The sequence below is a fragment of the Salmo salar genome, chromosome ssa02 (genome assembly GCF_905237065.1).
Source record: "Salmo salar chromosome ssa02, Ssal_v3.1, whole genome shotgun sequence".
Classification (NCBI taxonomy): Eukaryota; Metazoa; Chordata; class Actinopteri; order Salmoniformes; family Salmonidae; genus Salmo; species Salmo salar.
Window position 1 is genome coordinate 51,469,551 of NC_059443.1, and position 144,179 is coordinate 51,613,729.

General features: G+C 41.9%; 6 protein-coding genes and 1 long non-coding RNA gene across 14 annotated transcripts; 3 read left to right on the top strand and 4 right to left on the bottom strand.

Annotated features, from left to right (window-relative positions):
• Positions 1–29,819: 29,819 nt before the first annotated feature.
• Positions 29,820–33,612, bottom strand: LOC123729691 (uncharacterized). The gene is made up of 2 exons (XR_006761383.1): positions 33,144–33,612; positions 29,820–32,922 (listed from the first exon to the last, which is right to left on the bottom strand). It is a non-coding gene; the product is annotated as an uncharacterized lncRNA (long non-coding RNA).
• A 2,591-nt stretch (positions 33,613–36,203) lies between these two features.
• Positions 36,204–46,449, bottom strand: s5a2 (3-oxo-5-alpha-steroid 4-dehydrogenase 2). Its single transcript, NM_001141214.1, is given in 5 exon segments — positions 36,204–36,738; positions 36,915–37,065; positions 39,491–39,592; positions 40,225–40,388; positions 46,163–46,449. Coding segments are annotated over 5 exon segments (762 nt in total). The 5' UTR covers positions 46,441–46,449; the 3' UTR covers positions 36,204–36,671.
• On the top strand, positions 37,175–44,568 carry LOC106586234 (bypass of stop codon protein 1). Of its 5 annotated transcripts, none has more exons than XM_045705644.1 (3): positions 37,175–38,114; positions 43,701–43,882; positions 44,012–44,568. In XM_045705644.1, exons 1-3 carry the CDS (start codon positions 38,036–38,038, stop codon positions 44,078–44,080), a joined length of 330 nt encoding a protein of 109 aa, XP_045561600.1. In that variant the 5' UTR covers positions 37,175–38,035; the 3' UTR covers positions 44,081–44,568. The 5 variants fall into 5 exon arrangements, 1 of the variants encoding a protein (XP_045561600.1); XR_006761382.1 differs by lacking the exon at positions 37,175–38,114 and adding an exon at positions 42,982–43,428 and having other exon boundaries at positions 43,701–43,886; XR_001324149.2 differs by lacking the exon at positions 37,175–38,114 and adding an exon at positions 42,983–43,428 and having other exon boundaries at positions 43,701–43,899.
• A 12,991-nt stretch (positions 46,450–59,440) lies between the features above and the next one.
• Positions 59,441–73,991, top strand: LOC106586215 (presenilin-2). 2 transcript variants are annotated; one of them, XM_014173242.2, is made up of 11 exons: positions 59,441–59,729; positions 60,087–60,263; positions 60,634–60,854; positions 61,689–61,830; positions 62,058–62,125; positions 65,662–65,882; positions 66,294–66,392; positions 68,870–68,938; positions 71,145–71,234; positions 71,535–71,650; positions 72,631–73,991. In XM_014173242.2, the coding sequence occupies exons 2-11, from the start codon at positions 60,135–60,137 to the stop codon at positions 72,784–72,786; spliced, it is 1,311 nt and encodes a 436-aa protein (XP_014028717.1). In that variant the 5' UTR covers positions 59,441–59,729; positions 60,087–60,134; the 3' UTR covers positions 72,787–73,991. The 2 variants fall into 2 exon arrangements, with proteins under 2 accessions (XP_014028717.1, XP_014028727.1); XM_014173252.2 differs by having other exon boundaries at positions 59,579–59,977.
• Positions 73,992–74,411: 420 nt separating this feature from the next.
• dpy30 (dpy-30 histone methyltransferase complex regulatory subunit) lies at positions 74,412–77,102 on the bottom strand. 2 transcript variants are annotated; one of them, XM_014173274.2, is made up of 5 exons: positions 76,854–77,102; positions 75,417–75,457; positions 75,274–75,321; positions 74,816–74,958; positions 74,412–74,621 (listed from the first exon to the last, which is right to left on the bottom strand). In XM_014173274.2, exons 2-5 carry the CDS (start codon positions 75,432–75,434, stop codon positions 74,549–74,551), a joined length of 282 nt encoding a protein of 93 aa, XP_014028749.1. In that variant the 5' UTR covers positions 75,435–75,457; positions 76,854–77,102; the 3' UTR covers positions 74,412–74,548. The 2 variants fall into 2 exon arrangements, with proteins under 2 accessions (XP_014028749.1, XP_014028740.1); XM_014173265.2 differs by having other exon boundaries at positions 76,736–76,956.
• Positions 77,012–111,385, top strand: LOC106586197 (spastin). 2 transcript variants are annotated; one of them, XM_014173193.2, is made up of 17 exons: positions 77,012–77,369; positions 86,953–87,036; positions 87,395–87,478; positions 90,636–90,719; positions 91,286–91,476; positions 91,842–91,972; positions 93,909–94,002; positions 95,546–95,620; positions 96,309–96,380; positions 96,597–96,672; positions 96,927–97,018; positions 97,390–97,469; positions 100,279–100,321; positions 100,435–100,514; positions 104,763–104,833; positions 104,935–104,975; positions 111,051–111,385. In XM_014173193.2, exons 1-17 carry the CDS (start codon positions 77,012–77,014, stop codon positions 111,174–111,176), a joined length of 1,782 nt encoding a protein of 593 aa, XP_014028668.1. In that variant the 3' UTR covers positions 111,177–111,385. The 2 variants fall into 2 exon arrangements, with proteins under 2 accessions (XP_014028668.1, XP_014028696.1); XM_014173221.2 differs by lacking the exon at positions 90,636–90,719.
• Positions 111,386–131,540: 20,155 nt separating this feature from the next.
• Positions 131,541–132,549, bottom strand: i14k (14 kDa transmembrane protein). Its single transcript, NM_001142719.1, is given in 2 exon segments — positions 131,541–131,810; positions 132,218–132,549. Coding segments are annotated over 2 exon segments (372 nt in total). The 5' UTR covers positions 132,446–132,549; the 3' UTR covers positions 131,541–131,666.
• Positions 132,550–144,179: the final 11,630 nt, after the last annotated feature.

A 144,179-nucleotide genomic window follows, 5' to 3' on the forward strand; every position in this document is an offset into this window, starting at 1 on the left:
ACGGTTCAGCTGTAGAACTTTTTGAGGATCTGAAGACCCATGCCAAATCTTTTCAGTCTCCTGAGGGGGGAATAGGGGTTGTCATGCCCTCTTCACGACTGTCTTGGTGTGTTTGGATCATGATAGTTTGTTGGTGATGTGGACACCAAGGAACTTCAAGGTCTCAACCTGCACAACTACAGCCCCGTCGATGAGAATGGAGGAATCATGCTTGTCCCTCCTTTTCCTGTAGTCCACGATCATCTCATTTGATCACGTTGAGGGAGAGGTTGTTGTCCTGACACCACACTTACAGGTCTCTGACCTCCTCCCTATAGGTTGTCTCATCATTGTCGGTGATCAGACCTACCACCGTTGTGTCGTCAGCAAACTTAATGAGGGTGTTAGAGTCGTGCTTGGCCACGCAGTCATGGGTTAACAGGGAGTACAGGAGGGGACTAAGCACATACCCCTGGGGGGCCCCCGTGTTGAGGATCAGCGTGGCAGATGTGTTGTTGCCTACCCTTACCACCTGGGGGCGGACCGTCAGGAAGTCCAGAATCCAGTTTCAGAGGGAGGTGTTTAGTCCCAGGGTCCTTAGCTTAGTGATGGGCTTTGAGAGCACTATGGTGTTGAACGCTGAGGTTTAGTTAATGAACAGCATACTCGTGTAGGTGTTCATTTTGTCCAGGTGGGAATGGGCAGTGTTGAGTGCAACAGAGATTGCGTAATCTGTAGATCTGTTTGGGCGGTATGCAAATTGGAGTGGGTCTAAAGTTTATGGGATTGATGGTGTTAATGTGAGCCATGACCAGCCTTTCAAAGCACTTCATGGCTACAGACGTGAGTGCTATGGGTCTGTAGTCATTTAGGCAGGTTACCTTGGTATTCTTGGGCACAGGGACTATGGTGGTCTGCTTGAAACATGTAGGTATTACAGACTCGGCCAGGGAGAGGTTGAAAATGTCAGTGGAGACACTTGCCTGTTGGTCAGCGCATGCTCGGAGTGCAAGTCCTGGTAATCCGTCTGGCCCTGTAGCCTTGTGAATGTTGACCTGTTTAAAGGACTTACTCACATTATCCCACAGTCGTCCTGAACAGCTGGTGCTCTCATGCATGCTTCAGTGTTGCTTGCCTCGAAGCGCGCATAGAAGTAATTTAGCATGTCTGGTTGTCATTCGGCAGCTCGCTGCTGGGCTTCCCTTTGTAGTCCGTAGTAGTTTGCAAGCCCTGCCACATCCGACGAGCGTCGGAGCCAGTGTAGTAGGATTCAATCTTAGTCCTGTATTTACGCTTTGCCTGTTTTATGGTTCGTCGGAGGGCATAGCGGGATTTCTTATAAGCATCCGGGTTAGAGTCCCGCTCCTTGAAAGCGGCAGCTCTACCTTTTAGCTCAGTGATGATGTTGCCTATAATCCATGGTTTCTGGTTGTGGTATGTACGTACAGTCACTGTGGGGGACAACGTCATTATGGCACCTACTGATGAGCCGGCAACTGATGTGGTATACTCCTCAATGCCATCGGATGCGTCCCGGAACCTATTCCAGTCTGTGCTAGAAAAACAGTCCTTTAGCTTAGCATCTGCTTCATCTGACCACTTCCATATTGAGCAAGTCACTGGTACTTCCTGCTTTGGTTGTAGACCCCATCATAGCACTGAGACTGCACTTGTGAAGGTGGTAAATGGCGTTTTAATGGTGTCAGACCGAGGCTCTGCATCTGTCCTCGTGCTCCTAGACCTTAGTGCTGCTTTTGATAACATCGATCACCACATTCTTTTGGAGAGATTGGAAACCCAAATTGGTCTACACGTTCAAGTTCTGCCCTGGTTTAGATCTTTTCTGTCGGAAAGATATCAGTTTGTCTCTGTGGATGGTTTGTCCTCTGACAAATCAACTGTAAATTGCAGTGTTCCTTAAGATTCCGTTTTAGAACCACTATTGTTTTCACTATATATTTTACCTCTTGGTGATGTCATCCAGAAACATAATGTTAACTTTCACTGCTATGCGGATGACACACAGCTGTACATTTCGATGAAACATGGTGAAGCCCCAAAATTGCCCTCGCTGGAAGCCTGTGTTTCAGACATTAGGAAGTGGATGGCTGCAAATGTTCTACTTTTAAACTCGGACAAAGCAGAGATGCTTGTTCTAGGTCCCAAGAAACAAAGAGATCTCCTGTTGAATCTGACAATTAATCTTGATGGTTGTACAGTTGTCTCAAATAAAACTGTGAAGGACCTCGGCGTTACTCTGGACCCTGATCTCTCTTTTGACGAACATACCAAGACTGTTTCAAGGACAGCTTTTTTCCATCTACGTAGCATTGCAAAAATGAGAAACTTTCTGTCCAACAATGAAGCAGAAATAAAAGGTTAGACTACTACAATGTTCTACTTTCCGGATAAAGCACTAAATAAACTTCAGTTAGTGCTAAACACGGCTGCTAGAATCTTGACTAGAACCCCAAAATTGTATCATATTACTCCAGTGCTAGCCTCCCTACACTGGCTTCCTGTTAAGGCAAGGGCTGATTAAGGTTTTACTGCTAACCTACAAAGCATTACATGGGCTTGCTCCTACCTATCTTTCCGATGTGGTCCTGCCGTACATACCTACACGTACGCTACGGTCACAAGACACAGGCCTCCTAACTGTCCCTAGAATTTCTAAGCAAACAGCTGGAGGCAGGGCTTTCTCCTATAGAGTTCCATTTTTAAAGAATGGTCTACCGACTCGGTCTCAACCTTTAACCTAAACCCTTTAACCTACAGTGGGTGGAAAAAGTATTTGATCCCCTGCTGATTTTGTACGTTTGACCACTTACAAAGAAATGATCAGTCTATAATTTTAATAGTAGGTTTATTTGAACAGTGAGAGACAGAATAACAACAAAAAAATCCAGAAAAACGCATGTAAAAAATGTTAGAAAATGATTTGCATTTTAATGAGGGAAATAAGTATTTGACCCCTCTGCAAAACATGAGTTAGTACTTGGTGGCAAAACCCTTGTTGGCAATCACAGAGGTCAGACGTTTCTTGTAGTTGGCAACCAGGTTTGCACACATCTCAGGAGGGATTTTGTCCCACTCCTCTTTGCAGATCTTCTCCAAGTCATTAAGGTTTCGAGGCTGACGTTTGGCAACTCGAACCTTCAGCTCCCTCCACAGATTTTCTATGGGATTAAGGTCTGGAGACTGGCAAGGCCACTCCAGATCCTTAATGTGCTTCTTCTTGAGCCACTCCTTTGTTGCCTTGGCCGTGTGTTTTGGGTCATTGTCATGCTGGAATACCCATCCACGACCCATTTTCAATGCCCTGGCTGAGGGAAGGAGGTCCTCACCCAAGATTCGACGGTACATGGCCCCGTCCATCGTCCCTTTGATGTGGTGAAGTTGTCCTGTCCACTTAGCAGAAAAACACCCCCAAAGCATAATGTTTCCACCTCCATGTTTGACGGTGGAGATGGTGTTCTTGGGGTCATAGGCAGCATTCCTCCTCCTCCAAACACGGCGAGTTGAGTTGATGTCAAAGAGCTCCATTTTGGTCTCATCTGACCACAACACTTTCACCAGTTGTCCTCTGAGTCATTCAGATGTTCATTGGCAAACTTCAGACGGGCATGTATATGTATTCTTGAGCAGGGGGACCTTGCGGGCGCTGCAGGATTTCAGTCCTTCACAGCGTAGTGTGTTACCAATTATTTTCTTGGTGACTATGGTCCCAGCTGCCTTGAGATCATTGACAAGATCCTCCCGTGTAGTTCTGGGCTGATTCCTCACCATTCTCATGATCATTGCAACTCCACGAGGTGAGATCTTGCAAGGAGCCCCAGGCCAAGGGATGTTGACAGTTCTTTTGTGTTTCTTCCATTTGCGAATAATCGCACCAACTGTTGTCACCTTCTCACCAAGCTGCTTGGCGATGGTCTTGTAGCCCATTCCAGCCTTGTGTAGGTCTACAATCTTGTCCCTGACATCCTTGGAGAGCTCTTTGGGCTTGGCCATGGTGGAGAGTTTGGAATCTGATTGATTGATTGCTTCTGTGGACAGGTGTCTTTTTTACAGGTAACAAGCTGCGGTTAGGAGCACTCCCTTTAAGAGTGTGCTCCTAATCTCAGCTTGTTACCTGTATAAAAGACACCTGGGAGCCAGAAATCTTTCTGATTGAGAGGGGGTCAAATACTTATTTCCCTCCTTAAAATGCAAATCAATTAATTTATAACATTTTTGACATGCGTTTTTCTGGATATTTTTGTTGTTATTCTGTCCCTCACTGTTCAAATAAACCTACCATTAAAATGATAGACTGATAATTTCTTTGTCAGTGGGCAAACGTACAAAATCAGCAGGGGATCAAATACTTTTTCCCCCCACTGTAGGTTAAAGGGTTTAGGTTAGGGGAAGGGTTAGCAAAAAGGCTTAAGGTTAGGGATGGGTTAGCGAACATGTAAATTGCAAAAAAGTAGTAAGTAGTTGAAAAGTTGCTAAAATGCTGAAGTTGTCCTTGATGAGCTTCGAACTCACAAACGTTTGGTTATACGCCTAACCTTCAACCCCGACCAACCACCCTACTTTCGTTTTTGTCTTATGTAACCATACCTAACATATCATACTAATTTAAGTGTCCCGGATTTGCTTTTACTATGTTAAGTCTAGTCTATGAGACCAGGCTGACATTACATTACTTTAATCCGTCACAGAAACCTGATTCTGGTATATTCAGTTACATGAGCAAAGATGTAAAGATGCTCGTCATGGCTGGCTTGATGATAAATTAGCTCCTTACATTTTGATCAGGACATCAAACTAAGTCACTTCTTAGCAATACTTTGGCTGAGAAAAGAGTGTGCTTAAAGTTGTTGAAGGAAAATGCCTACTCAGAAAGATACACGCACAGCAACCACACCCCTCATAGAGCAGTCTGTGTTATGAAAACACAGTTGTGTGCATGGATTCATGTGCGCAAGTATGTGTGCGCGCTTGTGCGTGTGTGGCAGTACATACTGTATGACAGTCTGGGACAGAGTGTGTGGGAACTGCAGGAGTCAGAGACAGGAGAGACGCATGATGACCAAGCTCCCTCTGGCTGGAACTCACCCAGAAAGAGAGGGAAGTACAAAGAGAGGAGAGAGAAAGAGAGGGAGGGAGTCATAAATAACAGACAATGACCATCCTCGGTGCCAACGACTGCTTTCAAAGCTTCTGTCTTCCACTTAGCATTTTTTCCCAACAATCAGATAAATGTGATTTCACAGGGTTTCACAAACAAGCTCCCCATATATTTTTGTAAGCGAACATCTCTATTCTTTGTTGGATGAATGAAGCTTGGATGTTGTGGTGTTATGGTTTTGTTATATGTTATGATGGCTTGACTGACCTACATTTCGAAGTTTGGTATTACTGGACTGTATCTCACAGTGAGGTACAAATATTTCTGAAATTGATTACTGAAATGTAATTAAAGCTTGCTAAACTAATCAGTAGTAACAATTTAGTAACAATTTAAAACCTGCAATGGTATCCAAAACAGTATCAAAACAAAGGGTATTTCAGCAAAACACCTCCTGAATATCGCCCCACAGTGTTGTAATTAAGATAAATAATTATAAACTGGGTGGTTTGAGCCCTGAATGCTGATTGGCTGACAGCCGTGGTATATCAGACCGTATACCATGGGTATGACAAAACATTTATTTTACATTTTCTAATTACGTTGGTAACCAGTTTATAATAGCAATAAGGTACCTCTGGGGTTTGTGATATATGGCCAATATACCACGACTAAGGGCTGTGTCCAGGCACTCCGCGTCGTGCGTAAGAACAGCCCTTAGTCGTGGTATATTGGCCATATACCACACACCCTCGGGTCTTATTGCTTAAATAAACCTCTTTCATGTAGAAGTCTCAAGGTATTGCTCGCCTGAGGTAGAGTACCTTATGATAAGCTGTAAACCACACTATCTACCAAGAGGGTTCTCATCTATATTATTCAGAGCCGTCTATTTACCACCACAGACCGATGCTGGCATTAAGAGCGCACTTAACTAACTCTATAAGGCCATAAGCAAACAAGAAAATGCTCACCCAGAAGCGTCCTGGTAATCCATCTGGCGCGGCTTTGTGAATGTTAACCTGTTTAAAGGTCTTAATCACATCGGCTACCGAGAGCATTATCACACTGTCATCCAGAACAGCTGGTGCTCTTGTGCATGCTTAAGTGTTGCTTGCCTCGAAGCGAGCATAAAAGCATTTAGCTCGTCTGGTAGGCTTGCGTCACTGGGCAGCTCGCATCTGGGTTTCCCTTTGTAGTCCGTAATAAGCCCTGCCACATCCGATGCGCGTCAGAGCTGGTGTAGTAGCACATTTTCAACCTCTCCCTGACTGAGTCTGTTATACCTACATGTTTCAAGCAGACCACCATAGTCCCTGTGCCCAAGGAAGTGAAGGTAACCTGCCTAAATTATAACTGCCCCGTAGCACTCATGTTGGTAGCCATGAAGTGCTTTGAAAGGATGGTCATGGCTCACATCAACAGCATCCTCCCGGATACCCTAGACCCACTCCAATTCGCATACCGCCCCAACAGATCCACAGATGACACGATCTCAATCACACTCCACACTGCCCTTTCCCACCTGGACAAAAGGAACACCTATGTGAGAATGCTGTTCATTGACTACAGCTCAGCGTTCAACACCATAGTGCCCACGAAGCTCATCACTAAGCTAAGGACCCTGGGACTAAACACCTCCCTCTGAAACTGGATCCTGGACTTCCTGATGGGCTGCCCCCAGGTGGTAAGGGTAGGCAACAACATGTCTGCCACGCTGGTCCTCAACACTGGTGCCCCTCAGGGGTGTGTACTTAGTCCCCTCCTGTACTCCCTGTTCACCCATGACTGCGTGGCCAAAGTGACTCCAACACCATCATTAAGTTTACTGACGACACAACAGTGGTAGGCCTGATCAACGACAATGATGAGACAGCCTATAGGGCAGAGGTCAGAGAACTGGCAGTGTGGTGCCAGGACAACAACCTCTCCCTCAATGTGAGCAAGACAAAGGAGCTGATCGTGGACTACAGGAAAAGGCTAGCCGAACAGGCCCCCATTATCATCGACGGGGCTGTAGTGGAGTGGGTCGAGAGTTTCAAGTTCCTTGGTGTCCACATCACCAACAACCAGTCATGGTCCAAACACACCAAGACAGTCGTGAAGAGGGCACGACAAAACCTTTTCCCCCTCAGGAGACTGAAAATATTTGGCATGGGTCCCCAGATTTTCAAAAAGTTCTACAGCTGCACCCGAGAGAATCCTGACTGGTTCCATCACCGCCTGGTATGGCAACTGCTCGGCATCTGAACGTAAGGTGCTACAGAGGGTAGTGTGTACGACCCAGTACATCACTTGAGCCAAGCTTCCTGCAATCCAGGACCTATATAATAGGCGGTGTCAGAGGAAAGCCCATAAAATTGTCAGGAGTCTCCAGTCACCCAAGTCATAGACTGTTTTCTCTACTACCGCACGGCAAGCAGTACCGGAGCGCCAAGTCTAGGACCAAAAGGCTCCTTAACAGCTTCTACACCCAAACCATAAGACTGCTGAACCATTAATCAAATGGCCACCGGAGTATTACATTGACGAACCCCCCATTTGTTTTGTACACTGCTGCTACTCGCTGTTTACTATCTATGCATAGTCACTTCACCCCTGCCTACATGTACAAATGACCTCTAACCTATCTCAGTACCAGTATATAGCCCCTGTATATAGCCTCGTTATTGTTATGTTATTGTGTTACACTAAAGTAAAAAATAAAAAATAAAAAGTATTTGGTAAATATTTTCTTAACTCTTCTTGAACTGCACTGTTGGTTAAGGGCTTGTAAGGAAGCATTTCACGGTAAGGTCTACACTTGTTGTATTCGGTGCATGTGACAAATAAAGTTTGATTTGAATTGATTAGATTATATTGGCCATATACCACACCCCCTCTGGTCTTATTGCTTAAATAAACCTATTTTCATGTGACCATTTTAATATGATTCAGTTGTATGATTCAGATTATAAAACCTGTTCTAAAAGTTTCATTTTCTACTGGATGTGAAATCAAAGGACATTTACAACAACAAAAAAACTATAAAATAATATATGTCTTCACCATAGAAAGTATTACAGCTAAATCAACAGAAAGAAGGCGAAAATACATCAGGCAGTCATGGCTCATAAAGTCTCTTTCAAGTGAAAATGGGATCTTTGGTTACGGAGATCTACACGCGACATCAAAGCTACAGACTTCCGAGAAAATCAGAAATATTTGTTTTTAAAGTATTATACAGCTAGGGGGGCCAGTGACAATAAGGTCTATGCTCAGATTTACAGTATACAGAGTTTAGTCCTGGACTTTCAAAGGAGAATCTCCACTGCTTTCTAGACCAGTATTTGTGTTAATCTGTGTCCAGGAAACCAGCAGATATTGCGATGAGCAAGATGCAAGACTTCGCTCCCACATGCATCTTTGCTCCCACACAGTTACACACAGTATCTGCACATGTGCACGGGTTCTCTTTACACTTTTACAATGTGGTAGCCACACGGGCAGTGGTGGAAAAAGTACTCAAGATAACTTAATAGAAAATGACTGAAGTAAAATATAAATAAATAAAATAGTAAAGTACAGATACCCCCAAAAAAACAACTTAAAGATGCACTCCTGAACTTTTGTATAATTTCAGCCAATAGTTTTGAAAGTGGTGTTCACAAGCCAAAACTGGTCCCCATTTTTTGTGTACTATGTCATCCAATTGTGTACTACATCATCCATTTCGTGATATGTTAGGAATTTTGCAATTTGTATGATATCATATGAATTTTCCAATACGTATGACATATCATACGAATTTTGCAATTAGTGTGATATTTTACAAATCAAATGTGTGCAAATTTGTTGTGCTTAAGTGAGTGTGTCTTTAAGTAGTACTTTAAAATATTTTTACTTAAGTAATTTACACCACGGGACCAAAACAGCAGAGAAGTTGAGCCTCGCGCTTTAACGCTCCTAGTTGTTGTGGAAATTGACCAACTATGCTGTTTACCTTCTGCATCTACGTCATATCACTGACTCTACCTTGAAATGTGCTTGACACTTAAATAGTCAGGAACTAACTAAATTACTATCTAAATTACTTAAATGTCTTATTTGTGATTCCTATAGCTTTCTATAGCTGTGTGAGGCCTGTTGTTGTTTGTCATTAACGCATTTGTGGAGTTCAATATCAGCAACACGTGGGATAATAACCCGTTATTGGTGTCTTTGGCGACTACATACCTGCCATAGATGGATAAGTTAAGTCTTGTCTTTGGTCATTGATTGTGTTTTTCTCTTAGATATTAAGTCCTTTATTTGGGAGACTTTGAGAGGTTCTGGACCGGTTCCGACTGACATTTTGGCGCTCTGTGAATGTTGTAGGGTGCAGTGCCTTATAGTGCCAAAAAAGCCCCATCTCTCTGCTCTCCACTCTCATTCTCTCAGCGGATATGACTTGAAGTGTCAGGTTTCAGACAAACATTTGCATAGGGTGTGACGTGTCAAAGGAACTATTTCCCATGCCTGTGAAACTCACAGCTGTCCTTGCAATAGTGTGTATGAAACGGGAGAGTCCAGCAGATGCATGCAACAATAGTGGTTTAATCTTGCTGTGATATTCTCAGCCGGATTTAGAGCTCTCAACATGAAAAAATACGAAATAATTTTATAGAATTGAAACAAGACCACTTTCTCTTGGTCACAGACAGATGAAATCACTTTGTGCTTAAAGCTGAAGTTGTAACGAGTCTGGACACATTTGAATGGTGTCTCTGCACCATTCAGTGGACGTTTAGGAGAAAATTCTCTGTCATCAGTTAAATGAAATAGTGACAGTACTGTATTGTAATTTAGTATGATCATATTTAGATTACAGTTATAAAGGTGAAATCTTATAGTAAGTTGTTTATAATGTTATTGTTGCTATATTTAGAAAACATTTCAGTAATTTAAAGCCCTATTGACCCCCCCTTGTTGAATAGAAATATATATAAAAAGAAACGTCCTCTCACTGTCAACTGCGTTTATTTTCAGCAAACTGAACATGTGGAAATATTTGTATGAACATAAGATTCAACAACTGGGCCATAAACTGAACAAGTTCCACAGACATGTGACTAACAGAAATGGAATAATGTGTCCCTCAACAAAGAGGGGGGGTCAAAATCAAAAGTAACAGTCAGTATCTGGTGTGGCCACCAGCTGCATTAAGTACTGCAGTGCATCTCCTCCTCATGGACTGCACCAGATTTGCCAGTTCTTGCTGTGAAATGTTACCCCACTCTTCCACCAAGGCACCTGCAAGTTCCCAGACATTTCTGGGGGGAATGGCCCTAGCCCTCACCCTCTGATCCAACAGGTCCCAGACATGCTCAATGGGATTGAGATCCGGGCTCTTCGCTGGCCATGGCAGAACACTGACATTCCTGTCTTGCAGGAAATCATGCACAGAACGCAGAAGCAGTATGCTGGAGGGTTATTGTCATGCTGGAGGGTCATGTCAGGATGAACCTGCAGGAAGGGTACCACATGAGGGAGTAGGATGTCTTCTCTGTAACGCACAGCATTGAGATTGCCTGCAATGACAACAAGCTCAGTTTGATGATGCTGTGACACACCGCCCCAGACCATGACGAACCCTCCACCGCCAAATCGATCCCGCTCCAGAGTACAGGCCTCGGTGTAACGCTCATTCCTTCGATGATAAACGCGACTCCGACCATCACCCCTGGTGAGACAAAACCACGACTCGTCAGTGATGAGCACTTTTTGGCAGTCCTGTCTGGTCCAGCAACGGTGGGTTTGTGCCCATAGGCGACACTGTTGCCGGTGATGTCTGGTGAGGACCTGCCTTACAATAGGCCTACAAGCCCTTAGTCCAGCCTCTCTCAGCCTATTACGGACAGTCTGAGCACTGATGGAAGATTGCGCGTTCCTGGTGTAACTCGGGCAGTTGTTGTTGCCATCCTGTACCTGTCCCGCAGGTGTGATGTTCGGATGCACCGATACTGTGCAGGTGTTGTTACACGTTTTCTGCCACTGCGAGGGTGATCAGCTGTCCGTCCTGTCTCCCTGTTGCGCTGTCTTAGGCGTCTCACAGTACGGACATTGCAATTTATTTCCCTGGCCACATTTGCAGTCCTCATGCCTCCTTGCAGCATGCCTAAGGCACGTTTACGCAGATGAGCAGGGACCCTGGGCATCTTTCTTTTGGTGTTTTTCAGAGTCAGTAGAAAGGCCTGTTTAGTGTCCTAAGTTTTCATAACTGTGACCTTAATTGCCTACCGTCTGTAAGCTGTTAGTGTCTTAACGAACGTTCCGCAGGTGCATGTTCATTAATTGTTTATGGTTCATTGAACAAGCATGGGAAACAGTGTTTAAACCATTTACAATGAAGATCTGTGAAGTTACTTGGATTTTTACAAATTATCTTTGAAAAAAAAGGGTCCTGAAAAAGGGACTTTTCTTTTTTTGCTGAGTTTAGTTCTTAGGCTGTAATTGATCATTGTCTTCCGTCAGATGGGCGTTATTGATGTAATGGATGCGCTAAAGAGATCAATCTAACTCGACCAAAACAATGGAAACACCACTCACGTGTCCCCGTGGGGTATAGATCCAGAATCTCCTCATTACACGAACGGGAGTTAGCATTTATCAAACATTTTTGCTAAACCCAAAAAGGACAACTTCTAAATATAATGTAGCGAAACAGCCAAATATATCCAATTGGATTTTAGTAACCATGTTGTGGCCCTGTTAGAACACTAATATGACCGATTTGACGAATATCCACTTTGTTAGATAGATATATATAGTATGCTTACCCCTATACATATCTACCTCTATAGACCCAGTATCCCTGCACATTATGATATGGTACTGGAAATGACCCTGTATATAGTATGCTTTTTAGATGGGCGCCAATTACCCTTTTCTATCTCCCACAGCCTGCTTTCCATTCATCTTTTTACCCCATCTATTGACGGGTATGATGTCACTATAGACAGACTAATATCAAGTTGCAGCTTTCAGACAGGTGCATTTGTGCTATGTGCTTGCTATAATGGAGTTGCATAGCTCTTTGAGATTTTGTACGTTAGCAATTCATTGTTTTATTACTAATTAGCTGAGTAATATTGTCAACTTTCCTCCCTGGGTCAATCCCAAAGTGAAGATCCAAAACTGTTCTAGTAAGTACTTAGGAGTTCTTACTAAAACTAATCCTATAACTCCTGTTAGTTTAAATGAGAATGTTTCTTACAGCAATGGAAGACACAGAATTCGGGAAAACAAAGAGAGGGAAGAAAGAGAGGACTCAAGCAGAAAGCAAACGATCAACAGCAGCGCAAGTCGAGGCATCCACTGCTGTTCATACCTAGAAAAATGCTGCACAGTTTGCAGTTGTGACGCCAAGGCTAATTGCTTTGCTCGTATTGTTACGTGTCTTTTTGTTAAATCTTGCTCTGGCAGCATGCAGACCCTCAGCATAGAAAGACTGTGGTGGTGCCCAGGCTATCTAAATCCGTTAAGCCATCAACCTTTCAGTAACACTTTACTTAAAGCCTGCAGGTATAATGCTTCATAACTTGTTAAAACTATGAGCATTTGTAACGTCTTATAACAGTGTTTAGAAACCTGTTAATGTTCCTGTAACACTTAACTTAAAAGGATCATTTAAGTAAAAGGCATCATCACAGGTTTTGACTGATGCCATGTAGACTTTTTGGGGATTGTATTAACAGTGGATTAATGAACAAAACACTCAAATATAGTTTGAGAGAACAATCCTTTTAAAGCCTGTAGGGAAAATGTGTTATGCTGCGTTATAATGCATAGATATAATTGCCATGAAGATGTATGACCCCCTTATAAGGTCTGATGACCATCTCATAATTAAACTTATTATGTAAACATCCTGACACGGAACTTGATGGAACACTTTTTCTCATAACCCCTATCTAATGAAGCCTAACCACACAGGTTGCTAACTCACAGTAAATCCTGGTACACAGATTTTGAGACCGCGCCCTATTCAAGGTGAAAATGTACCGTACGATACATTGACTGTGCGTGCATGCAGGGACATGCAGGAGGAAGATTCTAAGCAACGTTAGAGGAGTGTATTAGTAACGTTAGCAATGCGTTGAATGAACGTAACCTCGAGAATGGGTGGAGGTATTTAAAATGAACATGGACTAAGAAGACCACAACGGAAATAAGTCTTTGTGCTTTATTGTGTTTTATCCTCAATAAGTTATGTAAGTTTATTATGTACACCCATCTAGTACCGGTTCGGACCCCCTTTGCCTCCAGAACAGCAGGAATTATTCTGGGCATGGATTCTACAAGGTTTGGCATTTAAACGTTGCTCAATTGGTATCAAGGGACCTAACGTGTGCCAGGAAAACATTCCCCACACCATTACACCACCGCCACCAGCCTGCACCGTTGACACCAGGCAGGGTGGGCCCAAGTCCTGACTCTGCCATCAGCATGACGCAATAGGAACCGGGATTCGGACCAGGCAATGTTTTTCCACTCCTCAATTGTCCAGTGTTGGTGATCGCATGCCCAATGGAGACGCTTCTTGTTTTTAGCTGATAGGAGTGGAACCCGGTGGTCATCTGCTGCAATAGCACATCCGTGACAAGGACCGTTGAGCTGTGTGTTCCAAGATGCCGTTCTGCACACCACTGTTGCACTGCGCTGTTATTTGCCTGTCAGCTTGCACGATTCTTGCCATTGTCCTTCGACCTCTCTCATCAAAGCTCTGTTTTCCCCCACAGGACTGCCGCTGACTGGATTTTCTTTTTTTTGGACTCACCATTCTCGGTAAACCCTAGACACTGTCTTGCGTGGAAAATACAGGAGGCTGGCCATTTCTGAGATACTGGAACCGGCATCTGGCACTTACGATCATACCACACTCAAAGTCGCTTATGTCACTCGTTTTGCCCATTCTAACGTTCAATCGAACAGTAACTGAATGCCTCGATGCCTGTTTTACAGTATATAGCAAGCCATGGCCACGTGACTCACAGTCTGTAAGAGTGAACCATTTGTGAACGGGGTGGTGTACTTAATAAACTGGCCACTGAGTCTGATTTATCTCACAATTAAAACGACAAATCAAAAGTCTCTGAGAATCCTAAATAATGACTTTGGTTGAATCATTCCCAAGTCATTCAGAGTCATTTTCTTCCGTGAACACCCCCCGTCAGGTGTGGCAGGATTCGGGATGTCATCATCTGCATCTATCATTTCCATTTAAGGAGCTACTGGGGCTTCACTGGAAGAAGATCACACACACTGACACACCCAACCACGTCTGAAATCTCAGACACCCACCTACACACACCTAGAAAATCACTTAGTTGGAAACACACAGACACACACAACTAGACAAACATGCAAGTGCACGCACACACTTCGAGACACACACACACCATTTCCCATGTATCCGTCATGGCACAGCTGTTAGTATAAAGCTTTACCTGCCAGTACAAGTCTATGGGTGTAACCTGTGTGAGCAGACAAACTGGGAACCGATCGGAGTAACATTTCTCTGGGTGGTAGCTAGAAATATAAAATGCACAGAATAATTGAAGATTAATTTATTGTATCTAACCCCAACAGGCATAATTCACAATTATACAATCATAATGCATCATAACACTTGTCATAAGCATGTATGAACAACTTTACTGTAGCAGATATAACATATAACACTGTGGGCTGGTTTCCCAGACACAGATTAAGCCTGCCAGAGAACCTGGGGGGGCAGAAACTGTGGACATTTTTAAAAGAGATCTTAAAAAGACACCTTTTTGGCTTTGCTTTTCCTTAGCGTGCTTTTTAGTCATTCAGTTTTTATTGTTATTCTTTCGTTTTTTTTTTATCTTCGTTTGTTGTGTAGTAAATATTTCAGTTTTTATTTTCATTGTTTTTATTCAGTTTTTTTTCCTCTGAAGCACATTATTTTGCATTCCATGTCTGAAATGTGCTGTATAAACAAAGCTTGATTTGATTTAGTCCTAGACTAAAAAGGGTGCTCAATGGGTAATCTCCAGTGAAAGAACTTGAATTACAAATGCAAAGTCCCAACATTAGCTGGATTCATGCACTTATGCCAGCAGGAGATTTTCACATAAATTCAAGTAACAGTCCTTGTCTTTATCCCAATTTCCCAAGTCAAGATTCCACTCCTAACAACTACCATATGTCTCTCGCTGTACTTTGGACCTGTCCAGTTGTGTGGTCCGTCACTCTAAAATGAAAGGCACCAACCTTGCGCCAGCTGAGTCACCAAAACCAGGTTCATACAAGTTCATGTGTGTGGCTGCCTGACTGTTGTGTTTGTGTGTGCGTGCATAGTCAGTCGGTCTATCCGTGTGTGTGTGTATCTGCTTGCCAGCCTGCCTGACTAGGTGCTGCTGCTAAGTGAAAACGACTCAAAACTACAGCTTTCTACTGCACTTTCTCTGCTCTGGTAGAATCTGGTTGTATGTAAACAGTATGGGGTGACACCAGCGGTCGCTTCCGTGGTCGTTTGCCCAGGGCCTCGGGACCACTAAACTTGGAGCTAAGTCTCACGTGACAAATAAACTTTGATTTGATTTGAGGTACTGAGTTTAGCTGTGGGAGGGATATGGTAAATTAAGCTGCTTTAATGAAGACTAGGAGTTGTATGCTTTTCATTTTCCTTCGCAAAACAGCCTATACTATACAGACTCTTTTATCCAAAGTGACGTCTAGTCATGTGTGCATACATTTTTGTATGGTGGCTCCAGCGAGAATCAGACCCACAATCCTTAGCACTGCAAGTGCCATGCTCTACCAACTGAGCCACACAGGACTACTCATTCTACAAATCAACATGGTAAACTTGTATAATGTATGTGACATGACATGATATGGTCTGAAGTATTGTGTGGTAAAGTATGGTACAGATTTGCTGTCTCTGAACATGATGTCAAAAGAACTTGAATAGGAGGTATCCATTTCCCTTCTCTGACCACCCCAACAGTTATGCTACTGTAGATCACCCTGCTACAGGGAATGATTATTTCTGGAAGTGGGGGTGGTGTGTGTGTGTGTGTGTGTGTGTGTGTGTGTGTGTGTGTGTGTGTGTGTGTGTGTGTGTGTGGGTGCAAAGTAAACACTTGTGTGTGTGTCTGGTGGCATTTTGTAAACACGACTCTATCCAAACAGCTCCGGGTTGTGAGGCTGGGGTGAGCCCCAATGCTGGGCGTTGTGGAAATGAGTTAAATGAGAGTAACATTAACACACACACACACACACACACCTTTGACCTTGGGGAACCACGGTAGAGGAGGAGGAGGGTAAAGTGATTTAAAGCCAATATTTTTTACCATTAGCAGCAGAACCAGTAATGTCACAGTGGAGTTACTCTTTCCTTGATTTCCACGCTCCGCTCTCTCCCTCTCCGCATTTTGAAATCTAAACCTCTAGCGAGACCTAACTGGACTTAGGAGCCTGTCGATATCAAAAGATCCTAATTGGAAAATGTACTAAGATTTTTACGGAATGTTAGTGTTCCAACTATGTGAGACTAATATCTTCATCTGATTTGAATTGAGGGAAGAATTTATTCGGGGGGGGGTTGGGGGTGCATACTTGAATGTCATTAGCTCGTTTTGTGTGTTTTGCTTTCTTTTCGAACAAAGAAAATGAGCTCGCTCATGTTGTTGTTGTACTGGGGCTCAAGAGCCATGTTTGCAATTGATATGCAGGGCTTTCGATATGAGGCTTAGATAAAAAAAATATATTTTAAAAAGAAAGTGCGTATATAAGAGGGCATTGAAATTCCTGGTACTTATGTACTTCTTAAGTTATTTTATCACCTATTTCACTTTAATACTATAAACACTTTCTCATTTTAATTTCTTTAACCCTTAAATTCAACTCTGCAAACCTCTCTCTCTCTTTCGCTCTGTCTATTGTAAACCTATCGAGGACCGCTTGTTATTTTCCACCAGGGGTTACAGCCAAGGGAATGGCTTAAGCCCTCACAAGACTGCCAAGCCGGGAGTCAGCAGTGCCACAGCGCGGTGTGCTGAATACTGGGGCTGCTCTGAGGGAAAAGCCGTCTCCCACGGATATTAGTGACCATTCATCCAGGAGCCTGGGAAAGTGGCTGCAAGTTGTGCCTCTATCAGGGACCAGCCGAGGGCCCTGGCAGGTGTTCCACTTCCCAGACCCAAGAAGTGACCCCCCCATTTGCACCTGGTGACTAGTCCCAAGCCTCAGGCTCTGGTCAGTCAGATGATCAATCCCTGTAAAGGAAGGTTAGGTCAGTTGTTGCTATCTGGTCTTGCTCTAAAGTTTTTTTGTTGCCAGGGAGTTGGCCAAGTAGCTCACCAGGGTTGTATTCATGAGTTTGCACGGTAGCAAAACAGTTTGCAATAAAATCAAGACAATAATTTCTTATTGGACAAATTTAGCTAGGTCCCTCCCTGTTTCAGCCGATTGCTCCCTTTAGTTTTTTTGCTACTTTTGTCCTTTCAAACATGGGGACACACTCTTTTCACAGCATTTCGCCCTGAAGGCGGTGCTATACGTTACAGTGGGTATAGATTTCAGCATGCATACGGGTACACAAAGCGCTGAGAACGAGTCAAGCACACAACCGCTAACCCATAGAGTACAGGTTGGCTAAACCTAACTACAGTAATGGATGTTACTGTTTCATCAGGGAGCCACAAACATGAAGTAAATAAATGGAATCGTTGAATTTACATTATGTTTGCTATTTCATGCAGTCACAGAATAGAAATAATCTATACCAAATTATTTTGTATTAGAATTTCGCATTGTGTAGAGTTCAGAGATATCATTCACGCAAAGTATTGAAACTGAGTGTGTAAGTATGCCTCTAGGATAATACGGTAAAGTTAGCCTCATGTATAGGCCCTCGAACAAATAAATAAGACCAGGATATCCAAAATCGATCAGATTAAGTTTTTAATGAAGCCAGCAACACAAATAATTAATCTCACTGATTGACAGTATACAGGTATTATTGCATGTTGACTAACCAATAGCATTGAAATTAGATTAAATGTAGTCATGATCAGTTTCATATATTTTATTCAGTTCAATTTAGTAGATTGGCTTGATAGCGCCATTGACGTTGTTGGTTGGGGAAACTGATCCAGCCAGTTGGTAGCTAATTAGATTAAATCTAGTCATGATCAGTTTCATATATTTTATTCAGTTCAATTTAGTAGATTGGCTTGATAGCGCCATTGACGTTGTTGGTTGGGGAAACTGATCCAGCCAGTTGGTAGCTAGCTATTGTTAGTTCAAATAAAGCAAAATTATGAACTAATGTGAAAGTGCAATTGTAAACTATAAAGTATAAACCCACCATTGCTTAATTCACGAATGAGGTCTCAGACGGAGGGTTCGTGGTAGAACGTGGCAGTCATTGCACTTTAAAACCCACGCCCACCGTGACGTATAGCACCGCCCACCGGGCGAAAGGGCTTGAAAAACGTGTCCCTTCAAGCATGGTGAGTGATTGCCAGTAAAGGACTCAGTGGATCAGCGCTGGGTCCATTCTGAGCGCTGGGTCCATCTGCACATCATTTCCGGTTTCCTGTTTCCGGTCACAACTTGCAGACTTGTTTACGCTGCTGTGCGTTTTGTTGCCGATCTTATTTTGCTACCTGACGGTTTTTACTTTTTCATTACCGTATAGTTTTACTTTTTCCTCACTCAACTTTTTTCATTCAACTCCAGCAAACGGCTGGAGGTAGGGCTTTCTCCTATAGAGCTCCATTTTTATGGAATGGTCTGCCTACCAATGTGAGAGACGCAGACTCAGTCTCAACCTTTAAGTCTTTACTGAAGACTTATCTCTTCAGTAGGTCCTATGATTAAGTATAGTCTGGCCCAGGAGTGTGAAGGTGAATGGAAAGGCTGGAGCAACGAACCGCCCTTGCTGTCTCTGCCTTGCCGGTTCCCCTCTTTCCACTGGGATTCTCTGCCTCTAACCCTTTTACAGGGGCTGAGTCACTGGCTTACTGGTGTTCTTCCATGCCGTCCATGGGAGGGGTGCGTCACTTGAGTGGGTTGAGTCACTGACGTGGTCTTCCTGTCTGGGTTGGCGCCCCCCCTTGGGTTGTGCCGTGGCGGAGATCGTTGTGGGCTATACTCGGCCTTGTCTTAGGACGGTAAGTTGGTGGTTGGAGACATCCCTCTAGTGGTGTGGGGGCTGTGCTTTGGCAAAGTGGGTGGGGTTATATCCTGCCTGTTTGGTCCTGTCCGGGGGTATCATCGGATGGGGCCACAGTGTCTTCTGATCCCTCCTGTCTCAGCCTCCAGTATTTGTGCTGCAGTAGTTTATGTGTCGGGGGGCTAGGGTCAGTCTATTACATCTGGAGTATTTCTCTTGTCTTATCCGGTGTCCTGTGTGAATTTAAATATGCTCTCGCTAATTCTCTCTTTCTGTCTTTCTCTCGGAGGACCTGAGCCCTAGGACCATGCCTCAGGACTACCTGGTATGATGACTCCTTGCTGTCCCCAGTCCACCTGGCCGTGCTGCTGCTCCAGTCTCAACTGTTCTGCCTGCGGCTATGGAACCCTGACCTGTTCACCGGACGTGCTTGTTGCACCCTCGACAACTACTCTGATTATTATTATTTGACCATGCTGGTCATTTATGAACATTTTAACATCCTGACCATGTTCTGTTATAATATCCACCCTGCACAGCCAGAAGAGGACTGGCAACCCCTCATAGCCTGGTTCCTCTCTAGGTTTCTTCCTAGGTTTTTGGCCTTTCTAGGGAGTTTTCCTAGGGAGTTTTTCCTAGCCACCGTGCTTCTTTCACATGCATTGCTTGCTGTTTGGGGTTTTAGGCTGGGTTTCTGTACAGCACTTTGAGATATCAGCTGATGTACGAAGGGCTATATAAATAAATTTGATTTGATTTGATCAGCCTATCAGGCAAGGGGTGGGCGTAGCTCTCTGGTCAGGGCTGAAGTCAAGCCCGGAGTTTCTGGCCATCTAATCATCTACCCTTACCCTATCTCACTCTTACCCTATCTATCTCACTCTTACCCTCCTCACCTTTTCTTATCCTCATTCTCTCTCTTGGCCAGGGTTGAGTGAGATCCATTTCAACCCATTTAATGCAAGACATTAATACACTAATTGGAAATTGCCCATAACTTCAAGAATAAGATTTAAGCTTAACAATAAGATTTTTTTTCCTCACAATAAGATTTTTTTCTCAGTTCAAACCTATTTACCTTTTTATTAATTTGCTGTATTACTCAGTTTAAATGGAATTGACGACATCCAAGCTCTTTAGGCCCTGAAAGGTTTGCTTCCCATATAGATAAGACGTGAAAATAATTGATGTGAGTGGAAACGTATGCATGTGCTGCAGGTGCACTAAGGTCATTGAGCTTCTGCTCACTTATCTAAATCCATGGGACGTTTACATACCAGAGGAAAACTTTTACACAGTCTCTGGGAGTTTTAGGGAGTCAGTGAGTCCATCAACATGGATTGGACAGACACATCTCTGGCTTTCTGGTCAGTACTTTTTATTTTTGCCTCTTTAGGGTATCAAATTGATGTCCATGATATCAACACAAAGTCAGTCACCTCTGGCCATAATTATGCACGTAATGTGTATTAGGTAGTGGTCAGACAAAACTCTGACAACTTCCTAATATGGATGCCGTGTTTTCACCTTTCTCTGTGGCCCAGCCGGATTTTCTCTGCTGATAAAATATGAATTAAAAGTATTGGATCCAGAGTGACTTCCTTCTGCAAAACATGCAATAAAAGCAATTAAAATGCAACTCTGCTGGGCCCTGGCAGTAAACCCCCAAAAGACTAAAATAATGATTTTCCAGAGAAGATACAGATCTCAGGGAATTAGACCAAAGTTCTCAATTGGTACAAAATATATAGAGTACTGCACACACAACATTTACTTAGGTTTAAAAATAAGCTCAACTGGACACCTTAATGAGGCAGTGAATGAACTGAGAGAGAAAGCACGCAGGGCATTCTACGCCATTAAAAAGCAAATTCAAATTGAAATACCTATTCAAATTTGGCTAAAACTAATTAAATATGTAATTGAACCAATTGCACTTTATGGCAGCGAGGTGTGGGGTCCACTTGGGAAACAAGATCTCATCAACTGGGACAAACACCCAGGGGCGGAAACACGACCCCCCCATCCTGGGAAAAATATGATTCGTCCCCCCCAATATATCACTGAAACATAACTATGTAATTTAAATAATATTAATAATACGCAATGAAAGCAATTGTGCTGATTATAGACACTTAATAGCGCGTTTTTAAGTTTCAAAAGATTGAGGCAAAGGGTGGGGGGGTCACAATGGTTTGATCCACTGCCAGTTCCTTAGTTGGCAAGGTAACAGAGGGGTCGTGTCTACTGTCTGAAAGGCACTCAATGCACGTAACTGACGTGAGGTTAATCCAGTCAATCGCGCACACACACTAGCTGTATATGCAGAGCTAGTGCGCAAATATGAACTATTAAGCTAGCTAGTACCTATTCCATTGATGTGGCGTCATCAAAGATGGAATCTTTGCTATCGTCAATTTATTCCAAGATCAGCATGCAGATGATGTAAGTTAGTGCTTCAAAGTCCCTGTGATAAGGTTAGCGATAAACTGAAGTCCAAACTGAACAGAACTACACTCTCTTCTACCATTGTCTTAAATATATTTAATGGTCTCGTTGCAAAAGCTAAATTGTCGCAAGGGAACTTTTATTTATTTATTTTATTTCACCTTTATTTAACCCAGGTAGCAACGATTATAGCAAACACCACTGAAACTGAATTGGTGCTTGCTAGCTTTGCAAATTCAGCTATTGTTGAAAGCCAGCCAATATGAAACAAACTATTAAAATTACAAAAGGTTGCAGCATATGTTGTGTAAATGGTGAACTCATACAGCTGTCAACTCTTGTCATTTTAATCCGTTTCACATTTGCTAGCTACCTTTTAGATCGAAGCCCAAATAGAATGATAGAAGATGATAGAAGCCCATCTCCTACTGTAAATAACCTACACACTGTGTGTGTGTGTAGCCAGCCAGCCAGCCAGGTAGAAAAATCGCAGAAAAATAAAAGACGGACATCAGAGTATTTTTCAATACACCAAAATTCATAGTAAGAACCCTAGTAGCCTAATATCTCAAATACTAGTTGATAAAATGTTCATAAGAAAGAAATGAAATTCTAATGGAAATGTTTCACAATGATGACATTAGGCAGAGCAGGCAACAGATGGCACACAGACAGCAGAGTTGGGGACAGATATGCAGGGACAGACTGGCAGAGACAGGGAGTCTCAGGTAAGTTTGTTGAGTCTTTGTTTGGCAACATTATGAAAGGTTCTCAATTTTTTTTACTTGTAAGAATAGGAACATAATTGGAAAATGCCATGGATAGCCCCACTCTCAACTTAAACTGGTGACTGAACTAAGATTTGTTAAAGGCAATGGTATTGCTGTTGTGATTAGTTGTGTAGTTTTGGGTACCGGTAGTTAGGAGTACGGCAAACACCTTATTTCTTTGGTTCCTCAATATACATTTACCATATTACAATGTAGGCTATGTGTTACAGCACTACTTTTGGTGTCCCCTCAGGAATTGCTCTTGAGAAAATGTAATGTAATTGTCCCCTCCAAAGTTGATATCAGATTTTCGCCCCTGCAAACACCCCATTGAAACCCTGCATGCAGAGTTCTATAAGATTCTCCTACATGTCCAGAGGAAAACTACAAACAATGCATGCAGGGCAGAATTAGGCCAATATCCACTAATAATAAAAACTCAAAAAATAGCAATTAAGTTTTGGAAACATCTAAAATACAGTGACCCCCTCTCATATCATTACCAAGCACTGCAATGCCAAGAGCTGAGCAAAGAAAAGAGTCCCCTCATCCAGATGGTCCTGGGGCTGAGTTCACAAACCTGTTCTACTAACACACTGAAGCCTCAGGACCAGAACATCCAATAAATCAGAATAAACCAAATTACAACACAGTCTAAACAAAACTACATTGCTTATTGGGAAACACAAGCACAAACACAAAGCAAAATGCATGGCCCTAAATTGACAGTACACCGTGGCTAACTATTTGACCATGGATACTGAACAAAACCTTAGAAAAACCTTGACAAAGTACAGGCTCAGTGAGCACAGCCTTGCCATTGAGAAGGGTAGACACAGGAAAACCTGGCTCCCTGTAGAGGAAAGGCTGTGTAACCACTGCACAACAGCAGAACCTGAGACGGAGCTGCATTTCCTGACAAAATGTAAAAAATATAAAACAATTAGAGAGTGTCATTTCCCCAAATGTGAAACCCTTATTAAAGGTTTCAAAGACCTCTCTGATGAGAGTAAGCTACCCGTCCTGTTGGGGGAGGACGCAGAGAGCTGTGGGTTGGCAGCGCACTACATTGCTGCCTGCCATAAGTTGAGGGACAGTGTCTGACAGACCAATCAACCTGCACATGTACTCTACTGTATGCTTATTGTTATTGATCAATGTATGGTTATTTTGACCCTTGGTTATTGTTGTTACTGTTGTCCCGTTGACAATTATGATTCAACATTTTTTTGTAAATATCCAAAATAAGCTTTGGCAATATGTACATTGTTACGTCATGCCAATAAAGCAAAAAGCTAATTGAATTGAGAGAGAGAATGTGTGTGGTTCATGCCTGTTTGTGCGTGTGTGTATGTTGCATGTGCACGTGAGCTGCCCGCTATACTATAATCACCAGCATCAACCACACAGAGCTCAGTCTCCCTCTATGGAATTCATTCACCCCATCACTGTATCATTTGCACAGTGTTTAAACAAACAGCGGACACTTGTGAAAAGACCAGTCAAAACATTGGCCCATACATCCGCGTGAGCCCACAGGGTTCCCCAACCCATGTTGTAGATTGAGCTTCCTATTATAAGATACAGCAAACTGTTACAACATTCATAATGCCTACGATATATTCAGGGCGGTTGTACAAAATGTGGCGGGAAATAGCTAATGTAGCCTAGGCATCGATGCTACAACTCTGAGGGTTGGGGTTTGAACTCTAACTCACACTATTTACTAACTTTAAACGCAAAATGGCAACTGTAGCCTTTGGTCAAATCACATTGAGGTAACATGCATGCCGATCAGAATACACATAATACATATGAATCGGACTAGGACACTTGTCGATTGTTGGTGACACAGATTAAACCTAGTCCTGGATTAAAAATAATGCTTAAAGGAGATTTTCCATTGAACATGCCTTTTAGTCCAGGACTAGGCTCAATCTGTGTCTGGGAAACCAGTCCTAAGTGTTTGACTGAGTCATCTTTTGCTGTCTGCCTCTGTTGTCCGGTCTCGCTCTGTGTAATGCTATTCATGCCAACAGTAGACAAGAACTCAACACCAGCAAGCTGCCCCCAGGCCATCAATAAAATGCTTTAACCCTATTTCCCTCCCTCCCTACTTTCTTTCTCTCACATTTCCCTTTCTAATGTGTGTGTGCTTGCACTCATGCACGCACAGACATACACACACAAGCATGTACATACACACACACACACACACACACACAGTGTAAAGTTTCTTCAACCTCAGCTCTGCCCCTTGCTGATTTCATCACTGATAACAGGAAATGGGGCTTAAATGACAATCTCTGAAAAGGCACACACACACACACACACACACTACAGCCTCAAGGCTGCTAAGTGAAACTGTCATGTGTCTCTACTGCGAGACTGCAACAAAGTGGCTTTTTGATTGGACGGGAATTAGGTCTTGTGTCCTGTAATCCAAAAACAAAATGATGCTAATGACAATGGAACCTCGCTTCCTGTTCCTCTCTCTACTTATGAGTACTTATCACAACGGGGGTCGTGTTAAACGATGACCTAGACTTACTAATGAGACTCCAGCCAATTCTTCTGTCTGGTCTCCCGTTATCTCTTTCTTTGAATGGGTCAGTGCCAGACTGTGTTTCTCAACTCCAGACAGTCCTGGGGGTGTATAGCCAGGACCACACATTTTTTTCCCAGCCCAGCACTAATACAACTAGATGATTCAACTAGGTGATCATCCAGCCCTTGGCTAAATGAGGTGTGTTAGTGCTGGACTGGAACAAAAATGATCTTGTCACTATGTGGATACCTGCACAGACATTACCTCTCTCTCGAAGCTGTCTGTCTGTTGTCTGCTCTGTCTGAGCAAGTCGGGGGGAATCAAATCCTGATAGTTATGACACCCAGAGTTAATTCCAGTTCAATTCCTGTCTGTGGATTTTGACATGGAATTTCTCCATAAGAATACGACGTACTTGAGATGGAATTGACCCAGACCCTGATTCAAACAATAGCCAATCAATACAATGGATTTGCTACATAATGATAAAGGCAAAGGAATTTAAAAATGCAGAATGAACACACATATGAAACTCAACATCAAAGTCTATCACATTCATAGATTCTCACCATGGAGAAAATAGAAAACTTTCAAGCAGTTAGTAACTCTCCTCCCCCCATCCAGGCGATGGTATCTTCCTACCTAACTCCATTCAGATAACCAGCTGGTGTCTTTAGCCTATTCCCCTGGGGGTGGAACCTGAAGAAGCACCAGCTTACAGGGTTCCCACACTGTCAGACAATGAGGGGTGACCTGCCACGGGTTAGCAACGCACACGACCCCCGCAGACAACAAAGACACACCACACAGAGATAAGTGGCAAGGATAGGAGAGCGAGAAGTAAATGATAGGAGCGAGATTATTTCCTACCACTAAGCAGGCAGGGCTGTGATACTCTTCAATTACCACTTTGTATATAGTTTACGCACTCTGTCTCTATTCATTTCACTTTTATCCTCTCTCTCTGTCCCTCTTTCTCTCTGTTTTGCTCTTTGAATCGCTCTGTTGCCTTCCCCCCCATCTCGCTCAATCTTTCATAATCTTTATCGCACAACCTGTCCATCCATCTTCCATAGTTACACTTTCTCTATGTCCCTCTCCTTTCCCAGTCAGTAAAATACTCCATCATTCCATGTAGCTAAAGTATGGGTCACTTGACTTCAAAATAATTCAGTTGCCGGGTAAGACAAAGGCCAACATGAAAATGTATAATACTTACAGATTGTATAGTTTTTGAGGGAAGTGTTGTTGTGATGGGGGGGAAGAAAAAAAAATCTATACAGTTACATATCTCAATATTATTTTGGACAATACATTTTTTTCTTCTTCTAGGTAGCGTTAGCTAACGCTAGTTGGCTGAACCTGCGCCATAACTCGTTTTATTATGGCTCTTTCTTGTCTCTGCAGCAGGCATATAGGGAGCAATATGTTTGGAACATCAAATTGCAAGAAACTCGCAGTATCGAATTGCAATACATAGAGAATCGTTAGAATTGCAATACATATCGTATCGGCACCTGAGTATCGTGATAATATCGTATCGTGATGTTCCTGGCAATTCCCAGCCCTACAAGAAACCCCTCCTCAAAACCGACATTTTCACTTCACGCCATTAAAAAGGCAAAAAGTAAGAAAGAAATTAAGAAAGGAGATGGGATCAGGTGATTTGTCTTCTCTTTCAGGGATGAATAGTTGCCGCCCACTCTCTGCAGACTTCTCACCGCAAAATATAATATCTCTTGGAAAATTTGCTTAATGGTAAAATGATAATAGCTGATTTTCTGATGATTCACCAATGGCAATGGCTCTCTTGGGTTTTTGTCTTTTCGAGAATAGGTGTAGCTGTGGCAAAACAACCTATTAGATTAAAGATTGATCTATTCTAAATTATGAGGGCATTGTCATTGGTGGAAGACTTTCTTGGTGAGGCCAAGCCTTGTAGTTAAGCCCTTGACATTTGGCTGGTTAGTATGAATGATGACTGTATTTTAGACTAGAATCCACCGTGGGAACAAATGTGAGAGTAGGCAGATTTCCACAAGAAAGACACTTGTCAAGACACTTTTCACAGGCTAAAAGGCACAGTTAAGACCATATGAGTTTGGTGGCACCTTAACTGGGGAGGACGGGCTTGTGGTAATGGCTGGAGTGGAATTTGTGGAATGGTATCAAATACATCAAACACATGGCATCAAACACATGGAACCTATTCCATTTGCTCCGTTACAGTCCTTATTATGAGCCGTCCTCCCCTCAGCAGACTCCACTGGTTAATACTATGTGTGCTTCCAAGTCTTCACAACAATGAAATGGCGAAATACTACAATTTAGGGGCAGTTTGCACCAAGTTTGGCTAATTTGTCTACCTCCTACAAACAAAGTTGCAAAGAGAGCCCCTGAACTGTCTTGTCACATGCCAATGAAAGGAACAGCGCCATCTTGTGGAAAACCAAGTCACGCCTGCAAGACGACACACACACACACACTGTCTTGTCTTGAAACTTCTTAACCACGTTCATTTTCCTTAGGACAAGCCAGAACAAGGTCAAGCCCCTCTCCGAAAAGCCCCCTGATGCAATGTTGAGTAAGTGGTTTCATAAAAAATATTCCACTGGAATTGCATCGAAAAAATGAACTGTCTATGTAATGCGATACGTAGCGAACCTTGTTAGACACAGAATTTCATGGGTGGGTCATGGATATAAGAGCTATTTGGCCATACAGCTGGGTGGTAAATCAACAAGTTGATGTTGGGGAAAAAAATTCTATGCCTCTGTTCTCTTGCTCATTGGAATGAATGATGGTACAGTTAGTTCTATAGAACAGAGATACCTCTATTTTTATTTCTGGTCAATGGTGTTGGCCAGAAATCAGTGGTGGTTCAGGAGTAGTAGCTGTGGTTTCAGAATGTAATTACAGCACATTACATTTTTACATTTTAGTCATTTAGCAGACACTCTTATCCAGAGCGACTTACAGTAGTGAATGCATACATTTCATACCATGCATTTTTTTTTTTTTGTACTGGCCCCCCGTGAGAATCGAACCCACAACCCTGGCGTTGCACACACCATGCTGGCGTTGCACACACCATGCTGGCGTTGCACACACCATGCTGGCGTTGCAAACACCATGCTCTACCAACTGAGCCACAGGGAATCCTGGTGTTACATTTCAAACCATGAATAGCCTAAGCAATTAATACATTTCTAATAAACAACTAGTGACACTATTAGTATCCAATCGCCATGCCCTGCGTTCTTGAAATGAATACTAATATTAGAACTGGAACGCAACGGGAATGTTGCTGAAATGCCTCCCTCCATTACTATGTGTAATGCGGGTTGGAGCAAAATAAGTGGGGAGTTGAAGAAACCGCATTGCTTCGCCTTTGGCCGGGATCCAGGTTGCAAGCCATGCTTGGAATATCTCCCTTTTCTCAAATTACTCTCGGTAAGATCGTGGAGTGACCTATTTGCACACTAACCATACATATCAGCACTAACTGACTGACTCCACGCTTCGCGCACAAACGGTGCCATGTAATAGGTTGTTTTGCCCCTTTGTCCCTTTCAGGGGAAAAATCCAATGCCATTTCTTGATATTGCACTGTCATCCAAAACTGGTCCCAGATCTGCATGTGACAATGACCATAGGAGTTGGCAAGACACAAACAGATCTGGGACCAGGCTCATCATGGTTCCGTTTGAACCACCCAAAAACATTTTGGAACGATTAAATGCGAGTGGTTAGTATTGGAGAAGTCAGTGGCCCTTAAAACACCATTAGGCTTACAATGTAGCATGGCCCTAAGTGAATGGTTATTTTCAGCCATCCCTCTTCCCACTCTTTATGATGTTTCTCATTCATATATGTATCATGAAGGAGAGGCAATGCAGGTTCAAATTTCATCAAGTAGAAAGGGAAGAGGTAGAAAGGATGCTGTTGTCTCTTTCGGATGACAAGTCACCTGGTACAGATAATCTAGATGCCAAATTGCTTAGAGTTACGGCTAACCAAATATCTACAACAATCGCTCATATTTGTAATAAGTGCTTGACGTATGGGGAGTGCCAGAAGTCTGGAAAGAGTCAAAGGTTATTCCACTACCTTAGGATAAAAAATCTGCATTCACTGGTCCTAATAGTCGTCCTATAAGCTTGCTGCCTGTGTTAAGTAAATTATTGGAAAAAAATTGTATCTGTACAATTCAAGGATTATTTCTAATGTAATGGTCTGGTTCTAAGGGCATTCTACGAGTACGGCCTTAGCACAAATGACAGATGATTGGTTAAAGAGTATGGATGATAGGAAGTTAGTTGGTGCAGTGTTGCTGGATTTCAGTGCTGCTTTTGATGTAATTGATCATGAACTGTTACTAGGAAAACGCAAATGTTATGGTCTTAAGGATGCAGCTCTGTCCTGGATGGAAAGCTATCTATCCAGGAGAAGGCAAAAAGTGTTCTTTAATGGTAGCTTTTCAAATAGTAAAGATATACATTGTGGTGTTCCTCAAGGAAGCTGCCTAGGCCCACAACTCGAATGTATCTTTACTAATGATTTACCATCATTAATGAACAAAGCAAGAGTGGTCATGTATGCTGTTGACTTTACAATGTATAGTGCAGCATCAGAATGTAATGAGCTAACAGATGTACTGAGCATTTCTAAAACTAAATGTATTGTATTTGGTTCAAGATATATGCTTGCTGATGACCCCCAATTGAATTTGTCAATGAATAGAACGCATGTAGAGCAAGTGAAAAAAATGAAACTACTAAAACGTCATGTAGAACGCAGCTTTATCATGGTCAGAACACATAGATAATATTGTTATTAAGATGGGTAAGGGAATTGCTGTTACAAGAAAATGTTCAGCGTATGTAACATCTAGCACTCTGAATCTGGTGATTCAATCCCTGGTCCTATCACACTTAGAGTACTGTCCGGTTATATGGTCAATCCCTGGTCCTATCACACTTAGAGTACTGTCCAGTTATATGGCCATCTGCAGCAAAGAAAGATATAAAAAAGCTCCAAATGGCTCAAAACAGGACTGCCAGATTATCTCTTCATTGCTCTAACCGAATGAATATTATTAAAATGCATCAGAATCTCTCATGGCTTCACGTTAATAACAAATTACTATCTAGTCGTCTGATTTTCTTTAGGAATGTTATATATTTTTTTTAAAAACACAGTATTTTTCAGTCCAATTAGTACATAATAGCAACACGCATAACCACCAAACCAGACAGGCAAATTCAGGGCAGCGAAAACAACTTTATATAGAGCTATAGCTGAATGGAATTTTTTACCAATCCATATTTCTCAGGCACCTTCAAGAACAAAATATAAGAACATCTAATGTAATAGACCATATGACTGGACAGCAAATAGAAAGTATCAACTGAATGTTAAATGTGTTTCCTGTCAGTATTTTAATTATCTGTACTGTCTACTTGTTGAATGTTTGAAGTCTTGATTGTGGTTGTTTGTAATGTCTTGTTAATTGGTGTTGGACCTCAGGAAGATTAGCTAGCGTTATGGCATTAGCTAATGGGGATCCTAATAAAAATTACAAAAAATTACAAAGTACCAAGACATGATGAACCCAAGACATTCCTTGATTTCTAAGTCGGTTGTGTGTGTGTGTGTGTGTGTGTGTGTGTGTGTGTGTGTGTGTGTGAGAGAGAGAGTGAGAGATTGGGGCTATTTGGTGAATTGGGGAGTGTCAAAGTGTGTACGTGTGGGTGTGTGTAGTGTGATAGTCGTCTCGTGACAAACGCATTGGTGACCCAGAGGGGTGTACGGCAGAGGAGGCTGGTGGGAGGAGCAGAGGAGGATGGGCTCATTGTAATGGCTGGAATGGAATAAATGGAACGGTAAACACATCAAAGATATGGAAACCACATGTTTGACTCCATTCCAGTCATTACAATGAGCACGTCCTCCTATAGCTCCTCCCACCAGACTCCTCTGGCGTAAGGGCTGACATTGCACAGATGAAACCACTAAAACCCCTTCTCTTTCTCTCTCTCTCACACACACATACATTGATAATGGCCAGACTGATGTGACTGCTAGAGTCTGGCAAGTCCAGAACAGCCCCCCTTTTCCCTACACCCATAGGAACTATTTGAGTAGCCACAGCTGCATTGGGCAACATAGGTATTCCATAAATGAAGTCTGGGATTCGCTATATCAAGTTTAATCAGTCATAACCTGACTCATCACAGCCTAGAACAAGACCAAACCAAACAGATGTTACTGGACCAAGGCCCTGTACTTTCTTTGTCTCTGCATTGTTGGGAAGGGCCCGTAAGTAAGCATTTCACTGTTAGTCCACACCTCTTGTTTACAAAGATTTTAGATTTTTATGTACTTGTGGCTTTAAATTTGGTCATTGTTTGTTTAAACAAAAGACATTTGTTCATGATAGTCCATTTATTGAGGCCAACTTGAAATGCATTGTCACAACTTTGATTTTCTTCACACACTGAGGTTGCTTGCTATTCAGTAAAGTATATTTTCATGGCTTTAGAAAACTGTTGGCAGCTTGCCCCACAGGGAAGATAGATCTAGATAAGCTTCTCCATCAATAGAGAGAACACGTCAGTGTGTCCCACCCAAGACATCTGAAATGGACGGTTTTGAAAGAAGCTCCCATTTCTCACAGCCTTTAAAAATGGGCCAACGTGGCTTTAGTTCCTGGTTCTCATAAGAAGTGATGTATACTGTGGGGCGCAGGGATTTGGGACTATTATGACTGATAGAGGCTCAGCTATCACTGGCCACTTAAGCCCAACTTCTTCATTGTACTGCTGCACCTTTTGTTCCCAACCACATTGTAACTAACCACAACTCCACTTGATGCAAAGTGTTCCTAGGTGACATTTTTCTGATTAAAAATAAAGTTTGCATTTAGCACAGGTATGGGCAACTTCAGTCCTCGGGGGCGGGAATGGTGTCACACTTTTTACACATACCTAATCAAAACAGCTGATGAAACTAATTACATTCTAAACTAAAGATCATGATTAGTTGATTATTGGAGTCAGATGTGTTAGCTGGGGCTGGGGTAAAAGTGTGACACCAGTCAAGCCCCCGAGGACTGGAGCTGCCCATCTCTGATTTAGTACATACTCTGCTTTTTTCACATATTGTTAGCTTCAGGCCTAACTGAATAGATTATTTGGTAACACTTAAAATAAGGCCAACAGGTACTGTATAGGCTAATGCATTATTATGTGATCATATATAATGCTTTGAAGACATAAATTGTGCTTTGCACCCAAAAAGAATATTGAAATAATCGAAACAATTCTGTGAGTCTGTAATCTTGAATCTGATCCAAAAAGAATGAGGGAGTCGTCCACTTCAAGTGACTCCTTCTCCTCTTCACTCATCCTCGGCCAAGTTCAGGCTATAGCAGATGCCTCGTCATTCATTCCACACTAATCCTCTGTCAGTATCTGGTCTGCATCATCTGCAGTTCATGCCACCACCGAACCTTATCTTTCTAGCCCGTGTCCCAAGAGTATTACTGTCCAACTGTTGTGCTGCACAGACAGGCCATGACGCTGCTCCTCATCACCTTCCAGGCCTTGAACCTTCTACGTTCCTGTCCAATGATGGCTGACCACAATGCAGCTCTATATACAGTATCTTCTGTATAGCTACACCTCTTCTCTTTACACCACATTTTGTGTTCAGTACTTGTCCATTTTGGCCAGACTGGATAGTAGTAGACAGAAAACTGGTTCTGGATTCCACTCTTTTTTTGGTTTCCACAGTGTGTAGTCTGTTGACATTGTTGAGTAGGCCAATTAACCATATTTGACATGCATGCTTCCACAAATGTTTTTATAATATTTAACTTTTTTTCCTGGAATTTGGGTTGAGAGACACAAAAGGAAACGAGAGAGAGAGAGAGAGAGAGAGAGATTAATCTGGTAAGAATTACATAGGCAGACAGCTCCCTCTGCTGGCCCAAACCTCTAATCAATTTTAGAGAGAAATGTTAACGTTTAACAACGACGAATTGTCAACATTTAACCAGCCAAATGAACATTAATATAGCTTCATACGCACATAGCTTCTCCTTACCACTTCAACATGACATTGTGCAAACGCAGGAACACAATTTCTCGTCCTGGCAAAGTTGCAAACAAATGTTGTCTAAATAAAAACGGAAGTAATTTAGCAGATTCTCTTATCCAGAGCGACTTACAGGCGCAAATAGGATAAAGTGCCTTACTCAAGGGCACATCGACAGATTTTTCACATAAACCAGTGACCTTTCAGTAACTGTCCCAACCATAGAGATGGAAAGAGGCCTCATCATTGTATCCGTGCCATTATGGCGTCTGTAACAGCATGAGCAGCGCCATTAAGGCTAACTCCATTTTGAAGTAGTATATTTTCTTCTTCACGATTGGCTGATTCCTCCTGATGACCCAGTTGCACATGACTCCAACAAGGCTACCAGGAGGGATTAGCCAATGAAGTTGGATGTCCCACCCAGTTGACTTGATTAAAATAATGGCAGCCGGCAGTGGTATTGCCCATGCAAAAATAGCCTTTTGGCCACTAGAGGCCTTTATCATTCTCTATGGGACCAACGCTCTTAACCACTAGGTGGCTAAATATTGCCTGCATAAATATTATTATGTAGTATTTAAAAACGTTTGTTTAAAATATTAAGTGGAAAATGTGTTTTCACTGAAAACATCTAATTTTCTAATATTTATAAAAGAGAGGTTGATTCTCTTTGCTGATATGATCAACATTACACAATTAGCTCATGTTTAGGCATCTTCAAGTCGACAATACTGCGAGGACCCATAAATGGTGGACGTACGAGAAAGAGCTGACTCTTGAAGGTGAGTAGCTAGCTAAACCTAGGCACACGTTAACAAACATTCCGTTAGCCTGCCAGCTTTTACATTTGGTGAAAGACGACATTACTGAAGGTCACAACGTGAAAAATGTGTGTCATTGTATGTATGAAGCATTATGAATGAATGATCTCTGAATGTATCATAAAGTCAGCTGTTTCACTAGCAAAAGCTGTATTGAAAAGCTGTGCTAGGGCAGAGAATAGCCTTGTGCTCAAATGACTCAAATGGCAAATCTAACCCAAGCAAGACAGTTATTCGTGCTGTATTGCAATTTGATGACTGACCAGTTGAACAATTTAAAACTGTAAAGAAAAAATAAATGCATGGGACATGACACCCTTTCTAAAAAAAAGTCTACAGTTTGACTGAATAGCAGGTTATAATGCATTAAGTCAATGCTTCTTGACATACATTTTTTTTCTCTTTATGTTTGTGGTTATAGTTGAGCCAAGTGCCTTTCAATCATGGGATTGCGGACTATCTGGAATAATTACAAAGTCTTGATTGTTATGGGCACGAGCCTTGGACTCATACACTGGGGTTGGTACAACGTCAAGTCGCACCCTGCGCTACACAAGAATAAACAGGACTATATGCCCGAACCAGGCATTGTGGCGTATGTTTCGCCACCTCAAGCCCCTGCGAAGGCAAAGTAGCTGGTGAAGGAGAGTGAGGTAAGCATGTTGGAGCTCTTTATTTTTGTAATGTCATGAATCATGATTATCATCCTATCAATCTTGATGTATTATGTGACATTTTCTCTCTGCACTCTAATCTAAGGCATGTCAAGGTCTTATTGTAGCCAAATCATTTAATGTAACTGTAAAGTGACACATCCTCCAGTTGTGTAGATCACCTTCATTCTGAGTTGCCATGGTAGGGAACCACGAGTATCTTGGATCCTAATTGTTCTCTGTTTTGTTCCAGTGACGTACACATCCTTCAGAAAGGACAACACCGACTAGGCTCTATAGTGGACTGAGACTATGAAGCCCCAGAGCTGGTTGAGGAAGAACTGGCTGTGGGTGGCTGGGGGGGGTCCTTCCTTGGCATCCATTTAACCACCTGGCTCATGCAGAGGGCTATGAGAAGCGTCGCTCGCTCTGAGATGGCACTGAAAGAGAAGGATTCCCAGGAGTGACTAGTGGGGAGGCATTTTGCCAGTGGACTACTATCTGTTTAACGATTCACGTGTGAAGTAAATGGAATTGCATTCTGAACTCAAGATAATGGTGTAATTACCTGTGCTTGATAAGCTGTAAATGTTATTCCTCTGTTAGAGATCAAATAAAACTATGAATTTCACAATAAGTCAAACTGCAGAGTAACTTGCTTACAGGTGTGCGGAGTATGAACATATTTCACCCAGGGAAGACCAGGGCTGCATTTCAAGACACTTTACAGACATCACATAATCAATTACATTTAAAATGTCAGCCATGAAACGCAAACAAAACTTGAGATTATATTAAATTAGGCCAAAGAGTGGGCTTAAGTACCATCACAATTGAGTGCAATATTGGGACCTCCATTCCTAACATGTACCATCCCTAACATCTCTATGGCCCGTTTCACACTACTGTGGTGACCCAAACCGTACTATGCTGGTTCAGGGATTTTATTTGTACATGCTCCTTTCCAGCATGGTTCCTGCAACTATGGTGAATGCGTAGCCAGGCCAGTGCAATAAAGCTCAGCTGGCTCAGTAATGTGGAAAGAGTTTAATCTTTCCATCATCAGCACTGTTCTTTCTCCAGATCAGTGCCAATGAAGGAAATTAGAAAACCACCTTAAATTGAAATATTGATGTGGCCTATGTCTGCTTTTAGTGGACTATGTTGTTGCGCTCTCTAAAACATGATACCCTTATGAAAACGCTTATACTACCCTCTAGGGCTGGAATTGGAGGATTACAACTACTGTCATGTCATAACACGTACTGTGATGCTTGTCTGTCACGAACCTCAGTGATGCACTAGCTCGACTCTAGTTCCCGAGGGTGGCATCTCTCTGGTTGATGATTGATTGATTGATGAATGATTGATAATTGATTGATGAATGTCACTGCTTAGCCATATATTGCATTTACATGATTTCCAGTAAGCTGAGGCTTTGTCCCACCTAACGAAGGATGACTTTGCCTTTGGACTTATGTAATCAACCAAGCAAGCATGACATTAAAAAGTGCAATAACATATGCAGCAGTTATTAATCACATAATATTTGATAAACTGCATAATAAAAACAGACCAAGGTTTTTTTTTTTCAGACCCAAGGTAAATAAGCAGAGGTTTAATGAGCCTTTCCAAAAGTGAAGTAGTTAATCTGTCCAAGAAATCACTTTTTGCACAACGAAGAAAAGGCAGTCAGTCATCCCTTTCGAATGAATTTTTTTTTTCCTTTATTCTTTCAAGACCTACCCACCACCCCCTTTCTCTTCACCCTGAATTATTTATCCTTCATTGAGCTTTGACCATGCTGACCAAGCATTTGGGAGTATGGTATTACAGATCTGTTGCTGCAGGTGTGGAATATGATTTAGCTCTGAATACAATGAGATGATAGGAATATGTCTAGTTAATGAAAGCTAAAGCCTGGTCAAATGGGCTCTACAGAAAAGAGCAATATTGGACAAGCATTTCATTTCAGAGTTCAGTAAATGCCAAAATCATGGCTATGACTAATGATTTTAGCTAGGTCAGTCCATTAAGGCTTCTCTGGTTTGCTGTTCTTCTTATAATATGAAAGGTATCACAGCTTTCCTCGACTGGGGGTAGTCTTCAAACTTCTCTTGGTAGTACCTGAAAGAGATGAGAATGTCATATTGAAGGAATACTACTACCATGTGTTGACATTTTACAATGGAAAAGCAAGACAGTCCATGCTTATTGCTTCGCTGAAAGACCTATAGTTGTATCAATGTGAGTATGAGCATGAAGAGATTACAGAAGGCTCTTGAGGTTGGACCTGTCAGTACCTGTGGTGGTGGAAGGCCCGCGGTCCAATCGAGCACATAGTGAAAAGAGCAAAGGAGAACGTCGGCAGGGACCACGTTGCTAGGGCATACCCGCACCACTCCAGAATCTCTCCAAAGAAGTTTGCTCCGGAGACGTACTCAAACATTCCCCCTGTAATAAAAAGTGTCAGACAGTTAATTCAGTAGTAATGAAGTAGGGTCTGTACACTCATACCTTGAGAGTAGTTCACAACAATTCAATCCCTGAACTTTCAGACCCTACTTCATATCTACTACCTTTTTTGGACCCCATGTCAAGGGATTAGATTGTTAATTCACCCAAAGGTGAGTGAAGACAAATCTGCTGTGTCGCATGGTTCGGATAATGGTTACAAGATGTTCTTTTCCGTGAGGTAATGGCCCAGAAAGCTGGAATGTTTGCTTCCTGTGTTTCTTGGCGAAACTGAATGCCGTGTGTACGTTGCTCATAATCTTCTATGACCCTGGTGATTACATTAGCACTTAACTTCTTATGGAGGGTGGCAGTATTGAGTAGCTTGGATGACTGACGTGCCCAGAGTAAACTGCCTGCTACTCATATTAGTAGATTTGGATAGAAAACACTCTGAAGTTTCTAAAACTGTTTGAATGATGTCTGTAAGTTTCACAGAACTCATATGGCAGGCAAAAACCTGAGAAAAAATCCAACCAGGAAGTGGTTTGTAGTTTTTCAAGTGATTGCCTATCCAAACTACAGTGTCTATGGGGTAATTTTGCAATTCCTACGGCTTCTACTAGATGTCAACAGTCTTTAGAACCTTGTTTGAGGCTTCTACTGTGAAGTGGGGGAGAATAAGAGCTCATTGGGTGAGAGGACTTCCAGCAGGGCATGAGCCTCAGCCATGCACACTCATGTGAGAGGTAGCTCCGTTCCATTGCATTTCTGAAGACAAAGGATTTCTCCGGTTGAAACTTTATTGCAGATTTATGATAAAACATCCTAAAGATTGATTCAATACATCGTTTGACATGTTTCTATGAACTGTGATGGAATTTTTTGAGTTTTCGTCTTACCTGCGCGTCGTGAATTTGGATTTGTGAACTGAAGGCGCGAACAAAAAGGAGGTATTTAGACATAAAGGATGGACTTTATCGAACAAAACAAACCTTTATTGTGGAACTGGGATTCCTGGGAGTGCATTCTGATGAAGATCATCAAAGGTAAGTGAATATTTATAATGCTATTTCTGACTATTGTTGACTCCAACATGGTGGATATATTGTATGGCATGTTTTTGTGTCTGAGCGCCGTACTCCGATTACTGCATGGTGTGCTTTTTCGGTAAAGCTTTTTTGAAATTTGACACAGCGGTTGCATTAAGGAGAAGTTTATCTAAAGTTCCATGCATAACACTTGTATTTTCATCTACATTTATGATGAGTATTTCTGTAAATTGATGTGGCTCTCTGCAAAATCACCGGTTGTTTTGGAGGCAAAACATTACTGAACATAACGCGCCAATGTAAACTGAGATTTTTGGATATAAATATGAACTTTATCGAACAAAACATACATGTATTGTGTAACATGAAGTCCTATGAGTGTCATCTGATGAAGATCATGAAAGGTTAGTGATTCATTTTCTCTTTCTGCTTTTTGTGACTCCTCTCTTTGGCTGGAAAATGGCTGTGTTTTTTTTGTGGCTGGATTAACTGGATTAACAACAAATAAAGCTTTCAAATGGTGTATAATACTTGTATGTTTGAGGAACTTTAATTATGAGATTTTTGTTGTTTTGAATTTGGCGCCCTGCACTTTCACTGGCTGCTGCCATATCGATCCCGGTAACGGGATTCCAGCCATAAGAAGTTAGGCCCAATGCAGAAGTGTTTATATCAATATCACATTTTTACTGGGTAACAATTAAGTACCTTACTGTAATAGATTTCTATTAAAATAGGCAAAAATAGCTTTTTAGCAACAACAAAAAATCTTTCTCAAGCAATAATTTAGCCAGGACTGTCTGTGAATAGTCTGAGTGGGGAGGGAGAAACTAAAAACTAGCTGTTATTGGCAGAGAGGTTTGGAACTAACTGTTATTTGTCTATTAACCAATTTACCACATGCTGATGTCACCATGGAAAGCCAAAACTCATGCCCATGCAAACCTGCTGAATAGAAGGTCCTGTGTAGATTGTATTTTCAACCAGCAATTATCAGGAAATAGTTTTTTTCCTCACACTTTTACAGTGTTAGTTTCATCAGCTGTTGAACAGTATGATATAAAACACAGGGAAAACTGAATTTTGACTGCACTGGGCCTTTAAATATCTTTCGATCAGCACAGGCATAGCCCTTACAAAGTAAAAGTAAGTAGAGATAAAAGCAAAAGGTCACATTGACACCAGAATATTCTGAATATGCTCTGCTTGTTCTGTTTATCATCACATGGCTGTGCAGACAGTGACTAACTAAACAGTACAGAACATGGTTAGTTATTTGGCTGAAGATTCACATTTTTGCTATTGTTTCACAAGACTGGAACAGTTGCCTGAAACACTGCCTGACATCTGTTAACCAGAATTCCATCTGGTACCTTTGGGAATCTTGTAAACAACTTCTCCGGGTTTTCTTAAATTTAGAAGAATGTGGTCGCTGTGAATGTTGATGGCCATTCCCAGGAAAAACATCAGCAAACCTGAAAAAAACAGTACAGGCGCTTAATGCAAACCACATTCTAGTTCTATAAAAAAACTAATGTATGATCTGTTAAAATCGTTCATGCTGGCAGAAGCTTGTACAATGCAACCCCAAACTCAGACTTTGTCAACAAATCATTATTTCTATTCTTGTGGAAGGATACTGTGATACGTATCGTCCCATATCCTGCTGAGACCAAAAAATTCATGTTTTGAAGAATCTAGCCTCATTAACTGACCAATAAACACAGAACATTTGCAAGGAGGAAGCGAATGCCAACTTGTTTTCTCACAGTTCCAGGCCAAAAACCTCAAAGTTCTCTGGCCAGATTAGTCTCCCAGACTGCACGACTGGTTTTCCTGTTGTGTGTTTTCCTAACCAATTTTTAAAAAATGTTTTTGATCTCGGACTTCATCTACAGTAGCTCTAGCAGTTATCAAATGTTACCCTTTAAAGGGTGAAATTACATTACTTTGGAAATAAATCTATAGCATTTATTTAAGGCTTCAACATAGGATACCAAATGACTGTTAAATTTATGTGAACATCATGCAGGCACTGTAATATTCAGAATAAGGGCTGGGAAAAGACTGCGAAATCATTTCCGCTGGTATCTCAGATCTCACTCACCGGTGTACAGACGAATGTCGGTCTGCCACGCATCATCGTACGTGGCACAGTGGAGCATGTAGTGGCCTTGGAGAAAACCGTTGACAGAGCAGAAGACTACCGCAGAGAAGACAATGTAGAGAGGGGAAGGGCGGCCTTTGGTCAGCAAGGAGTAGATGAATGTTCTTGCAAAAAAATAGAAAAATATTGACTAAATACCTGGGATAGGATATAGTAATCCTTCTAACCCCCCCCCCCCCCCCCAAAAAAAAATGATATAGATGTACTATTGTAAAGTGGTTGTTCCACTGGATATCATAAGGTGAATGCACCAATTTGTAAGTCGCTCTGGATAAGAGCGTCTGCTAAATGACGTAAATGTAAATGTCTAAAGAAATCAAGTCAAAGGTGGGTCAATATAGCGCTGCTGTGTACAAACAGTGTGAGTACCTGGAAGCCATGCAGGGCCGTGTTTCTTAAAACCTCTACGGGATCAGTGTCCCCCCCCACGGGACGGTTGAGCTAACGTAGGCTAATGTGATTAGCATGAGGTTGTAAGTAACAAAAACATTTCCCAGGACATAGACATATCTGATATGGGCAGAATGCTTACATTCTTGTTAATCTAACTGCACTGTCCAATTTCCTCATGCTCTCTCCTGTTCTGTTTTCAAAGCAACTTTCATTGTCTAGCAGCCAAATGCATTATCCTAGTCATATTAGCAACAGATATTTCCATCGCTGTAGGGTACTAGGGGGTAACTAGTCCCCCCCCCTGTAATTCACATTAAGACCACAAGATGTCACCAAATTATTTCTGCAAACATTCACTGGCTGCCATTGCTTTTGCTCAACCAAAAATGTCCTCTCCACATAACTTTTGGAGATATGTTAACAAAACAATTTTGTGGTAAATTGATACATTTTTAAAGTTGTAGCTATGTTTCAATAAAGTTAGATCTATAGATGTATTCTTTATATACAAGTAGGAAACCCTTAAGAAAAATAATCCACCTATTTAGAGAGAAAAATTGAGAATTTTTTAGTAAATTAGTAATGTTGGATGAGTGTGTAAATCATGCGAAATAAATCATTCTCTGTACTATTATTCTGACATTTCACATTCATAAAATAAAGTGGTAATCCTAACTGATCTAAGACAGGGGATTTTTACAAGGATTAAATGTCAGGAATTGTGAAAATCTGAGTTTAAATGTATTTGGCTAAGGTGTATGTAAACTTCCGATTTCAACTGTATGAAAGTGACCTTGTCAACCACATTCAACAAATGGAAAGAGCCCTATTTGGCATAACATCATGGGACGTGAGAAGACTCACCTTCAATCTGGCAGAAAGGATGGGAATCAAGCACAGGTTCAACAAAGGAAAGGGGTATGCAGGGGTGGATTGGTTCAGTGGCTTCATGAAGCGCAACTCTAAACTGTCAGTTCAAGTATCGCAAGCAACCAGTCTTGCGAGGGCCATGGGCTTTAATTGAGGACAGACATTCCGCTAGCGGACCCCTCGCCAACACCCAATGGAATAGCAGGGCGCGAAATACAAAACAACAAAAATCTCATAATTCAAATTTCTCAAACAATCAACTATTTTACACCATTTTAAAGATAAACTTCTCGTTAATCCAACCACATTGTCCGATTTCAAAAAGGCTTTACGGTGAAAGCATAGCATTAGATTATGGTAGGACATCACCTTGACAAGAAAAACCACACAGCCATTTTCCAAGCAAGGAGAGGCGTCACAAAAACCAGAAATACAGCTAAAATAAATCACTAACCTTTGACAATCTTCATCAGATGACACTCCCAGGACTCAATGTTGCACAATACATGTATGTTTTGTTCGATAAAGTTCATATTTATATCCAAAAACCCCATTTTACATTGGCGCGTGATGTTCAGAAAATGTTTTGCCTCCAAAACATCCGGTGAATGAGCACATCAATTTACAAAAATACTCATCATAAACGGTGATAAAATTTACAACAGTTATTGAAAGAATTATAGATACACTTCTCCTTAATGCAACCGCTGTGTCAGATTTCAAAACAGCTTTAACACATTGTTCAATATTCGAAAGCACATTGTTCAATATTCTGAGTACAGAGCTCAGCCATCAAAGCAAGCTATACAGTTACCCGCCAAGTTCTGGAGTCAACAAAACTCAGAAATAGTATTATAAATCTTCACTTACCTTTGCTGATCTTCGTCGGAATGCACTCCCAGGACTCCCACAAGAAATGTTTGTTTTGTTCGATAAACTCCATATTTATGTCCAAATACCTCCGTTTTGTTTGTGCGTTCAGATCACTATTCCAAAGGCACAATGCGCGAGCGCAAAACCCTAGACGAAAAGTCAAAAAGTTCCATTACCGTTCGTAGAAACATGTCAAACGATGTTTACAATCAATCCTTTGGGTCTTTTTATCATAAATCTTTGATAATATTCCAACCGGACAATAACGTATTCATTACAGAGGAAAAAGAAGGAACGGCGCACCTGCGTGACCGTGCAGTAAACAACTCATTGGCCTCAGGCAGTCCACTTGTTGAGTCAGCTCTTATTCTCTCCCCAGTCACAGTAGAAGCATGAAACAAGGTTCTAAAGACTGTTGACATCTAGTGGAAGCCTTAGGAAGTGCAAAATGACCCCACAGACACTGTAGTTTGGATAGGCAATCACACAAACCTCAGATTTCCCACTTCCTGGTTGGATTTTTCTCAGGTTTTTGCCTGCCATATTAGTTCTGTTAAACTCACAGACATCATTCAAACCGTTTTAGAAACTTCAGAGTGTTTCCTATCCAAATCTACTAATAATATGCAAATATTTTACTCTGGGCCCGAGTAGCAGGCAGTTTACTCTGGGCACACTTTTCATACGAACGTGAAAATACTGCCCCCTGTCCCAAACAGGTTTAATAAGCTTAAGGTTGACCAGTTATCTAAGCCTACGCGGACGTTTTAAACAGCGTCAGGGAGGTCGGGGCCAACAAAGATTTGGAACATGGATGAGACAGGAATACAAAACGTCCAGAAACCGTTGCCTGTGGTGGCCACGAAGGGAGCCAAACAGGTTGCACGGATGACCAGCGCAGAGAGGGGCTTCACAGTAATTTGTGCTATCAGTGCAGCAAGGCAGTATGTACCGCCCCTCTTCATCTTCCCCCGGAAGAGGATGAACAAACAACTGCTGGTTGGAAGGGTGAGTGACTCAGGCTGGGTCAACAGTTCCATCTTTGTTGACTGGCTTCGCCACTTCGCCCACAGTGTTGGTTGCACCCCTGAGCAACCCCACATCCTCATCCTCGATGGGTTATAGAGGAGCCTGAGGTTATAGAGGAGCCTGAGCCCATTGCCAGAAAGAAAAAGTAATCTAAATTAATGAAAAGTAGCAGAAGCAGCATGTACTTGGTAGAAAGTGCTTATTGTACTAACACCGATGTATTGTTTTTCTCATATATTTTCAATGCAAAGAATCCATTCAACCACAGTGCTCTACCGCCGCCGCTGCCACCTCTACCGATACGGCCACCAGCTCTACCACCACCATCACTAGCTCTACCTCCAACGCCACCAGCTCTAACGCCAAAACCTCTACCTCCACCACATCTTTCTCAACCACAACCTCCACCCTGAAGCCTGCCCTTGCTCCAAATGTTGGTATAAAAAAAAAGTCAGCACTCATTTTAGGGATTATATATTTGCATATTGTGATTATAAGTGTTTATTGTACCAATACTCATGTGTTATTGTTTGTTTATTTTTGCTTAAACCAACACCTGCAGCAGTTTATTGGAGTTGTCCCAGATGCTCCAGGAGGCGAGGCCGAGGAAGGCAGTCTGTGGCTGTACTGACAGCCTCAATTTACAAAAGGTTGCTGGAGGAAAAGGCTCGACAGAAACATCAACAAGAAGAAAAGAGAGAGAGTAAGAAAACAAAGCAGGTTTTTCAAAAAAAGTTTGTCTCAAGGTTGTTGCAACACAACAAGACAAATCAGCCACCAAAGAAGAGGATGCAGAGTGCCTTTTCTGTGAGGTGTTTTCAGTCACAGGTGGGGACTGGATTAGGTGTGAGCAGTGATATGCATAGTGATACGCATAGTGATAAGGTGATAAGGAGTTGGTGGATAGCTTCATTTGTGACCTATGTACAAATTATAATTGTGCAATAGCAGAACAAAAGAGATGCAACGTCAATGTTACACTGAATTAGTAAAGTAATGAGTTATTGTTATTAAATGTTATATTCCAATGTTATTTAATGTTTTTAGTTATATTCCATTCCAATCTTATATTCGAATGAATATATTTATTTTATGAATTAAAAACACCTATTGAAAATCTTTTGCTCCTGAATGTCATTTCAAGACTGCAGGGATGTAAATTTGTGCATTATTCCAATAATATTTAGTGAAATTGTACATAATGGATTGTATGGAAAAGGAACAACAAAGAAAGAACAAAGAAAATGTATGTGCAGGTGAGTTAAAAAGAGGGTCTTTACATCAAATCTCCTCATAGTGCAGATATTAAAAGTGAGTGATGTGCAATCCCATATATTTTATTAAAATAATTAAAATAAGACAACTAGACTTAGCTTTTAACTATTACTAAATAATTTCTAAATAAAACTGATTAAATGGATTTTAACACACTTGCGTGAAACACTATGCCTATTTCATGAAATAACTAAAAAAGTAAACTATAGCCATCTATTTACCTTCATAGTTTATTCGCCTAACCATGACCTTTATCCACATACCAATTTTTTCCCAAACGTTTCTTGTCTTGTGTCAGCATTTAGACATTGTTCTTAGGTCGGGCTAGTTACACCGTTACCCTACAGACTGCCGATAGGTACTTATCACAGTAGGAGACAATTCCTTCTCTTGCTAGAAACAAAATACGTAATGTGCGCCTAGACATGTAGACAATACTTGCTACAAAGTTACAGAAAGCTACTCGGCTACGCCTAGTCCCGCCATCCATTATTTCCAATATAATGTACAGAACGTCGGCGTTTATCCCTTACGTGTACTCACTTTTTATCACTATGCTTATCAAAGTGTAGTGTAGCGGAGGCATACGCCATAGCAATTAGTATGGCTCGTAGAACAGATCAGAATGTTTGGATCAACATGTTGATAAACTATTATTTCTACACATTTTAAGCGCAGCATTGTGCACACGGCAGTAGGCCTACGCGCAAATGTTCCAAAATGCAATTTGTGGGAAAACACCATTCTAAAAATGTGCACCACACATTAGACCATATCAGTAGTCTTTACCAACCAAATGACTAATGTTCTCTTTAATGTGATTCATCCCATTATTGGGAAACCATGATGGATGACTTCTTTAGTGTCCATGCAGAGTGATGATAAGACTTTTTCACTTTAAAACGTATGTCCAACCCCCAAAAAGTATTGCAAAGTTAAATAAACCATACAACTATATGCACAAGGAGTACTTTTTACAATTTCCACTGACAATTGTGCAAAAACATTTACTTGAAGTACAGTGCAAAGGATGGTAACAGATTTATGTTTTTTTTCTGTTTTTACATCATACATTTTAAAGAGAAAAATCTGAGTCTAAACCTCACTCTTTTACCGAATGTCCCTCTAGTCTTCACTCAAAATAGTGAATAGGGGACTCTTCGTTGAATGGCCTGCATTGGTATTGCATACACGCAGATCAACTGTGTAGGAGGCAAAGATGTATGTTCAACACCTTTTAAGTGAAATAACTGCTGTTGCCCAAAAAACAGTTGTCCATGTTTTTCAGTTGATTTATGAGTTAAAAGATCCCAGACGCCATTGAAAGTTGGTATGTGGACATAGTCTCGTCCCACCATCACAGATCTAATTCTGCTGTCTAGCCAGGTGGCTAGACAATTACTAACAGATTGGGGACCAGGCTAATGTGGACACATACCTTTGGAAGTAGTGCAGACAGAAGGTCCAGAGAAGCAGGTCTTTGCCCAGGCTGGGCTGTGTGTCAGTGGAGAGCAGAAGGAGCATGGGCACCAGGAAAGAAGGCAGTTCCTGGAGGAACCAGGCCAGCTTGGCAGGGCAGGTCCTCCCTGGGGTCCCATCCGAGGTCACGTAGCGTCCGTATGGGGTCTGGAACCTGGTCTGCCAAAAGAGATACGCCACCCCACTGACGATGAACCCCCAGCTGAGGTAGTGGATCACATTCTCCTTACACTCCATTATTATCCCCCTCTCCTTTTCTCCTTTCTTCTCCTTCTCTTTCTTCAGGTCCTTGGGTCCAGCAAAGCTTCCACGGTCTCCACGCTTTGTCAAGACCGAGTAGCCTCCATCTGTATATGCTGGTGTGAGACGTGTGTGAATGGGAGAGGCACACTTACTACTCCCAACTCCTCCCCTTTAAAACAACCAGAGTCTCACATGTTTCAGGCACCTTTGAAATCTGAGAAGGATCATAATATTGCTGGTTAAGTATGCGTGCTTTATGTAAGCAGTTTGTATGTAATGTATCTACAGTACTATAATTTATGTGTGAAATATCACTAAGATGAAGTTTAAAAAAAACTTAATGAATGAGTGATTACGTCATTTTTAGTAGTCATTTTTTTTAAAAGTAAAGGTTAACTTCCACTTACAAATCAGAACGAATAGACCTAGACAAAATCATGAACAACATTGCCCTCCAGTTTTTGCCTACCACATGTACCACTATACTGATGTTTTTCTAAACATGTGAAAATTATGAGTGATCAGAGTTGGCCCTTGGCCATTCAATCTCCTCAAGAATGTATAAAGTTTGCCATAAGGCACTCTGTCTAGAAAGGTGTAAATTGTTTAAAAAGGAGCTTGGCAGTCTTCCACTGTCAGTGACATTGTACTGTGAGAGAAGAGCAGGGTTTGGTACTAACACATAACAGGGATTACATAATCAGATCAAAAAATAAAGCTACTAATTGGACAAAATTCCTTTAAAGAAATGGGAAATGTTTAATCGGATTACAGTTACATTCTTAAAAACAGCTGATTACATTTTAGATTACTTAATCTAATATCAAGATGTAAGTGTTTTGTCTCAAACACACTAAAATGGCAGGTTTTCTGAAAGCTGCGCTAAGCCACACAGCCTGGGAATTTGATATTTTTTCTGCTGTTCTAATCTATTTGAAACCTAAAAAAACGGCCAAATTTGCTCTCCTTGGTTGCTATGCACAGAAACTATTTTTAAAACAAAAACGTCAGATCCCCACTTATGGAGAACTGAATCATCCCACCTTTCATCATGATCTTTGTGACAAAAGGACAGTAGTCAACACAGCTCCATCCAGTTCACTTCTCATGCACTGGGATGACACACATGACAAATCAAATTGTATTGTCACATGTGCCGAATACAACTGGTGTAGACCTTACAGTGAAATGCTTACTTACAAGCCCTTAACCAACAATGCAGTTCAAGAAAGAGTTAAGAAAATAGTTAGAAAATAAACTAAAGTAAACATTATTTTTTAAAGTAACACAATACAATAACAATAACGAGGCTATATACTGGGGGTACCGGTACCGAGTAAATGTGTGGAGGTACAGTTTAGTTGAGGTAATTTGTACATTTAGGTATGGGTAAAGTGACTATTCATAGATAATAGACAGCGCGTAGCAGCAGTGTAAAAACAAATGGAGGAGGGGTGAGTGGGGGGGTGTCAATGTAAATAGTCCAGGTGGCCATTTAATTAATTGTTCAGCAGTCTTATGGCTTGGGGGTAGAAGCTGTTAAGGAGCCTTTTGGTCCTAGACTTGGCGCTCCGGTACCGCTTGCCGTGCGGTAGCAGAGAGAACAGTCTATGACTTGGGTGACTGGAGTTTTGACAGTTTTTTGGGCCTTCCTCTGACACCGCCTAGTATATAGGTCCTGGATGTCAAGAAGCTTGGCCCAAGTGATGTATAGGGCTGTATGCACTACCCTCTGTAGCGTCTTACGGTCAGATGCTGAGCAGTTGCCATACCATGCAGTGACGCAACCGGTCAGGATGATCTCGATGGTGCAGCTGTATAACTTTTTGAGGATCTGGGGACCCATGCCAAATCTTTTCATTCTCCTGAGGGGGAAAAGGTGTTGTCGTGCCCTCTTCACGATTGTCTTGGTGTGTTTAGACCATGGTAGTTCGTTGGTTGATGTGGACACCAAGGAACTTGAAACTCTCGACTTAGCTTACTCTGCTAAATCTCTAGTTTCCATGAAAATGTGTACACTAAAACCTACCTGTCTTTGCAGACCAATATACACGTGTTTTTGCAATTTTATTTGCACAATTGATCATCCAAATCATGAAATAATCAGATATCTCTTGGATCCATTGCATCTTATGTTATTGAAGTCTTTATCATTCCAGACTGTTATGTTAGGGTGGGTCAGACATTCAAATGATAATTTCCTCTTTTACTGGCCACAATTTACTTGGCAGCTCGGTGTAAACGGCCTATAATTGCACAATCAAATAATGAGTGTTGGGAATGCTTTTCCTGGAACTTGACAGTGAAGTTGACCTTTCAGCCATGATGCTATTTAATCAAGAAGATGCAGCGACAGTTAAGCCAGTACTTGCCCAGATGCTGGGGAGTTGGGGGAGCAGAGTTAGAGAGGAAACTGATCGTCTGCAGCATAAACTGAGGAGGCAAGTGCTGTCTAACCATTTAAGTAATCCACTATTTTTGAGTAATCCAATAGATTTTGTTACTAATTACTTTTATTGTCATGTTATCTGTAGTTAGTAGCTGATTGCATTTTTCAAGTAATCTGCCCAACCCTGGAAAAGTCACATTCAAACATACCAATGTACATATACAACTTGCTTATCCTAATATTTAAACATGATTGTTTTGACTTTAATATTTTAAGGCGTTCCACATTTCTTACCTGTTTTGAATGATTTAAATCTTTCAAAGTCACTTGAACTTTTTTCACATTTTGTTGTGTTGGTGCCCCAGAGTTCCATGCATTTCCCCCCCACTTATCTACACACCATACTCCACACTTTTAAGGAGAATTTGTTTTTGTGAAAAAATTATACATAAAAACTAGAAAACTAAAATATCATAATTGGATAAGTCTCCACCCCCCTGAGTTAATACTTGGTAGAAGCACCTTTGGCAGAAATTACAGCTTCGAGTCTGTTGGGATAGGTCTCCACCAACTTTTCACACCTAGATTTGGCAATATTTGACCATTCTTCTTTACAAAACTGTTCAAGCTCTGTCAAGTTCCTTGCGGAGCGTTGATTGGATTTATGTCGGGACTCTGACTGGGCTACTCAAGAACATTTACCTTTTTATTCCTTAGCCACGCCACTGTAGCTTTGGCTGTGTACTTCAGGTCGTTGTCATGCTGATAGGTGAACTTCCTTCCCAAGATCAGCTTTCTTGCAGAAGGTTTTCCTCAAAGACTTTTCTGTACATTGCTCCATTTATTTTCCCTTCTATCCTGGGGTCTTATTTATAAAGATTGTGTCCATTTTAAAGTAATTAAATATAAATTTCTGAAAAGACTGTGCACTCACAAAAACATTGAGATTTATAAACCTGGCGCACGCCATACATACGCATGTTTCCATTATAACTCAGACCTAAAACTGCGTGCGTGAACGAGCATTATGACTCCGTCTGAATAATGACAACCATTCACCTTTTATGGTGACAATAACGCCATTATTTGCTTTATACTTTGGAAGTATTGGAATTAGGTAAACACAGTATCTAAAGTAAATAGCAATTGCGAACTTGATCAAATGTCTTTCGCGGTGTCTAAATAATATTTTCCATTGCAGTGACATTTGCTGTATCTGAAAGACAAAAACAATAGCAAATTGTTGTGGACCTGTAAACCGATCGTTTGAATTCAATAATGTTTTGCATTGACTTTTTCTCGAACCAAAATATGGTGCACTGCCCGCGAATTCTGAAACATTGTCTTCTCTGATTTTGTTTCTTCTATACAGTTGGCCTACTTACAGTGATAGCCTGCGCACTTCCATGCAAAATATCAACTGTCTGTTCACCTGTTAAATTCTACTGTATGTTATAAGGCTACTCTTGCCTTCCTGCAATGCAATATTACACTAGAAACTGTGCGTAGCCTACGCATAGTCTAAAGTTTGTGGGAGGATAAGAACTTCCTCACGTCAAGTTTAGTTTCTATAAATGCCAACTTTTGCATGAAAACTGGCGCACGCATGTTTTGTGCTTACACAACGTTTATAAATGAGGCCCCTGATGAGTGCCACAGTCCCTGACTATGAGAAACATCCCCATAACATGACGCTGCCACCGCCATGCTTCACAGTAGGGACGGTATTGTTTAGGTGATGTGCCATGTTGGATTTGCGCATTTAGGCCAAAAAGTTATGTTTTAGTTTCGTCAGACCACAAAACTTTGGCCACATGGCTACACAATCTCCGTTTAATTTTTTTGCATACTTCAAAAGGGATTGAAGGTGGGATGGGAAATCTTGAGTAATGGCTTCCTTCTTGCCATCCTATCATACATGCCAAATTTGTGGAGCAGAGGAGGCTGGAAGGAGAAGCTATAGGAGGACATGCTCATTGTAATGGCCGGAAAGGCATAAATGGAAACTGAGTACCACATGTTTGATACCGTTACATTTATTCCTTTCTAGCCATTACAATGAGCCTGTCCTTCTATAGCTCCTCCCACCAGCCTCCACTCTTGTGGAGTGCTTGGGTTATTGTTGTCACATGCACACTTTGACCAGTCTTGGCCATAAAAGCCTGTTGCTCTTTCAAAGTTGCCATTGGACTCTTGGTAGCCTCTTTGATCAGTCTCCTACTTGCTCAGTCATCCAGTTTTGAGGGATGGCCTGATCTAGGCAGGGTCTTGCCATATACCATCCACTTCTTAATAATCATCTTGACTGTGCTCCAAGGGATATTCAAGGCCTTTGAAATCTTTTTATAGCCATCCCCTGATCTGTGCCTTTCCCTAACTTTGTCCCGGAGTTCTTTTGAAAGCTCCTTGTGTAACGTAGATGCTGGGAGTCGAGAAGCAGGTGCAGGTGGTAAGTTTAATAAAACAAAGAACATTGAACGATACAACATAGGAGTAGCGTCTTGACATGAAACACAGAAACCATACTGCCTGGGGAATTAACCTAAGGGAGTGCCAGATAAAGGGGAGGTAATTGAGTCCAGGTGTACCTCATGATGAAGCGCAGGTGCGGGTAATAATAGCTGCCAAGACCGGTGGTTAGTAAACCGGCAAGGTTTTGAGCCCCACGCATGGCTCCAGCCGCAGGTCGAAGCCGGCCAGAGGGAAGGGTCATGCCACTCCTACTCTGAAACAGTGGATAGAATCAATGTTGGAGGTAGCATCTTATGAACAAATGCTTGCTAAGATCACTGGTAGAAACAACAGTCCTAGAAGTTGGACGAGATTTATTTGTCATGTTTCTAAGACTGAGAGGTGATTACTTATGCTTGTGAACCCATTTAGGTCTGTATTGTAAATTGCGACATACTATTTGACTGTGTATATGTGTGCTGTTGGAGGATATGTCTTGATGTTTTTATGCTGTACAATGTTTTATTTTGTTTGTTTGTGGAAAAAATGAAAAAAGAAACTTTAAAAAAAGAACTTCCATCTTGCTTGGCGTGGATTCAGCCTCCTCGCTGTCCCTATGTACTCCAGGTTCTGATGGTCAGTAAGGATGATGAATGGGTCCTTGGCGCCCTCCAGCCAGTGTCAACCACTTCTCTAATGCCAATTTCACCGCCAGGAGCTCTCGATCGCCGACGTTGTAATTCCTCTCTGCAGGGGACAGTTTCTTTGAGTAATGTGCACACGGATACAATTTTTGTGGATTACCTTGTCGTTGAGACAGAACTGCCCCCACCTCTGAAGCGTCAACCTCCACAACAAAGGGTATAGTGGGATGTGGGTGTTTGAGCAATGAGGTGAAACGTCCCTTCAGTGGGCGGAAGGCCTCGTCAGCTGCTGGACTCCACACCAACCTACGGGGACCACCCTTGAGGAGAGAGGTGAGGCGATGGAGCTAAAGTTCCTGATGAAATGGCGGTAGAAGTTGGCAAACCCCAAAAAACATTTGAATAGGCTACGAAGCGCCGGCTTCGGAAGGTGAGCGCGTACTCAGCAGCAGTTTGGTCCTCCTGCCGTAGTTGGAGTAGGCGCTCACCCCCCTCTCTGCCCTCCGGTGGATGATCGAAGATAACTCTGAACAGAGCCATGAACCCCTCATATGAATCCAGCTCCTTCTCTCCTCTCTCCCAGACGACTGTGGCCCATTCCAATGCCTGCCCAGTCAGCAGAGAAATAACCGTGGCAACCTTGGACCTCTCGGTGGTTAGGGCTCCCATCTGGTGCGCTAAGTAAAGGGAGCACTGTAGTAGGAAGCCACGGCATTTAGATGGGATGCCGTCATATTTATCCGGGAGGGACAAACGGGATTTGCTGACCTGGGCAGGTTGCTGAATGGGTTGGTGTGATGGCTTGCTGGGTTGACTGGTGGTAGAGTATCCTCCGCTTGTTGAAATCAACACCTCTCGGGTATGTTCCTAGATGTTGAACACTGCAAAGAACCTCTTGCGCCAGCTGGTCGTGGTATTGACGCAGTTAGTATCCCTGTTCGTCGACCATCTGGGAGATGTTCTGATTTCTTTCTGGTTCCATTTGTACAGGCAGTATTCTGTAACCTAGACGCTGGGAGTCAATAAGCCGGTTGTAAGTTTACTAAAACAAAGAACGATACAACATAGGAGTAGCGTCTTGACATGAAACAGAAACAATACTGCCTGGGTAAAGGTGAGGTAATGGTGAGGTGAGGTAAAGGTGAGGTAATGATGAGGTAATGGAGTCCAGGTGTGCCTCATGATGAAGTGCAGGTGCGCGTAATAATAGTTGCCAGGACCGGTGGTTAGTAAACCGCTGATGTCGAACACCGGAGGGGAGGAGCGGGAGTAGGCGTGACACCTTGGTTCTCATGGTTGAGTGTTTGCTTTGCAATTCACTACACAGGAACTGCTGAATTTATCCTGAAATCATGTGAATCACTACAATTTAACACAGATGGAGGCAAATTAACTTGGTGTGTGATTTTGAAGGTGACTGGTTACACCTGAGCTAATTTAGGATTGCTATTACAAGGGGGTTTGACACTTATCCAACCAAGCTATTTCAGTTAGAATTTTTTATAGATTCCCCCCCAAAATCGGAATATTTTTCTTCAGTTGGAAGTTGTGGGGTAGGATCTGTAGATCAGTGGAGGCTCCTAAGAGGAGGTAGGGGAGTACCATCCTCCTCAGTGAATTTCGAAAAAAAATTAAATAGTGAAACATTAAAAGTTATTATTTTTAGATAAAACTATACTAAATATATTCACGTCACGAAATAATTGATTAAAACACATTGTTTTGCAATGAAGGTCTACAGTAGCCTCAACAGCATTCTCTGGGGTAGCACCATGGTGTAGCCAGAGGATAGCTAGTTTCCGTCCTCCTCTGGGTATATTGCAATGTTCCCTCCAAAAAATGTAGGCACTGAGCAAATTTCAGGTCTGCTGAGCGCAAACTTGAACGTTGTGAAAATTCTGTGCAACTTCCAGCGTGTGTTTACCAGAGGTGTGAACTCGAGTCACATGACTTGGACTCGAGTGAGACTCGAGTCACAAATATAATGACTTGCAAATCGACTTTGACTTTAACACCAATGACTCGTGACTTGACTTGGACTTGAGCCTTATGACTCGACCTGACTTGATATCCTCCCCAAGCCCGAATATAAAAAATGATGCTATTTAAAAAAGTGTGCAGTGCATCAACTCTTCATTTAACAGATTACAGTTTCAATCGGACAGCAGCCAATCAAATTGTGCCAGCTGAGAAAAAGTTGTGCGTGGCAGTGCAGAGGAACGCTGGCGGGTGAATTCAGATGGAGCCCTTGGAAAGATGATACCCATAATTATTATTATTTTCAGATATAAAGACGACGCTATATTAACAAAAAACAGATTGCAATTTGCAAAACATGCAGGAAGAAAATAACAGACGCAACAATTTCCAACTTTGTTCGACATTTGAAGCTGCACAAAGAACGGTAAGTCGTGGCTAATATAGCCAACAGCTATATATTTTATTACTTTACTGGTGTATCATGTAGGCTAGCGTAACGTTAAATCAATGAGCCTCCACACAGTCAGTCAGTGCGGAAATGGGATCATTGCACCCAAGATGGTCGATCACTATTGGGGGGGGGGGGGGGGGTCCTTTCTCATGGCTACCCATGTATTTCCATGGAAATATAACGTTTATTTGGAAAGTAATAAATATATAGATATTTTTAAAAGTATTCATGATTTGCGTAAATGTAATATACTAACTATTACTCTTGTTAAAAATATGAAATGATATTACATTTGGTGAAGAGCACATTATGACTTGTTTAGGACTCGAAACTCAAAGTTAAAGACTTGAGACTTGAATTGATACTTGACGGTCTTGACTTGAGACTTGACTCGGACTTGCCTGTCTTGACCTTGGACTTGACTTGGGACTTGAGTGCTAAGACTTGAGACTTACTTGTGACTTGTAAAACAATGACTTGGTCCCACCTCTGCTGTTTACTGTGAACACTGAGGCTGTACCCGCTTTAAGTTACAGTTTCAGACAGTGGTTAAGTAGGCTACTGTGGCTATGTGATCATAATGTAGACCTACCAGAGCGATCTACCATAAAAAACAATGGAGAAAATGCATCCCATAACATTTTATCATGGAAACAGCTGTTCTTTCATTCAGCCTACAGTAGCAGTCAATGTGTGGTGTTCAATGTACAGTAGGCCTATATTCTATGACACTTTTGAAAAAGACATGCAGGGCTTGACATTAACCTGTGTATCAACTTTTTGTTCAGACAAGGAGGTGACTGAAAATGTTTTTGTGTTGTTTGATGCAAGAAACAAAATAAAATGCATTATTATTCCCATACATCAGGCAAATTATGCATATGAACAAATGTGCACACGTGGCTACATACAGCTCTCACTTTGATCTCAAAACAAGCGCATCTACTCACAACCACTCATGCTGTAAACACAGTCCAGTTCAAAGTGAATGGCACAGATCCATATATGGCAGTGGTCTATTTGCATATAGGCCTACTGCAGCTCTGATTGGTTATGCCGCAACAGTCTATGTAGAGTACGGGCTGAGTCATGTGTGTCAATGTAACAGAATCCTACTCGGATGCATTCTGCCTACAACAACATTTCTTTCATAGTTCGTTTTGTTTTAGCATGTTGCATTGAAAGTAGCTAATATTACATTGATTCAATCACAATTCCCACCGTAAAGGGAATCGTTGATTGAACTTCACTCAACTTTCTATCTCGTGCAATCTCTGCGCATGGCTGATATTTTTTCTGCGCTGCAGTCCCAGGGGAGCTGTGCGCACGCGTGTAGCTTAGAGGGAACAGTGGTATATTGACTTCAATACAAAACCTAGGAGGCTCATGGTTCTCACCCCCTTCCATATACTTACACAGTAATTATGACAACTTACGGAGGACGTCCTCCAACCTATCAGAGCTCTTGCAGCAGACCGAGTCTGTAATACCTACATGTTTCAAGCAGACCACAATAGTCCCTGTGCCCAAGGAAGTGAAGGTAAACCTGCCTAAATGATTACTGCCCGTAGCAATCATGTCGGTAGCCATGAAGTGCTTTGAAGGGCAGGTCATGGCTCACATCAACAGCATCCTTCCCAGATCCACTCCAATTCGCATACCACCCCAACAGATCCACAAATTACGCAATCTCAATCGCACTCCACACTGCCCTTTCCCACCTGGACAAAAGGAACACCAATGTGAGAATGCTGTTCATTGACTACAGCTCAGCTTTCAACACCATAGTGCCCACAAAGCTCATCACTAAGCTAAGGACCCTGGGACTAAACACCTCCTTCTGCAACTGGATCCTGGACTTCCTGACGGACCACCCCCAGGTGGTAAGGGTAGGCAACAACACATCTGCCATGCTGATCCTCAACACTGGGGCCCCTCAGGGTACGTGCTTAGTCCTCTCTAGTACTCCCTGTTCACCCACGACTGCGTGGCCAAACACGACTCCAACACCATCATTAAGTTTGCTGACAACACAGCAGTGGTAGGCCTGATCACCGACAACGATGAGACAGCCTATAGGGAGTAGGCCAGAGACCTGCAGTGTGGTGCCAGGACAACAACCTCTCCCTAAATGTGAGCAAGTCAAAGAAGCTGATTGTGGACTACAGGAAAAGGCGGGCCGAACAGGCCCACATTAACATCAACGGGGCTGTAGTGGAGCAGGTCGAGAGTTTCAAGTTCCTTGGTGTCCACATTACCAATGCACTATCATGGTCCAAACACACCAAGACAGTCGTGAAGAGGGAACAACCTTTTCCCCCTCAGGAGACGGTATTTGGCCAGATCCTCAAAAAGTTATACAGCTGCACCATCGAGAGCATCCTGATCGGTTCCATCGCCGCCTGGTATGGCAACTGCTCGGCATCTGACCATAAGGCGCTACAGTGGGTAGTGTGTACGACCCAGTACATCACTCGGGCCAATCTTCCTACCATCGAGGACCTATATACTAGGCAGTGTCAGAGGAAGGCCACATTTTTTTCAAAGACTCCAGTCACCCAAATCATAGACTGTTCTTCCTGCTACTGCACGGCAAGTGGTAACGGAACGCCAAGTCTAGGACCAAAAGGCTCCTTAACAGCTTCTACCCCCAAGCCATAGGACTGCTGAGCAATTAATCAAATGGCCACCTGGACGATTTACATTGACGACCCCCCCCCTTTTTTTTACTCTGCTGCTACTCGCTGTTTATTATCTATGCATAGTCATTTTACCCCTACCTACATGTATAAAATAACTCAACTAACCTGTACCCCCGCACATTGAGTCGGTACCGGTACCCCCTGTATATAACCTCGTTATTTTTATTGTGTTACTTTTTATTTTTCTTTAAGTATTTGTACTTTTGTTTATTTAGTAACTATTTTCTTAACTCTCTCTTGAACTGCATTGTTTGTTAAGGGCTTGTAAGTAAGCATTTCACAGTAGTCTACACCTGTTGTGACAAATAACATGTGATTTGATTTGATGATTACACCCTAGATCAGCAAGATGCAGGCAAGAGTGTGCAAGGCGATATTGATTGTGTCACTGTCTGTCACCTTAATTACTAAAACCTTTTATTCGTAGGCTAGGTTGTAGCAACCTCGTGATGGGTATAGGGAAAATTTGAGTGTTTGGTATTTCATTAGCTGTGGTGGGAGAAGTATGCAATTGTCATACTTGAGTAAAAGTTAAGATACATTAATAGAAAATGACTCAGTAAAAGTCAGTCACCCAGTAAAATACTACTTGAGTAAAAGCCTTAAAGTATTTTGTTTTAAATATACTTAAGTATCAAAAGTAAAAGTATAATTATTTCAAGAAGAACAACATCCCAACCGTGAAGCACGGGGGTGGCAGCATCATGTTGTGGGGGTGCTTTGCTGCAGGAGGGACTGGTGCACTTCACAAAATAGATGGCATCATGAGGAAAGAAAATGATGTGGATATATTGAAGCAACACCTCAAGACATCAGTCAGGAAGTTAAAGCTTGGTCGCAAATGGGTCTTCCAAATGGACAATGACCCCAAGCATACTTCCATAGTTGTAGCAAAATGGCTTAAGGACAACAAAGTCAAGGTATTGGAGTGGCCATCACAAAGCCCTGACCTCAATCCTATAGAAAATTTGTGGGCAGAACTGAAAAAGCGTGTGCGAGCAAGGAGGCCTACAAACCTGACTCAGTTACACCAGCTCTGTCAGGAGGAATGGGCCGAAATTCACCCAACTTATTGTAGGAAGCTTGTGGAAGGCTACCCGAAAATGTTGACCCAAGTTAAACAATTTAAAGCCAATGCTACCAAATACTAATTTAGTGTATGTAAACTTCTGACCCACTGGGAATGTGATGAAAGAAATAAAAGCTGAAATAAATCATTCTCTCTACTATTATTCTGACATTTCACATTCTTAAAATAAACTGGTGATCCTAACTGACCGAAGACAGGGAATTTTTACAAGGATTAATTGTCAGGAATTGTGAAAATCTGAGTTTAAATGTATTTGGCTAAGGTGTATGTAAACTTCCGACTTCAACTGTAAATAATAAAACGGTCTACATATCATTACGTACAAGCAAAATATCTAGGTCAAATAGGGTAGAGGCGTTGTGCTGTAAGGTGTTGCTTTATCTGGTTTTTTAAAACCAGGTTTGCTGTTCATTTGGGCAATATGAGATGGAAGGGAGTTCCATGCAATAATGTCTTTATATAATACTGTACGCTTCAATTTGTTCTGGATTTGGGGACTGTGAAAAGACCCCCGGTGGCATGTCTGGTGGGTTAAGTGTGTCAGAGCTGTGTGTCAGTTGACTATGTAAACAATTTGGAATTTTCAGCACATTAATGTTTCTTATAAAAAATAAGTGATGCAGTCAGTCTCTCCTCAACTCTTAGCCAAGAGAGACTGGCATGCATAGTATTTATATTAGCCCTAGTATTTATATTAGCCCTGATTACAATGAAAAGCAAGATGTGCCGCTATGTTCTGGGCCAGCTGCAGCTTAACTAGGTCTTTCTTTGCAGCACTTGACCACATGACTGGACAATAATCACGATAATCAACAAAACTAGAGCCGGCAGGAGTTGCTTTTTTTAGTGTGGCGTCAAAAAAAGCAGAGCATCTCTTTACTATTGACAGACCTCTCCCCATCTTCACAACCATTGAATCTACACGTTTTGACCATGACAGTTTACAATCCAAGGTAACACCAAGTAATTCATTACCAGATCCAGCTGAGGTCTAGAGTTTAGGGAATGATTTGTACCAAATACAATGCTCAAATATCATGTAGTAGGCTAAGCCTATGGATGTTACATTGAGCTGTGTGAATGGAATATGAATGACAGTCATGCAAAATGCTGTAATAGAAATAAGGCCATGCTCATACATGTTTTTATCGTCCTACCTAATCTTAAACGGCACCGACCGCCACTGGTGTAGATCAATTGGGGGGGGGGGATATTTTCATGCGTTTTAATTCCAGGCTATAAGGCAACAAAACATTTGAAAGGGTGTTTAGAATTTCTGTTGACACTGTAAGATGAGGGGGTTGTATTTGAAAGTTTCATAAACATATTTTTTATATATATTTTTTACTTTTAACGTTCTCATTTTTTTTACACAGCAAAATTATTTGAAGTCACAAGTTGTCTAGTGACGTTTCAGAAGGACGGATCACGTGGGCCCCCAGGCATCAGCTGATGACTTCCTTGTTGCCATTCTGCTTGTCGTCGGAGATAAGAGGAATTGCAGAAGCGCTTTCTTTCATCCAAGAACGGACGCGGTTTCCTTGGGCTTGTTGATGTCAAATTGTGGATTAAGGAGGTACTTTGATACGTTTAAAAACTCACTTTAATATAGTACGTACAGCTTTTTTTTTTCTTAGCTAGCTAGCTAACCGGCAAGGTAACTTGCACTTCTCACAATCTGTTCTAAATACCGGACTGTAGTGGCTAAGTCAATCCATTGGGGGTAATCCTCCTTTCAGCTAGCAACAGTAACGTTAGAGTATCCTGAAATGATGTATGCAGTTTTAGGCTACGTTTTTCGATATCAACATACTCGATAATCAAGTAAGTCAAAAAAAGCCTGTGGTACTATAATGATTGAACGTCAGTAAAGTTGCAGTTTCTCCGGGTTTTTTTTTTGTCAGTAACGAAGCAATTTTGTCTTGACTCAAAGAATTTTGCAGCTGTGTCCCTCTCCTCTGCCGTCGCTAACATTCTATCCATGAGTACTTCAGACAGTGAAGAGGACACCTACAATGAGAGGACAGCTCTGGTTGCATCCGAGTTACCGTCTGTGCCATCTTACCAACAAGACCCCGACCAAACCCAGCCTGCAGACATGGAGCCCAGGGTAGGTGTCCTCTGCACTGTTTGGCAAGTGCCCTTTCCCACAGCTGGGACACCTTGGATCATTTCAATGGCTCTATCGCAATTGGTCTTTGCGATTCCTTGTATCCTATCTCCTCACCTCCTTTGCAAATGTATTGGAGGAGAAGGTCCAAGGTCGCTCCCTGGACCCTCCCCAACGCATTTTGAGGAATTTAGGATGACTTGAGAAAGGGCCTTTGAATCAAGGGTCCGTAGCTCTTAGACTGTGGGTATCACAGCCACTACTTGCTATTTTCTATTGACTTCTTCATAGTACAATAATAACACTTATTCACACCATGTACTATTTCCATGTGATAAGCAATGCTAGAAAATGCTCCATTACTTTGCAGCGGCGCCTGGTGGCCCCAGAGCCTGCAGCTGAACCCCCCAGCCTAAACAGGAGTGCTGCAGAGCAGGAGCACGTAGACCTGGAAGAAGACGAGGAGCTCACACTCAAGTACGGCGCCAAGCATGTCATCATGCTGTTCGTCCCCGTCACCCTTTGCATGGTGGTCGTCGTAGCCACCATAAAGTCGGTCAGCTTCTACACTGAGAAGAACGGGCAGCAGCTGTAAGTGTTTTTTTTCCTTCCGTTTAGCAGCCTACCTTGGGTTATGTTCATGAGGCATCAAACGGACAGAAGCGGGGAGGGGCTGCTCTCTGGACCTTTCCAATAAGAAATGCAAATTTTCGTGTTCTGTTTCAGTGTTTTCTTTTGTGCCCTAATGAACACGACCCAGCGTAATATGAGAAGAGATGCTTCTTTGCGTGACAATACGAGATGAGCTGCTTCTATGCAGGACATTATGAGAAGAAGTGGTTCTTGCATATCATTATGACAGATCCTTAAGGGAACCTTTCCTGTGATTTGACACTGACATGCTTAAACTTAGTAGACACTAATGTCTTTATTACTTGAGTATGTGACTGGTTTTCCCACACTTTAGTACAAGCTAAGTTCATATCTATCTCGCTGGAACTAAGGCTAAATTAGGGGTGGGCAACCCTCCCTCTGGACATGGGGAGCTACTGGGTGTGCAGGCTTTTGCTCCAGCCCTACTATAACAGCCTGAAACCCGGAACCTGATTTTGTAGAATAAGGTGTGTTCGAGTAGGGCTGGAGCAAAATCCTGCAGGAGGGTAGCTAGCTAGTAATCTGAGAAGGATGGTTGGCCACTCCTCCTGAGATAAAGATTAGGTGTAGATGATATTAGGTTTAGAGTGAAGTTGCCCCTAGATGCTGATCCAGGGTCAGTTCTGCATTTTCCCCACTAATAGTTATGGTTAGGATTGAGGGAGGGGGAGCTGATCCTAGATCTGTGCCTAGGGGGAAACTACATCACGGAGCATAGTATTAGTGTCAGGCCGATTTTCATGATTGTTGATTTGACTCCGGCCCTGTTAGGATCTACACGCCTTTCACAGAGGACACAGACACAGTGGGCGAGCGGCTGCTCAACTCTGTGCTCAACACCATCATCATGATCAGCGTCATCGTGGTCATGACCATCTTCTTGGTCGTGCTCTACAAGTACCGTTGCTACAAGGTGAGACAGACTTAAGGTGTATTCAGGATGTTAAACATTCTGAATGTTGCAGATAGAAATAGAATGAATAGAGCGGACACGATTCCCTGGTATTCTATCTGACATGTAATCATATGTTTTACACCGTACATTTCTATCTAAATGTTCTGTAACGTTACATCCTGAACAGGCCCCAAGCTTGGAGTGCTATATTCTAGTGCTCTGTGTCATGGTTCATTTTGTCGTAGTTCATTCACGGATGGCTCATCCTGTCCTCGCTGATGCTGCTCTTCTGGTTCAGCTTCATGTACCTGGGGTGAGTGTCCATCCCTGCAATTGTTTGTAGTCAGCTGTATGGTATCATGTTGCCTGACTGTTGTGGTTGTTTAACCTCTTACATCTAGACGTTCCAATGATGGGCGTGGCGCGAAATACAAACTCCTCCAAAATCCCAAAACTTCCATTTTTCAAACATATTACTATTTTACAGCATTTTAAAGACAAGACTCTCGTTAATCTAACCACACTGTCCGATTTCAAAAAGGCTTTACAGCGAAAGCAAAACATTACATTATGTCAGCAGAGTACCCAGCCAGAAATAATCAGACACCCATTTTTCAAGCTAGCATATAATGTCACAAAAAACAAAACCACAGCTAAATGCAGCACTAACCTTTGATCTTCATCAGATGACAACCCTAGGACATTATGTTATACAATGCATGCATGTTTTGTTCAATCAAGTTCATATTTATATCAAAAAACAGCTTTTTTTTACATTAGCATGTGACGTTCAGAACTAGCATACCCCCCGCAAACATCCGGTGAATTTACTAAATTACTCACGATAAACGTTCACAAAAAACACAACAATTATTTAAAGAATTATAGATACAGAACTCCTCTATGCACTCGATATGTCCGATTTTAAAATAGCTTTTTGGTGAAAGCACATTTTGCAATATTCTCAGTAGATAGCCCAGCATCACGGCTAGCTATTTAGACACCGACCAAGTTTAGCCCTGACCAAACTCCGATTTACTATTACAAACGTTTGATTACCTTTGTTGTCTTCGTCAGAATGCACTCCCAGGACTGCTACTTCAATAACAAATGTTGGTTTGGTCCAAAATAATCCATCGTTATATCCAAATAGCGGCGTTTTGTTCGTGCGTTCTAGACACTATCCGAAGTGTAAATAAGGGTTACGAGCATGGCGCAATTCGTGACAAAAGATTTCTAAATATTCCATTACCGTACTTCGAAGCATGTCAACCGCTGTTTAAAATCAATTTTTATGCCATTTTTCTCATAAAAAAGCGATAATATTCCGACCGGGAATCTGCGTTTAGGTAAACAGAGGAAAGAAAAGAAAGCATTCTGTCGACGCGGGCACGCGCCTGAGTCTCACAGTACTGTAACCAGCCACTATCCAAACGCGCTACTTTGTTTCAACCAGAGCCTGCAAAGCCACGATTCAGCTTTTTGCCGCCTTCTGAGAGCCCATGTGAGCCGTAGGAAGTGTCACGTAACAGCAGAGATCCTTTGTAATGGATAGAGATGGCAAAGAAGGCCAAGAAATGGTCAGACAGGGTACTTCCTGTACAGAATCTTCTCAGGTTTTGGCCTGCCAAATGAGTTCTGTTATACTCACAGACACCATTCAAACAGTTTAACCAAACTTTGGAGTGTTTTCTATCCACAGCTAATAATTATATGCATATTCTCGTTTCTGGGCAGGAGTAATAATCAGATTAAATCGGGTACGTTTTTTTTATCCGGCTGTGAAAATACTGCCCCCTATCCATAACAGGTTAAGGAGAGAGCGGGACAGGAAGGCTGTCTCAAATAATATATGGGCTTAGTTCATGGCTCTGGTCAAAGGTAGTGCACTATATATAGGGAATAGGATGTCACTTGTTTTACGCCTTAAAGCAATTTCCACCACACTAGTGTATTAACTAACTTTGTTGGCTCAAACTTCTCCCCCCTCAGCATTTTTTATTTAAAGAACTGTCTGACAGATCTGAAAGATCACCTTAGTCCCTGGGCCAGAGATTTAACTTAAACAGAACCCCACTGTCTTCACTTATAGTACCAGTCCAAAGTTTGGACACACCTACTCATTCCAGGGTTTTTCTTTTTCTACATTGTAGAATAATAGTGAATACATCAAAACTATGAAAGAACACATGGAATCTTGTAGTAACCAAAAAAGTGTTAAACAAATCAAAATATATTTCAGATTCTTCAGAGTAGCCACCCTTTGCCTTGATGACAGCTTTGCACACTCTTGGCATTCTCTCAAACAGCTTCATGAGGTAGTCACCTGGATTGTATTTCAATTAACAGGTGTGCCTTGTTAAAAGTTGTGGAATTTCTTTCCTCTTTAATGCATTTGAGCCAATCAGTTGTGTTGTGACAAGGTGTAGGGGTGGTATACAGAAGATGGCCCTATTTGGTAAAAGACCAAGTCTATATTATGGCAAGAACAGCTTGAACAAGCATAGAGAAACGACAGTCCATTGTTACTATAAGACATGAAGGTCCGTCAATCCGGAAAATTTCAAGAACTTTGAACGTTTCTTCAGGTGCAGTCGCAAAAACCATCAAGCGCTATGATGAAACTGGCTCTCATGAGGATCGCCACAGGAAAGAAAGACCCAGAGTTACCTCTGCTGCAGAGGATAAGTTCATTAGAGTTACCATCCTCAGAAATCTCAGTCCAAATAAATACTTCAGAGTTCAAGTAACAAACACATCTCAACATCAACTGTTCAGAGGAGACTGCGTGAATCAGGCCTTCATGGCCAAATTGCTGCAAAGAAACCACTACTAAAGGACACCAATAAGAAGAGACTTGCTTGGGCCAAGAAACACCAGCAATGGACATTAGACTGGTGGAAATCTGTCCTTTGGACTGATGTGTCCAAATTTGATATTTTTTGTTCCTACTGCTGTGTCTTTGTGAGACGCAGAGTAGGTGAACGGATGATCTCTGCATGTGGTTCGCACCGTGAAGCATGGAGGAAGTTGTGGGGTTGCTTTGCTGGTGACACTGTTGGTGATTTATTTAGAATTCAAGACACACTTAACCAGCATGGCTACCACAGCTTTCTGAAGCGATACGCCATCCCATCTGGTTTGTGCTTAGTCCCACTATCATTTGTTTTTCAACAGGACAATGGCCCAACACACCTCCAGGCTGTAAAGGGCTATTTGACCAAGAAGAAGAGTGATGGAGTGCTGCATCAGATAACCTGGCCTCCACAATCACCTGACCTCAACCCAATTGAGATGGTTTGGGATGAGTTGGACCGCGGAGTGAAGGAAAAGCAGCCAACAAGTGCTCAGCATATGTGGGAACTCCTTCAAGACTGTTGGAAAAGCATTCCTCATGAAGCTGGTTGAGAGAACGCGAAGGGTGGCTACTTAAACAAATCAAATCACTTTTTTTTTTTTTTTGGTTACTACATGATTCCATATGTGTTATTTCATTAGTTTTTGATGTCTTCACTATTATTCTACAATGTAGAAAATAGTAAAAATGAAGGAAAACCCTTGAATGAGTAGGTTTGTCCAAACTTTTGACTAGCACTGTACATCAAAGGCAGCATTCTAACTCCTCAGTTCAGAGTTTGAACTGGGAGTATCTCAACAGTTTTAATGTGAATTCCTCATCCTAACAGACAGGACAGATGAAAGGAAGGGTATTCATTGGTCCTCGGATCACTATGGATGAAGGATAGGAAAGGAAGCAACTAGTGACATTGAGATACATCCCTTGTCTGTAAAGCGGTTTGAATGCACTTTACATGAAGTTTGATTTGACATTTCTCTCTTCCTATCCAGGGAGGTATTTAAAACCTACAACATGGCCATGGATTACCCCACATTAGCCATGATCATCTGGAACTTTGGGGCAGTGGGAATGATTTGCATACACTGGAAGGGGCCCCTGCAGCTGCAGCAGGCCTACCTCATTGCCATCTCGGCCCTCATGGCCCTGGTGTTCATCAAGTACCTGCCCGAGTGGTCTGCCTGGGTCATCCTGGGAGCCATCTCTGTCTATGGTGAGTAAGAGGGCTCAGAGTACATATTGCTGTTGGTTTCTACTGTCTAGCATTGTCCGGAATACCATGAAAAAGGGGTAAAAATAACAATCCACCTTGCCTTTCCCATTGCAAGGTGAATCTACCTTCTTATTACGTATACCGATCTAATCCTTTTAGATCTTAGTGAATAGCCAAGATGGGTAGAGGCTACAGGTTGTTTCTGGACGTGCCCTTTGATTTAATGACATAGGTGTTAATGGTAGACCAGTTATCATGCTGCTATACAGACCTTGACTATTAGCTGAGCACCACCTATCAAAAAGTGTGTGATTTCATCATGTATAAATGTTCCAATCATTCTTGCAGTAGTTCAGTACTTTTTTGCTCATTCAGAAATTCCTGTGTCATGCTGTTGTCCTTTGTTTGCAGATTTGGTTGCAGTCTTATGCCCCAAAGGTCCTCTAAGGATGCTTGTGGAGACAGCACAGGAGCGTAATGAGCCCATCTTCCCTGCACTCATATATTCATGTAAGTACAAGATTTTGTTCATTGGGGCACATCGTAGTAAAATGTTTTGCAACAGAAAGTGTATCTTGTTAACTTCCCTGGGCTAGGTGGGACGCTTGCGTCCCACCAAGTCAACAGCCAGTGGAATCGCGTGGCGCGAAATACAAATGCCTCAAATGCTATAACTTCAATTTCTCAAACATATGACTATTTTACACCATTTTAAAGACAAGACTCTCTTTAATCTAACCACATTGTCCGATTTCAAAAAGGCTTTACAGCGAAAGAAACACATTAGATTATGTCAGGAGAGTACCCTGCCAAAAATAATCACACAGCCATTTTCAAAGCAAGCATATATGTCACCAAAACCACAGCTAAATGCAGCACTAACCTTTGATGATCTTCATCAGATGACACTCCTAGGACATTATGTTATACAATACATGTATGTTTTGTTCAATCAAGTTCATATTTATATCAAAAACCAGCTTTTTACATTAGCATGTGATGTTCAGAACTAGCATACCCACCGCAAACTTCCGGTGAATTTACTAAGTTACTCATGATTAACGTTCACAAATAACAATTATTTTAAGAATTATAGATACAGAACTCCTTTATGCAATCGTGGTGTCAGATTTTAAAATAGCTTTTCGGTGAAAGCACATTTTGCAATATTCTGAGTACATAGCCCGGCCATCACGGCTAGCTAATTTGACACCCACCAAGTTTGGCCCTGACCAAACTCAGATTTACTATAAGAAAAATTGGATTACCTTTGCTGTTCTTCGTCAGAATGCACTCCCAGGACTTCTACTTAAACAACAAATGTTGTTTTGGTTCCAAATAATCCATAGTTATATCCAAATAGCTCCGTTTTGTTCGTGCGTTCAAGTCACTATCCGAAGGGTGACGCGCGAGCGCATTTCGTGACAAAAAATGTCAAAATATTCCATTACCGTACTTCGAAGCATGTCAAGCGCTGTTTAAAATCAATTTTTATGTTTTTTTTCTCGTAAAATAGCGATAATATTCCAACCGGGCGATGTTGTATTCATTCAAAGGCTGAAAGAAAAAAAATGGAGAATTCTCATGAACGCGCATCTCCAGTGTCGCTGTTCCCAGCCTGACCACTCACAAATTATCCTGCTGTTCTTCGCCCAGAGACACGTCATTCCACTTTCTGGTGCCTTCTGAGAGTCAATGGAAGCCTTAGAAAATGTCACGTTACAGCAGAGATGCTGTAGTCTGGGTACCCATTTGTAGCAAAACATTTTGCAACAAAAATTTGAGTTTATTGGACAAATTCAGGTAGGTATCTTAGTTCGGTTTCAAGAGAATACACACCCCTGAACTTGTTTAACCTGTTGGGGCTAGGGGGCAGTATTTGCACGGCCGGATAAAAAAACGTACCCGATTTAAACTGGTTACTACTCTTGCCCAGAAACGAGAATATGCATATAATTAGTAGATTTGGATAGGAAACACTAACGTTTCTAAAACTGTTTGAATGGTGTCTGTGAGTATAACAGAACTCATATGGCAGGCCAAAACCTGAGAAGATTCCATACAGGAAGTGCCCTGTCTGACAATTTGTTGTCCTTCCGTTGCATCTCTATCGAGGACCTCATTACCAGGCGGTGTCAGAGGACGGCCCTAAAAATTGTCAAAGACTCCAGCCACCCTAGTCATAGACTGTTCTCTCTGCTCCCACACGGCAGACGGTACCGGAGTGCCAAGTCTAGGTCCAAAAGGCTTCTAAACAGCTTCTACCCCAAAACCATAAGACTCCTGAACAGTTAATCAAATGGGTACCCAGACTATTTGCATTGTCCTCCCCACCCCGTCTTTTATGCTGCTGCTACTCTCTGTTTATTATTTATGCATAGAGACTTTAACTCTACCTACATGTACATATTACCTCGACTAACCTGTGCCCCAGCACATTGACTCTGTACCGGTACCCCCTGTATACAGCCTCGCTACTGTTATTTTACTGCTGCGCTTTAAATCTTTGTTATTTAAATTTTTTACTTCCTTATTTTTCTTAACTACATTGTTGGTTAAGGGCTTGTAAGTATTTCCCTGTATTTGGCACATGTGACAAATGAAATTTGATATATTTATCCTACTTTTAGATTTTGTTCTTCATCTCCCAATTTCCCCCTGAGGCACCCTCGCAGAGTCAGGTCACTACCATGTTCTGCTGTTATCATCTGGAAAAATATAGGGTTACGCGCTTTGCTTAAGGGCACATAATAAACACTACCCAACTCTGAGGGAATAGGCATCATACAAAGCAGTGGCTCCTTGTCTTGGTGCACGGGGCCCTTTATGTGTGTTTGTTTTAGTTAAATTCAGATTTGACAAATGTTTGTTCGTTTTTTTGTTGTTGTATGGTTTGTAGTTTCCTTCCATAAGGATGCCTTACAACCAAGATTATGAGTCTTGCAGAATTGCACCAGTTTCCTAATAAGACTTTCATTTCTTTTCAGCTGCCATGATATGGACGGTTGGGATGGCCAACCCAGCAAGAAATGCAGAGCCCACAAATCAAGATACAGGTACGTGTCGTATAATTTCTGTTTATAATCCTTTGGCTTTAACAATGCTCAGTTTGTTCCTAGTCTCAACCATAGATATAGTTATATTGTCTATGGTTTAACATTGTAACGTTTTGGGATTTTATTTTTATATATATACACTAGTATAAGTGTGTGTGTGTGTGTGTGTATATATATATATATATATATATATATATATATATATATATATATATATATATATATATATATATAAAATCCCAAAATGTATAGCTCAAAATAAAAATAAAGGGAACACTTAAACAACACAATGTAACTCCAAGTCAATCACACTTCTGTGAAATCAAACTGTCCACTTAGGAAGCAACACTGATTGACAATAAATTTCACATGCTGTTGTGCAAATGGAATAGACAACAGATGGAAATTATAGGCAATTAGCAAGACACCCCCAATAAAGGAGTGGTTCTGCAGGTGGGGACCACAGACCACTTCTCAGTTCCTATGCTTCCTGGCTGATGTTTTGGTCACTTTTGAATGCTGGCGGTGCTTTCACTCTAGTGGTAGCATGAGATGGAGTCTACAACCCACACAAGTGGCTCAGGTAGTGCAGCTCATCCAGGATGGCACATCAATGCGAGCTGTGGAAAGAAGGTTTGCTGTGTCTGTCAGCGTAGTGTCCAGAGCAGGGAGGCGCTACCAGGAGACAGGCCAGTACATCAGGAGACGTGGAGGAGGCCGTAGGAGGGCAACAACCCAGCAGCAGGACCGCTACCTCCGCCTTTGTGCAAGGAAGAGCAGGAGAAGCACTGCCAGAGCCCTGCAAAATGACCTCAAGCAGGCCACAAATGTGCATGTGTCTGCTCAAACGGTCAGAAACAGACTCCATGAGGGTGGTATGAGGACCCGACGTCCACAGGTGGGGGTTGTGCTTACAGCCCAACACCGTGCAGGACGTTTGGCATTTGCCAGAGAACACTAAGATTGGCAAATTCGCCACTGGCGCCCTGTGCTCTTCACAGATGAAAGCAGGTTCACACTGAGCACGTGACAGAGTCTGGAGACGCCGTGGAGAACGTTCTGCTGCCTGCAACATCCTCCAGCATGACTGGTTTGGTGGTGGGTCAGTCATGGTGTGGGGTGGCATTTCTTTGGGGGGCCGCACAGCCCTCCATGTGCTCGCCAGAGGTAGCCTGACTGCCATTAGGTACCGAGATGAGATCCTCAGACCCCTTGTGAGACCATATGCTGGTGCGGTTGGCCCTGGGTTCCTCCTAATGCAAGACAATGCTAGACCTCATGTGGCTGGAGTGTGTCAGCAGTTCCTGCAAGAGGAAGGCATTGATGCTATGGACTGGCCCGCCCGTTCCCCAGACCTGAATCCAATTGAGCACATCTGGGACATCATGTCTCGCTCCATCCACCAACGCCACGTTGCACCACAGACTGTCCAGGAGTTGGCGGATGCTTTAGTCCAGGTCTGGGAGGAGATCCCTCAGGAGACCATCCGCCACCTCATCAGGAGCATGCCCAGGCATTGTAGGGAGGTCATACAGGCACGTGGAGGCCACACACACTACTGAGCCTCATTTTGACCTGTTTTAAGGACATTACATCAAAGTTGGATCAGCCTGTAGGGTGGTTTTCCTCTTTAATTTTGAGTGTGACTCCAGATCTCCATGGGTTGATAAATTGGATTTCCATTGATTATTTTTGTGTGATTTTGTTGTCAGCACATTCAACTATGTAAAGAAAAAAGTATTTAATAAGATTATTTCTTTCATTCAGATCTAGGATGTGTTGTTTAAGTGTTCCCTTTATTTTTTTGAGCAGTGTATATATATATTTTCCACCTTTTATTTAACCAGGTAGGCCAGTTGAGAACAAGTTGTCACTCACAACTGCGACCTGGCCAAGATAAAGCAGAGCAGTGCGTCAAAAACAACAGAGTTACATGGGATAAACAAACGTACAGTCAATAACACAATAGAAAAATCTGTATACAGTGTGTGCAAATGAAGTAAGGCAATAAATAGACCAATAGTGGCAAAGTAATTGCAATTTAGCAATTTACACTGGAGTGATATGTGCAGATGAGGATGTGCAAGTAGAAATACTGTTGTGAAAAATAGCAGAAGAACATATGTGGTGATAAGAGTTCAAGTGCACTGTAGATTTGAAAGCAGGACTTAAAATGAATACACTTTTGCAATTTTTGGTTCCTCAGACGAGGAGGCACATCAGAGTGAGGGCACCCAAGTGTCCTCAGGGATGAATAGGTCCTACTCAACTGAGGATGACCTAGACGAGGAAGACCGTAAGTACTTTCTGAATCCTAAATCAACCGCTAGCCTCTACCCCTTAGGCACATCTGAAGGATCTGATAGGATAGGTGTAAGCAATGGTGGTGAACATTACACCAAGCCTATCAAAATGTAGCCATTTGGCATTTCTAGCCTATCCTTTCAGATCTCCACAAATGCATAGGGGGTAGGGTTCTAGGAGTTGATTGGGACAAACATCTCCCACAGCACTTAAAAAAATAAAAATAATGTTGTAATAAATGTGGTGTGAAACTAATCCAAATGGACATGCTGTGGTGTGGTATAATCTGCAGGAGGAGTCAAGCTGGGACTGGGGGACTTCATCTTCTACAGTGTGCTGGTGGGGAAGGCTGCTGCCACTGGAGGAGACTGGAACACCACGCTGGCCTGCTTTGTGTCCATTCTCATAGTGAGTGTTACAGCCAGACCTAGGGCTGTTGCGGTGGCTGTATTACTGCCACACCGGCAGTCACGAGTCATGACCGCAGTAAAAATTCCACGTGACCATTGAGTAATCTCCTTTTATCACTCTTGACATGCGTTGGTGGTATTCAACTCGCTAACGACCAACGGGTTGCTAATGGCCTGGTACTCAGGGCTCTATTGTCCCTCTAACCACTCTGACATCAATGCAAAATCACCCTTATCATCAACATTATTGTGCTTTTAAAACTCACCTCACTGAAGTTCAACAACTGGTTTAAACTGAGTGGAAAACATGGTCTTTGGATGTTCTTTCAAAGTGGACAGTGCTTTCTAAGGTGATGATTAATTCAAAACACCCATAAGCATATTACAGTTTATGCATAGGCCTATATATGAGCCCAATTCCCGCTTCCATAAAATAATGATTGTGCCGTTATACAATACATAGCCTTCTGCATATTATGCACGACAGAAACAGTTTTTATTTTTTTAAGTTTCTTTGGTACATAATTGGTCTAATCTGAAATTTTTGTAATCGCCTTTGAATGTGTACTGTATTATTATGCATACCGGATGGACTGGTTACCTTATTCTACACTCCAAACATTCTATCCATGAGTCTGGAAGTGAACGAATAGGCCTAGGTGATGTTGTTGGTTCATTGATTGTGCAGGGTGGCTTACAAAGTTAGTCTACAATTATAGTGAAAACTTTGTTTTTTTCCAATTGCATTTATGTATGATTAACTGTTCAGTTACAAGTCTGAACTAATGTTCATGATAAGCAGACCCATAGTAAATTAGAAAGGTCGTTTCTGCAGAAACTTTGGAACAGGTGTTGATTGCTAGCCTATTTAGTGTGGTTGCTAAGCTGAAATGGCCCTAACAACTGTGATTAAGCACCCAATTTTTTGTTTTTGTGGATTTGAAATGTTATTTTAATGACCCCTTCTGTGTCTCACAGGGACTCTGCCTCACTCTTCTGCTGCTGGCCATATTCAAGAAGGCCCTCCCAGCTCTCCCCATCTCCATCACCTTCGGCCTGGTCTTCTACTTCTCTACAGATAACCTGGTCCGCCCCTTTATGGACAACCTCGCTGCCCATCAGTTCTACATCTGACTTCCCCTCTGGGGGGTCAATGGAATGCACAACCATTTTAATTAGGTATTTATGTCCCACTCAACCAACTTTGGGTTATTTTGAGAACTTGGCACTCCCACTTCAATGGTTGAAGTGAAGTGGTAACTTGAACAGTCAAGACATGCTGCAGTATTCCATTCAAGTCAAATCTCTGCTCAAGGCTACTGGTTTTTAAAGGGGCAGTGCATTCCAAAACTTGATTTAATGATATTTTCACACAAGGTCAATAACTCTGAAATTGGTAAAATGATAATGCCCTTTTAGTGTGAGGTTTATTTTTTTTACTCCTGGAATTTGCCTGTTCAGGTGGGATGTAGTTTTTGGCCCACAGCATGAAATCACAATCCGATGTGATTATTCTGACCAATAACCCGTTCACAAAAATGGTTAGCTCCTACAGACAGTAAATCTGTCTGGCTGGGGCTTGCTATATAAATCAGGCATCGAGGTCAGAGTGTATTTGGTGTTATTTACATGAAATACACTGATTTTAAAATGAAAGACTGCTTGGGAGCTTTAATGTCTTGAAAGCAGAAAGTCTATTTTATGGCTTCACTTCTAACCCCCATTGCCCTTTTGTAAATAAGCTGAATGAAATAAGACAATCAAGCATAGATTCAAACAAGTTGTTTGAGGCACTCTATTCGTCAACAATTGATTAAATCGTGTATGACTCGTAGGAAATTATTTAACTTGACATTTTCTAATAGTTGGCGTCATACCAAATGGAAGTCAAATCATACTCTCTCTATTTTGATAATTGCTGCTGAGTTGCCACGTATGGTGAAGGAGGGAGCCAAAAGGTGTAGGATTGGGGGAGAGGCTGATGCTAGATCTGTACCTAGGGGATACATCCCGGAGAGCCCGAAAACAGAAACTAAACATGAAGCATGATGGTCCTAACTAGCCTGAAATCCAAACTGATTTCTGTTCATCAGTTTGTATTGCAGTCTAGGTTCTAATTGCTCACTGAAGACCAAAACTTGCCAGTAGCGTAAAGCTAAAATACTGGTATGCTGTTTGAATGGAGTGCTTTTACATGCAACGAGAGTGTGTAGTCTTTATATTGAAGATATATATTTTATAGAATGTAATGCTGTAACATTATTTATATTAATACACTTAAATGAAGTTTGATGGATTTTATTTTGTTGTGCAATAAAGTGGTACTTCTGCTAAATTAATTCCAAGAGCACAAATCTAACAACGGATGAAAGGGTGATTCTAAAATTAGTTTATGATTAATAGAATGGAGGTTGGGACATCTGAGATTTTGACCCTTTTATCAAAGGGATTCATCACCAGCTCTATAGCTCAACTAGTGGTAAAATAAAACAAGGCACTGGAATATTACATGTGTAATTTGGCAATATGTAAACATGGACTGGACTAGTTCTCAATGTTACATCACAAAAGAGGATATTGTTAATTAAAAAGCAATGTTTCCTCTTGTAGGCATTTTGGTAAATGGACTGAATTTGAATTTAGAATAGTTTGCCCTGAATGGGACCATGATGCAAGGGAACTTAAGGTTACACTGGTGTGTGTCTGTTTCGTAGATATTAGTTTACCTCTGACATTTACCCCAAAAGAAGAGTACCATATTTCCCTGCAGCACCATCTTTATTCTGGTTTAAAAAACTACATACACTATCATTAGCAAACAACCATTGACAGAAACAACAATTTTCTTGATTTTAAACATATGGCCTCAAAGTGCACATTTCCATCCGTCTTGGGCTTAATTTCGATTTTCAAACTGTGATTTGTTCTTGAGAAGGAAGGCTGCTAAGAATTCAATAGGATTTGTAGGTCTGAAAGAGAAGACAAAATGGAGAAAGACTTTAAAGATGTGCCTATTAGCTTGACAATTACTTGTTACTCAAATGCTCTTCCCTTTTCATAGTACTGCCTGTTCAATGCATTTTTTACAAATGCATTTCCAAGCATGTCACACAGAAATGTGAATGGAAAAAAGTGAGCCCCTGCACAGACATTTTCAACATACCTTTCCTTGGCCAGCACAGATAAGCCTTGAAGAAGAATGGGCACCACTGTCTGATCCAAATATGCCCTGGTGGGGAGCGACTGCAGATCCACCTTCTGTTTGGAGACCTTCTCTGTGTTGGTTTTCTCGTTTTCCACTATTCTCTACACAATGAGGTGGTGAAAGAGGAAGCAGAGATACAGAAATGTCACCAGTTACTGCTACTCTCACCACTATCCATGTATGAAAGCGTCTTAAAAAGTGTACTCAGAATTGCAATGTAGCCTAACCAATTTCTACCAAAAAGCATAGGCGTCACACATTAGTGCCTGCTATGTTAGAGAGCTGTGCATACATTGCTTGTTCAGTAGACAATCAAGGTTACCACAATGCAGTGTGATAGTTTGAGTCTTTGAAATGGACCCCTTTGCATGGACATAATTTTCTGAAAGGCACAATAATCATATTGATGGTCATACCTGGATGTTTTCTGTCAGTCCATATTCAGAATGGGGATTTTCAGCAATCTAAAAAGGAGCAGAAATTTGTCTAAACTATAAAACACGACATTTAAATGAAGAGAACCACTTAAAATCCCTAACTACATCTGTATTAGACTTACTGGAGTGTTCCCCTCCATAGATTGGTCTGCATCTGTGTGATCTGAGAGAAACATACATTAATGTCAGCTAACATTACTACATTCTAGGCAATTCACTCTGGCTATCTACTCCGATTTCAGACAGCAGAATAACTGATGAATTTACGAACGCTCAACACCTGTTGAATATGGCCAGTGTCAGTAAAAATAGGCAAAAAAGCTTAATTAAATTGTTGCCAGCAGCACAGTTGCAGTCACCAACGCTCTGGATAACATGAAAATAGCCTAACTAGCTCTGCTAGGGCAAGTAAAATGGCCAGAGTGAGGTGTTCTCTCATTTATGTCTGGAAGTAGCTAGCAAGCTAGCTAACTTTAGCCAGTTAGCTTGGGTGATTGACTGCCGTTGTGAGGTCGGATCAACCTTACTCCTACACAGCCATTCTGTAAATAGCACACCCAACTACCTCATCCCCATATTATTTTGTACCCCAGTATCTCCACTTGCACATCATCTGCATATCTATCACTTTCACCTCTATGGCCTATTTATTGCCTTACCTCCCCAATCTTACTACATTTGCACACACTGTACATAGATTTTTCTATTGTGTTAGTTGACTGTACGTTTGTTTATCCCATGTGTAACTGTGTTGTTTTTGTCGCACTGCTTTGCTTTATCTTGGCCAGGTCTCAGTTGTAAATTAGAACTTGTTCTCAACTGGCCTGCCTGATTAAATAAAGGGGAAATTAAACAAATAAAAAACTCCTCGGCCAGAGCGTCCAGCGTGCGCTCTAAACGCCCTGCGAAACGCTCTGAATTTACGAACACCGAGAGCGCATACTGGCACTCCAGAGTGAATTTACGAACGCACCCGAAGAGGACAGTCAGTCAGTTAACGTAAATGTCTTCAGAATCATTCGGAGACCGATCAGAAACAATATCAAAATGTCAACAACCGCAAGGACGGTGGTTCTGTCATCGTTTATAACGTAAGATACACACACTTACTCCAGACTAAGTTCAGGTAGATGACTAGTAACATAGCATTACCATCCATTCTTAAAAGCCAAAGAATGTACCCTACAGGCGGGATAGCTACAGTAATGTTAAATGAATTCAAGAGGCGGGTAAAGTAACGTTACTTTAGCTCGTTGGCTGGCTAACGTTATCATGTTAGCAACGACCTTCCATCGTGAACCAAGGACTGTTACCGAGAGATCAGATTGGATGAAACCAATTGTTTGGGTATAATAAATATTTCAAGCTAAATGTATCGATAAAATTGACTACAATTATAATATAACTCACAAAAGTGCCGATAAACGAACATTTCACTTACCGTCCGCCATGTTTGTTGTTAGTATTTACGCAATGTCGGTGGTCTCTACGTAAACTCTTGTTTGCAGTTACGTACTTTCTATGATAGGACAAGAGGGCGCGTGCCCCTCCTCTCTTACCCTTTTGTTCGTTTGGTAACCGCCCCGTCCAATTGTATCAACATTTGGACCACCATGTCGGAGAATATGTGCCAACTGTAGACCCTGCTAAAGTTGAGGCAACCCAAGCAAAAGGAAAAACCGTTATGTAATGGATACGATAGCAAGTCGTCGGGTGAATGAGTTCTCTGGGAGGAAGAGGCAGCAGAAATAAGCGAGGCCCTGCAGGGTCCCCGCCCGACGGAGGGGACATCTGCGACCAGGTGTCACTACATAAACGAAATGTGTACTACTTTTTCTACCCACTGCTGGCGTTGTTTGCAGTGCTCCGTGTCCTAGTCTTGAATTTCGGCGTACTCTTCGCCTGGCTGTGCGAGCGGATGTCTCGCGCTATGGTTGCGAGACCCAAACAACGGGCAGCAGACGGACATGCGAACAAGGTGTGCAAGCAAGACAGCGGCGAGCAGATCCGAAACAGCCACAAACAAGCATTCGAGTACATCTCAGTGGCTCTGAGAATTGACGAGGATGACAAAGGTATTTTTTTCAGTGTAGTGTGAGTGCTATTTGCAGCAGCACCACTGACTGTTGGCTAGCTGGGCTTAAACAGCAGTTATCAAGCTATCAACTGTCGTCAAACTATCAACTGTCATACACCGATGTGTGGATAATGCAAACTAAGATACTACTGTCAATACAAATTGAAACAAAACTGGTTCAATTTAACTAGGCTTATTGATTCACACGCAGGCTCTTTACCCAAACAGCAAAGCAATGGAGCGTGTACAAATATTATGTTCTAAATACAAACCAGGAAGTAAAGAGAGATCCACAGTTTTTATAATGTCATCATGCAGACAAAGAGAGAATGACATTCAGTATGCAATCACATAAAGATATTAGTTTATTGAACTGCAGATGCATATCTGTCCATTATACCACCACACTATTACTACAATGGCTTAATGTTGAGCCGGTTGACAGTGTTATGCAGACTGTTTAATATGGCTAGGAGAATGTGCCTGCCGACTCAACCTAGGTTTCAGACTGGCTGAATGCAGTCAGCCATATGGTATGCCCAGGGGCAATATATTAGTGGCTGAGTGCGGGGGACACCAACTAGTATAACTAGCCTGCATAAATTAAGGTGCCAATGAATGTTTAACAAAATGAAAATAACAAAGATAGGCAATACTGTATGGATATGCAAACAAAAGTAAATATATATATATATGCGTAGTCGTCCTTTGTGCCACCATGTTTTTGAAACCAGGACAGTTTATATTCCCAATATACTGTCCACACACACACAAGCCTATACAGTACAACAGCAGAGCTACTGCCTATCTGCATGTGCCTTTCTCCAATCTGTGATCCCAGGGGATCAATAGACATGTGCTTGGATGATGTGAGCCGACATTAATTGGTATCGTCAGCAGGGTGGAAAATGCCATACGATTCTCTCTCCTCTCCGAGTTGGCCGTGTCATCATGCATGCGCAAACTGAATTAATCGAGTTCCTCCCTGACTATTTACAATGTTTCAATGTACTGTAACTGGGGTGTATCATTAGTCCAAACAGTTGGAAAAAGGAAGGTTTTGCAACTAAAACAAAAGTTTCTATTGGACAAATTCAGGTAAGTCCCTCCCCGCTTCGTTCCGCGTGCTTGCATTTAAGAAACGCCTCCCCTCAATACACAGGGGCCGGAGCACATAGGAAAACAGTCTAAAGTCAGTGCTATGTTTTGAAAGGCTATACTTTCATCATGTTGGTGAGTTTGGTTAGTTAGACCCGTGTTTTCAATGCAAACACCCAAAATGTATTGATTATGTTTCTCCCAGACTCCTAGGTCTGTCATAAGCTAACCTCGTCCCCAAGCTATTTTGCACAGTGGTGTCTTGAGAGTCAGATTATAGATAAGCCAAACCCTTACTTTGCTGAAGGCAGAATTTTAAAACCCCTTTAGCATAGTAGTTGGAGTAAAGCAGAGATACTGGAATCCAGCCTAATCTTCCAGCCCTGGAAACCCACACATCTGCATCCTCGTCTTCTCTGCCAATGTTCGATTGACCTACTGAACTGGCTGGAGCAACGTGCCAAGGGGCTTACTGTACTCTACCACTATACTGTACTTGCTCAGGTACACTGTACTGCACCTGTACATAGCCCATCTGTAAACAGCCCATCTATCTACCTCATCCCCTTACTGTATTTATTTATTTATCTTGCTCCTTTCCACCCCAGTATCTCTACTTGCACATTCATCTTCTGCACATCTAGCATTCCAGTGTTTAATTGCTATATTGTAATTACTTCGCCACCATGGCCTATTTATTGCCTTAACTTACCTCATTTGCACTCACTGTATATAGACTTTTTTGCCCTTTTTTTTCTACTGTATTATTGACTGTATGTTTTGTTTATTCCATGTGTAACTCTGTGTTGTTGTAAGTGTCGAATTGCTATACTTTATCTTGGCCAGGTCGCAGTTGCAAATGAGAACTTGTTCTCAACTAGCCTACCTAGTTAAATAAAGGTGAAAAAAAAGGTTTAGCCTAGTGCACACAGTCACAGCAGTCCCATACAATTTCAGACATTCAGGGGTTGACTGGATATTGTATATCAAATCTTATTTGTCACATGCGCCGGGGGGGGGGGGGTAGAAGCCTTTTGGACTTAGACTTGGCGCTCCGGTACCGCTTGCTGTATGGTAACAGAGAGTCATAGACTGTTCTAAGGTGGCTGGAGTATGACAATTTTTAGGGCCTACCTCCGACCGCCTGGTATAGAGATCCTTGATGGCAGGAAGCTTGGCCCCAGTGATGTACTGGGCCGTAAACACTACCCTCTAGTGCCTTGCGGTCGGAGGCCGAGCAGTTGCCATACCAGGCAGTGATGCAACCAGTCAGGATGCTCTCGATGGTGCAGCTGTAGAACCTTTTGAGGACCAATGCCAAATCTTTTCAGTCTCCTGAGGGGGGAGTATGTTTTGTCGTGCCCTCTTCACGACTGTCTTGGTGTGTTTGGACATGTTTGGACCATGAGGCTGTCTATAGGCCTGTCCCTATAGGCTGTCTTGTCGGTGATCAGGCCTACCACTGTTGTGTCATCGGCAAACTTGATTATGGTGTTGGAGTCGTGCCTGGCCATGCAGTCATGAGTGAACAGGGAGTACAGGAGGGGACTGAGCACGCACCCCTGAGGGGCCCCTGTGTTGAGGATCCGCGTGGCGGATGTGTTGTTACCTACCCTTATCACCTGGGGGCGGCCCGTCAGGAAGTCCAGGATCCAATTGCAGAGGGAGGTGTTTAGTCCCAGGTCAGTGATGAGCTTTGAGGGCACTATGGTGTTGAACGCTGAGCTGTAGTCAATGAATAGTATTCTCGCATACAGTTGAAGTCGGAAGTTTACATACACCTTAGCCAAATACATTTAAACTCAGTTTTTCACTATTCCTGACATGTAATCCTTGTAAAAAATCCCCTGTCTTAGGTCAGTTAGGATCACCACTTTATTTTAAGATTGTGAAATGTCAGAATAATATTACAGTGATTTATTTCAGCTTTTATTTTTTTCATCACATGGGTCAGAAGTTTACATGCACTCAATTAGTATTTGGTAGCATTGCCTTTAAATTGTATAACTTGGGTCAAAAGTTTTGTGTAACTTTCCACAAGCTTCCCACAATAAGTTGGGTTAATTTCGGCCCATTCCTCCTGACAGAGATGGTGTAACTGAGTCAGGTTTGTAGGCCTCCTTGCTCGCACACACTTTTTCAGTTCTGCCCACAAATTTCTATAGGATTGAGGTCAGGGCTTTGTGATGGCCACTCCAGTATAGAGGTCGACCGATTAATCGGAATGGCCGATTTTTAATTAGGGCCGATGTTATGAAAACTTGATAATCAGTAATCTGCATTTTTGGACACCGATTGTGACCGATTACATTGCACTCCACGAGGAGACTGCATGGCAGGCTGACTACCTGTTACACGAGTGCAGCAAGAAGCCAAGGTAAGTTGCTAGCTAGCATTAAACTTATCTTATAAAAAACAATCAATCTTAACATAATCACTAGTTAACTACACACGGTTGATGATATTACTAGTTTATCTAGCTTGTCCTGCGTTGCATATAATCAATGTGGTGCCTATTAATTTCTCATCGAATCACAGCCTACTTCGCCAAACGGGTGATGATTTAACAAGCGCATTCACGGAAAAAGCACTGTCGTTGCACCAATGTGTACCTGACCATAAACATCAATGCCTTTCTTTAAAATCAATACACAAGTACGTATTTTTAAACTTGCATATTTAGTTAATATTGCCTGCTAACATTAATTTCTTTTAACTAGGGAAATTGTGTCACTTGTCTTGCGTTCCGTGCAAGCAGTCAGGGTATATGCAGCAGTTTGGGCCGCCTGGCTCGTTGCGAACTGTGTGAAGACCATTTATTCCTAACAAAGACCGTAATTAATTTGCCAGAATTGTACATAATTATGACATAACATTGAAGGTTGTGCAATGTAACAGCAATATTTAGACTTAGGGATGCCACCCGTTAGATAAAATACGGAACGGTTCTGTATTTCACTGAAAGAATAAACGTTTTGTTTTCGAAATTATAGTTTACGGATTTGACCATATTAATGACCTAAGGCTTGTATTTCTGTGTGTTATGTTATAATTAAGTCTATGATTTGATATTTGATAGAGCAGTCTGACTGAGCGGTGGTAGGCAGCAGCAGGCTCATAAGCATTCATTAAAATAGCACTTTCGTGCGTTTTCCAGCAGCTCTTCGCTGCGCTTCAAGCATTGAGCTGTTTATGACTTCAAACCTATCAACTCCTGAGATTAGACTGGTGTAACCGATGTGAAATGGCTAGCTAGTTAGCAGGGTGCACGCTAATAGCGTTTCGATCGGTGACGTCACTCGCTCTGAGACCTTGAAGTTGTTGTTCCCCTTGCTCTGCAACGACCGCGGCTTTTGTGGAGCGATGGGTAACGATGCTTCGAGGGTGGCTGTTGTCCATGTGTTCCTGGTTCGAGCCCAGGTAGGGGCGAGGAGAGGGACGGAAGCTATACTGTTACACTGGCAATAATACTAAAGTGCCTATAAGAACATCCAATAGTCAAAGGTATATGAAATACAAATGGTATAGAGAGAAATAGTCCTATAATAACTACAACCTAAAACTTCTTACCTGGGAATATTGAAGACTCATGTTAACCTCTCTCGGGTATGTGGGACGAAATCGTCCCACCTAGTCAACAGCCAGTGGAATCGAGTGGCGCGAAATTCAAAAACCTTAAAAATGCTATAACTTCAATTTCTCAAACATATGACTATTTTACACCATTTTAAAGACAAGACTCTCGTTAATCTAACCATATTGTCCGATTTCAAAAAGGCTTTACAACGAAAGCGAAACATTAGATTATGTCAGGAGAGTACCCAGCCAGAAATAATCACACACTCATTTTTCAAGCTAGCATATAATGTCACAAAAACCCAAACCACAGCTAAATGCAGCACTAACCTTTGATCTTCATCAGATGACACTCCTAGGACATTATGTTATACAATACATGCATGTTTTGTTCAATCAAGTTCATATTTATATCAAAAACCAGCTTTTTACATTAGCATGTGATGTTCAGAACTAGCAAACATACCGAAAACTTCCGGTGAATTTACTAAATTACTCACGATAAACGTTCACAAAAAACATAACAATTATTTTAAGAATTATAGATACAGAACTCCTTTATGCAATCGCGGTGTCAAATTTTAAAATAGCTTTTCGGCAAAAGCACATTTTGCAATATTCTGAGTAGATAGCTCGCCATCACGGGCTAGCTAATTTGACACCCACCAAGTTTGGCCTTCACTAAACTCCGAATTACTAGAAGAAAAATTGGATTACCTTTGCTGTTCTTCATCAGAATGCACTCCCAGGGCTTCTACTTCAACCACAAATATTGTTTTGGTTCAAAATAATCGATAGTTATGTTCAAATATCCTCTGTTTTGTCCGTGCGTTCAGGTCCCTATCCGAACGGTGACGCGCGGACCCATGTCGTGACAAAAAAATTCAAAATATTCCATTACCGTACTTCGAAGCATGTCAAACGCTGTTTAAAATCAATTTTTATGCGATTTTTCTCGTAAAATAGCGATAATATTCCGACCGGGAGACGTTGTTTTCGTTCAAAGACAGAAAGAAGAAAATGGTGTATTCACGTGCACGCGTGCACCCGTGTCATTGTTCTCAGATCGACCACTATCCAAAAACACCCCTACTGTTTTTCAGCCAGGGACTGCAGAGTCATCATTGCCCGTTCTGGCGCCTTCTGAGAGCCTATGGGAGCCTTAGAAAATGTCACGTTACAGTAGAGATCCTCTGTTTTCGATAAAGAGGCTATAGAAGGCCAAGAAATGGTCAGAGAGGGCACTTCCTGTATAGAATCTTCTCAGGTTTTGGCCTGCCATATGAGTTCTGTTATACTCACAGACACCATTCAAACTGTTTTAGAAACTTTAGGGTGTTTTCTATCCAAATCAAACAATGATATGCATATTCTAGTTTCTGGGCAGGAGTAATAACCAGATTAAATCAGGTACGCTTTTTATCCGGATGTGAAAATACTGCCCCCTACCCAAGAGAGGTTAAAAGGAACCGCCAGTTTTCATGTTTGGAGCAAGGTACTTAAACGTTAGCTTTTTTACATGGCACATATTGCACTTTTACTTTCTTCTCCAACACTTTGTTTTTGGATTATTTAAACCAAATTGAAAGTTTCATTATTTATTTGAGGCTAAATTGATTTTATTGATGTATTATATTAAGTTAAAATAAGTGTTCATTCAGTATTGTTGTAATTGTCATTACAAATGAATAAATAAAAACGTCCGATTTAATCGGCATCAGCTTTTTTTGGTCCTCCAATAATCGGCATCGGCTTTTTTTTGGTCCTCCAATAATCGCCATCGGCTATTTTTTGGTCCCCCAATAATCGGCATCGGCTTTTTTTTGGGTCCCCCAATAATCGGCAGCGGGGTAGTTTTTTGGGTCCTCCAATAATCGGTATCGGCTTTTTTTGGTCCTCCAATAATCGGTATCGGTATTGAAAAATCATAATGGTCGACCTCTACTCCAATACCTTAACTTTGTTGTCCTTAAGCCATTTTGCCACAACTTTGGAAGTATACTTGGGGTCATTGTCCATTTGGAAGATCCATTTGCGACCAAGCTTTAACTTCCTGACTGATGTCTTCAGATGTTGTTTCAATATATCCACATCATTTTCTTTCCTCATGATGCCATCTATTTTGTGAGGTGCACCAGTCCCTCCTGAAGCAAAGCACCCCCACAACATGATGCTGCCACCCCCGTGCTTCACGGTTGGGATGGTGTTCTTCGGCTTGCAAGCATCCCCCTTTTCCCTCCAAACATAACAATGGTCATTATAGCCAAACATTTCTATTTTGGTTTCAGCAGACCAGAGGATATTTCTCCAAAAAGTACAATCTTTGTTCCCATGTGCAGTTGCAAACCATAGTCTGGCTTTTTTTATGGCGGTTTTGGAGGAGTGGCTTCTTCCTTGCTGAGCGGCCTTTCAGGTTATGTCGATATAGGACTTGTTTTCTGTGGATATAGATACTTTTGTACCTGTTTCCTCCAGCATCTTCACAAGGTCCTTTGCTGTTCTGGGATTGATTTGCACTTTTCCCAACAAAGTACGTTAATCTCAAGGAGTCAGAACACGTCTCCTTCCTGAGCGGTATGACTGCTGCATGGTACCATGGTGTTTATACTTGCGTACTATTGTTTATACCGATAAACGTGGTACCTTCAGGCATTTGGAATTTGCACACAAGGATGAACCAGACTTGTGGAGGTCTGTGGTTTTGGCTGATTTATTTTGATTTTTCCACAATGTCAAGCAAAGAGGCACTGAGTTTGAAGGTAGGCCTTGAAATACATCCACAGGTACACCTCCAATTGACTCAAATGATTTCAATTAGCCTATCAAAAGCTTCTAAAGCCATGACATAATTTTCTGGAATTTTCCAAGCTGTTTAAATGCACAGTCAACTTAGTGTATGTAAACTTCTGACTCACTGGAATTGTGATACATTGAATTATAAGTGAAATAATCTGTCTGTAAACAATTGTTCGAAAAATTACTTGTGTCTTGCACAAGGTAGTTGTCCTAACCAACTTATAAGAAATTTGTGGTGGTTGAAAAACGAGTTTTAATGACTCCAACCTAAATGTATGTAAACTTCCATCTTCAACTGTACGTGATCATAGTTCGTCTATTTTATTTACCATTGATTGTACATTGGCTAATAGGACCGATGGTAAAGGGAGATTACCCGCTTGGCGTCGGATCCTTAAAAGGCACCCAGATCTTCGTCCCCTATAGCTCCGTCTCTTTCTCCTGTGAATGACAGGGATGATGGCCTTGTCGGGCTTCTGAAGTAAATTCTTCCCGTCTGACTCATTGAAGAAAAAGTATTCCTCCAGTACGGGGTGAGTAATCGCTGTCCTGATATCTAGAAGCTATTTTTGATCATAACACACAGTGGCAGAAACATTATGTACAAAATAAGTTAAAAATAACGTGAAAAAACACACACACAATAGGTTAGGAGATCGTAAAACCGCAGCCATCTCCTCCGGCGCCATTATGCAGAGTATATTTCCACCACAGTTTTTTCAAGTAGGCCTATACTGTAGTGTAGACAGCCTTGTGCTCTTTTTCAACCAGGCCCCTCCCATATCAGACATCCCGTTTCCCTGTGTGGCACCATTGTGATGGGATGGGGAGAGAAAATGGTTTTGGCATCACGGAACAAAGGGCCTGGTTGAGGGCCTTGGACTCTTTTGTACACTTTGCTCTCCCTCTGGGAGTGTGGAGAATGCCATCACTTTGAACAGGAATCCCCCAGTATGCCGCACTGTTGTCCCACATCTTTTGAAAAAACGACTGGGTTATCGAAATCTAGGTTTGTCTCACTGAAAGATGTGGCATTCCCAGTCCCTGTTTTGGTCTAAATGTCCTACTTTGTTTTTATCATGGTTGGACATTAGCTTATATATGGAATTAGATCTGGAATTGTTTATCTTATAAGTCATGACCTTTTCAATGAAGGCTAAGCCTATATCACATCCCTCTATTTATTTGCAATTAAAGGCTCTGGCCTATATGATGCCCCTAAGTAATCTAAACTGGTAGAGATGAGTGGTGGTTTGAAGTGAAAGTCAAATCCACCTTATTTATTTATATATTGAAATGGGGAGGGCCGGAGTGGCAGCTATCATTGTCCTTAAATGGCTAGAGAGGATACAATGACATTTCTCATATTGCTAAGATCCTAATAGAAGCAATACATAGATCAGAGCATGCAACGTAATAAAAATAAAAAAAAGTTTTGCAATGGAAAAACTAAAATCAGCAATTCTTATGACAATTCCTCACTGTTTCAGGCAGTTTTTCAGTTTAGTGCCTAATGAACGCAACTCGGCTGAACCCAGTAGAATGTTAGGGTCTGTCTGCCTGCCATGGGGATTATGGAGCCCCTGTCTCAATAATACTCAGAATCACTCATAAGGAGTGGATATGCTGTATATTCCCACAGCTATGACAATCAGTCCCATGACTTAACACTGCTCCAGGCCAGAGGGGTTTAAGTGACCGGGTCAGTCATGTGAAATGATTCATTATAGTTCACTTCATTATGGTTTACGCACTGATTGATCCATGAGTCTCTGTACCCTTGTTTGAGGTCATGATTGACTGTCTGTCATGCATATATATATATATTTTTTACTACTCTTCCAATGCCTCTTGAGATGCTATACCTTTAGGCAACACATAAAGCATGTAAAATATGTAGCCTAAAATATGTACCCTAATGCATGGCAAATATGTATTGTACACTAAAGGATGCTTAGCCTACTGCAAGTTGCGTTCATCTCATCCTTTTACATTGACTTTTGTTGGATCAAATTTGACTGTGAGCAATTTCTTTGTATGTACTCTGACCTCAAATAGCTTTTTTTCTGTGCCTGTCTGACTGTCCCGACTTGTGGTTTGTGTGTTACTAGTGCACAAGGAACAGGCAGTCCAGTGGTACAAACGCGGAATCGCAGAGCTCGAGAGGGGCATCGCGATCGAGGTAGCTGTAAACGGTGAGTTGACTGTGCATACTTTTGCTGTATTTTGTATTCCCTAGGACCTATAGTGCAGATTTCCTGAACAACTCTGGTCCTGGAGAGCTTAGTGATAAGCAGGGTTTTGTTTCAACCTAGCATTAACACACATGGTTCAGCTAGTCGCTGTCCTGATTGAAGACCATGCTCAGCTGATTATTGTAAGCACCTAGTGTGTGGCTGCTGGGCTGGAACAAAAAACTGCATACCCAGTAGCTCTAGGAGCGGAGTTGGAGACCTCTGCTATAGCAACAAACAAAAAAATCAGTAGTGGAAAACAAGGATGAAAACTGCTATTTTACTAATAGATTTGTTTTTAATCTCTCTTCTCTTCCAGGTGAGAAATATGAACGTGATAAACGTCTACAGGCCAAGATGATCACCAATCTGATCATGGCAAAGGATCGCCTGGAGCTTTTAGGTGAGAATCAAGCATTTGGACACATTTGAAGGTCTTGCCTTCCGTGTCCACATTGATACCGCATGGCACCTTCTGAACGGCATGTTGATTGTGTGACATTTGTTGCTTTACATGCTAGCTTAGATACTGTTAGCTTTGTATGGACCGATTTCAGTGCCAACATTTGAATTCCATAATTTTGAATTTGTTTAAGGATATTGAATTTGAATGAAATACTTTTGAATTTGTAATGCACAAATTAAATATTTGAAATCATAAATTGAACTTGAATTTCCAGATTTGAAACTGAATTGAATGAATATTGCATTCAGTTTTAATATTCAAATTCAATATTTTAAATCAAATCAAATTGTAATTGTCACATGCTTCATAAACAGGTGTAGACTAACAGTGAAATGCTTACTTACGGGCCCTTCCCGACAATGAATTGAAGAATAATAGGAAGAGAAAAAAAAGTTCAAGGAGGAATGCCGACACAATGAACATATAGCTTGGCTATATACATGGGGTACTAGTACCAAGTGGATGTGCAGGGGTACTAGGAAATTGAGGTAGATACTGTATGTATATATAGATAAGGGTAAAGTGACTAGGCAACAGGATAGATAATAGACAGTAGCAGCAGCGTATGTGATGTATGTGGCGAATGTGTGCCTGTGTGTACGTGTGTGTTGGAGTGTCAGTGTCCGTACTGTACGTGCGAGTTTGTGGTTAGAGTCAAATGTCTGTGCATAGAGTCAAAAAGAGTTAGTGCAAAAAGGGTCAATGCAGATAGTCTGGTTAACTATTTAGCAGTCTTATGGCTTGGGGGTAGAAGCTCTTCAGGAGCCTTTTGGTCCCAGATTTAGCACTCTGGTACCGTTTGACGTGTGGTAACAGAGAGAACAGTCTATGACTTGGGTGGCTGGAGTCTGACAGTTTTTAGGGCCTTCATTTGAAACCACCTGGTATAGAGGTCCTGGATAGCAGGGAGTTCGACTCCAGTGATGTACTGGGCCGTACGCACTACCTTCTGTAGCGCCTTGCCATCGGATGCCGATGCAGCCAATCAAGGTGCCCGTAATATGAGGATCTGAGGACCCATGCCAAATCTTTTCAGCCTCCTGAGGGAGAAGAGGCATTGTCGTGCCCTCTTCATGATAGGTCCTTAGCGATGTGGACACCGAGAAACTTTAAGCTCTCAACAGCCCCTACAGCCCCATCGATGTGAATAGGGGCTGGTTCGTCCCTCTTTTCTGTAGTCCACGATAAAGTCCTTTGTTTTGCCCATGTTGAGGGAGAGGTTGATGTCCTAGCAACACACTGCCAGGTGTCTGACCTCCCTATAAGCTGTCTCATCGTTGTTGGTGGTCAGGCCCACCTCCATTTTGTCTGTGGATTAATCATCGGAGTAGAGAAACACCAAAAACAATGTACAGTGAGCTCCAAAATGATTGGGACAGTGACTTTATACTTTTTGGGGGGAAGGGAAGGGGGGGCTCTGTACTCCAGCACGTTGGGTTTGAAATTATATAGTGACAGAGGTTAAAGTGCAGACTGTCAGCTTTAATTTCTTGATATTTTCATCCATAACGGGTGAACTGTTTAGAAATGATATCGCTTTTTGTACATAGTCCCCCCCATTTAAGGGGACCAAAAGTATTGGGACAAATTAACTTATGTAAGTATTTGCTCCCATATTCATAGCACACAATGACTACAGCAAGCTTGTGACTCTACAAACTTGTTGAATGCATTTGGGGTTTGTTTTGATTGTTTCAGATAATTTTTTGTCTATCTGTTCTCCTCTACCTTTCCTGGCTGGCTAAGTACCATGATGTTGTCTCTGGTTTTGAATCTGAATTTAGAGAGCTGAATTTGAAAACTGAATTTGAATGCATTTGAGAAGTTTAATATATGAAACTTTGAGCAACTTTAAATTATAGTTTGTAAACTTGAAACACAATACAATGAATGCAATATTTACCACATTGAAACTGAAATGAAATCGCTCTATAGCTTTGTATCTCTTGGGGGGGGGGGGGACGACAACATGTAGGCCTGCAACAAGAACTGCAACATTGCTGTGTTTTTCCACTCTCAACATTCTTGTGTGTATCAAGAATGGTTCAACACCAAAGGGACATCCAGCCAATTTAACACAACTGCGGGAAGCATTGGAGTCAACATGGGCTAGCATCCTTGTGGAACGCTTGACACCTTGTTGTCCATGCCCTGACGAATTGAGGCTGTTCTGAGGGCAAAAGGGGGTGCAACTCGGTGTATATTCGCATACATACTTTTTGTATTGACATCACATGACTTCCAAACTACAATGTACTTTATGCATCAAAAGGGATTACTCCCTAAATACTCCAGTACCTTTTTATTAAACCCGTAATGGACACCCCAAAACATGATTTAATCCTTTAAGTTACTGAATTAGTAAATTAGGGTAAAAATCCACTCAGTGGTCCCCCAAAGCTTTTTCAGAAGCTTCTCGTCATTCCACAGCTGGCTGCAACGTTATCCTGAGTGATGTTAATCAGGCACCAAACCTAAGATGACAAACCTAGACTTGTCCAATAAGAAATTATAATTTTCCTTTTGCTTTGCAGAATGTTTTAAAACATTTCTCGATGAACAGGACCCTGATTCATCCTGTTTGGAATTTTTATTAATACATTTTTTATTTAACCTTTTATTTTGATAGGCGAATCAGTTAAGAACAAATTCTTATTTACAATGACGGCCTACCCCGGCCAAACCTGGACGACGCTGGGCCAATTGTGCGCCGCCCTATGGGACTCCCAATCACGGCCAGATGTGATACAGCCTGGATTCGAACCAGGGACTGTAGTGACGCCTCTTGCACTGAGATGCAGTGCCTTAGACTGCTGCGCCACTCGAGCCCATATGGCTGCTATGTTTTGCTTTGCTGCCTAAGACACTGACAATCCTCTCAGCCCCATATGCCTCTTTTTTTGGATGTGGCATGACAACTTAACTTAGGCACCATCCCAAAACATTGCTGTTTGTCCCCCATTTAAAGAATCATGCCCCTTATTTTATTTGGTTATTTTAATATAATTTCCTTTTCTTCTCCTTTTTCCCTCCCTTCTCTTTTTCCCTTTCCCAATTTCGTTTTGTTTTTGTTGTTGTCATTCCTGTTGTATAGCAAAGCTGTGTTCAGGGCCAGCTCAGAGAGACATCTATACAGAGAGCTCAAACCAGTTGTACCATAACGGGCATCTACGCTCAGGTGGGTGCTTACCGGGAATCTGCTTTCAGTTGTCATGACTGGTTTCTTAAAAGTGTTGTTTTCAGGGGTGTCATTGTTCCTCATTATTCAGGAATTCCTGGCTTTATTCTCTTCATACATCATTGAAATTGATCTACCGCCAAACCTACTTTTCCTGTTTTTTCCTATTTCATCTTTGAATGTCTATGTACAGTAAGCTCCCTTCAAGTTAAGTGTTACCGATTTATTTATTTGACTCTTTCTGCTGCTTTGTCTGTGTATTTGTCAATATGTTCTTCACATTGACACTGATAGCTACCTCAAACTACAGTCACATTTCTCTTCCATAGAAACACTGGCGGGTGTTTATCCAGCTTTGTCCAGTGACTACATGGACTTGAAGTTTGAATTCTGTTGGACCTGTTCAGGTTCACAGTCTAAGACTAAATCAGGCCTGGAGAATCATATGCCTCTACTGAAGGGACATTAGCTCACACACAGCTTAATTAAATGTCCTAAAACTACCATGCTGATAAATCATCGATCATTTATCTCGATTGTTCTAATGGTCTCCTTGCTCTTGGCAGTAAGTGGAGCCGTACCCAAAAAGAGGGACTCCCTGACTACTCACTCCAGTCACTCTCTCCCACGACCAAAGCAAACGGCAAAAAAAACCTTGGCGGCAGGCCACGGGGGCCACCAGCGCTCCCCCAGCTTCAGTGGGCCCTCCAGCAGTCACACACAGCACAGACCGGCCCCCCAGTCCAACAGCAACAAGGTGAGACACAGATTGCCTTTCCTCAACTAACTCCACATCTAGCCAAGAATCCAGGGTCCATATTGATAGTGTCTCAGAGTAGGAATGCTGATCTAGGACCAGTTCCTCCCTGTCAATGCAAATTTGATTAATTATGCTCTAAAAGGAATAACTGATCCTAGACTGGCACTACAGCCACGGACTAAAAAAAGCTGGAATAAAAAAACCTAATACTAAAAGAACATCTCCAGTCTATATCCATTTTTAAAGAAGGGAAGACAACATTGACAAACTTAAGAAAATAGGAGAATTTCCAATCATCATGACAAGAGATTAGCTTGTTTAAAATCATAACCAAATCTGAACTCGTGGTTCTTTTGTTATAGGGTAAAGCGGGCTGTAAACCCACCACCACCACTCCCACATCCATGTCCCCACTGAAGAATAGGGACATGAAGAACTTGAAGAATGTGGACAGCAAGCTTGCCAACCTCATCCTTAGCGAGATCATAGACAGGTGAAAGACAATGATTTGGAGTGTTATGTACACTGCTCAAAAAAATAAAGGGAACAATAAAATAACACATCCTAGATCTGAATGAATGAAATAATCTTATTAACTACTTTTTTATTTACATAGTTGAATGTGCTGACAACAAAATCACACAAAAATGATCAATGGAAATCCAATTTATCAACCCATGGAGGTCTGGATTTGGAGTCACACTCAAAATAAAAGTGGAAAACCACACTACAGGCTGATCCAACTTTGATGTAATGTCCTTAAAACAAGTCAAAATGAGGCTCAGTAGTGTGTGTGGCCTCCACGTGCCTGTATGACCTCCCTACAACGCCTGGGCATGCTCCTGATGAGGTGGCGGATGGTCTCCTGAGGGATCTCCTCCCAGACCTGGACTAAAGCATCCGCCAACTCCTGGACAGTCTGTGGTGCAACGTGGCGTTGGTGGATGGAGCGAGAAATGATGTCCCAGATGTGCTCAATTGGATTCAGGTCTGGGGAACTGGCGGGCCAGTCCGTAGCATCAATGCCTTCCTCTTGCAGGAACTGCTGACACACTCCAGCCACATGAGGTCTAGCATTGTCTTGCATTAGGGGGAACCCAGGGCCAACCGCACCAGCATATGGTCTCACAAGGGGTCTGAGGATCTCATCTCGGTACCTAATGGCAGTCAGGCTACCTCTGGCGAGCACATGGAGGGCTGTGCGGCCCCCCAAAGAAATGCCACCCCACACCATGACTGACCCACCGCCAAACCGGTCATGCTGGAGGATGTTGCAGGCAGCAGAACGTTCTCCACGGCGTCTCCAGACTCTGTCACGTCTGTCACGTGCTCAGTGTGAACCTGCTTTCAACTGTGAAGAGCACAGGGCGCCAGTGGCGAATTTGCCAATCTTGGTGTTCTCTGGCAAATGCCAAACGTCCTGCACGGTGTTGGGCTGTAAGCACAACCCCCACCTGTGGACGTCGGGCCCTCATACCACCCTCATGGAGTCTGTTTCTGACCGTTTGAGCAGACACATGCACATTTGTGGCCTGCTGGAGGTCATTTTGCAGGGCTCTGGCAGTGCTCCTCCTGCTCCTCCTTGCACAAAAGCGGAGGTAGCGGTCCTGCTGCTGGGTTGTTGCCCTCCTACGGCCTCCTCCACGTCTCCTGATGTACTGGCCTGTCTCCTGGTAGCACCTCCATGCTCTGGACACTACGCTGACAGACACAGCAAACCTTCTTGCCACAGCTCGCATTGATGTGCCATCCTGGATGAGCTGCACTACCTGAGCCACTTGTGTGGGTTGTAGACTCCGTCTCATGCTACCACTAGAGTGAAAGCACCGCCAGCGTTCAAAAGTGACCAGAACATCAGCCAGGATGCATAGGAACTGAGAAGTGGTCTGTGGTCTCCACCTGCAGAACCACTCCTTTATTGGGGGTGACTTGCTAATTGCCTATAATTTCCACCTGTTGTCTATTCCATTTGCACAACAGCATGTGAAATGTATTGTCAATCAGTGTTGCTTCCTAAGTGGACAGTTTGATTTCACAGAAGTGTGATTGACTTGGAGTTACATTGTGTTGTTTAAGTGTTCCCTTTATTTTTTTGTGCAGTGTATTATTCACTGGACGTAAAGCATGTGCTTTGCAAGGTGTCTCAGTTTGGAACACAATAGACGTTGACTGCTTGACCTGGGTCGTGTTCAATAGGGCACACCGGTGCAACACTTTTTATTATGTTTTGGCACTGAAAAGTCCTGCCTGCCTGTTTGTCTGTCTTTGCTGCCTAATTAATACAACCCAGGCAGAGTTGAGTATGTCTATATTTCTGTATGGGAATGAGCACTCAGACCACTCTCGTGTGTGTGTGTGTGTGTGTGTGTGTGCCTTCCTTCCTTCCTTCCCTTCCTTCCTTCCTTCCTTCCTTCCTTCCTTCCTTCCAGTGGCTCATCAGTGAGGTTCGAGGACGTTGCTGGCCAGGAGCTGGCTAAACAGGCCCTACAGGAAATAGTCATCCTGCCTGCACTGAGGCCAGAGGTGAGATTGGAGAGGAACAGCAATTCACTGGACCATGGAGTGTATATGGTAGTCTTTTCACAGGCTGTTATGGGCAGCCTCTTACAAAGTATCACCTCTCGGTAACATGGTCAGTAAAAATGTTGAGCAGCAACCGTTAATGTGGGCAGTCCTAACATAATGGTCTGTATTTTTTTGTTCTGTTGATTTAACTAGGGAAGTCGGTTAAGAACAAATTCTTATTTACAATGATGGCCTACAAAGGTGTCTCAGAGTATGAGTGCTGATCTAGGATCGGTTTTGCCTTTTCAATCATAATGAATAAGGGGGCGAAGCATGGATACGAGAAAATGTGTTCAAGCTTTATTGGAGGGAATTTTTTATTTTGGAGCACCAGTGCACCTAAAAAAAAAAAATAATCAGCCCGCTGACAATTGTTGTAATGATTAGGCTTCGTTGTACCACTGTTTGTTTCCATGTGCCATAGAGGGGAAAAAGGCAGCGCTTCGGTTGCACCATTACTACAAAGAAAAGCGCCTGTCTCTAGCCCAAACCGTTCGAAAGTTGTCACCATATTACCGGCGCTATGGATGGATGCATCTCCATTGGTGGGCCACATTTTACATTCATAACCCATGTCGCAAGCCATTCTAAAACTATTCGTGGGCCAATAACGCCTTGTTCAGTCATGTTACGACAACGTTGGTAGGCCTGATTACCAACAATGATAAGACAGCCTACAGGGAAGAGGTGACAGCCCTGGCAGAGTGGTGCCAGGAATATTTTTTGTTTGTTGTTGATGGGGTCGCAGTGGAGAAGGTCAAAAGCTTCAAGTTCCTCGGCATGCACCTCACTGACAACCTGAAATGGTCCCTTCACACAGACAGCGTGGTGAAGAAGGCACGACAGCGCCTCTTCAACCTCAGGAGGCTGAAGAAATTCAGCTTGGCCCCTAGGATCCTCACAAACTTCTACAGATGGACCATTGAGAGCATCCTGTCGGGCTGTATCACAGCCTGGTACGGCAATTGCGCCATCCAGGATGGTGCGATGAGCCCAACGCATCACCGGGGGCACACTGCCTGCCCTCCAGGACATCTACGGCATCTGGTGTCACAGAAAGGCCAAGAAAATCAAGGAACTCAGCCACCCGAGCCACGGCCTGTTCACCCCGTTACCATCTAGAAAGAGGAGACCGTACAGGTGTATCAATGCTGGGGCCGAGAGACTGAAAAACAGCTTTTATCTCCAGGCCATCAGACTGTTAAACAGTCACCACTAGCCGGCCTCTGCCCAGTACCCTGCCCTGAACCTTAGTCACTGTTACTAGCTAGCTACCACCTGGTACTCTACTCTGCACATTAGAGACTGCTGCCCTATGTACATAGTCATTGAACACTGGTAACTTTAGTCATGTTTATGTACTGTTTTACCCACTTTATACTGTATGTATACAGTAAATGTTAAATCAGTAATTTATTGATGCTGATAGGCTATGTATTGCTCTGTAATTTTGAACTTCAGGACTATGAAAAAAGGGCTGAGTAGATGTTGTTTTTTCCAGTTGTTTACAGGCTTGAGGGCTCCAGCACGAGGCCTTCTGCTCTTCGGTCCTCCTGGCAACGGAAAGACAATGCTGGTGAGTGTGGTGCAGTACCATTTGGTATTGGCAAGAGACCGAATGAGAAATTATTAGTAGAGTGGGTCTTGGTTAGGCTCCCAAAGATCACAAGTGATCATGATATAACGTAACAATTGTCATAGAAAAACGCACAAAACTATACATTTGTAAAATCTTTATAATACAAGACTAATATAATGAATATAGACAGTGGATAGAGTCCTTTCACTGGATTAGCTGGTTGAGACATCCTCTGACTACGAGATGCTTTGTCCAAGAGTAGAGTTGGTTTAGGTCTAAGTTTGTAAGTACATTTTATATTTGTTATATATTTGTTTTTTTACATGGTGGTACTTTGACAGAGTACTATGACCGATGGCACAGAATGATGTAAGGATAGGCTAAATCCGTGGAAATGTTTATTTTGTTTTTCTGTCATACAAAATTGCATTATCCATCATGAATGTAGTTTAGCCATCGTTCATGTACTCTAGTATGTACTCAATCTCACAAAATGTGTCTGACCTGCATTACAACAAATGGTGATTCTATAGAGCAGGAATTTGGATATGTTATCAAATTTTAAACAAAGCGAACAGAAAAAAATGAATTTAAGGATTATAGAGCATATCGTTGAAAATATCTCAAAATAAGTATAATGTTCTGCATTTGACATTTTAGCTCTTTTTTTTTTTTTTACTGATAGGCTAAAGCAGTGGCCATGGAGTCCAACGCCACATTCTTCAACATAAGTGCAGCCAGCTTGACCTCGAAATATGTGAGTACATTATTAGCGTAAAGATCTCTTTACACTTTCATTTGTTACATTTTACATTTCTTTGCATGTTAGTTATTTAGCAGATGCTTTTATCCAGTGCGACTTAGTCAGTGCATTCAGCTGAGTTTAGTAGAAAAACAACCATATATCAGTCATTTCAAGTAGTCCCTTGTAGAAAAAGTGTAAGCTCACTATTCTTTTGGTCTTTCCCTGTAGATGGGGGAGGGAGAGAAGCTGGTGCGAACTCTGTTTGCCGTCGCCAGAGAACTGCAACCCTCGATCATCTTCATAGGTAACTTTGACTTTGTTAGATAAACCAAGATGAATGCGTAACTGCAATAAACTGGTCAAGAAAGCACATAACCATATGATGTTTCATTACCTGCAATCTAATAATAAGCACAGATATTGTATGCAATTATAGCATGTTGGCAAGACTTTTCTATTTAATAACTGATGGAAATGGAGAGTGCGACTATGCATAGAAAACTAGGATAATGAGACCCTTCCATTCAGATTATGACTACAGTTACTTACCCCACACAGATGAGATTGACAGTCTACTCTGTGAGAGGAGAGAGGGAGAGCATGATGCCAGCAGACGACTCAAGACCGAGTTCTTGATTGAGTTTGATGGGGTAAGGAGGTCTCTCCCTGTGTGTGTTTCAGCGTATACACGCATGTGTGTTCCAGTGTTCATTTTGTGACTTGTTTTATAAATTCATGAGCGTATGTACATGTGTATGCAATGTTTGTCCCTGGAGGGATTCTGTCTGTTGGCCACATCCTGCAACCAGCCATGTCTGTTTAGGAGCTAGTCACACAAGAATTTCGCTACACCTGCTATTACATCTGCTAAACTGTGTACGCGACCAATAAACTTTGATTGGATTTTTTTGTCCATATCCTGCATAAAGATTTAGCCTCTTCCACATTAAATCTGTCCAAGAGATGGATATATTGTCTAACTGTGTTGCTGCCAATAATATTTATTTGGGTGTGTGTTTAGGTGCAATCTGGTGGGGATGAGCGGGTGTTGGTGATGGGAGCCACCAACAGACCTCAGGAGCTGGACGAGGCTGTTCTTAGGTACTGTAGGCCAGTGTGGCTGGGGCAGGGGATGCCCAGTTTGTTTTAGTAAGCCAGGGTTGTATTCAGTAGGACACAAGTTATTGCAATGGAAAACATGCTAATTTTTCAGGTAGTACCTCCCTACCCGTTTCATAAGTTTTTGTGTGCCTACTGAACACAACCCAGGTTTACTTTTCAGTGAGGTCTCTCTGCCACAAGGTAGCACTGTTAAAGGGCAACTCCGCCACATTTAACATTTGGTTTGTTATTATGAAGTATTTAGTGATGTCATAAACACAGTTTGAGTGTAATTTTGTGATTTCATGGCTATTGACTGTTTAGTGATGAGCAAAACTGGAAATTGCTTCTGTTTTTTTCAAGTAGGATCCCTGCGATGACAATATAGACAGTCATTTTCAGCTATCTATGGTGCTCCTGAATGGCACAGCAGTCTAAGGCACTGCAAGAGTGCAAGAGGCGTCACTACATTCCCTAGTTCGTATCCAGGCTGAATCACATCCGGCCGTGATTGGGAGTCCCAAAGGGCGGCGCACAATTGGCCCAGTGTTCTTAACTGACTTGCCTGGTTAAATAAAATATATATATATTTATGGAACATGATCTTATTGGAACTCCCTGCTATGTGTTGCTCTGTTTGTCTTGGTCTAATACAGCCAATGTAGGCCATTGGACCAATATTTATTTTCTATAAATAATATATTATTTGGAACTCAGTCGGTGTCTCAACTTACTGTTGAGAGTTAGAATAATATAATTGTTTTATTTGGTTTTATTTGGTTGTGCATCAGCTGTCACTAAATTAGTACGTCAGCTTAAACGTTTTTGATTGGTAAGTTAGTCTAGCGGCCAGCTATCTAAACTTGTAGTAAGCATGGTCAAATTACCGCCCGGGTGGGGCCCTTTGATCATCAGTTATCATATTAAAAACTGCAAACATTTGCCTCCACCCTATGGCAAAATGTGTAGAATTGCAGGAAATTAGCTGTAAAACTGCACATTTTTCTCTCTGTCTCATGGCAAAATGTGTAGAATTGTATGAAGTGAGTTACAAAATTGCAAAATCTTCTCTCTGCCTCCAAAAAATGAACTTCAAAACGTAAATTTCTCTTCGCTGTCATGAGGAGGCCGTTAAAATGTTTTGCTCGCAAGGTGACGCTCAAAAACCTATGGAATGATCTTTGTAGTTGGCTTACTCCAATATTTTTCTGTTGTTCAAGGCTCGAACTACCATGATTCCATTTGGCAAAACCACTCTGGCCATCACCGATGAAGTTGCATCTCCAGTGGCCATTGCGCCCTTTCCAAATAGCCTATATTTTTGCAGTGGATTACTTGTAAATTTCATACTTTTTATTCGTTTTAATAGGCCTACAGTGTTATTGGATGGTTCCTTGGACAGTCGCTAAGGCTGTATTTGGCTGTTATTGTTAAACACTATTTCAGATGCAGCAGGGTTAGCTACTTAGCCATGAGAGACTAGGATTCCATAGTGATTTGCCTGTAAATGTCTTAATAAATGTTCTAACATGTTGTTTGGACATTTGTTTAAGACAGTCGTTAAGTTTGACTCGACTGTGCTTGTTGGAAAAACTTATTTTGGATGTAGAAGTTGGGCTAGCTAGCATACTTGTTAACCATCAGATACGGTAACTTATGGTTAGCATTTGTTAGCATCTAAGTTAGATTTTCTTTTGTAATGCAGGTGATTGGTGACAATGACATTAACATATATTCAGAATTATATTCATGCAAGCATTATAATAATATTATTACAACCCAAAAGGAATGTGAAATGCACTTAACTTATGATAAGCTTCATCTGGGTTTACTAGCCAGCTAAGCTAACTGCAGACTAGGCAGAGTATTGCATCGTGGGAGGTGAAATCCACCCTGGAAAGAGTAGTACATTTTTAACTTTTTATTTGTACTTTAAGTTTATTTTATAATTTTTTAGCTAATATATTCTTACTTTAAATTTTTTTAATGCATTGTTGGTTTAAGTAAGCATTCGGCACGTGACAAATAAAATGTGATTTATTTATACTGTAGACGAGGGCAATGCAATGCAGAGGCTTCAAAAATGAGGAATCAGGCAGTATGACTAACAAAAAATGATAAAACATCAATGTGTATCAAATCCCACAGTAGTTCATATACACTGTGTGCAACTTAGACCAAATTATGTTTTGTACAAACATTCTTTGGTCTAAGTTGAACACCCTTTTGCACTCAGAACAGCCTGAATTCGTCCGGGCATGGACTCTACAAGGTGTCAAGTGTTCCACAGGGATGCTGGCCCATGTTGACTCCAATGCTTCCCACAGTTGTCAAGTTGGCTTGATGTCCTTTGGGTGGTGGACCATTCTTAATACACACGGGAAACTGTTGTGTGAAAAACCCAGCAGCGTTGCAGTTCTTGACACGGTCAAACCTGTGCGCCTGGCACTTACTACCATACCCCATACAAAGGTACTTAAATCTTTTGTATTTCCCATTCACCCTCTGAATGGCACTCATACACAATCCATGTTTCAATTGTCTCGAGGCTTAAAAATCCTTTAACCTGTATCCTTCCCTTAATCTACACTGATTGAAGTGGATTTAACAAGTGACATCAATAAGGGATCAAAGCTTTCATCTGGATTCACCTGGTCAGTCTGTCATGGAAAGAGCAGGTGTTCCTAAAGTTTTGTACACTCGGTGTATCCTAACAGCATAATAACTGGTTATAAAGTGGTGGAATTGTCATTTAAGTCTTCAAGGCATACCCAATGGTAACATGTTCTCAAACTGTTTCTATTAACAGGCGATTTGCAAAACGGGTGTACGTGGCTTTACCAACAGAAGAGGTATGTTAAGAAACCTATTAATTCCATTTACAATTGTAGCCATACAGTAAACAAATCACATTCCCCCATACAATTTCCCTGCAAAATTCTATATAATTGTGTGTTGTGTATAGACACGGCTAAAACTGGTCAAGAACCTTTTGGAGAAGCACGGGAATCCTCTCGCACAGAAAGAACTGTCACAGCTAGCCAGGTAAACTGACTTGGAAACCTACCTAATATGTTTTGTGCTTTTAGATATCCTTTACCATGGTATGAATGAACTTTGTACAATAGTTAGTTGATAGATGATATCATGATCTATGGCTATATCTAATGCTCTATCTTTATAATATAAAATGCTTTGTTCTCTGTAATCCTTTCAAAATGATGGATAAATAAAGAGATGCCAATAGATATATTTAATATATAGAGAAAAATAGAGACAATGTTATATTTGAAAGGTTTGCTATCTCTCTATGCTTTCAGAATGACATACAGATATACATTCACGTTTACAATTATTGGCAACCTCGATAAAGATGAGCAAAACTATGTTATTGTATGCTAATACAATTGCTCAGAGAAAGATTTTCTATAACGAGTAATCTAAAAAAGATAGTTTTCAATACTCCGGCACCCTCCCCTTGCGAGGATAATGGTACTTTATTTAAACATTTTTTTATTTATTTTACTAGGCAAGTCAGTTAAGAACAAATTCTTATTTACAATGACGGCCTACCCCAGCCAAACCTGGACGACGCTGGGCCAATTGTGCGCCGCCCTATGGGACTGAGCCTTTTTCTCAAATGTTTTATGAGATTGAAGAACACCAGTGGCGACCCTTCATTCAGAGCAGGTGGGGCTGATTTGAGCCCCACATGTTTAGCAGTTTTGAAAATATATATTAGAAATATATTTTTGGGGGGGCTTGCCTGTTTTGCATGTTATTTTGGCATTAATACGTGTCACATATCAGTTTGCAAACAATGTAAAAAATATATGTAAGTCATTACATTTACATCATTTAGCAGACGCTCTTATCCAGAGCGACTTACAAATTGGTGCATTCACCTTATGATATCCAGTGGAACAACCACTTTACAATAGTACATCTATATATTTTTTGGGGGGTAGAAGGATTACTTTATCCTATCCCAGGTATTCCTTAAAGAGGTGGGGTTTCAGGTGTCTCCGGAAGGTGGTGATTGACTCCGCTGTCCTGGCGTCGTGAGGGAGCTTGTTCCACCATTGGGGTGCCAGAGCAGCGAACAGTTTTGACTGGGCTGAGCAGGAACTGTGCTTCCTCAGAGGTAGGGGGGCCAGCAGGCCAGAGGTGGATGAACGCAGTGCCCTTGTTTGGGTGTAGGGCCTGATCAGAGCCTGAAGGTATGGAGGTGCCGTTCCCTTCACAGCTCCGTAGGCAATCACCATGGTCTTGTAGCGGATGCGAGCTTCAACTGGAAGCCAGTGGAGAGAGCGGAGGAGCGGGGTGACGTGAGAGAACTTGGGAAGGTTGAACACCAGATGGGCTGCGGCGTTCTGGATGAGTTGTAGGGGTTTAATGGCACAGGCAGGGAGCCCAGCCAACAGCGAGTTGCAGTAGTCCAGACGGGAGATGACAAGTGCCTGGATTAGGACCTGCACTGCTTCCTGTGTGAGGCAGGGTCGTACTCTGCGAATGTTGTAGAGCATGAACCTACAGGATTGGGTCACCGCCTTGATGTTAGTGGAGAACGACAGGGTGTTGTCCAGGATCACGCCAAGGTTCTTAGCACTCTGGGAGGAGGACACAAGGGAGTTGTCAACCGTGATGGCGAGATCATGGAACGGGCAGTCCTTCCCCGGGAGGAAGAGCAGCTCCGTCTTGCCGAGGTTCAGCTTGAGGTGGTGATCCGTCATCCACACTGATATGTCTGACAGACATGCAGAGATGCGATTCGCCGCCTGGTTATATTTTTACATGCGTGTTACCTCATTGTTATACCCCATTGAACCAAGATGCCATGGAAGGCCACAATACAGTTCCTTAAAATGAGATTAATTAAGAGTAGAATGTAAATGCAGATAGAATTTTGTATGATTTGATAAACATATTTAGGGTTGCCAATCATTTTGACACCAACCTGTCTTATAAAATTAATATTAATGATATATATATATATATATGGGTCAGTCATGGTGTGGGGTGGCATTTCTTTGGGGGGCCGCACAGCCCTCCATGTCCTTGCCAGAGGTAGCCTGACGCCATTAGGTACCGAGATGAGATCCTCAGACCCCTTGTGAGACCATATGCTGGTGCGGTTGGCCCTGGGTTCCTCCTAATGCAAGACAATGCTAGACCTCATGTGGCTGGAGTGTGTCAGCAGATCCTGCAAGAGGAAGGCATTGATGCTATGGACTGGCCCGCCCGTTCCCCAGACCTGAATCCAATTGAGCACACCTGGGACATCATGTCTCGCTCCATCCACCAACGCCACGTTGCACCACAGACTGTCCAGGAGTTGGCGGATGCTTTAGTCCAGGTCTGGGAGGAGATCCCCCAGGAGACCATCCGTCACCTCATCAGGAGCATGCCCAGGCGTTGTAGGGAGGTCATACAGGCACGTGGAGGCCACACACACTACTGAGCCTCATTTTGACTTGTGTTAAGGACATTACATCAAAGTTGGATCAGCCTGTAGTGTGGTTTTCCACTTTAATTTTGAGTGTGACTCCAAATCCAGACCTCCATGGGTTGATAAATTGGATTTCCATTGATTATTTTTGTGTGATTTTTGTTCTCAGCACATTCAAATATGTAAAGAAAAAAGTATTTAATAAGATTATTTCATTCATTCTAACGTTTAAGTTCCTTGGTCAGAACATAAGAACATATGAAAGCTGGTGGTTCAATATTCCCAGGTAAGAAGTTTTAGGTTGTAGTTATTATAGGAATTATGACGCATTGACTATCTCTCTCTACCATTTGTATTTCATATACCTTTGACTATTGGATGTTCTTATAAGCACTTTAGTATTGCCAGCCTAATCTCGGGAAGTTGATGGGCTTAAAGTCATAAACAGCTATGTGCTTCAAGCATTGCTAAGAGTTGCTCGCAAACGCATTAAAGTGCTGTTTGAATGAATGCTTACGAGACTGCTGCTGCCTACCACCGCTCAGTCAGACTGCTTTATCAAATCATAGACGAAATTATAATAAACACAGAAATACGAGCCTTTGGTCATTAATATGGTCAAATCCGGAAACTATTATTTCGAAAACAAAACATTTATTCTTTCAGTGAAATACGGAACCATTGCGTATTTTATCGAACAGGTGGCAACCCTATGTCTAAATATTGCTGTTACATTGCACAACCTTCAATGTTATGTCATAATTATGTAAAATTCTGGCAAATTAATTACGGCCTTTGTTAGGAAGAAACACAGTTCGCAACGAGCCAGGCGTCCCAAACGGTTGCACATACCCTGACTCTGCTTGCACTGAATGCAAGAGAAGTGACACAATTTCCATAGTTAATATTGCCTGCTAACATGCATTTATTTTAACTAAATATGCAGGTTTAAAAAAATATATACTTCTGTGTATCGATTTTAAGAAAGGCATTGATGTTTATGGTTAGGTACATTTGTGCAACGAATGTGCTGTTTTCGCAAATGCGCTTTTGTTAAATCATCACCCATTTGGCAAAGTTGAAGTAGGCTGTGATTCAAAGATAAATTAACAGGCACCACATTGATTAGGAGGACAAGCTAGTTAACCTAGTAATATCATCAACCGTGTGTAGTTAACTAGTGATTATGTGAAGATTGATTGTTTTTTATAAGATAAGTTTCGTGCTAGCTAGCAACTTACCTTGGCTCATTGCAGTCACAAGGTCCTTTTGACGCTGCACTCGTGTAACAGGTGGTTAGCCTGCCACGCAGTTTCCTCATGGATTGCAATGTAATCGACATCCAAAAAGGCCGATTACCGATTATGAAAACTTGAAATCGACCCTAATTAATCGGCCATGCCGATTATTCGGTTGCCCTCTAGTAAATTAATAAATAAATAACTTGTTAAACAATCTGAGCAATTTTATTAGTATAATATAAATAACAACTGGAGCACGCAAATATAGCTCAGTATTTGTATTATTTATTTTAGTTGTTTTTGCTAATCTTTATCAAGAGTGACAATTTTGGACCTGACTGTATAGAGATCTAAGAGATAAAATTAAATTCTATTTAACTAGGCAAGACAGTTAAGAACAAATTCTTATTTACCGGGGAAGAGTGGGTTAACTGCCTAGTTCAGGGGCAGAATGACAGATTTTTACCTTGTCAGCTCGTGGATTCGATCCCGCAACCTTTCGGTTACTGGCCCAACGCTCTAACCACTAGGCAATCTGCCGCCCAAACTTAATTTAATATTGTGGTATAATCGAAAAACTTGGAATATGTGTAATCCTTGCAGAATGACAGAAGGCTATTCTGGCAGTGACCTGACCTCTCTGGCCAAAGATGCGTCCCTCGGTCCCATCAGAGGTAAGCGGCACAATTCATTCAAACCTTTGAATCGATACAGCAATTGGTCTCTTTACAAATGTGCCTATTTGTTTCCTAATGCAATCTATTTCAATTCTCAGAGTTGCGTCCAGAACAAGTCAGGAACATGGCCGCAAACGAGGTACGTTTACACTATTCACTGTATACATCACACTAAGGTTGAATAATAAACCAAACACTTCGACCAATCAACCACTTGTATCCCAACTGCCACTTGTCAATATTCCAAAATTCAAAACCCATTTGCAAGCATTGTCTCCTTCTGCGACCTGTTTTGTAGCATGATGCGCTATGAAACAAAACGTCATCTCTTTACTGCAGCACAAAATAGCACCAAAGCAACTCGCCAGTTGACTTAGCCTGCCTGCTCATAGTGCCTGCTAGCTAGTTCTAACGGCTAGCTTCACTGACAAACACAAGGATGGAACTTAACAAGCTAGTGATTTTGGGCACTGATGAACAGCGTGTAGCTTGTCCTTCAATTACAGCATGATGATAAAGTTGTAGACGTGTTCTCATAAATCAGTCTGTAGAACCGCATCTTTCTCTAAACAGTGAGCTGAGCGCAGCAGACTCTATACTGCACTAACTTGTTTTCATGCACTTTTTAAAACTTAAAAAATACTACTCCTTCAAGCACAAAACACCTTAGCTAGATATAAAATTGCAAGACTAAGACCTCGGCAAAAACTTAAAAACAAATGATTATCTTAGATTCATTCTGACAATTTTGAGGGCAAAGTAGTAGTGGCCATGTTGTTGCTAGGTAACGGTATACAATTCATGGATAAAAATTGCTGCCAAGGACACTGAGTCGCCACAGTATGCCCACTCAGTAAAGAGGCTGCCAACGGGTTCAGTGGAACCCTCGTAGACTTGACAACTAGCAATTGAGATTGACACGTGAACGCGCATATTGAGTGATAGTGTTCGGTTTGAGATTCAATGGCTAGTTTTTTTTGTTGCACCTTTATTTAAAAAGGCAAGTCAGTTAAGAACAAATTCTTATTTACAATGACGGCCTAGGAACAGTGGGTTAACTGCCTTGTTCAGGGGCAGAACAACAGATTTTTATTTTGTCAGCTCGGGGATTCGATCTAGCAACCTTCCGGTTACTAGTCCAACGCTCTAGTTGTTGACTACCCTTCGGCAGCCTGTCTACAGAGTGGTCATCCTGTGCCAACTTGGCTCCCTTGGCAGCAAGTTCTACCTATGAATCTTGGCGTGTTATTTATTAGGGCATATTTGGGGTGGGCGATATTTGGGAAAACCTATTCCACGATATGCTACTCCAAATATCTGATATTATCTCACCTATAATTCCATACTGTGCTATTTTTGTGCTTATTTATTATAGTCACATTCTCATAAAAAAAATGCCATACAAGTTTTTTATGAACTTTTATTGAAAAGTGATGCAAAAAAAAAGTGAATCCCTTATAAAAACACTAAACGACCTTAATGTAACATCTAGAGACATCACCTTAACCTTTTCATATAATCATTTTTGAATTAGTCGTAGGGACCAGGGTTTGAGTTAATAATTGCTGGGGTTGAGTGTGCTGACACTTTGTTAAGGTCCCTGGCAAACCAGACGCGACCAGAGCAGACTGACACGGAACCCAAACCGGCTGTGCGCGTGCGCCATCGTGCATAAATTCATTTTGTCCTCCCACACCAAACGCGATCGCGACACGCAGGTTAAAATATCAAAACAAACTGAACCAATTACATTAGTTTGGGGACAGGTCAAAAAGCATTAAACATTTATGGCAATTTAGCTAGCTAGCTTGCACTTGCTAGCTAATTTGTCCTAATTTGTCCTGGGATATAAACATTGAGTTGTTATTTTACCTGAAATGCAGAAGGTCCTCTACTCTGACAATTAATCCACATATCAAACAGTCAACCAAATAATTTCTAGTCATCTCTCCTCCTTCCAGGCTTTTTCTTCTCTGGACTTTATATTGCGATTGGCAACTTTCATAAATTAGGTGCATTACCGCCACTGACCTCGTTCGTCTTTCCGTCTTAGCCCTTGGCAATGCAGACGCTCGTTGGCGCACGCGAGCAGTGTGGGTGCAATATTTCAATAATATATATTTCTAAATTTATTTTGCAACGCTCGCGCACACGATGCGAGCGGTGTAGGCAGGGTATGAGCATTTGATGGAATTCCCTCAAGTCATTAGATGAGGGGATGGGGTGGGAATTGCCCCTTCGCTAAGCCCGCCACAGAATATTTGTGCAACCAATCATAGCGCTCCGTTGGATAGCAACCATCACTAACCAGAATCCAGTCCGACCAGGTCACATTTGAAATGCAAGGAAGCCAATGAATGCCGTTGCAAAAACAGAGTTTTCATCAACAAATAAATTGTTGAAATAAATTGTTTAAATGGCTAAATTATTTCAGTGCACCAGGGGTACTTACGATTGTGATTCCTGAAATGCAGAGCCTGTTGGACTTGTTTTAGAATCTGAAATTATACTTTTGTTCCGTTGTTTTCTAGCTGGTTAGCTAGCTGCACTTACCATCATTGAAAACACTGCTAACGCTAGTTAGCGAGCCAGTTAATTATAGCTTGTGTCCTCCAAATGTATGTTAGCTAGCTATATTATGAATATAACTCATCTGCTGTCGACATCAGGATACAATTTGAACTGGAGACAGCGTCCAAGATGGCCGACCGTTGTTTTCAACGTAATCTACTCCCGTTCGCAAATGCTGTTTCGTGGTCGCTGCCATCTGTTTTATAGAGCCGATAACACCTGCGCATTAGCACTCAGTGGTGGAAAAAGTACCCAGTTGTCACCCAGTAAAATGCTACTTGAATGAAACTTTTAATGTATTTGGTTTTAAATAAACAGTACTTAAGTATATTTTAGCAATTACATTTATGTATCAAAAGTAAAAGTATTAATAATTTCAAATTCCTTATATTAAGCAAACCAGACAGCACCAAAGAAAAGAAACGGAGAGCCAGGGGCACACTCAAACACTCAGACATCATTTACAAACAAAGCATGTTTTTTTAGTGAGTCCGCCAGATCAGAGGCAGTAGAGATGACCAATGAGGTTCTCTTGATAAGTGCATGAATTTGACCATTTTCCTGTCCTGCTGAGCATTAAAAATGTAATGAGTACTTTTGGGTGTCAGGGAAAATGTATGGAGTAAAAAGTACATTTTATTTTCTTTAGGAATGTAGTGAAGTAAAAGTTATAAATAGTTGAGCCCAAAAGCATGAGTGGAAGTAGGGATAATGCGCATCTTATGACTCAACAAATACAGCAAAACGCTGATGTTTTTATGAGTAAGTTCATGTTTGTTGTTATTCAGCGCTGTCAACATGTTGTTCAACACTTTTATAAGCTATAAAATGAGCTACAACCAGCACTGCAGCTGCAATGAATGAGTATAGCAAAGTGTTTCGATAAGCTTGCGGTGTTATTAGCGACTTGTCTCTTTTTTTTTTTTTTTAATCAAGTAATATTTCACTTTATCTGGACACCGGATTAATAACATTAATTGGTGCATGATGCAGAAATAATGCAGTGTGACTTGAGTTTCGCATTCAGCTGGAAGACAGTGTCCTCTTTTCTCAGTGGAGGGAGGGAGAGGCAGCCTCACCACTGCTTGAACTCTTGGGCCTGAATGCCAAGCGTCACGTCTGGAGGAAACCTGGCACCATCCCTATGGTGAAGCATGGTGACGGCAGCATCATGCTGTGAGTTATGTTTTTCAGCAGCCGGGACTGGCAGACTAGTCAGGATCAAGGAAAAGATTAACAGAGGAAAGTACAGAGAGATCCTTAATGAAAACCTGCTCCAGAGCGCTTGGGACCTCAGACTGGGGTGAAGTTTCACCTTCTAACAGGACAACGCCCCTAAGCACACAGCCAATAGCTGTGCATCCAACCTGACAGAGCTTGAGAGGATCTGCAGAGAAGAATGGGATAATCTCCCCAACAATAGGTGTGCCAAGCTTGTAGCTTCATACCCAAGAAGACTCAAGGCTGTAATCGTTGCCAAAGGTGCTTCAACAAAGAACTGAGTAAAGGGTCTGAATACTTATGTAAATGTAATATTTCAGTTTTTTATTTTGAATAAATTAGCAGAAATGTCTCAACCTGTTTTTGCTTTGTCGTTATGAGGTATTGTGTGTAGATTGAGGATGGACAAAAATAATAATACATTTTAGAATACGGCTGTAACGTAACAAAATGTGGAAAAAGTCAAGGGGTCTGAGTACTTTCCAAAGGCACTGTATATGATCACACTGGTAATAGATCATTTGTTGTATTACTTGTGAGCATTATAATTAGCTTATTTTACTGCACTGTGATGGCCTGCGTCTGATGGTCAGTCTGAGGAGGAGAGAGCAGCGGTGAGGCTGCCTCACCCAACTCACCGTCCCTCCGCTTTCCCGCTGCATTATTTCTGCCTCATGCAGCAATTTATGTTGTTACTCCTATGAAATATTCCTCAATATTATAAAGGACACAAGCCGCTAATAATAACACAAAGTTATCGAAACCCTTTGCTATACTCATTCATTGCAGCTGCAGTGCTGGTTGTAGCATGAGTGGCACTAGGGATAATGCATATTTTATGGCTTAAGAAAGTGTTGGACAAAGTGCTGAATAACAACTTGCACATTAACTTATAAAAACAGCAGCTCTTTACTGTATCCATTGAGTCAATTCTTGTCATGGTTTTAAAAGTTTAGAAATATCACTATCAACTTTGCTGAAGATTCTTTTTTACAGCCTATGGCTCCAGGAAACTGCCGATAAGGTGGTTCAAAACCCTGAAATGGTTCAGAATGGGAACACTTTGCCTTCCCGGTGATAGGGCTGCTGAATCAAGTCCACCGACCGCCAACGGCGCTAAACTGAAAAAAGTATTAATAGGAACGCAATGTTTTTATCGTTGTTGTTTTTTTCAGAAATATTTGGTGATCGACTACAAATGCCTTGGAGATCGTGGTTGGTGACCACTGCTCTATATAAACTATATTTGACTACCTCAAGTATTTGAAAAGTTTGTATTTTAAAATAATAACTATTTTCTTCCTAGGTCTGGATGGGTTATTAGTAGCATGAACAGTATTGCCAACTATATATATATATATAATATATTTTTGGTCAGAATTGCTATTTGTTGCTTGATATATATATATATATATATATGTATGTATGTATATGTGTGTGTATGTATATATATGTGTGTATATGTGTGTATATGTGTGTATATGTATATATATGTGTGTATATGTGTATATGTGTGTATATATGTATATATGTATGTATATATATGTATGTATATATATATATATATATGTATATATGTGTGTGTGTGTGTGTGTGTGTATATATATGTGTGTGTATATATATATATATATATATATATATGTGTGTGTGTGTGTGTGTGTGTGTGTGTATATATATATATATATATATATATATGTGTGTGTGTGTGTGTGTGTGTGTATGTATATGTATATATATGTGTGTGTGTGTGTGTGTGTGTGTCACAAAAGTAGTGCACTGGGCCTTTACTAGTCCTGTATTGGTGGACCAATAATGCTGTCTGTAGCAAATCTTCCAGCAGCTATGACTCTTTCTGAGCCTCTAGATGCCTCAGCACAGTGAGTCTGACATAATGGATCCTAGTCCCGTCCTTCTTCAGACTCATTCCTTCAAGTTGGCCCCTTCTTCCTTAAACTTGCTGCGGCGGTGGTGTTGCAACAGGCAAGCTCAAGTATTTGCAGCATTCACAATGTGCATCATTCACAAAGTGAAATATATACTTTTAATGAAAAACCCTGCCTGTTTATATATCGTCCCAACTAAGTGTCTTCCGCTGTCTGTGTTGTCCATCTTGTCTTACTTTTTTTTTTTTATCCCTGCACCCTCCCCCACAGGAGGCCTTTTGCCCCTTGCAAGGCCATCGTTGTAAATAAGAATTTGTTCGTAATCGACAGCCTGGTAAAATAAAAGTTACATCTTTTTAATAACTCTTAATGATTGCAAAACTTTTTTCTACAGAAGATGAAAACGAGCGCTTCTCATTGGACAGGTTCAGGTGTTCCCTCACAGTTTCAGTCGGTTTTCTTACGTTTGCTGTGAATGAATGAACCACCCTGCTGTTGTTGCACTCTTCATCACTGTAGTGTTCTGTGCCTTTGTGCAGGTGAGGAATATCAGGTTCTCTGATTTCGTGGAGTCACTGAAGAAGATCAAGAGGAGTGTCGGACCACAAACGCTGGACCTGTATGTGCGCTGGAACAAGGACTATGGGGACACCACTGGTGTATGAGACAAGAGGGGACACATACAGTCTCTGTCCTAACCCTGAACCTCCATTGAGGCAGTGGATTGAAGTGTTTTGAACAGAGGTGTTATTGTTTTACTTTAACTCTTAAGGTCATAGGACTGTTCGAATAAACTATTTGTGTGTTATGATACAGCTGTTGTCTTCCAAACTATTATAGTCAGTGATTTTATAAATAAATACATATAAATATCTTTCAATTTGAAATTATTAATAAAATGGTACATTGAGACAAGGCACATGTACAGTGCATTCAGAAAGTATTCAGACCCCTTAGCTTTTTCCACATTTTGTTATGTTAGCCTTATTATTATATTTTTAATTCCCTTTTCAATCTAAACACAATACCCCATGATGACAAAGTAAACACAGGTTTTTAGAAATGATTGCAAATTTATAAAAGTAAAGTAAAAATATAACATTTACATAAGTATTCAGACCCTTTACTCAGTACATTGTTGAAGCACCTTTGGTAGCGATTACAGCCTTGTCTTCTTTGTATGACGCTACAAGCTTGGCACACCTGTATTTGGGTTAGTTTCTCCAATTCTTCTCTGTCAGGTTGGATGGGGAGCGTTGCTGCACAGCTATTTATAAGTTTCTCCAGAGATGTTCGATCGAGTTCAAGACCAGACTCTGGCTGGGCCACTCAAGGACATTCAGAGACTTGTCCTGAAGCCACTCTTGCGTTGCTTTGGCTGTGTGTTTTGAGTTGTTGTACTGTTGGAAGGTGAACCTTCGCACCAGTCTGGTGCCAGGTTTCCTCTAGACGCGACGCTTGGTATTCATGCCAAACAGTTCAATCTTGGTTTCATCAGACCAGAGAATCTTGTTTCTCATGGTCTGAGAGTCCTTTAGGTGCCTTTTGGCAAACTCCAAGCGGGCAGTCATGTGCCTTTTACTGAGGAGTGGCTTCAGTCTGGCGACTACCATAAAGGCCTGATTGGTGGAGTGCTCCAGAGATGGTTTTCCTTCTGGAAGGTTCTCCAATCTCCACAGAGGAACTCTGGAGCTTTGTCAGAGTGACCATCGGGTTCTTCGTCACCTCCCTGACCAAGGCCCTTCTCCCCTGATTTGCTCAGTTTGACTGGCCAGCCAGCTCTAGGAAGAGTCTTGGTGGTTCCAAACTTCTTCCATTTAAGAATGATGGAGGCCACTGTGTTCTTGGGGTCCTTCAATGCTGCAGACATTTATTTGGTACCCTTCCCCAGATCTGTGCCTCGACACAATCCTGTGTTGGCGCTCTACAAACAATTCCTTTGACCTCATGGCTTGGTTTTTGCTCTGACATGCAATGTTAACTGTGGGACCTTATATACAGTAGACAGGTGTGTGCCTTCCCAAATCATAATTTCCAATCAATTGAATTTATCACAGGTGGACTCCAATCAAGTTGTAGAAACATCTCAAGGGTGATCAATGGAAACAGGACGCACCTGAGCTCAATGTCGAATCTCATAGCAAAGGGTCTGAATACTTATGTAAATAAGGTATTTCTGTTTTTATTTTTTAAATCTGTTTTCGCTTTGTCATGGGGTATTGTGTGTAGATTTATGAATTTTTTTTTATTTTATCAATTTTAGAATGAGGCTGTAATTGAACAAAATGTGGGGAAAGTCAAGGGGTCTGAATACTTTTGAATGCACTGTACATAAGTATCCCATTGTACATAACGTTTGTGTAACATCCCTCCAACAAGAGAGGCCTTAGTCGTGTGCATGGTGCCTTCGTTTTTTTGGTTTTCAAAACAAAATGGTGCTTCTTCCCTTTTCACTGGCCATTCACCTTAGTGACAGCAGCCCTTACAAAAAAATATAGAAGTTTTGAAACTGCAGTAAAAGTGCAGTAACTGCAGTCGACTGGTATTTTGGACAAAGTAATTGCTGAATAACTGCAGTGTACTGCTGTTATTCTACACTCTTAACTGCAGTTACACGGCAAAATTACTAGAGTAAAAATAAAAAGTGTTATTTTGGATGCAGTATTTGCAGCATACTGCAGTTCTACTGCACCCTAACAACAATTTTTGTTTTCTTAAGGGAGGGTTTTTAAAATGGACACTGCCTTTTGACTAAGATGCATTGGAATACTGTGCCAATATGCTTGACATCAAGACTCCAATTCAATCAATGACAGATGGGGACACCACAATGTGGATTCTCTCAGAATGTTAACACTGTTGTAGGTGTGGTTCGGCATCAATATAGAACAATGTCTGTGAAAACAGCTCATTGTGGTGTTGATTTTAAACTTGATTCAAACTTCCAATATAGCATAAACATTCTGAATTAATCCCCAATGCAGTTTAACTTCATCTGCAATTGATTAAAAGGGGTCTTGTGTTTCCTTTGGGTAAACCAGCTTAAACTGTTTTGAGTAGCATCCCACTGGACCACACTGGTTGAATCAACATTGTTTCCACGTCATTTATATGAAATGACATTCAACCAGCGTGTAATAGACATTGAATTGACATCTGTGCCCAGTGGGGTACGTTTACGATGTCAAACGTAAATCAGGGCTTTTGTAATGCATTTGTGCAAAATATGACAGGGGACCCCCCCCACACACACACTTTATGAAGTATGTGTTTCTGTGTATAGAAGGATTTGCTGTGAATGATTCTAGCTTCTCAGTAAAATAAAACATTTAAAAAATGACTTATTGTGTCATGTTGCAACCAGTTGCTAGGTTAACTAACTTTTTTTGCAATGGTTGTTCAGCTTGATAGTTATGAGGCAGCACACCACTGCATTATTTGTTGCTTTGATTGTTACATTTGGATTTCATGGTTTGGAGTAAATCGCCTATTCCCCTCAAACTCAACTCTGGACCTCGAAGCCAGTTCCCCTGCTTTTTTTTCATTGTCCCCCTCTAATCAGGGACTGATTTAGACCTGGGACACCGGTGTGTACAATTAATTATCAAGTAGAACAGAAAAGCCTCAGGGTCTGGATCTTGAAGGGTAAGAGTTGAATTCCCCTGCCCTACTCATTGAACGTAATGCTGTTGTCCCACTCCAAACCAAGAGGGGGCAGCAAAAGTTAGTGTGTACAATAGACTGTTGGAGACACTGAAATTCTGAATGCTTATTTATTCAAGGTAACATTTTGCAGACATCTGCCCTGTACATGCTCAGGTTGAACAGCTGATGTAGCTTACAACAAATTTGACATGATTGTTTAAAAAAAGGGTGTGCAGACAAACTCATCAATTGTTTTATTTTTGTTATAACTAACCTTGTCAAATGTGTTGTACACCCTGAGTGTTATCAGGGCCATTGTGACTTATAGAGTGATTTGGGTTTCCATACTCTGTCTTAAAAAAATAAAATAAATAAGGACCTCATAGTATACATGTCACATACAGGACCTCATATTCAGAAATGCTTCATTCACAGCAATGCATTATACGTCTGCCATGCTGATCCTCAACACTGGGGCCCCTCAGGGGTGTGTACTTAGTCCCCTGCTGTACTCCCTGTTCACCCACGACTGCGTGGCCAAACACGACTCCAACACCATCATTGAGTTTGCTGACGACACAACAGTGGTAGGCCTGATCACCGACAACGATGAGACAGCCTCAACGTGAGCAAGACAAAGGAGTTGATCGTGGACTACAGGAAAAGGCGCGCCGAGCAGGACCCCATTAACATCGATGGGGCTGTATTGGAGCGGGTTGAGAATTTCAAGTTCCTTATCACCAACGAACTATCATGGTCCAAACACACCAAGACAGTCTCCCCTCAGGAGACTGAAAAGATTTGGCATAGATCCCCAGATCCTCAAAAATTTCTACAGCTTCACCATTGAGAGCATCCTGACCGGTTGCATCACTGCCTGGTATGGTAACTGACCGTAAGGCGCTACAGAGGGTAGTGCGTATGGCCCAGTACATCACTGGGGCTAAGCTTCCTGCCATCCAGGACCTATATAATAGGTGGTGTCAGAGGAAAGCCCATAAAATTGTCAGAGACTCCAGTCACCCAAGTCATAGACTGTTTTCTCTGCTACCGCACAGCAAGCAGTACCGGAGCGTCAAGTCTCGGACCAAAAGGCTCCTTAACAGCTTCTACCCCCAAGCCATAAGACTGCTGAACAATTAATAACATGGCCTCCGGACTATTTACATTGACCCCCCCATTTGTTTTGTACACTGCTGCTATTCGCTGTTTATTATCTATGCATAGTCACTTCACACCTACCTACATGTACAAATGACCTCAACTAACCTGTACCCCCGCACACTGACTCGGTACCAGTAACCCCTGTATATAGCCTCGTTATTGTTACTTTATTGTGTTACTTTTTAATAATTTTTTAACCCATTTGTTATGGCAAGCCTAAATAAATGCAGGAGCAACAATTTGCTTTACAAGTCACATAATACGTTGCATATACTCACTCTGTGTGCAATAATAGCGTTTAACATGATTTTTGAATGACTACCTCATATCTGTACCCCACGCATACATTTATATTGTAAGGTCCCTCAGTCGAGCAGTGAATAAAAATATTAAAATACATTGAATATCCCTTTGAACATGGTTAATCAATACCCTCAGTCACTACAAAGATACAGACGTCCTTCCTAACTCTGTTGCTGGAGAGGAAGGAAATCGCTCAGTGATTTCACCACGAGGCCAATAGTGACTTTAAAACAGTTAGAGTTTAATGGCTGTGATTACAACTGAGGATGGATCAACAACATTGTAGTTACTCCACAATAGTAACCTAATTGAAAGAGTGAAAAGAAGGAAATCTGTACAGTATTCAAATATTCCAAAACATGCATCCTGTTTGCAACAAGGCACTAAAGTAATACTGCAAAAAAAATCATTTTCAACACATTACTGAGTACCACTCTTCATATTTTCAAGCATAGTGGTGACTGCATCGTGTTATGTGTATTCTTGTAATCGTTAAGGACTGGGGTGTTTTTCGGGATAAAAAATAAACGGAATGGAGCTAAGCGCAGGAAAGATCCCACAGGAAAACCTGGTTCAGTCTGCTTTCCAACAGACACTGGGAGATGAATTCATCTTTCAGCAGGACAACAACCTAAAACACAAGATCAAGTCTACACTGGAGTTGCTTAACAGGAAGACAGTGAATGTTCCTGAGTGACCGAGTTAGTTTTGACTCAAATCTGCTTGAAAATCTATGGCAAGACTTGAAAATGGTTGTCTAGCCAATGATCAACAACCAATTTGACAGAGATTGGAGAATTTTGAAAAGAATAATGGGCAAATATTGTACAATCCAGGTGTGCAAAGCTCTTAGAGATTTACCCAGAAAGACTGCCAAAGATGATTCTAACAAGTATTGATACAGGGATGTGAATATTCATGTAAATGAGATATTTCAGTATTTTATTTCCAGTAAATTTGCTCAAATGTCTAAAAACATGTTTTCACTTTGTCATTATGGGGTATTATGTGTAGATGGGTTCGAAAAAAACTATATTTAATCATTTTGAATTCAGGCTGTAACACAACAAAATGTGGAATAAGTCAAGGTGTATGAATACTTTCTAAATGCACTGTAGATAAAACAATACTATGATGTTTTTGAGTCTTGAATTCAATGGACCCACAACCGTGGCCATACTTTGGACCTAGTGAGTACACACAGACTCAATGTTGAAATATCCTCTATTGTTGATGTAGCTTTGTCTGACCAATACTGTGTATTTTTCACTGCATGGACTCCCACAATGCAATACGTTAGAGAGTATTGTTAAAAAGCCTTGTCTGACCTCTGAAGTAGCTAAGAATTTAAGAGGTTATATAAATGATATGCCACTGCATATTCTACCCTCCTCTTGTCACGTCCTGACCAGCAGAGGGAGTAATTGTATTAGTTTTGGTCAGGACGTGGCAGAGGGTTTGTGTTTTGTATGTATTTCTACGTTCTGTCTAGTTTAGTTTTTCTATGTTTAGGTTTGGGTGTTGAACTCTCAATTGGAGGCAGGTGTTTCTAGTTGCCTCTGATTGAGAGTCCTATATATAGGTGTGTGTTTGGTTTGGGTTTTGGTGGGTAGTTGTATTTGCACTGCTGTATGTTTAGCCTGCAAATCTGTTAGCTGTCGTTCTGTTTCTTGTTTTTTCCCGTTACTCACTTTAAATAATAATATTAAAGTATAAGTATTCAGGTACCCGCTGCGCCTTGGTCTCATCTCTTCGACAGCCGTTACACCTCTTCTGATAATCTAGAAAGTTATTTTTATACCAAGTTAAATGTAACCATTGATGCTGTTGCACCAATCAAATTAAAAAAGGTCATCCCTAAACGGAAACCTCCTTGGCGGAATGAGGAAATAATATTTCCTCAACAGAATATTTTATTGCCCTGGGTGACCATGCCTCAGGAAAAATAGAGATCTCATGTGGTGTCCCTCAAGGATCAATTTTGGGCTGTATACTGTTTAATTTATACATGTTACCCCTTGGCAGCATTATTAGGAAGCATCGTATTAATTTTCAATTATACACAGCTGTACACGGAGTGTACAAACCATTAGGAACACTTTCCTAATATTGAGTTGCACCCCCTTTTGCCCTCAGAACACCCACAATCTATCAGGGTATGGACTCTACAAGGTTTTGAAAGCGTTCCACAGGGATGCTGACCCATATTGACGAATGCTTCCCACAGTTGTGTCAAGTTAGCTGGATGGTGCCTAAGTTAAATTGTCTTGCCACATCCAAGAATGACGCATATGGGGTAGGGCTGAGAGGACTGTCAACATTTCAGTGTCCTAGGCAGCAAATCAAATCAAATATAGCCCTTCTTACATCAGCTGATATATCAAAGTGCCCAGCCTAAAACCCCAAACAGCAAGCAATGCAGGTGTAGAAGCACAGTGGCTAGGAAAAACTCCCTAGAAAGGCCAAAACCTAGGAAGAAACCTAAAGAGGAACCAGGCTATGAGGGGTGGCCAGTCCTCAGGTCCTCCGAGAGAGAGAGAGAGAGAAAAAGAAAGAAAGAAAGAAAGAGAGAAAGAGAGAGAGAATTAGAGACAGCATACTTAAATTCACACAGGACACCAGATAAGACAGGAGAAATACTCCAGATATAACAGACTGACCCTAGCCCCCGACACATAAACTACTGCAGCATAAATACTGGAGGCTGAGACAGGAGGGGTCAGGAGACACTGCAGCCCCATCCGATGATACCCCCAGACAGGGCCAAACAGGCAGGATATAACCCCACCCACTTTGCCAAAGCACAGCCCCCACACCACTAGAGGGACTTCTTCAACCACCAACTTACCATCCTGAGACAAGGCCGAGTATAGCCCACAAAGATCTCCGCCACGGCACAACCCAAGGGGGGGGGGGCGTCAACCCAGACAGGAAGACCACGTCAGTGACTCAACCCACTCAAGTGACGCACCCCCCCTAGGGACGGCATGGAAGAGCACCAGTAAGCCAGTGACTCAGCCCCTGTTATAGGGTTAGAGGCAGAGAATCCCAGTGGAGAGAGGGGTACCAGCCAGGCAGAGACAGCAAGGGCGGTTCATTGCTCCAGTGCCTTTCCGTTCCCCTTCACACTCCTGGGCCAGATTACACTCAATCATAGGACCTACTGAAGAGATGAGTATTCAATAAAGACTTAAAGGTTGAGACCGAGTCTGCGTCTCTCACATGGGTAGGCAGACCATTCCATAAAAATGGAACTCTATAGGAGAAAGCCCTGCCTCCAGCTGTTTGCTTAGAAATTCTAGGGACAATTAGGAGACCTGCGTCTTGTGACCGTAGCGTACGTGTAGGTATGTACGGCAGGACCAAATCGGAAAGATAGGTAGGAGCAAGCCCATGTAATGCTTTGTAGGTTAGCAGTAAAACCTTGAAATCAGCCCTTGCCTTAACAGGAAGCCAGTGTAGGGAGGCTAGCACTGGAGTAATATGATCACATTTTTTGGTTCTAGTCAGGATTCTAGCAGCCATATTTAGCACTAACTGAAGTTTATTTAGTGCTTTATCCGGGTAGCCGGAAAGTAGAGCATTGCAGTAGTCTAACCTAGAAGTAACAAAAGCATGGATTCATTTTTCTGCATCATTTGTGGACAGAAAATAACAGATTTTTGCAATGTTACGTAAATGGAAAAAAGCTGTCCTTGAAACAGTCTTGATATGTTCGTCAAAAGAGAGATCAGGGTCCAGAGTAACGCCGAGGTCCTTCACAGTTTTATTTGAGACGACTGTACAACCATCAAGATTAATTGTCAGATTCAACAGAAGATCTCTTTGTTTCTTGGGACCTAAAACAAGCATCTCTGTTTTGTCCGAGTTTAAAAGTAGAAAGTTTGCAGCCATCCACTTCCTTATGTCTGAAACACAGGCTTCCAGCGAGGGCAGTTTTGGGGCTTCACCATGGTTCATTGAAATGTACAGCTGTGTGTCATCCGCATAGCAGTGAAAGTTAACATTATGTTTTCGAATGACATCCCCAAGAGGTAAAATATATAGTGAAAACAGTTGTGGTCCTAAAACGGAACCTTGAGGAACACCGAAGTTTACAGTTGATTTGTCAGAGGACAAACCATTCACAGAGACAAACTGATATCTTTCCGACAGATAAGATCTAAACCAGGCCAGAACTTGTCCATGTAGACCAATTTGGGTTTCCAATCTCTCCAAAAGAATGTGGTGATCGATGGTATCAAAAGCAGCACTAAGGTCTAGGAGCACGAGAACAGATGCAGAGCCTCGGTCTGACACCATTAAAAGGTCATTTACCACCTTCACAAGTGGAGTCTCAGTGCTATGATGGGGTCTAAAACCAGCATTTCGTATACATTGTTTGTCTTCAGGAAGGCAGTGTGTTGCTGTGCAACAGCTTTTTCCATATTTTTTTTTTAAGAATGGGAGATTCAATATAGGCCGATAGTTTTTTATATTTTCTTGGTCAAGGTTTGGCTTTTTCAAGAGAGGCTTTAATACTGCCACTTTTAGTGAGTTTGGTACACATCCGGTGGATAGAGAGCCGTTTATTATGTTCAACATAGGAGGGCCAAGCACAGGAAGCAGCTCTTTCAGTAGTTTAGTTGGAATAGGGTCCAGTATGCAGCTTGAAGTTTTAGAGGTCATGATTATTTTCAACATTGTGTCAAGAGATATAATACTAAAACACTTGAGTGTCTCCCTTGATCCTAGGTCCTGGCAGAGTTGTGCAGACTCAGGACAACTGAGCTTTGGAGGAATACGCAGATTTAAAGAGGAGTCCGTAATTTGCTTTCTAATGATCATGATCTTTTCCTCAAAGAAATTCATGAATTTATTACTGCTGAAGTGAAAGCCATCCTCTCTTGGGGAATGCAGCTTTTTAGTTAGCTTTGCGACAGTATCAAAAAGAAATTTCGGATTGTTCTTATTTTCCTCAATTAAGTTGGAAAAATAGGATGATCGAGCAGCAGTGATGGCTCTTCGATACTGCACGGTACTGTCTTTCCAAGCTAGTCGGAAGACTTCCAGTTTGGTGTGGCGCCATTTCCGTTCCAATTTTCTGGAAGCTTGCTTCAGAGCTCGGGTATTTTCTGTATACCAGGGAGCTAGTTTCTTATGACAAATGTTTTTAGTTTTTAGGGGTGCAACTGCATCTAGGGTATTGCACAAGGTTAATTTGAGTTCCTCAGTTAGGTGGTTAACTGATTTTTGTCCTCTGACTGTAACGGCTGTCGTGAGAGAGAGTAGACCAAGGTGCAGCGGAGTTAGTGTTCATCATTGAATATTTAATAGACGAAAGAACACTATACAAAAATAAGAAAACCGACAGCCAAACAGTCCTGTCAGGTGCAAAACACTAACAGAAACAATTACCCACAAAACCCAAAGGAAAAACATGCTCCTTATGTGTGACTCCCAATCAGCAACAACGAACTTCAGCTGTGCCTGATTGGGAGCCACACACGGCCCAAAACAAAGAAATACAAAAAACCTAGAAAACAACATAGAACGCCCACCCAATGTAACACCCTGGCCTAACCAAAATAAAGAACAAAAAACCCCTCTCTATGGCCAGGGCGTTACACTGACGTCCTTGGGTAGGCAGAGGGAGTCTGGAAGGGCAACAAGGAATCTTTAGGTTGTCTGAGAATTTATAGCACGACTTTTGAAAGCCAAACATAGCAGCCATTTCCAACCAGGATGAATCAAACACCAAGAGTAGGGTTGTGTTCATTAGGGAATTGTTTTAAAACGTTCTGCACGCAAAAGGAAAATTAACATTTCTTATGGACAAGTCTAGGTTTGTTATCTTAGGTTTTGTGCCTAATGAACATAACTCAGGATAACGTTGCAGCCAGCTGTGGATTGACGAGAAGCTTCTGAAACAGCTTTGGGGGACCGCTGAGTGGATTTTTACCATAATTTACTAACTCTGTCCTTTAAAGAATTAAAACATATTTTGGGGTGTCCATTACGGATTTAATAAAAAGGTAATGGAGGATTTAGGGTGTAATCCCTTTTGGTGCATAAAGTACATTGTAGTTTGGAAGTCATGTGATGTCAATACAAAAAGTATGTATTCGAATATACACTGAGTGTACAAAACATTGGGAACACCTTCCTAATATTGAGTTGCACCCCCTTTTGCCCTCAGAACAGCCTCAATTTGTCAGGGTATGGACTCTACAAGGTGTCGAAAGCGTTCCACAGGGATGCTGGCCCATGTGTCAAGTTAGCTGGATGTCCTTTGGGTAGTGGACTATTCTTGATACACATAGGAAATTGTTGAGCGTGGAAAAACCTAGCAGTGTTGCAGTTCTTGACACTTGAACCGGTGCGCTTGGCACCAACTACCAAACCCCGTTCAAAGACACATCTTTTGTCTTGTCCATTCATCCTTAGAATGGCTCACATATACAATCCATGTCTCAATGGTTTCAAGCATTAAAAATCCTTCTTTAACCTGTCTCCTCCCCTTCATCTACATCGATTGAAGGTGACATCAATAAGGGATCATAGCTTTTTTGTAGACTTTCGCCTTTGCGCAGCGCCTCCAAAAATGTATATATCAGCACTTCACTCAGTGTGCATAGCTCCCCTGCCAGGCAGTGTTACTGCGAGGTGGGACATAGAATTCCTATTTATTTGTGCAATTAGCAGCTATGAAACAAAAGAGCAGAAATACTTTGAAAACAGCTACTGCAGCATTTTTCTTACCCTAACTCGCACATGTACTCATGCTTGACTTTTGACTATTTACTAATGTATTGCTTGCATAGTAGAGCCTTACAAATTGACCACCCACCAATATGGCTGGTGAAATGTACATTTTTACCCACCAATACCTAAATCTACTCGCAGGTTGTGGGTGTTCATTTCATGCCCTGATTGAGAGTCAGAAGAAAGATTTGCCTTTTAAGCTTCGTGCCTTTTAGCAAACTGCAAACGGAACATAGTTGTCTAATGTGGCATTTTCTGATACAGATCTATTTCTGGTCGAAAACATTATGCAGCAGACCTAATAAGATTAGGAAATAAACATTCACCCATAGTCTCATCCTCCTTTTAGACCCAATCTCCATCATCTTACGCTACTCATCTGCTTTCCATTACAAACTATACTGACAAAATGCAGCCTTGTTACAAGCCCTACTGCTTCCTTCCCATCTTGAAGTAAGTAATCAGTGTGTATAAATAAAGTCTCCAGCTACCAATCCAACTTTGTCAGCTCAGGCAGGGAGAAGGACAGAAGGAATGATACAATTAAGTATTTTAACAGGGCCATGATTTGAATAGTGTTTTTCAGCGTATTGCTCCAGAGGGAAAAGAGATGATGGGAAGCTATTCAATGCATCCCCTGTAAGAAATGTGCTCTATAAATAAAGTTTGATGAATGAGTATATAATCTTGAGACCAGGGCAAAAAATGTACTTTTTGTTCCACCAGCCACTGTGGCAGGTAGATAAAAAAAAAAATACCGGCCACTGAGATTTTTTACCGGCAAAAAATATTTTTTTGCACATAAAAAAAACACACCAAAAACAGATAACCATGCTTTGTAATGTTTCTAAAACAATAAATGTTGCTCAATTTCATTTCCTTTTTTGTGACCTGAGTCTATTATTAAAGGGGCAGCTGAACATTTTGTCTCTGATATTTCGGTTAATAATATCCTCTTAGAGAGCCCTTCGTGCTCTAATCCCGTTAACGGGATTGATTTTGACAACAGCCAGTGGAAAATCAGAGCGCCAAATTCAAAACAGCTAAAATCTCATAATTCCATTTTCTCAAACAATCAACTATTTTACACCATTTTAAAGATAAGACTCTCGTTAATCCAACCACATTGTCCGATTTCAAAAAGGCTTTACGGCGAAAGCATAAAATTAGATTATGTTAGGACATAAACTTCACAAGAAAAACCACACATTTTCCAAGCAACTAGATGCATCACAAAAACCAAAAGTACAGCTAAAATATTCACTAACCTTTGATGATCTTCATCAGATGGCACTCATAGGACTTCATGTTACACAATACATGTATATTTTGCTCGATAAAGTTCATATTTATATCCAAAAAACCCATTTTACATTGGCGTGTAATGTTCAGAAATGTTTCGCCTCCAAAACATCCGGTGAATGAGCACAATGAGCACACATATTACAGAAATACTCATCATAAACTTTGATCAATATACAAGTGTTATGCACAGAATTATAGATAGACTTCTCCTAAATGCTACCGCTTTGTCAGATTTCAAAAAAGGTTCACGGCGAAAGCACAATTTGCAATAATCTGAGTACAGCCCAGAAGACGCCAACAAGCAAACAGAAACCCGCCATCTTTGAGTCAATAAAACTAAGAAATTACATTGTAAATATTCACTTACCTTTGGTTATCTTCATCAGAAGGCACTCCCAGGAACCCCAGCTCCACAATAAATGTTCGATAAAGTTCATATTTATGTCCAAATACATCCATTTTGTTTGCGCGTTAGGTTCACTATCCAAATCCACTACGCGCGAGCTTACTTAGCCCAGACGAAAAGTCAAAAAAGTTATACTACAGTTTGTAGAAACATGTCAAACGATGTATAGAATCAATCTTTAGGTTGTTTTTAACATATACATTCCACGGATAGGTCCAACCGGACCTATCCGTTCTCTTTAGGAGTGAATATGAACTCAGCTCGCTCCCAAGTCCTTGCGCGTGACTGAGCCCATGCCTTATAATGGGACACCTACTTCCTTGGGCTGTTATTCCCATCAAATTCACCACAGAATCCACAAACAAGGTTCTAAAGACTGTTGACATCTAGTGGAAGCTTTAGGAAGTGCAAAATGAACCCTAAGTCACTGTATACTGGAAAGGCAATCACTTGAAAAAACTACAACCTCAGATTTCCCACTTCCTGGATGGATTTTTCTCAGGTTTCTGCCTGCCATATGGGTTCTGTTATACTCACAGACATCATTCAAACAGTTTTAGAAACTACAGAGTGTTTTCTATCCAAATCTACTAATATACATATCCTACATTCTGGGCCCGAGAGGCAGGCAGTTTAATTTGGGTACATTTTTCATCCGGCCGTGAAAATACTGCCCCCTATCCCGAAGAGGTTGGGCGATTGGTTACCTTGATAACTGGGCCACTTGAGTCCTGTCACCTGTGTCTCTGGTCATGTCTACACTTGACACTTAAATGCGACTTCTGCTATCAGAATGAAAATTGCATTGAAAAGACAGGTCTGGATGCACAAAAGTGGCTTTGTGGTCTGATTGTTTTCAGAGCTGGCTACCCACTTCAGGAAGTGGTCAGGAATGCAATGTGTACATATTTCTCCTCAGTCTGGATGAAATCAGGCTACCGAAAGCGCATACAGTGGGCAACGTCATCAGCACCTCTCCCACAAATCTCCAGAAAACTTGTGTTTTGGGACCAAGAGGGACTTTTTCATTATAACGTTGGAGGAAATACGTTCCTGGCATGTGAGGAACGTGTTTGCAAGCCTCATAAATGCTAGCCAGCTAGAGTTATGCCAACCCATATACAATCCCTTTAGCGTTGCTTGCTGGCAAGCTACAGAGGTTAGATGGCTAGTTAGCTACAGTAGTTAGCTACTGCCATCAGTTGTTGTTGTGTTATCATATTTTGCCTATTACACCATTTGTAGAATGCATACTGTCATTTGAATATAGTGCCGAAAAATGGAATCTGGACACACTGGACACGGTAGACACATTTAAGTTGATTGCTGATCATTTGTGTAACTTATATTTGTGCCTGATATTTGTCATTTGTACTTGGAATATGTTCAAACCAACTGGGAACGAGGAAGCTGAACTTGGAACTCGGACATCTCTGACCTCCGACTTCAGTGCCTTTAAGAAAACTGGGAACTCGAACAAAAACGAACTCCGACTGTGAAAAAATAATTTTGAACGGTCATCCATCTTGGAAGCTATTCAAGACTACTGTGACACAGCCAGCCAGCAATTCCGGGTGACATAGCTTGTCTCTGGGGACCAGGCCTGGACTTTTGACATTGCTGGAAATTCCAATTTTATATCAACATCTGTTTACAATTTGTATCAGAGTAATAAGTCAAAAATACCTGATACCGTTCGCTTTTGGGGTTGATAAAGTTGTTCAACATACTCTAATTCCTACATGTTTATATCACACAAGGACAAGTAATTTTAGCAACCTTAAACATTGTTGGAAAGTGACAACAAAGTAGAAAGACAAGCCATGTCCCATTAAGTGAGTGTATGTCTATATGAGATGAGTTAAACAGAAACGTTAACATCCATCAACAGCTATAAAGACTCAAATGGAATGCATTTACAAAACATTTACATTTATTGATAAAAATAACATTTGAATATAACTTCAACAGAATAATCTTGCATCTCTAAAACACAAAACAAAGCAAAGACTGGAACTACACTACAAGCGTGCGACTTGGTAGATGATGATACCATAGGTAATGAAGCGGAAGAGCAGCCCGAGGATTACCAGGGTCATCGTCGCTTTCATGGGATTTCTCAAGATTCTAAAGCACCCCATTGTGACATCATCACTTCCAACTGACATTCTCTTTAACTTTTGACACAAACCAGCTAATAATTCCATTTTGCAACCACTTTGACAAAATGTTTCAGGCTTAGCAACTTCGTCTACTTCTCTGCTACTCAAATCTGGCATTTGGACAAAAAATTATATTCCAATCAAAGTTTGAGCAGTTTAAGTAACCGCATCAACAACATTTTCTGTAACATTTTTGCAAACAACATCCATTTTGACCACTACCGCAACAAGTTAGACAAAAAGTTGGAGCGTAAGGGATATTCATCTACTTCTGTGCTATTCATAGCTGTTTGCAGAATCAAAATATTCAATACGGAAATTACGGTACAGCTGTTTTTGTAACTGCATTACGACATGTTTTTCAAACTTTCCCAAACAGCTTCCGTTTTGACCACTATTACATACCACGACCTTACAACTTCTGACAACAACCACACAATTACACTCCAGAATCACACATCTTCTGACCACACATTTAACTACTGACCATATCCACACAACTACTGACCACAACTACTGAACCATATAACTACTGACCACAACTTCTGACCTCAACCGCACAACTTCTGACCTCAACCGCACGACTTCTGACCACATCTACTGACCACAACCACACAATTACATACCTCAACCACATAAAGTCTGACCGCAACCACACAACTGCTTACCACATCTAGTGACCACAAGCACACATCTTCTGACCACACAACTTCTGACCACACATCTAACTACTGACCATATCTACACAACGTTTGACCACAACTGCTGAACCACATAACTACTGACCACTTCTACCGACCACAACTTCTGACCAAATCTACTCACTTTCGATGGGAATTAAAAATGACATTTTTACACTTCTTTCACTACCACAAACAAACATTTAAAGAGCTTTAGCTAGCCCCACCAACTTTATTTGTAAAGTTACCATCTAGTTGTTATTTGTGGTTGTAATCAATATTACATTTATTTTGTGAGGAAAGTTGGTGAAATAGAGTATATAAAAGAGGAGAGGGAAGATGCCTTTATTAACAATGTTTCCAGTAAATTTGTACGTTTTGATTTCCGGAAGCCCTCGCCCCTCTCTTGAACAATTGTGGAACTTTTCGAAGATGCCAGGTGAATTAAAAACATGCCATTGTAATGACGTGAAATAAAATACATATAAATGACCTTTAAATCATTTCCGTTTGCAAGAATGTAATGAAACAGGTAGGGAGAGCGAGCTTTGTCCGTGGTTGGTAGCGCAAGCTTCTGCCGGAGCCTAGCACTCTATTGACAGCTCAGCCCAATTCTATTAAGATGACAGTGCGCAGAACTGAAGGCCAAAAGGTTGAGAGTTCGGCGACCATCGCGGACAAGTATATGGAAAGAATGAATAACTAATTAATTTATCATTAATTGGCTGAGTCGATTTACATTGTTATGAAGGTGATGGTTATGAATTTTGATTTATTAAATCAAGCAATTAAAACGTTTTTAAAATGATATATCACCTACATAAATGTCAGATTTTCTAAATGCAAAAGATCTCCTACATGTGACAGGGGCCTCTGATATAATAAATATTATACACTGTGTGGTTTGAGCCCTGAATGCTGATTCGCTGAAAGCCGTGGTATAGGGGTATACCAAAACTAATATGTTTACTGCTCTAATTATGTTAATTGGTAACCAGTTTATAATAGCAATAAGGCACGTCCGGGGTTTGTGCTATATTGCCAATATACCACGGCTAAGGGCTGTATCCAGGCTCTCTGCGTTGTATCATCCTTAAGAACAGCCCTAAGCTGTGGTAAAGTATATTGGCCATATACCACACCCCCTCGGGCCTTATTGCTTAATTGTAACCTGGGTGGTTCGAGCCCTGAATGCTGATTGGCTGACACCTGTGGTATATCAGACCATAAACCACAGGTGTAACAAAACATGCATTTTTACTGCTCTAATTATGTTGGTAACCAGTGGTTTGTGATACAGTGCCTTCAGAAAGTATTCAGACCCCTTGACTTTTTCCCACATTTTGTTACGTTACAGCCTTATTCTAACATGGATTACATTTTTAAAATCCTCAGCAATCTACACACAATACCCCATAATGACAAACCTAAAACAGGTTTTTAGAAAATACCTTATTTACACAAGAATTCAGACTCTTGCTATGGGACTTCAAATTCAGCTCAGGTGCACCCTGTTTACATTGATCATCCTTGAGATGTTTGGAAAGGCACACCTGTCTATATAAGGTCACAAAGTTGACAGTGCATGTCAGAGCAAAAACCAAGCCATGAGGTTGAAGGAATTGTCCGTAGAACTCCGAGACAGGATTGTGTTGAGGCACAGATCTGGGGAAGGGTACCAAAAACGTCTGCAGCATTGAAGGTCCCTAAGAACACAGTGGCCTCCATCATTCTTAAATGGAAGACGTTTGGAACCACCAAGACTCTTCCTTCGGGACAAGTCTCTGAATGTCCTTGAATGGCACAGCCAGAGCCTGGACTTGAACCCGATAGAACATCTCTGGAGAGACCTGAAAATTGCTGTGCAGCAAAACTCCCCATCTAACCTGACAGAGCTTAAGAGGATCTGCAGAGAAGAATGGGAGAAACTCCCCAAATACGTGTGCCAAGCTTGTAGCGTCATACCCAAGAAGACTCGAGGCTGTAATTGCTACCAAAGGTGCTTCAGTAAAGTACTGAGTAAAGGGTCTGAATACTTATGTAAATGTGATATTTCAGTTGTTGTTTTTTTATACTTTTGCAAAACATTCTAAAAACCTGTTTTTGCTTTGTCATTAGCATCAATTAAAGGCATCTCATTTTGTGGTACAAAGAAGTTCACAATTTCATGTAAATATAACAAATCCTGTCTTCAGACAGGTGATATGAGCCGGAATGCTACCTAACGCAGAAACACAGTGATAAGTCGCAACATAGCAATCGAATATGGCCTAAGACAGGGAATTTTTACTAGGATTAAATGTCAGGAATTGTGAAACTGAGTTTAAATGTATTTGGCTAAGGTGTATGTAAACTTCCGAACTTCAACTGTACTCAGTATTCATATCCAGAAAGAAATTCTCACTACATTACATTTTTATAGAAATGCTACTATGGAAAGGATAAGACATGTCTTTTTGTGGGAAAATCATCCTGATTAATTATTTTGTTATATCGTAGTTTACCTATTTACTTATGGCCCCTGCCTACACTTAACATGTTTTTTTAAATTATATGAGCAAAACATATTACACTTTATTTGGAATGGGCAAGCCAGACAAAATTAAACGGGGCCTATTTACATAATGAATATGAATTTGGAGGGCAGAACTTATTGAATATTAAAGCAATGGACCTCTCACTAAAGGCTTCAAGCTCACCCCATGTTGAAGAATGGCCCTTTTCCCTTCATTTAGATTACAACCTATCACTTTTGGTTATTTGATAATGAAATCAACTCCAAAATATCGCTATTTTTAAAACAAGCCTTAGAAAGCTGGTTGCAATTTCAGTTGAATACACTTTTTTTTAATTGTTTAACTCAAATATAGTAATTGATTAAAAAAATACATTTTTGAAAAAAAAATGTCACATGCAGTTAACAAAAATAAATGGAAATGTCTGTTCTTTCAAAAATGACAACCAACTGTTTGCAGCATTACCGCAAACACGGAGGAGGCAAGTGGAACTTGGAGAAGGTAAGGAATTTGTTTGTCGGCCCAGCATTAAAGAGCAAAATTGGCTAAATACATTTTTTTATAAATAATAAAGTATACCAGTTTAATTTAAGGACCAAAAAATTCCCAGCTGCGCCATAAAGGTTGCAAAATAGTTGGGAGATTTTCGATGTACCGATTCCATGGCACATAGTTTATGAACTGATACACAAAATGATGACAGATTCAAAATGTAGAGTTTGTCCATTGAAATGATTATACAAAATTCTTGCAATCAATAGAATGTTATAAATGGGGAGTACAACCATGCCAGCTCTGCACATTGTGCTGCGAAGAGATAGATCACTTGTTGTGGTACTGCCCATATGTAGCTTGTTTTTGGTCGCAGGTAGAGGAAAGGCTGAAAAATTGCAAAATTTACTTGCAGCTAACTCTGCAAATAGCACTGCTGGTTGATTGGAAAAGTAAATCGATCAATCATATAATAATACTCGGAGAATATAAAGGTTTTTGAAACATCATAGCACAGTGGAAACTTATATGGCAGCTAGAAATTGTTTTCTTTCAAATGGTACGAAATAAAATAAAAGTATCAAGAATATGCATATCCTTGCTTCAGGTCCTGAGCTACAGGCAGTTAGATTTGGGTATATAATTTTAAGCAGAAATCCTTTTAAACAACTCTAAATATATTTTATATTTGAGATTCTTCAAAGTAGCCACCCTTTGCCTTGATGACAGCTTGGTAAACTCTTGGCATAAAAACATTAAGCCATATCTCCTCCTCCTTTTAGCCCTGAAAGGGCCCAGAACTCTGCAGGCTCTCGAGCTTTGCAAGGAGCCTGAAAATGGCCCCCAGCTTCCACTTTATTTATTTTTAGCTTTGTCCCTATCATTTGATCTAGATCAACTCACTCTACTGATCTGCTTTCCTTCGAGAACTATACTGACAAGAGTAAACCTGTGTGAATCCCTATAAAATTGCATCCTTGTTACAAGCCCTGCTGAATGATAAATGTAAGTATTTTATTTAACACGGCCATGAATTGAATAGTGTTTTTTTTTTTTACCAATAAACCTACACAGCATATTTCTCCAGAGGGAAAATAGATGATAGTAAGCTATTCAAGAGTACGGTGACACAGCAAGCCAGGGATTCCTGGTGACATAGCTTGTCTCCGGAAACCAGGCCTGGACTTTCTACACTGCTGGAAATTACACTTTTACAAATTATAAACAGATGTTGATGTTGTCAAAAATACATAATACTGTTCATTCTTGGGGTTGATAAAGTTGTTCAACATACTCACATTCCTACATCTTTATATCACACAAGGACAAGTAATCTTAGCAACCATAAATAGTAAAGATTGTGGCTTAAACATTGTTGGAGAGCGACAACAAAGACAAGCCATGTCAGGATATGTATGTTCATGGACCTCTCAGATTCAGTCAACAATTCAATTGCTGACCCGAGCCAAGTTCTGTTATGCCGTCTCTGCCAAGTGGATACAAAGCCATGGGAATTGTTTTTTTGTTAAGTGAGTGTATGTCTATATGGGACGAGTCTCACAGAGTCGTTAACATCCATTAACAGCTATAAAAACTGAAATGTAATGCATTTACAAAAATGTTTCATTTATTTATAAAACATTACATTTGAATGGAACTTCAAAAGAATAATCTTGCATCCTTAAAACACAAAACTAAAGAAGAGCAAATCAGATCTGGTACACAGTGCTGAAGAAACTTATGTGGTGATGATAACAAAGGTGATGAAGACGAAGAGCAGCCCAAGGATTGCCAAAGTCAGGGTCACAGTATTAAAGCAGCGTGCAGTCTTCCCGTGTTTTCTTGCTCCCTCCAAGTCTCCAACCATCTTCCTATCCCTGGACTGGAAGACAAAATGTAGAATCATTTATACTATAGAATCATTAATGTGTTGCTGATTGTGTTTATGTAGCGATGCATATTAGTTAACAACATGCACACATTACATTTCACACTAATGGGATGATCTCAGTCATGTATTACCCTCTTAGTGGTTTAATACTCCTTAAAACACTTATTTTGGAGTAAAGATCTATAGAGCCTATAGATGAAGTATAGACTACACATTTTTATAACACTGTGATAACATGAGAGTGAAACGCAAATGTAGATAATTGTTATGCTGTCTTCCTTCCATAGTTCAAAGTTGGTCGCCTATATAATAACTTGCTCAACTTGAAAATCCATACAGTACAAGCACCAACACCAGACATTGCTATAAAAAGCTATATAAGGAGAATTCCAACTCACCTTTATGGAGAAATACACCGCTAACATTCCGAGACAGAATGGGTTGCCGTACAAGAGGCTGCAAAGTGACCAGATAATGTGATCCCTGGGCTGAGGTACAACGGGCTGTGGCTGACCCAAGACGACGGTATGTTGGAACTTGGGCGCTCCGTGAGTGTCTTCAAGACGCATGTACTTATTTCCTTTCATTGGGACAAACTCTGGCTGGTAAGGTGGTGGTTGATCCATGGCAAGCGAATATAGCTACTTATTTAGCCTCGTGTTAAAAAATAGACAATGATTCTCGAGCAAATGAGAACGTGAGACCCAAAGAGATGTTTCTTTTGTGAGGTGGAGGGTTTATAAGAGGAGTGGAGTGGTGAAGGTTTGCGTCATTAGCACTGTTTCCAGTAAATGTATATGTTTTCATTTCTGGAGGCCCTCCCCCCCTCTCTTGCACAATAGCACTGATAGTCAATCTTTTTGTTCTGCTTTTGGGAGTGTATACCCAAAGATATTTGACTGGACTTCCTGTCACTACCATATTTGGTAGTGAGAAAACATACCCGAATGCTTCCGCTTTATAGCCCCTGTGACATGTCTGTGTCACCACTTCTGTCTGTGGTATACAATTCTGTCTGTCCTGCCCTCTAACTGGTTAGACTGTCTGCCCAGTTTCACCTAGTGTCATCTTCTCACACTACCCGTGAATAGACTTCCTCTCACCAACATACATTCTAAACGGATGCTTCTGCTTTATAGCCCCTGTGATGTGTCTGGGTTACCACTTCTGTCTGTGCTACAGTGCATTCGGAAAGTATTCAGACCCCTTGACTTTTTTGTTGTTATGTTACAGCCTTATTATAAAATTGGTCACATAAAAAAATGGCATCATCAATCTACACACAATACCCCCTAATGATGAAGCGAAAACAGGGTTTTAGAAATGTTTGCAAATGTATATATATATATATATATAAAAAAAATAATGAATTACCTCATTTACATAAGTATTCAGACCCTTTGCTATGAGACACGAAATTGAGCTCACCTGTTTCCATTGATCATTCTTGAGATGTTTCTACAAGTTGATTGGAGATCACCTGTGGTAAAATCAATCGATTAGGCATGATTTCGAGGGATAAAAAGCGGTTTCTTTGCGAGCCGGAAAATGATCTAAGTGACTGATAGTTGGTATTCAGCAGTCATAAAAGTATGCCTTATTTACTTTGAAATCACTACTCAAATAGTGATTTTGTCAGACAACATAGGCAGCAGCTCTAAAGAGATATGATGACTTGGAATGAAATAATAAAGTAATCAAATAAAACAAATATTTTATTAAAGTCATGTTAATTAATAAGTGATAAGCTGTTACGGGCAGTCACTAACATCATGGGACTTTTATTAATTGTTTTATTCTGTGTTACAGCATTTAACCCATATAATGCATAGTGCATTTAATGTTAAAAAATTGTAATAAAAAAAATGATTATTTTTGAATAATTTAACAGACACCAAAAGGACCTTAAGAAAGCACTAATCACTCAGCACTAATACCAGTCTGTCTATCCTGCCCTCTATCTACCATTCATAGTGACAATAGTGGTAAGTGGATCATTTGTCCAGTTTTGCAATAGTCTAACTAGCAATCCCAGGGTAACATGGGGTAAGACGCCCCACCCCTAAGATCAATGTCTAATTGCTGACAAAATCGCAAAGGTGGATGATGGCGATGCTTAGGGTAACAAACTATAAAGGGAAACAAATGGCTACAGTTAACAGATGTTGTTATTTAATCAAATAATATTTTTTAGGAAAGGGGCATTTTGCCCAGCTACCCTGGGTAATTCAAAAAACTGTAAAACCAGTCTATGCCTGCCAACTGCCTTTCTTTATTGAAAGTGTTTTGGATTCCCATCCTCTCCGCTAGGTCAAAGGCAAGTTTTCACATCACATGATGTATGTCCAAAAAGGGCTCTTTACATTTTTGGGATATGACTCACCAGGTCACATTCGAAAGAACTAGTGAAGACTGGTAACCCACCCAAATGGCTGTGGCCTGTGGTTTTGACCTGCTTGTCTCGGTGGCGCCTCAGGGTTTTGTGTGGCACATTATGTCACGCCCTGATCTGTTTCACCTGTCCCTGTGATTGTCTCCACCGCCTGCAGGTGTCGGTTATTTTCCCCAGTGTATTTATCCCTGTGTTTCCTGTCTCTCTGTGCCAGTTGTGGTGGCTAATTTCTGCATTACCAAATGAGGAGAGTTACAAATTTCACACACCAGTCAGAGTTATACTTAAACTACATCTTTAACCTGTTAGGGCTAGGGGGCAGTATTTACACGGCCGGATAAAAAACGTACCCGATTTAATCTGGTTATTACTACTGCCCAGAAACTAGAATATGCATATAATTATTGTCTTTGGATAGAAAACACCCTAAAGTTTCTAAAACTGTTTAAATGGTGTCTGTGAGTATAACAGAACTCATATGGCAGGCAAAAACCTGAGAAGATTCTGTACAGGAAGTGCCGTCTCTGACCATTCCTTGAGCTTCTTGGCTCTGTTTATTGAAAACTGAGGATCTTTGCTGTAACGTGACACTTCCTACGGCTCCCATAGGCTCTCAGAACCCGGGAAAAAGCTGAATGATGTAATTCCAGCCCCTGACTGAAAAACATTATCGCCTTTGGTAAGTGGCCGATCAGAGGACCATCAGACTGAGGCTCGTGCACGAGGGGATCCCATGTTTTTATTTTCTCTCCCTTTGAACGTAAACACGCTTTCCCGGTCGGAATATTATCGCTTTTTTTACGAGAAAAATGGCATAAAAATTGATTTTAAACAGCGGTTGACATGCTTCGAAGTACGGTAATTGTCACGCCCTGACCAGGTGAACTCTTCTATTTTGGTCAGGGTGTGGCATTTCTATAGTTTATTTTCTATGTTTTGGTATAGCCTTGCTTTGGGGCGTATTTCTATGTTGGGTTCTGTAGATTCCCAATCAGAGACAGCTGTCGCTAGTTGCCTCTGATTGGGGAATCATATTTAAGTTCCTTTTCCCCCCACGATGTTTGTGGGTTGTTGTCTCTTTCGTTGGAGCAGTAGCGATACGTGTATTCTCTGTTTTGACCGTGTTATTTCAATCTGTAATAAATAACATGTGTTCGCTCCCAGCTGCGCCTTGGTCCACTTCTTCCTTCCTGCACGACGATCGTTACAGAACAACCCACCAAACCAGGACCAAGCAGCGGGAGGAAAAGGAGCGCGAGAGATGGGCTCGCGAGGGAAAGGAGTTCTGGCCATGGGAGGAGATCATGTCGGGGAAAGGACCCTGGCGGAAGGATTCCCAGGTCGAGGAGGTGATGCCAGCCGGTGGAAGGAGTCGCAGGCGGCGGTCGAGGAGGCCCGGAAGACACCCCCAAGAAAATTTTTTGGGGGGGCTAATGGGGTGGTCCGGAAGGGCAGAGGAAGAGCCCAGACCACTGCTCTCGTGGGGGATAACGGCGAAGGAGGAGGCAGAGATGTGGGGACAGCGTGGAGGAAGAGCCTTGGGTAGCAGAGGTGCGCACGGTATCGCCAGTGCGCCTGCACAGCCCAGTGCGCTCTGTGCCAGCGTCCCACATTTGCCGGGCTAGGGGGAGTGTTCAGCGAGGACGTGTTGTGCCGGCTCAGCGCTCCTGGCCTCCGGTGCCCCTTCTCGGTCCGATGTATCCTGCGCCGAGGACGCGCACTGTGTCTCCGGTACGGCTGCACAGCCCAGTGCGTTCTGTGCCAGCGCTCCACACTTGCCAGGCTAAGGTGGGTGTTGAGCCAGAACGGGTGATGTCAGCTGTGCACTCCAGACCTCCAGTGCGCCTCCTCGGTCCAGGATATCCGGCGCCGCTTATGCGCACTGTGTCGCCGGTGTGCGGTCACAGTCCAGTCCGGCCCGTCCCTGCTCCCCGCACCAGGTAAGTGGTGCGTGTCCCCAGTCCTGTCCGGCCCATCCCTGCTCCCCGCACCAGGTTAGTGGTGCGTGTCCCCAGTCCAGTCCGGCCCATCCCTGCTCCCCGCACCAGGTTAGTGGTGCGCATCCCCAGTCCAGTCCGGCCCGTCCCTGCTCCCCGCACCAGGTTAGTGGTGCGTGTCCACAGTCCAGTCCGGCCCGTCCCTGCTCCCCGCACCAGGTTAGTGGTGCGTGTCCCCAGTCCTGTCCGGCCCATTCCTGCTCCCCGCACCAAGCTAGTGGTGCGTGTCCCCAGTCCTGTCCGGCCCATCCCTGCTCCCCGCACCAGGTTGGTGGTGCGCGTCCCCAGTCCAGTCCGGCCCGTCCCTGCTCCCCGCACCAGGTTAGTGGTGCGTGTCCCCAGTCCTGTCCGGCCCATTCCTGCTCCCCGCACCAAGCTAGTGGTGCGCGTCCCCAGTCCTGTCCGGCCCATCCCTGCTCCCCGCACCAGGTTAGTGGTGCGCGTCCCCAGTCCAGTCCGGCCCGTCCCTGCTCCCCGCACCAGGTTAGTGGTGCGTGTCCCCAGTCCTGTCCGGCCCGTCCCTGCTCCCCGCACCAGGTTAGTAGTGCGTGTCCACAGTCCTGTCCGGCCCATCCCGGCTCCCCGCACCAGGTTGGTGGTGCGTGTCCCCAGGCCAGTCCGGCCCGTCCCTGCTCCCCGCACCAGGTTGGTGGTGCGTGTCCCCGGTCCTGTCCGGCCCGTCCCTGTTCCCCGCACCAGGCCCACGGCGCGTGTCCACAGTCCGGCACGGCCTGTGTCCGGTCCACCGGTGACCAGTCCTGTTCCGGTCGGCGGCTCCGCTCCGAGCCTGAGCATGCCGCTCCACCGTGGTCCAGTCCGGGCCAGAGGGGTAGGGTTAAGGTGAAGGCGGGGAGAGAACACGCCCGGGGCCAGAGCCTCCACCGAGGGTGAGGCGCCCACCCGGGTCCCCCCTAATAGACTTTAGGTTGGTGCGCCGGGAGTACGCACCGTTGGAGGGGGGTACTGTCACGCCCCTGACCAGGTGAACTCTTCTATTTTGGTCAGGGTGTGGCATTTCTATAGTTTATTTTCTATGTTTTGGTATAGCCTTGCTTTGGGGCGTATTTCTATGTTGGGTTCTGTAGATTCCCAATCAGAGACAGCTGTCGCTAGTTGCCTCTGATTGGGGAATCATATTTAAGTTCCTTTTCCCCCCACGATGTTTGTGGGTTGTTGTCTCTTTCGTTGGAGCAGTAGCGATACGTGTATTCTCTGTTTTGACCGTGTTATTTCAATCTGTAATAAATAACATGTGTTCGCTCCCAGCTGCGCCTTGGTCCACTTCTTCCTTCCTGCACGACGATCGTTACAGTAATGGAATATTTAGAAATATTTTGTCACGAAATGCGTCGTGCGCGTCACCCTTCTTTACACTTCGGATAGTGTCTTGAACGCACGAACAAAACGGAGGATATTTGAACATAACTATGGATTATTTTGAACCAAACCAACATTTGTTATTGAAGTAGAAGTCCTGGGAGTGCATTCTGACGAAGAACAGCAAAGGTAATAACATTTTTCTTATAGTAAATCTGACTTTGGTGAGGGATAAACTTGGTGGGTGTCTAAATAGCTAGCCCTGTGATGCCGGGCTATCTACTCAGAATATTGCAAAATGTGCTTTCACCGAAAAACTATTTTAAAATCGGACATAGCGAGTGCATAGAGGAGTTCTGTATCTATAATTCTTAAAATAATTGTTATGTTTTTTGTGAACGTTTATCGTGAGTAATTTAGTAAATTCACCGGTAGTTTGCTAGTTCTGAACGTCACATGCTAATGTAAAAAGCTGGTTTTTGATATAAATATGAACTTGATTGAACAAAACATGCATGTATTGTATAACATAATGTCCTAAGATTGTCATCTGATGAAGATCATCAAAGGTTAGTGCTGCATTTAGCTGTCTTCTGGGTTTATGTGACATTATATGCTAGCTTGAAAAATGGGTGTCTGATTATTTCTGGCTGGGTACTCTGCTGACATAATCTAATGTTTTGCTTTCGTTGTAAAGCCTTTTTGAAATCGGACAGTGTGGTTAGATTAACGAGAGTCTTGTCTTTAACCTGTTAGGGCTAGGGGGCAGTATTGACACGGCTGGATAAAAAAACATACCCGATTTAATCTGGTTACCACTCCTACCAAGTAACTAGAATATGCATATACTTATTACATATGGATAGAAAACACCCTAAATTTTCTAAAACTGTTTGAATGGTGTCTGTGAGTATAACAGAACTCATTTGGCAGGCAAAACCCTGAGACATTTTCTGACAGGAAGTGGATACCTGATGTGTTGTATTGACTTTAAACCTATCCCATTGAAAAACACAGGGGCTGAGGAATATTTTGGCACTTCCTATTGCTTCCACTAGATGTCACCAGCCTTTACAAAGTGTTTTGAGTCTTCTGGAGGGAGATCTGACCGAACAAGAGCCATGGAACGATGATGGCCCATTAGACACCTGGCGCGCGAGTTCATGTTGGGTACCCTCGTTCCAATACGTTATAAAAGAGTATGCATTCGTCCACCTTGAATATTATTCATGTTCTGGTTAAAAAGGCCCTAATGATTTATGCTATACAACGTTTGACATGTTTGAACGAACGTAAATATATTTTTTCCCCTCGTTCATGACGAGAAGTCCGGCTGGCTTAGATCATGTGCTAACAAGACGGAGATTTTTGGACATAAATGATGAGCTTTTTTGAATAAAACTACATTCGTTATGGACCTGTGATACCTGGAAGTGACATCTGATGAAGAGAATCAAAGGTAATGGATTATTTACATAGTATTTTCGATTTTAGATCTCCCCAACATGACGTCTAGTCTGTATCGCAACGCGTATTTTTCTGGGCGCAGTGCTCAGATTATTGCAAAGTGTGATTTCCCAGTAAGGTTATTTTTAAATCTGGCAAGTTGATTGCGTTCAAGAGATGTAAATCTATAATTCTTTAAATGACAATATAATATTTTACCAATGTTTTCTAATTTTAATTATTTAATTTGTGACGCTGACTTGACTGCCGGTTATTGGAGGGAAACGATTTCCTCAACATCAATGCCATAGTAAAACGCTGTTTTTGGATATAAATATGAACTTGATAGAACTAAAAATGCATGCATTGTCTAACATAATGTCCTAGGAGTGTCATCTGATGGAGATTGTAAAAGGTTAGTGCATCATTTAAGCTGGTTTTATGGTTTTGGTGACCCTGTCTTTGAATTGACAAAACATTACACACAACTCTTGTAAATGTACTGTCCTAACATACTCTAAATTTATGCTTTCGCCGTAAAACCTTTTTGAAATCGTAAAACGTGGTTAGATTAAGGAGATGTTTATCTTTCAAAGGGTGTAAAATAGTTGTATGTTTGAAAAATTTGAATTTTGACATTTATTTGGATTCAAATTTGCCGCTCTTGAAATGCACCTGCTGTTGATGGAGTGCACCACGGGTGGCACGCTAGCGTCCCACCTAGCCCATAGAGGTTAAAATGGTGTAAAATAGTCATATGTTTGAGAAATTGAAGTAATAGCATTTATAAGGTATTTGAATAACGCGCCACAGGATTCCACTGGCTGTTACGTAGGTGGGACGATTTCGTCCCACTGGCCCTAGAGAAGTTAATAATTAAGAGCTTTGCAAAAGCCCTTTGACTTTCAATGATGCGCTATCTCTAATGAACCATTGAAAAGTGATTACACAAAAGTACAAAGATCTTTTATAGCCAAGATACACCCCTCTCAACGTACATGATGAACCACAGATACATAGAATGGGTCACAATGATAAGTTTTGTATGAAAGATATCTATAAAACAGAACCATTAGCTAATGTCCTCTGGAATGCTCTTTAGGTGTTATTACCCAAAGACATCGTAAATCTCCCCTGTTAGTGCTATCTCATAGAGGCCCGTCCTCAGTAAGACACACACACATATGAAGACAATGTTCCATCCTGTCCTCTTCCCTTTCTGATATTCTGCATAGCACCAGGGACATGTATAAGACAAGCCTGACCTCTCCCCTCTCTGGCCCCAAGTGACTGAGCCCCAGCTAAGGGAAAAGTGCAACTGCCAACATTCATTATCCAAATGGATACATTCTAATGACAAGTATCTCACATAAGCATATTATACAAATAAAACATCTTAATTATCTATGTTACCCAACAAATTCTGATTAATCCGCCACACAGTTCGTCTTGTATGTTTAGTCAAGTCAACCAGCGTGTTTTTCCCCGTACTCCATTTTCTATTCTCTTTTGCTGGTCTTCCCGGTTTTGACCACTGCCTGACTCTGGACTACTTTCCCGCCTGCCTGATCATCCTGCCTGCCCTTCGGTACCTATTGGACTCTGAACTGGTTTTGTCCTTTCGCCTGTACACGACCATTCTCTTGTCTACCCTTTTTTGGATTAATAAACATTGTAAGACTCCAACCATCTGCCTCCTGTGTCTGCATCTGGGTCTCGCCTTGTGCTTGATACATTAAAAGCACGGGCATTCTGCCCATTTTCAATAGCATTCAGGGAACAACGAAGTGCATCTTTACCATAGCCACCACAATCATATCTTTTCTTGTAAACTCTCATCTGAAAATATATTTTTTAAGGTGTTTTATGAACAGTTGAGAACTGAACCCTAACCCTAACCCCTATTATGAGCCTAACCTAACCCTAAACCCTATTCTAATCCTATCCCTGGCCAGTATTCTAACCCTAACCCTAACCCTAGCAGACATTATCTTATGCTAACTAGCTGGCAAGAATTTATTTAATCTTGCTAGCTAACTGGGGGATAGCTAGCTATGCTAGCAGACGTAAAATCTTTCAAAGTCGCACCAATTATCTATATAAATCCACAAGATCATAGAGGAATAGCGGATAGGCAGCGGAGATGCCTGGTGCATCATTGCGCATGAAAGATCAGTGAAGACATAATACATGCAGCTCAAAAAGCTCCCCTATGGGTCTTGTTTGGGGACAATACAATCATACTACCTAGCCTAGCCTACAACACCACAATGTAATGAATAATTGCATCATTGTTTTCAAGTGAGTCCAAAATTCTACTCTTGGCTGTAAACTGCAGTGAAAATGTCATTTGAACAAAAGGCCCAAACACTCTATGATTTGAATGTTTCATTCCATTTGGATCAGTTGTGGGTCTACTCTCGACAGTTTATAAGATCTAGAAAGGTCTAGAAAGGCACAGAAGCAGGCCAGTTTTGGAGATAGAAAGGCGCCGGAAGAAATGGCAGCAGTTTTACGGGCGCCCAACCAATTGTGCTATTATGTGTTTTTTTCACGTTATTTGTAACTTATTTTGTACATAATGTTTCTGCAACCATATCTTACGGCAAAAAAAGAGCTACTGGATATCAGGACAGCAATCACTCACCTTGGATTAGACAAAGATTTTTTCAACAACAAGCAAGACTCACATGATATTCTCCAAACACCTAGCAGGGCCGACATCCCAGTTATTCGCAAGAGGAAGTGACGCAGGTACAGAGGACGAAGAGCCGGATGCCTCGTCAGGACCCGCAGAAAGCAAGTAGGAAAGCTGCCGTTACCGTCAATACTACTCGCCGTGCAATCATTGGACAATAAATTAGACGAGGTACGATCACGAATATCCTACCAACGGGACATCAACAACTGTAATATCCTATGTTTCACAGAATTGTGGCTGAATGACGACATGGATATTCAGCTAGTGGGATATACGCTGCACCGGCAGGATAGAACAGCACACTCCGGTAAGACAAGGGGGGTGGTCTGTGCATATTTGTAAACAACAGCTGGTGCACGGAATCTAAGGAAGTCTCTAGATTTTGCTCGCCTGAAGTAGAGTATATTGTGGTAAATTGCAGGCCACACTACTTCCCTAGAGAGTTCTCAGCTATCCTTTTCGTGGCTGTTTATTTACCACCACAAACAGATGCTGGCACTAAGACCGCACTCAGTCAGCTGTATAAGGAAAAAAGCAAACAGGAAACCACTCACCCAGAGGCGGCGCTCCTAGTGGGCGGAGACTTTAATGCAGGGAAACTTAAATCAGTTCTACCAAATCTCTATCAACATGTTAAATGTGCAACCAGAGGGAAAAAAATTCTAGATCACCTGTACTCCACACACAGAGACGCGAACAAAGCGCTCCTTCGCCCTCCATTTGGTAAATCCGACCACAAATCTATCCTCCTGATTCCTGCTTACAAGCAAAAATTAAAGCAGGAAGCATCAGTGTCTATAAAAAGTGGTCAGACGAAGCAGATGCTAAACTACAGGACTGTTTTGCTTTCACAGACTGGAACATGTTCCGGGATTCTTCCGATGACATTGAGGAATACACCACATCAGTCACTGGCTTTATCAATAAGTGCATCGAGGACGTCGTCCCCACAGTGACTGTACGTACATACCCCAACCAGAAGCCATGGATTACAGGCAACATTCACACTGAGCTAAAGGGTAGAGCTGCCGCTTTCAAGGTGCGGGACTCTAACCCGGAAGCTTACAAAATATCCCGCTATGCCCTGCGACGAACCATCAAACAGGCAAAGCGTCAATACAGGGCTAAGATTGAATCATACTACACCGGCTCCGACGCTCGTCGGATGTGGCAGGGCTTGCAAACTATTACAGACTACAAAGGGAAGCACAGCCGCGAGCTGCCCAGTGACACGAGCCTACCAGACGAGCTAAATCACTTCAATTCTTGATTCGAGGAAAGCAACACTGAGGCATGCATGAGAGCATCAGCTGTTCCGGGCGACTGTGATCACGCTCTCCATAGCCGACGTGAGTAAGACCTTTAAACAGGTCAACATACACAAGACTGCGGGCATGTGCTGACCAATTGGCAGGTGTCTTCACTGACATTTCCAACATGTCCCTGATTGAGTCTGTAATACCAACATGTTTCAAGCAGACCACCATAGTCCCTGTGCCCAAGAACACAAAGGCAACCTGCCTAAATGACTACAGACCCGTAGCACTCACGTCCGTAGCCATGAAGTGCTTTGAAAGACTGGTAATGGCTCACATCAACACCATTATCCCAGAAACCCTAGACCCACTCCAATTTGCATTCCGCCCAAACAGATCCACAAATGATGCAATCTCTATTGCACTCCACACTGCCCTTTCCCACCTGGACAAAAGGAACACCTATGTGAGAATGCTATTCATTGACTACAGCTCAGCGTTCAACACCATAGTACCCTCAAAGCACATCACTAAGGTAAGGAACCTGGGACTAAAGACCTCCCTCTGCAACTGGATCCTGGACTTCCTGACGGGCCGCCCCCAGGTGGTGAGGGTAGGTAGAAACACATCTGCCATGCTGATCCTCAACACTGGAGCTCCCCAGGGGTGCGGCTCAGTCCCCTCCTGTACTCCCTGTTCACCCATGACTGCATGGCCAGGCACGACTCCAACACCATCATTAAGTTTGCAGATGACACAACATTGGTAGGCCTGATAGGGAGGAGGTCAGAGACCTGGTCGGGTGGTGCCAGAATAACAACCTATCCCTCAACGTAACCAAGACTAAGGAAATGATTGTGGACTACAGGAAAAGGAGCACCGAGCACGCCCCCATTCTCCTCGACGGGGCTGTAGTGGAGCAGGTTGAGAGCTTCAAGTTCCTTAGTGTCCACATCAACAACAAACTCGAATGGTCCAAACACACCAAGACAGTCGTGAAGAGGGCACGACAAAGCCTATTCCCCCTCAGGAACCTAAAAAGATTTGGCATGGTTCCTGAGATCCTCAAAAGGTTCTACAGCTGCAACATCGAGAGCATCCTGACCGTTTGCGTCACTGCCTGGTACGGCAATTGCTCGGCCTCCGACCGCAAGGCACTTCAAAGGGTAGTGCGTACGGCCCAGTACATCACTGGGGCAAAGCTGCCTGCCATCCAGGTCCTCTACACCAAGCGGTGTCAGAAGAAGGCCC

Bases quoted from the DNA above. Each gene is read 5' to 3' on its own strand.
- LOC106586234 (XM_045705644.1), top strand. From the start codon at position 38,036: ATGGACTTTATCGAACAAAACAAACCTTTATTGTGGAACTGGGATTCC. The intron at 38,115-43,700 runs GTAAGTGAATAT...TTCAATGCAAAG, and splicing joins TCTGATGAAGATCATCAAAG to AATCCATTCAACCACAGTGC. The intron at 43,883-44,011 runs GTTGGTATAAAA...CAACACCTGCAG, and splicing joins AGCCTGCCCTTGCTCCAAAT to CAGTTTATTGGAGTTGTCCC.
- LOC106586215 (XM_014173242.2), top strand. From the start codon at position 60,135: ATGAGTACTTCAGACAGTGAAGAGGACACCTACAATGAGAGGACAGCT. The intron at 60,264-60,633 runs GTAGGTGTCCTC...ATTACTTTGCAG, and splicing joins CTGCAGACATGGAGCCCAGG to CGGCGCCTGGTGGCCCCAGA. The intron at 62,126-65,661 runs GTGAGTGTCCAT...CTTCCTATCCAG, and splicing joins TTCAGCTTCATGTACCTGGG to GGAGGTATTTAAAACCTACA.
- dpy30 (XM_014173265.2), bottom strand. The intron at 75,322-75,416 runs GTAAGTCTAATA...GCTCCTTTTTAG, and splicing joins CTATGGAGGGGAACACTCCA to ATTGCTGAAAATCCCCATTC. The intron at 74,622-74,815 runs GTATGTTGAAAA...CTTCTCTTTCAG, and splicing joins TCTGTGCTGGCCAAGGAAAG to ACCTACAAATCCTATTGAAT.
- LOC106586197 (XM_014173193.2), top strand. From the start codon at position 77,012: ATGAGTTCTCTGGGAGGAAGAGGCAGCAGAAATAAGCGAGGCCCTGCA. The intron at 87,037-87,394 runs GTGAGTTGACTG...CTTCTCTTCCAG, and splicing joins GATCGAGGTAGCTGTAAACG to GTGAGAAATATGAACGTGAT. The intron at 104,834-104,934 runs GTAAGCGGCACA...TTCAATTCTCAG, and splicing joins GTCCCTCGGTCCCATCAGAG to AGTTGCGTCCAGAACAAGTC.